General features: G+C 43.7%; 3 protein-coding genes, 2 long non-coding RNA genes and 1 pseudogene across 6 annotated transcripts in view; 2 read left to right on the forward strand and 4 right to left on the reverse strand.

The window, feature by feature from the left end:
• Positions 1–1682: 1682 nt before the first annotated feature.
• LOC112231703 (secreted frizzled-related protein 2-like) lies at positions 1683–4629 on the reverse strand. Its single transcript, XM_024398423.1, has 3 exons — positions 4034–4629; positions 3260–3340; positions 1683–3139 (listed from the first exon to the last, which is right to left on the reverse strand). Exons 1-3 carry the CDS (start codon positions 4527–4529, stop codon positions 2835–2837), a joined length of 882 nt encoding a protein of 293 aa, XP_024254191.1. The 5' UTR covers positions 4530–4629; the 3' UTR covers positions 1683–2834.
• Positions 4630–31207: 26578 nt separating this feature from the next.
• dchs2 (dachsous cadherin-related 2) lies at positions 31208–81233 on the reverse strand. 2 transcript variants are annotated; one of them, XM_024398425.2, is made up of 21 exons: positions 79143–81233; positions 69497–69688; positions 65224–65455; positions 63107–63343; positions 60243–61310; positions 58874–59064; positions 58370–58469; positions 56336–56493; positions 55150–56026; positions 54157–54396; positions 48317–48451; positions 45390–45599; positions 44428–45288; positions 43968–44081; positions 41898–42112; positions 41348–41499; positions 38369–38499; positions 37406–37692; positions 36882–37023; positions 34053–34764; positions 33665–33927 (listed from the first exon to the last, which is right to left on the reverse strand). In XM_024398425.2, the coding sequence occupies exons 1-21, from the start codon at positions 80889–80891 to the stop codon at positions 33783–33785; spliced, it is 8148 nt and encodes a 2715-aa protein (XP_024254193.1). In that variant the 5' UTR covers positions 80892–81233; the 3' UTR covers positions 33665–33782. The 2 variants fall into 2 exon arrangements, with proteins under 2 accessions (XP_024254192.1, XP_024254193.1); XM_024398424.2 differs by having other exon boundaries at positions 31208–34764; positions 79143–81230.
• A 1071-nt stretch (positions 81234–82304) lies between these two features.
• LOC112231705 lies at positions 82305–84649 on the forward strand. Its single transcript, XR_002950506.2, has 2 exons — positions 82305–82595; positions 83309–84649. It is a non-coding gene; the product is annotated as an uncharacterized LOC112231705 (long non-coding RNA).
• On the reverse strand, positions 84647–87117 carry LOC121841827. The gene is made up of 2 exons (XR_006080781.1): positions 85773–87117; positions 84647–85378 (listed from the first exon to the last, which is right to left on the reverse strand). It is a non-coding gene; the product is annotated as an uncharacterized LOC121841827 (long non-coding RNA).
• Positions 87118–117440: 30323 nt separating this feature from the next.
• Positions 117441–119537, reverse strand: LOC112231550 (annotated as a pseudogene).
• Positions 119538–137311: 17774 nt separating this feature from the next.
• The window catches only part of cnga1a (cyclic nucleotide gated channel subunit alpha 1a), a 9959-nt gene continuing 3091 nt past the window's right edge, over positions 137312–144179 (forward strand). Inside the window, exons 1-6 of the mRNA XM_024398427.2 lie at positions 137312–137545; positions 137850–137966; positions 139731–139793; positions 140723–140776; positions 140847–141020; positions 141173–141277. Coding sequence (XP_024254195.2) covers positions 137869–137966; positions 139731–139793; positions 140723–140776; positions 140847–141020; positions 141173–141277 — 494 coding nt within the window. The 5' untranslated portion in view covers positions 137312–137545; positions 137850–137868. The remainder of the gene's footprint in view (positions 137546–137849; positions 137967–139730; positions 139794–140722; positions 140777–140846; positions 141021–141172; positions 141278–144179) is intronic.

The following is a 144179-nucleotide window of genomic DNA, read 5'->3' on the forward strand; positions in this document are numbered from 1 at the left end:
GACTCCAATCAAGTTGTAGCAACATCAAAGATGATCAATGGAAACAGGATGCAGCTAAACTCAATTTGGAGTCTCATAACAAAGGGTCTGAATAATTAAGAAAATAAGGTATTTCTGTTTATTTATAATACATTTGTAAAAATGTCAAACCTGTTTTTTGCTCTGTAATTATGGGGTATTGTGTGTAGATTGATGAGGAAAAAATGTATTTAATACATTTTAAAATACGGCTGTAACGTAACAAAATGTGGAAATAGTCGAGGTGTCTTAATACTTTCCAAATGCACTTTCTATCAATAGGCCTGTTTAATCTTGGCTGACTTGCCGTTCCAAATTAAATGGAATATTTTTTGCTCGTATAATTAAAAAAAAAAAGTTGATAGGTGTAGGCAGGGCCATAAGCAAATAGGTCAGCTGGAAGATTTGACTAAAAAGTTCATAGGGTGATTTTTCCACAAATAGACAGGTATTTTCCTTCCATGGTAGTAAGATCTATTTTTGCTAACTTTCTATTAACATTTATTGTAGTGAGATCATTTCCTTCTTTCGGGATATGCATGATTGGTCAGTATTTGTATTAAACCATTCCCTTCTCTAAACTGAATACTAATTTCCCTAACTCTTATTAATATGAATTTGATCCCCACATGGGTCACATATTCTGAAAATATGTATATCTGTAAATTGATAGTGGTAACACTAAAATCCCCATAACTGTCACATTGGCCCTGTTCGTTAATAATTTGTTTGAAAATACATGTAGGTGCAGTACACGCTGTATTCTTTTGAAATATATCCAACAGATGGTGCTATTACTCAAGTGAGCTCTTCATTATTGTATACATTTTACCCTAAGAGATATTTTGGTCAGTGCCTCAGTGCCCAAAGTATTGGTTTGGTCTGGGTCTTGGCTAGTCTTTGTGGTCTCAGCTCATGATGTGGTCAAGATACCAAACATCACTAGCCCAATTTATACCTGGTGCTCACATGGGGTTGTCGTCTATACTTGGGCATTAAAATGTGTATTTTATCAGTCCACTTTCTCTGTATTGTGGCCAGATTTTTTTGATCCCTCTCTCTATGCAAATTATTGGACAGATATTGTTTCAAAATAATATGAATGTATTCATTTTAAGACAATGGTGCCACCCGGAAAATGATGTAAATGTTTTTACAGTCCAGATCTGTCTACACTTGTGAGATATCCAGACACAATGCGTGCTCTGCTACCTCTGCAAGGGGTCAAGAAGACCAGATCATCATGTGTTTTTTGATCATCTACACCTGTCTACAAATGTGGGCACAATCAGGATGTGGACAAAATTAGGAGATAGGTTACGCATGTTACAGTAGCACCAAATAAATGTGACTGAGTACCATCGCTTGCCCTGGCACCTTGCTTTAAATGTGGAGGCCGTATTGGCATGCTAATGTTTAGGAAGATGGATACTATAAGAGGGTTGGTCTGGGTCTTGTCTTTCCACATTGGAACGGATCTTGTCATAGTGTCAATAAGCTGAATCTAGCTCTGGTTGTCAAGATGTTGGGTCTTGGTCTGGAGAGGTTGCGTCTGGGTCTCCGGTCTTCACTTCATATCTGTTCCAAACATAATAAACATGCCATTGATTTGTATTTTAAAAGGTTCCTTGAATTGTTTTCTTTAATTAAGAGGGACCAAAAGATGCAGTAACCGGTCATTTATAAGAATCACACTTCTCAGATTAATATTATACAAATATATGTTTAGTGTTGGAATTTTAAAAAACTTATCACCATCTGAATTCACACTTGTCTCGACTTCTGCGGTCTCCCAAAACTATGTACAAGAATACAAGGTTTATCTGATATTTACAGAGTACTATATAAAGCAGTATTTTACACACACACACTACAGCTGCATTTTTTTTTGCATTCAACCCAAGAAATGAAAACACAATCGACCACTAATATACAATCCTGATATACTTAGTTAACATACCTAAGACACGCTGTCATAGTGAGAATAAATGTCTTAAAAAATTGAAACACAGAAATGGCATGTCAAAGGAACTAACGTGAAAAAGTGAAACAGAAGCATATTTCATAATCAATAATTGTGGTGGAAATAGGAACAGTGCAGTATTGAGGCTCATGTACAAAAAGTTGACCGTCCATTGACTGCAGATGGTCGAATAATTGATCGTCGTCACTGCAATGATATGGGCCTTGCTTTGGCCCGTTGAACTTCCAATGCCAGGGGTACATTGGAAGTAGTATCTAAAAAGGCAGAGAATATAGCCAGCTATCTCTCGTTGCTTGAGAAAAATAATACGTAAAAAAAGCACATTACACAGCATTTCATTACATACCTTAGTCTCACTATCATCATCTTAAAGAACACATCTGAACAATATCACACCATGCACACAGAAACCACACACTCTCCTCTCACCTGATGATAGGCCTATACACTAAAATGTATCCAGCCTCATCATCAAGTCTGGATAAGTGACTGCATTTAACAGACTGCATTTAATCATGAAAAAATTACTGGTAAACTAATGATTTTCAGTCTTTTCAGAAAAATGCAGACAACATGACATGTGTAGTAAGGCCTGTTTGTCTTTGATTTGACTGTAATGTGTATGCGATTTGCTTTTTAAGGACTATTGATGGCTCAAATGAGATCCTAATAAACCATGAAATTGTTGAAAAGTAGCCTATGGCAGCGCTAAACATGGTACTAAGGACAGGACATTTAACAATACTGACTGAGAACTAGTTGCATCCGGATCAGACCAGATCCGGCTCTTAGAGTTTAGATAAGACTCATCTGGATCTGAGTCTTGCTTCGCTTAGCACTGCAGCTTGCGGATGCTGCGCGAGATCCTCTTGAACTCACGCTGGCCCCGCTGCCAGCGCTTGAGCGAGGTGATCACCAGGTGGCCATCCATCTTCTGGCCCATGACCAGGTAGGAGGCGTTGATGTCGTTCATCTCGTCGCACACGCACTGCAGGCCATCCTTGAGCCAGAGCACCGTCTTGCGCAGGTCGCGCTCAGTCACGCCGCTCAGCTTGTAGATGGTCTTGCTCTTGGTCTCGGGCACGATCTTGGTGTCGCCGTTCATGTAGGAGATCTCCTTTACCTTGATCTTCAGGGCTACGCAAAGCAGCCAGGGGTGAAAGGAAGAGGTGGAGGTTAAGGTTTGGATTTGTTGGACTTGAACGCGAGTGCTAATAAGCCGACTGTATTTAGTTAGAATTCAGGAATAGGACTTACCGAAGTCATTTTTGCACAGGTTGTCAACTATTTCATTGTCGTTTTCCTCCTTGTCCTTGCAGGCGTCACACACTCTGGGCACTACAGGAGAAACGAGAGCAGATGTATTATACTCCCACTGTAAATTCAACAGGTGTTCTATCGACTGTAACATAACGCAGCATATTACAGTTTAAATAGTAAAGCTATTCAATGCATTCTTTCTCACATTCCACTGTTGAGAGTGATCTCCTGAGTAACCTGTGGTGTTTACACATCCCCTTACTAAGGGAACAACCCAGTAAAAACAGGTCCTGCCCAAAGGAGATTCCACAAGACACCATTAACCTGATGTTCAGGCTTATGAAAATCCAGGGGGGAATGGAGCTCCAGGAACATGGCTATTACGTTTTATTAAATGACTCCGTTACATTACCGCATTAGATCTCATTAGGCTCCTACATCAAACGTATCATTGGCCGTTTCCCGTTTAAAGTAGTCTCATGTTATTGTAGGCTAAGACATATTTTGCCTTGACTTTATCAGTATATTTTGGGGGGTGAATGCCAACAGAATGCAGCTGTAGTGTGTGTGTGCGCGCGTTTGTGTGTGTAAAATATTGCTTTATATAGTACTATGTATATATCAGATAAACTTTTTGTTATGTTTCCATCATAAAGCCGTGTATTTTCTTTTCAGAACTGGAAGTTAAACAAGTTTTACAAAAAATAATCGATTTTATAATCGGTTTATTCTGTGAAAATTGTAAGTGTCTAGATTATGCCAATACCTTACCTTCTTTGGTGACTGGCATGAAATGATCGATGCCCGCTGGAGGGATACACAGGTCATTGTCGGGCGGGAAGCGCTCGCAGTCAAGCATATCTGGCCACGGGAACCCGAACGCGGACATCACCGGTGCGCAACCGTGTTTGACGCTCTCACACAACGACCTGCACGGCTGGATAGGCTCGTCCATATCGTCCAGACAGACCGGTGCAAAGAGAGAGCAAAGAAACTTCCTCGTGTCGGGGTGACACTGCTTCTGGACCAGTGGAATCCACGAAGAGGCTTGCTGCAAAACCTCGTTCATTGTCTCGTGCCCGAGAAGGTTCGGGAGGCGCATCTCGGTGTATTCGATGTCATGGCACAGGAGAAGATTGGCCGGGATGGGTTTGCAGTTATTCTTTTTGTAGAATAACTCGGGTTGACCGAAATTGTATAATCCGTGGATTGCCATGCACGCAGGTAATGTTATCGCCCATATTATGGACAGAATGTTGTAATTCATAGTTGTTAGCTAAATAGTTGTTTTTTTTTTAATCGAAACGGCGAGCTGCAATGCCTTCATCCAGGTGTTCTTCAGCATCAGTAGAGGACCACTGACAATGTTCTGAATATGTAGTAGTTTAACATGGGGTGTTCTTGTGGGCATGTTTGGGAGGAGTCAAGGGCGAGAAGTAATCTCATCCATTGGTCCAGTTTCACTCCTCGGTGTCAGGTAAACATTCGACTGGCAGTGCACTGGGATATTATGTACAATGTTCTTCATTTCTTATATTAGCAAAATATACTCGACATGGTAAATTATTTCACTACCAAGCACACCTATTTGCAATTGAAGCCAGCAGAATGGGAGAAATACCTCACACACGCTACAAAACGATGTCTTGCACTTTTCTTTACTAGGTAGAGCTATATCACTTAAATTTAGGCTTTCCAGTCTCCTATGCTTTTTTGAGTAAGCTGCCAGAAACAATAGTAATACATTTACTAATTAAAACCCATAAGCTACAGCTTGTCTTTAGGGAGTAAGTATGGAGCTAGGAGAGCTATATTGAAAGTGCTACAATTCAATTCATCCATGTGTTAATTTATCATCATTACCAGGGTTTAAACCTTCTGGCCCATTCCTCAGGTTTATACACCACATGGTGAAATATAGTCCAGTGAGAGAACCAGTGAGAGAACCAGAGCCTGGCGCATTGGACCCAGGGGTGAAACTTCATCTCCCCCCTTGGCTGCAGCTCTAGCCTGGCTCCCATCCCACTCAACACCCCCTGGGCTGGAGTCTGGTCTGCAGACAGCCAAATGGTTCTTCTCAGCCTTGACATCCTGCCCTACTTTCTCCTTGGGGGAAGAGAAAGAAAGAAAAAGATGGTGAGAGCTTTATCTTAAAGGTTGATGTTGTTCATGCTCGCAGGATGGGTAAATGGGTAAAAAGGGAGCGCTGGAGTTGACGTGATCAGCCTCCATTTCCTTACTAGAAAGCTAATACTCTGAGAAGAATGTTGTTTTTCAGCCACACACAATAAGGAAGCATGTGCATTGCATTGTTCTATGGAATTTGACATTTTAGAAAAGCAAACAAAAATGTGTTCTTGCTTGTTAAAGATGGCCTCAAATGTTGTATAATTTCAGCCAGTAGTTTTGAAAATGATGGTCACGGGCAAAAACGGGTCCCCATTTTTTTGTGTACCACGTCATCCAATTGTGTGTTACGTCATCCATTTCGTGTGATACCTTATGGATTTTGCAATTTGTATGATGTCATACGAATTTTGCAATTTGGGTGATATGTTAAAGATGCACTCAGGGATCTTAATAAGCACCAGGAATTGTAACAGATTGCACAAATTGGATTTGTAACTTCCCTTCTACTATGTCCCACAAAGATGTTATTGCCTTGTAGTTGACATGTTACCTACCATGACAATAATGTACACAACCTATGTGCAAGTACTATATGGGTTTTTACTATAGAAAAAAATGATACTGCATTGAAAAAAGAATCAGAGGGAAGAATGTGATATTGTAATGGTGCGATATAGCATCACCCAAAACCGCGATAATAAAATACACAAGGGAAAAAAATTGTAGGAGTAATCTATCAAACGTCCTAAAGCTGTTTTCGAGGCCCATAAAGCCTTTTAGCCGTGTGCCATCCATGACAAACAAGCCATGAACTGACCCCCCTCCCCTCACCACCTTCGGATGGAAAAACCAATGAACATGATTCCTCGCTAAAGATTTCTTCTGGGACAGGAAGTGCAATATGTATTTTGCTGTGGTCTCGCAATCTCGACTTCACTTCTCGAGACCCCCTTCCAGCACCACTCAGCAGCAGATCTGGGTTCAAATCCCACCCACCTGCTACAGTGGCACTCCAGTCGGCTCAAGCAAATGCTTATAGTATTCGAAGGAAAACCAGGTCTGCACAGCAGTCGCTTCGTTCGCCCTAGAAGTTGATATAAGTAAATGGCTATAAAGAGGGAGGAGAATGGAAGTCAATTGAAAACCAGAGAGCAGTTTACAGTGTCTGAATTAAACCCATCATTAAAGTTTATAGCTTTATGGTGCCAGTTTTTCAGCGGGAAGGGATAAAGAGGATGGTTCCGTTGGGAAAATGCCTAAAGTTTGGGATTTTTAATTCTGTGGTAAAACAAGACAGAACTTATATCTTATAAATGACTAGGAGTGTTTGGCATGAGTAAACTGTCTTTCAGTCCAAATTAATAGCTGAGCATTTTCCCATTCCCTTCAATTAGGTGTTTTATTGTTCGCTAGCAATGATAAAATACTTCTAAATCATCATAGAGTCATCATAGAATCATGAGCAGATGGCATACCTTCTACCGAGTCACACATCTCTTTATAGAGGCTTGTATGGATTTGTAACGAATAATTGTACCTATTACGCCCCCATTTCAGGAAGGCGGATCACCTAGAGCGCATTTTAGAATGCATAAACATATACATTCGCTGTCAAAGCAAGGCCATTGTGTGTTGGGACAATGTGAAACTGACTACAGGCACTCCCATTTTAACCATCCTCCAATAACATTTCGACCGCTCCTCGCTGAGTGTCCACTGCGCACGTCCCCGAGAGTAACTTAGCTACCCCCCCAGTGGTCTGAGGATCAATGGAATCCAGTGGTGCCCCCAGTGTTATGCTTTTATGGGGCAACGCTTCTCCCTTCAAACTCGCTCCTCTTCGTAGTGAGCAAATTCCACAAAAAGCTTCTGCGGAGACACCTGTGAGGTCGTATTTACTCACTACAGCCCCATTAACCCACTACTGGGCTTCCCTTGAACCTCAGGGTCCTGAGGCTAAAAGCCACGCAGCGAGCCCAGCTATTTAAACACGGTTTAAACCCAAGGTTTGACAGTTCAAGTGACAATCCCCTCTGTTGGGCTACCGGGGTGATCTAAAGGCTACAAACGGGAGCCCGGCTTATACTGGGGAGTCTTTACATCTCGCTACACCCAGGGCCTGTATTCACAAAGCATCTCAGAGTAGGGGTGCTGACCTAGGATTAGGTCCCCCCTTGTCCATATAATCTTATCCATTATGATCTGAAAGGGAAAACTGATTCTAGATCAGTGTACTCCAACTCTAAGAAGCTTTGTGAATACGGGCCCAGAGAATGGTTGTGGACACATTCAATGGGAAAGCCAAGGGGTGTAGAATGCGTTGAGGCTTCACAGGCCCACGGGGAGTGGGTAAAATCACTGGGGAAGCCAGAAAAGAAAGCCATATTATAACCTGTATTATAATTGCGTTGTTTTCTCTATAACCTATTAGGTCATATGCCTTGCCACCGTGATATATACTGTAGGCCTGAGACAATAAGAAGATACAATAGCAGAATAAATTGTTTCATCACAAAACCGGAGAGCAGCATCTGTCCAGTGAAGTCCACGAAGCCTATTGCATGTAACAAACAGTTACATGACCTAGAGCATGGTCAAGCAAGTTAAATGTTTCCGTCATTTTCTAACTACTATTGATTTCGAACCACGGAGTGTTACCGCAAGTCGCTAAGAAAACACCAGCACCATTTTAACTTCAGGATTAAAATGATTAAATCACCTAATACAGTGATAATTAAAAGATACCAAAAACTGTTTAGTCCAAACAATGCAAGCTAAATATGATGTGGCTTTCCATGGTACTGATGTGTGTGCGTGCGTGCGCTCTTGGAAGCAGAAAAAATATTGACTCACCCTACTTGCAGAGAAACACCAATGCCATCCTCTCCTTCATGTTGCCAAAACGGTCTGTGACTTGGTCATACAGTAACGTTACGTGCATAGTATTTGTTGTCCTCCTAGGCTACCTGGCTAAAATGCTTGTCGCTAGTCTACGTCCTTCATGGATAACAATGTTAACATTACGGGCACAATGTATGAATTTATGGTTGGTTGGATCGCAGTTATATAAATCACTGGCCAGTGCGGAGAATTAATTAAAACCAAATCGTTATCTCCATCCATGGCTAATTTTGGAAAGGGGCAATTTTATCTAGCTAGCTACCGGAGGACAATGACACCATGAGATGCAACGATTCGTGTTTTTTGACCATTTGCTTTTGATGTCATTGATGTGAAGCCAAATCCAAACTGTCTTCCCTTAAAAACTTTTTTTTGGTCCGCTAAGACCATTCACAGTTGAGCTCGCTCAGCCAATCTAAGCTAAACTATCATTTTATTTTAATTATCAAGGGAGACCAAATGCTCTCTGGCTTCCCTTGCGTTCAATTCTACGGACAGCAACAATGTCATACTCTTTTTGACCAGACAGCATCAGATAGATGGGCTAGACATACAGAGACAGAGGGGCGCTGTTTCGCTCGCTCAGATGCTTTCTCTGGCGAAAGAATTCTTGGGAATTTAAGGAAAATTATATATACAATAATGTGTGTTTCCTTTTTTTCTTGGTCAATTTTTTGGGGAAGCCTGGCTTCCCTTAGCACCTATGAATACACACCACTGTGCACAGAACACCACACACTGCCTGTACATCACCCTAAACCTCATCAAAAGCACCAGAGACAAAGCCCATGTCAGTTTGAAATGACCTAGGCGAAAGGAAAAGCACATTGTGGTTGGATTTTAATAATTTAGCCTAGCAGTTGAGAGTGTTGGGCCAGTAATCAAAATGTCTCTGGTTTGTCACCCTGTGCCAAGTAGAGTGTGTCACCGACATTGCAATGTTTTACAAAACCCCAGAATTGCTATTCGCACCACAAGCGTGATGTAAAGCGGTGTACCCTGCAACCAAGAACCCCAAACAGCATAACGGTGTCATACAAATCAGCACAATCTGTGTTGGCCCATATTTGTCCTCCATAGCCAAGGGAGATGCTCCCTAACAAAGCATAGATCTCAGGTCAGTCTGGAGTTTGACAACTTTATGGTTAGAGGTTATAGTCAGGAATAGGGAAGCTGCTCCTAGACCTGCGCTTTAAGGGGCCACATCTCCCCAGAACAAGTACCAGCAGGTTCTCATTACGACGCTGTGTCAAAATGAGACGCAGCTTTGTTGGAGCGACTCGCTCATCTGTAGGCTGGAAACCCTACCTTCCTCTCTTTTTACATTTTTTATTGAGAATCACAAGGCCGGACTACTGTCACAAGCCATTAGTGAGGGAATGTTTCCTCGGGTTCAAGAGAAACCCAAACCCCACTGGAAGCCTTTGAGGAATCAATTCATCGAGCGTCAATAAAGTTCCTTGCGGTGTGAAGGGGGCTTGGACCATCGGGCCCGCTCGAATGTAAAACAAGATTTCTCTTTCATGTTTTTACATCAAAGTCGCTATTCCTTGATCGGAAAGCTCTTTTTTTCCCGTCTGCACTTTACGCCAACATATTTTTTTTATTTTTTAAGTTTGCTATTTGGGAAGGAGTTCACTAGTCAGGACTATGTTTACTATAATTTGGTTGTTAGTGACATATTTCAAATTATAGTAGCTGGGATTAGTGTCAGTGAAACAATGTAAGCCAATCTCTTTCATCATTATGGTACGACATTCTATTGTAATCACGGTTCCAAAATAATTGTTGATGGCGTTCGAGAAGGGCTTTTTAGAAGGGTGGAGGTTTTGACAAAGACTTCATGTTCAAAGATACTGGTTAAACAATGAGGTTTCAAAAAGGTGTGATATATTGTGAATATATCACATCTAAATAAAGGGTGTTGTTAAAGCTGATTGACGTTTAAAATTCAGCAGTTACAAATGCTTGTCATTAAAGCGGCAGTTCAAACAAGTTGTCACCACATCACTGTTTTGCTAAAGCGCTGAATGATGTGGCTCGAGAAATGATCCATGGAGATCTATGGATGAAAAGAATGACCATCCATGAAATCAAAATGATAGTTTCAACTATGTTTTATGGTTATACAATGTTTGTTTACAAATGCATTGTTTACAAACAATCTTATATTATGGGTTCTGATGGAGTAAGACTGTTGAACTTAGCTCATGAGGCATTTCCAAGTTATTTTCTTTAAAACAAAATATTAAAAAATGGGTACATACTGTATCATACATTTAAAAGTAAATAAAAAACATTTAAAAAAATAAAACAATCCTTTAAGCACTAAGTTTCGTAGGTCTGACCAATCAGATCAGCTATGAAAAAGATCTGATCTGATTGGCCAGAAGACCAATTAGTGTAAGAAATACCAGCAGCCATAGTGGTCGGCAAGTGCCAATCTATCATAGATAGATCATACACTGCAGATCTAAGATACATTATAGATCCACAGTGTACTGTATGGACATGATTCATGGTCTGAGTGACAGTTAGACCGATGCTTCGTGAGATCAACAAGGCTGTTCCACTAGAACCTCTACTCTGTACTTATCACGTAGGGCCCACCACGGGACCCCCAGCAGAGAATCAACATATAGTCCAGGATATGAACTGAAGTCCACATGGACCACACGTACTAATGAGCTTGTTAGCGGTAATCCCTCCGCATACTTTGACATCTAAAATGTATTAATCTCATTAAAGTTCCAAAGAGTCATATAGATAATGCTTGCTGAGTGTAATTCATGAAATGCCCCCATTAGAGAGGTAAAATTGTTTCAGTATGGCGGTTCAGGCAGCTGTGACACAGTCAACTCTCAGGCTAAGGGGGGGGGGGGTAATAATCAGATGAACACTAGCCAAGAGCTATGGCCCTGTCCAGCTTCTACTTAAACTAGATCTATACACCTGTACAATGCTCAAATTCAACCATATCTACATAAACTCAGCAACAAAAAAAAGAAACGTCCTCTCACTGTCAACTGAGGATATTTTCAGCAAACTTAACATGTGTAAATACTTGTATGAACATAAGATTCAACAACTGAGACATAAACTGAACAAGTTCCACAGACATGTGACAAACAGAAATGGAATAATGTGTCCCTTGACAAAGGGGGAAAAATCAAAGTAACAGTTAGTATCTGGTGTGGCCACCAGCTGCATTAAGTACTGCAGTGCATCTCCTCCTCATGGACTGCACCAGATTTGCCAGTTCTTGCTGTGAGATGTTACCCCACTCTTCCACTAAGGCACCTGCAAGTTCCCGGACATTTCTGGGGGGAATGGCCCTAGGCCTCACCCTCTGATCCAACAGGTCCCAGACGTGATCAATGGGATTGAGATCTGGGCTCTTCGCTGGTCATGGAAGAACACTGAAATTCCTGTCTTGTAGGAAATCACACACAGAACGAGAAGTATGGCTGGTGGCATTGTCATGCTTGGAGGGTCATGTCAGGATGAGCCTGCAGGAAGGGTACCACATGAGGGAGGAGGATGTCTTCCCTGTAACGCACAGTGTTGAGATTGCCTGTAATGACAACAAGCTCAGTCCGATGATGCTGTGACACACAGCCCCAGACCATGACGGACCCTCCACCTCCAAATCGATCCCGCTCCAGAGTACAGGCCTCGGTGTAACGTTCATTCCTTCGACGATAAACGCGAATCCGACCATCACCCCTGGTGAGACAAAACCGCGACTCGTCAGTGAAGAGCACTTTTTGCCAGGCCTGTCTGGTCCAGCAACGGTGGGTTTGTGCCCGTAGGTGACGTTGTTGCCGGTGATGTCTGGTGAGGACCTGCCTTACAACAGGCCTACAAGCCCTCAGTCCAGCCTCTCTCAGCCTATTGCGGACAGTCTGAGCACTGATGGAGGGATTGTGCATTCCTGGTGTAACTCAGGCAGTTGTTGCCATCCTGTACCTGTCCCGCAGGTGTGATGTTAGGATGTACCAATCCTGTGCAGGTGTTGTTGCACGTGGTCTGCCACTGCGAGGACGATCAGCTGTCCGTCCTGTCTCCTTGTAGCGCTGTCTTAGGCGTCTCACAGTGCGGACATTGCAATTTATTGCCCTGGCCACATCTGCAGTCCTCATGCCTCCTTGCAGAATGCCTAAGGCACATTCATGCTGATGAGCAGGGACCCTGGGCATCTTTCTTTTGGTGTTTTTCAGAGTCAGTAGAAAGGCCTCTTTAGTGTCCTAAGTTTTCATAACTGTGACCTAAATTGCTGTTGTAAGCTGTTAGTGTCAACCACCGTTCCACAGGTGCATGTTCATTAATTGTTTATGGTTCATTGAACAAACATGGGAAACAAGTTTAAACCCTTTACAATGAGGATCTGTGAAGTTATTTGGATTTTTACGAATTATCTTTGAAAGTCAGGGTCCTTTTTTTGCTGAGTTTATATTACACTGACTATACCAACCTTCCTAATATTGAGTTCCACAGGGATGGTGGCCCATGTTGACTCCAATGTTTCCCGCAGTTGTGTCAAGTTCACTGGATGTCCTTTGGGTGGTGGACCATTCTTGATACATACAGTCAACTGTTGTGCATGAAAAACCCAGCAGGGTTGCAGTTCTTGACACGAACTGGTGCGCATGACACCTACTACCATACCCTGTTCAAAGGCACTTGCATTTTGTGTCTTGCCCATTCACCCTCTGAATGGCACACATACAATCCATGTCTGACTTGTCAAGGCTTAAAACTCCTTCTTTAAGCTGTCTCCTCCCCTCCACACTGATTTGAAGTGAATTTAGCAAGTGACATTAATAAGGGATCGTGGCTTTTACCTGGTCAGTCTATGTAATGGAAATGTTTTAATGTTTAAACATTATGTTCATTTTGTATACTGTGTGAGTCAAAGTCAGCAGCTTGGTACAAAAAAAAGGCTTCTTCAGGTTTGTCCCTGTAGAACAACCCATTATGATTCTAGGTAAAAACATTTTGCCCACAAAGAACCCTCTTAAAGCTGTTTTTTCCATGGAGACTGTTTTGGAGAACCCCCCTGATTGAAAAGTGTTCCATTTTATATATAGAATAAAGGCTTCCAAAATGGTTCTTTGTGGGTGAAAGGGTTTTTACCTAGAACCATAAAGGGTTCAGCTACTTCAACTGAACAGGCACAATGTCTACATGAATGACTGTGTTAGTACACATGAGCTCTTCCCCTTTCAGACGAGCTGGGAAAGTGTTTTTGTGTTGGGATCAAATAAACGTAGGTGTTGGGCGCTACACATTTTTGGCAGATGAGTAACTCGCCAGCGAGGCACGTTGGGACACACGGATAAAAGTCGACCATTATGACTACCATTGAAATGGTCATAAATGTTCTGCGTTGGTAAATTTAACAAACACATTTTGTGGTTTTGAAATTAAAACCACATGCTTTTGCTGACTAGCCTTACAGTCATGTGATGATTATATTTCTGGGAACGACCTTGGCACGCTTTAATGTTCGACCGAAAGGGAGGGGTATGTTTTTTAAATAAAAAAAGTCAACAGCTTGCCATTTGAAAAGGTCAGAAAAGCGTCAGAACATAAAGTGCAGCGCGTGAAATATTGAGCCGAACAGGTTTACTCTCACAGGATGTCCGCGACCCACGACAAGCGGATGCTTCGGAATGGCCCTGCTCTTTGACCTCTGACCGACACTGGAGCTGGAAGACTCACACTGTGAGGGGCTTAGAGGGACTTTTTACGACGCACACCAAAGAAATGAGCAGCCCTGGGGTTACTGCACTGTCTCTGGATGACCCAGACCTGATCTCCATCTCATACGGAGAAGGGCACCACCATCCCGTTCTTGCCACCCCCTCCCCCCCCAGACCCCCTCCCTGACTGAGACGCATTCCATCCCAATAGGCGTTTACTTAAGTCAGTCCTTGTGGAAAAAGAGAGGGGGCTACTGACCTACCTACCGCTCTAAATCGTTATTAGGAAGGCTTGGAAAAACACAGATGAGACGTTAACCAATTAAACAAAATGGCGCGGCTGCCGGATGTCCATTATGGCCAACTGTAAAAATTGTCTCAAAGGTGGGGTCATTTCCTGACATTTCGCTCATGTTTATGCCCTTGGAAACTAACTATTAACTTTTTAAATTAGTGGCACTTTCAGTTGATGTACATAGTTAGCATAGGCCTGTGCTGATTTTTTGTTGTTGAAAGATGACTAGCTGTGAAATTAGAGGCCTATCAGTCGATATGTAGTCTGTGTACTGTATTTTGGACAACCTGTTGGCTTGACGAAGCCAAGGAGTCTGTATAAGAGCTCCATAAGCGATAAGGGAAAGGGTCTGACTTTAGCTCCATCTGTAAAATGCTGGAACAAAAAGAAAGGTAGCTTAAGAGGTTCATAAAGAGATTGCATCTGGTATCTAATTAACTGACTCTAAAAAGTTTGAAATCATGCCCAGGTTGGCAAGGAGCACCAACATTTATCAAACTTCAAGACCTCAGGTACGTTCTGACGTGTACAGTGTACCTTTTTGGTCTGAAGCTGTTAGAGACCCGATATCACTCTGTTTACTTAGCTAGACTCGAGTGTCCATTGCTGTTTATCAGCTACATGTTTTATTGATATCAATGACCCAGGCTCTATCAGTGATTATGTGTTGTAGAGGGATGAGACTAAATCCCAAATACTCCCCCAAAACAAAAATACTTCTTAGCTCATAAAGAAAGTCAGGATGTTTTTCCAAACAATGTAAATATGGAGCATAAAGTAGTTATCTAAAAGCAAGTGCTACAAGACGAGCACCGGTAGCCTCAGTGACATGAACAAATGACTGCTCTTGCGCCAGTCATGGATCATTTGACATTGTGTGTCATTTGACAGTTTCCACAAACCCTCATCACCCCCTCTTCATTTTTGTCAACATGACTGCGGGTGTTTTTAGTGACCTGGAGTGACCCCGGAATACCAGATGCAGACTTGTGTAAATAACACTCCGGCATTCCCACTCGGAAAGTGGCAGCCACGGCGACAAGGCCGGAATTCGTTTACAGGGATCAGCTGAGACCCATTAGGTTTCACTTGAGCAGAAACAGACGTGAGAGCAACCGTCGCAGAACCTCTCCTCCATCATATCACAAAGAAAACCCCCGCCAGCCCGTAAATGTGAGACGTGAAAAGTGACCTGTAGTCCGTCTCTGAAGTCACTATCAAAATATAATTATCCAAAAGGAACACTACAGTAGGCCTACAAACTAACATTTATTTTCGCTAGGTAATTATTTGTATTTGTTTTTATTGCAGATGTATTTTGCGATAAGGTCTTGTTTCCATTTCTGTCTGTTTGAAATGGTTTTGGATTTTCCAGATTTTGTTGCATTAATCAGTGATAAGATTACTCTAGTTGTAAGCAGTTAATTGAAGGTAATTTCATTGAAATGCCATTGATTGTTATGAGGCAGATTGTGTTGAGGTATGAGGTATGTAAACAGAGCATACAGTATAACACAGATTTCTTGGAAACGTGGAAATAGTAGGAACGCAAACCACCCGATAAGAATCTGAGAAACAAGCGAAGATGTGATTGCAGCAAATTAAATGATGAATAATTTCTGAATATTTAATCTAACATGGATTTAGTTACATATAGTACATGAGGGTATTGACGTGAACCTGTGTGTGTATGTATTCACGAATACTATCGCTACGTGCTCAAATAGTCACAACAAGAGATCAAGGGAAAGGGTCCATTTCCATTTAGAATCCATGTTTCAAATGGGACAATCGGGTGTTGCAGTCTAACATGACAAAAGGTTGCACCAGAATGTCCATATGTCAAAATGTCCTTTAACTCTTATGTAACCTTGTTAAGGGGAATTTAATTATGAGGGTAATATCCACTTGTTGTTGCCCATTTGCTAACGGAACTGCACTATGCAGTCAGTGTGCGTTCATCACCAGTACCCCCATGCTCTGGTACGTTGACGTTTTTTCGACCAAGATGTCCAACAATTTTGACAATGCTTGATGGATGACTGTGTGCAACCACTTCAAATGAGTCCTAGAGCATGAAGAAACCAATGTGATCATTCCCTTGGCGAGTTGGATCATCTCATTTGAGGAACGTACTGTCCTTTTCCCTCACAGAACTGGACCATTTGTGACCACAAGAATGAATTAGCTAAACATTTTGGAAAGATGCATTTTCATGGGATCGCATGTACTGTTTTGCTGTAATGGTTGGGCGTTCCTAATGTCAGAATACGGTCTATATTGAAAGGGGAGTTGCTTTATATTGAAGAGAACTTTCCATACTTTCCATCCACAACGCAGCTTGCTTAGGCTTTTTAACCATGGCTAAAAGTGGTTTCCCCTGCCATTTTTACTGTGTTTTTAAAATTCCAATGGCAAAAGTAGCAGTTTTATAATACACTTTACCATCCAAGTTTACACTTTTTAATAGAGCCAGGCAAAATGTACCTTTATCCAAATGCCTGAGTATTTCATTAGGAACAAATAGAAATGGATTTAAAAAGACCCTGTGTCTTCATGTCTGCAAGACTTACTTTTAATGCAAACTTGGGGAATGAATCATTATTCATTATTTAGCACCTATGGACCAAAGCAAGGCACGACATTAAAGGATAAAGAAGGTCTTTGTCTCACCCGGCATGGGATACATTGACATTTGAAACATTGATATTGTTCCAAAAGGAGATTACCATCCTCCTGGTCCACAGTACAATAACAACGTTTGATATAGAGTTGTAATACATCATTGATTTCAACTCCATTTGACTACATGAAGACATTTTTCGTACCTCTCAAAGTCAGTGGAGAACATTGTCTGTAGATAAACCACAAAAATGAATTCCACTTGCTTTCTAGTATAAAGATAGCATAGACCTTTAGGTGAATAGCCCAAATTCCTAGCCTTAATACATCACACAGCTTCTTTGCATTGACTTACAGTACAGAACATTTCATTTTACCTTCATCCACCGTGCCAAGAGGAGGGTGTGCCAACTTGGAATTGTGCTTGGATGGAACAAGCCCAAGGCACTGCACATTATACCTGCAGAGTCCTGCTGGGAGCAGCAGAAAGAGACCAGGCATTAGCCTTAACCTATTTGGGAGACACGCCGCTGCACATGAACTAAATGATGGCCTCCTGTAAACGCTGAAGGCATTTCCCAAACCTTGATGAGACGACCTCCAAAGTCCCTACGAGCTAATTGTTTGATATTTTGGTCTTGTTTTTAAAAGAGGTAGGATGGTAGCTATGATTCTCTAAACAACAATTAAGTACCGTTTGCTTGCATTTACCATTTTATTTTCGACAATAAATGAAATCCAATTAAGTTGACTTTGTTTGTCTAATTACGATGTTTGGTTAGTTGGTCATCAACCCTGATTCTGTAGTGCTGTAGTGCAGGCTTTTGTTCCAACCAAGAACACACTTGAAATAGCACAGAACAAAATCAAGGTTAGTGTTAAGTTCAAGGTTGTGTAACCTTTATTTAACTAGGCAAGTCAGTTAAGATCAAATTCTTATTTACAATGACGGCCAACCCTGGCCAAACCCGGGGTAGGCCCACACAAAAACCTGCACCGGGGTTGGTAACCACTAGTCAAGGTAAGCAGCACCATTGTGATCGGTGTTCACTAGGCTGTGGTAGGCCTGCTTCTCTCCAACTGGTGTTCAAACAAACCTTATGACTATGATCAGAACATTGGACTTATATTCAAATCCAAGGAATTACTGTACAATACATGGACATCATAATCATGTTTAGATCACGATGGCCCCAACCAAACACTTTCCCTGACACTATCCTTCAGTAGACCCTAGTTGCCCTCTCAAGATGACATAACCATTTTACAGAAAGCTCTGGACGCATGTTGTTATCTTAATCCCACTCCAATTTGCTTACCGCCCAAATAGGTCCACAGACGATGCAATCTCAACCACACTGCACACTGCCCTAACCCATCTGGACAAGAGGAATACCTATGTGAGAATGCTGTTCATCGACTACAGCTCGGCATTCAACACCATAGTACCCTCCAAGCTCGTCATCAAGCTCGAGACCCTGGGTCTCGACCCCGCCCTGTGCAACTGGGTACTGGACTTCCTGACGGGCCGCCCCCAGGTGGTGAGGGTAGGCAACAACATCTCCACCCCGCTGATCCTCAACACTGGGGCCCCACAAGGGTGCGTTCTGAGCCCTCTCCTGTACTCCCTGTTCACCCATGGCTGCGTGGCCACGCACGCCTCCAACTCAATCATCAAGTTTGCGGACGACACAACAGTGGTAGGCTTGATTACCAACAACGACGAGACGGCCTACAGGGAGGAGGTGAGGGCCCTCGGAGTGTGGTGTCAGGAAAATAACCTCACACTCAACGTCAACAAAACTAAGGAGATGATTGTGGACTTCAGGAAACAGCAGAGGGAACACCCCCCTATCCACATCGATGGAACAGTAGTGGAGAGGGTAGTAAGTTTTAAGTTCCTCGGCATTCACATCACAGACAAACTGAATTGGTCCACTCACACAGACAGCATCGTGAAGAAGGCGCAGCAGCGCCTCTTCAACCTCAGGAGGCTGAAGAAATTTGGCTTGTCACCAAAAGCACTCACAAACTTCTACAGATGCACAATCGAGAGCATCCTGGCGGGCTGTATCACTGCCTGGTACGGCAACTGCTCCGCCCACAACCGTAAGGCTCTCCAGAGGGTAGTGAGGTCTGCACAACGCATCACCGGGGGCAAACTACCTGCCCTCCAGGACACCTACACCACCCGATGTTACAGGAAGGCCATAAAGATCATCAAGGACAACAACCACCCGAGCCACTGCCTGTTCACCCCGCTATCATCCAGAAGGCGAGGTCAGTACAGGTGCATCAAAGCTGGGACCGAGAGACTGAAAAACAGCTTCTATCTCAAGGCCATCAGACTGTTTAACAGCCACCACTAACATTGAGTGGCTGCTGCCAACACACTGACTCAACTCCAGCCACTTTAATAATGGGAATTGATGGGAAATGATGTAGAATATATCACTAGCCACTTTAAACAATGCTACCTAATATAATGTTTACTTACGTATACATATGAGATGAATAATGTAGGGTATATACTGTACTCTATATCATCTACTGCATCCTTATGTAATACATGTATCACTAGCCACTTTGTTTACATACTCATCTAATATGTATATACTGTACTCGATACCATCTACTGTATCTTGCCTAAGCTGCTCTGTACCATCACTCATTCATATATCTTTATGTACATATTCTTTATAACCTTACACTGTGTATAAGACAGTAGTTTTTTTGTTGTTGGAATTGTTAGTTAGATTACTTGTTGGATTATTACTGCATTGTCGGAACTAGAAGCACAAGCATTTCGCTACACTCGCATTAACATCTGCTAACCATGTGTATGTGACAAATAAAATTGGATTTGATTTGATTTGACTTAATCCATTCCATGTTGACGACTGTGTCTGAATTTTAGGGCTGCTCAAAATCGAAAATAACAAGTGACAAACTTACTCAGTCTCAAGACAATGGGGCTTTCTTCCATTCGCCTTATTCTCAAAGGGAGAATTATGATCTGTTGCGTAAAGCACGCCTCAGTCACACTCCAATGGAAAGTATCTCTGTTCTTAAACAATATATTAAAGAACGAGTGGACATAGTTCAGCAGAAACCCGATCTCGCTGCTAGCGAGGCAGGAATCTTGAGGTATTGTTTGTATTTCTGTAGATGGTGTGGCGAGGGAACATGCAAAAACAAAAAAAGCCATGGTTCACTTTGGGTCTCTCGTCTTAGGAGAGAACACTTGTCGTCTTTAAAGATTCCAAACTCTCCTAACCTCATTGATATCTCAACCACTCCTTGTCAATTTAGAGTGGAAGTGATACAGTATTGTGAGTATGTGAGAAAAGTGAGTAACAGTACTGTACATCAAATACTTTTACAAATCAATACTTTATAGGAGGAAGTTCACGTCAGGGGAAGTAGACGAGGGAATACTTTCTTCTGGTCCTTTGAAAACCTTTTGTTTACAGGCAACTGTTATTAGTAGCTACTATCACTCTGTAGCTAAAGCTGAAATATTAGTTAAAAAGACTTCTCGGTCAAATGCTAATTACATAAGTGCTCTGTTTGTTACATTGTCACAAGAGGCTTCCCAAACAGCTCGCAACTGGTTCTATCAAAACACAATTAGCGCCCACAAACATTGCAGCTAGCTCATTGTAACAATAGCACATACAGTAGCACACACTTTTCTACTATTTAACAGCCTTGTCTGAGGGCCAAACTGGGGCCTCAAAGAAAGTATATGCTACATTTGTATTGGTAAAGCACCCAGGTCTTGTGCATTTGATGCCTGCAGATACTCTAAGAGAGAGAGAACAGTGAAAGAGTGAAATGAGTGCCACATGAAGCTAAAGCTAGCTACGCTCTCAGCCCCATTATAAGCCACTCTTCAGGCCTGTGAAGCCCCAACACTCTCTCTCCTCCTCCCCCTCTCTCCTTCTTCCTCTACCCACATCTGGGTCGGCGGCCCTAATTGTTTGATACCTCTCTCCCGCCAACCTCCCAGTGCAGCCAAAGCACTAATAGGCCCTTCAAAGACCGTAGAGGCCTCAGAGTCTCGTTAGCATGGACTAACCAATGGGAAATTTCATTGGTCAGCGGTTCTGAACTCATGCCGCTCGCCACCTGGGTTTTTTCCATCACTGGCACGGGGGTGTGGTGTGTGTCGACGAGGGGTGGATTGGGAAAGGCAAGCTGTCGAATGTATGAGAACGGTTCTGGGAACAACCACTCACTGCATAGGTCCTATGCTCAGATATGTGTGTGTGTGTGTGTGTGTGTGTGTGTGGGGGGTTAAGAAAGTCTCCAGATAGGTCTCTTCATCCGTTGACATGTACATTGGCTTCAGAAAGTATTCACAACCCTCAAATTTTTCCACATTTTGTTGTGTTACAAATTGGGATTACAATGCATTTCATTTATCATTGTTTTAACATTTTTATTTTATTCATGGAAATTAATGTCTTGATTAGATAAGTATTCAACCCACTGAGTCAATGCATGTTAGAAAAACCTTTGGCTGGCCTCCCGAGTGGTGCAGTGGTCTAAGGCACTGCACCACAGTGCTTGAGGCGTCACTACAGACCCTGGTTAGATTCTGGGCTGTGTCGCAGCCAGCCGTGACTGGGAGACCCATGTGGCGGGGGGAACAATTGGCCCAGCATCGTCCGGGTTAGGGGAGGATGTGGTTGGTCGGGATGTCCTTGTCCCATCGCGCTATAGCGACTCCTATGGGGGGCCGGGCGCAATGCACGCTGACACCGTCACCAGTTGTATGGCGTTTCCTCCGACACATTGGTGCGGCTGGCTTCTGGGTTAAGCGAGCAGTGTGTCAAGAAGCAGTGTGGCTTGGCAGGGTTGTGTTTCAGAGGACCATGACCCTTAACCTTCGGGAGCGATGGGACAAGACCGTAACTAGAGATTGGATATCACAAAAAAGGGGTAAAAATAAAATGTGCGATTACAGCTGCCAACGTCTTTCTGGGTAAGACTAAGAGCCTGTGCACACCTGCATTGTACAATATTTGCCCATTTTTCATTAAATTATTCAAGCTCTGTCAAGTTGGTTGTTGATCATTGCTAGACTGCCATTTAAGTCTTGCTGTCTTGATTTAAGTCAAAACTGTAACTAAGTCACTCAGGAACATTCAACATCGTCTTGGTAGGCAACTCGTGTATTTTTGTCTTTGTGTTTTCGGTGAATTTGTCTCCCAGTGTCTGCTGGAAAGCAGACTGAACGAAGTTTCTCTAGGATTTTGCCTGTGCTTAGCTCTATTCCGTTTCTTTTTATCCTACAAAACTCTCTAGTCCATACCGATGAAAAACATACCCATAACATGATGCAGCCACCACCATGCTTGAAAATATGAAGAGTGGTACTCAGTGATGTGTAGGATTTGCCACAAACATAACTGTATTCAGTAGATTTCTTTGTACACACACTTCCTTTTCATTCTGTCATTTGTTAGTATTGTGGAGTAACTACAATGTTGTTGATTCATCCTCAGTTTTCTTATCACCATTGGCCTCACGGTGAAATCCTTAAGCGGATTCCTTCCTCTCTGGCAACTGAATAAGGGATATTCAATGTCTTTGAATTTTTTAACCACCTACCAATAGGTGCCCTTTGCGAACCATTGGAAAACCTCCCTGGTTGTGGTGGTCGAATCTGTGCTTGAAATTCACTACTCGATTGAGGGACCTTACATGCACTGCATATGTGGGGTACAGAGATGAGGTAGTTATTTAAAAATCATGTTAAACACTATTATTGCACACAGTGTCCATGCAACTTATGTGACTTGTTAAGCACATTTTTTACTCCTGAACTTATTTAGGCTTGCCATAACAAGACATTTCAGCTTTTGTAAACTTTTCTAAGAAACATAATTCCACTTTGACATTATGGGCTATTGTGTGTACTGTAGATCAGTGGCACAAAATCTCAATATAAATCCATTTTAAATTCAGGCTGTAATAACAAAATGTGGAAAAAGTAAAGGGTTGTGAATACTTTCTGAAGACACTGTACAGTGCAGAGCACTGACCTTATACTTTTGCTACGTACTGCACCATCAGACAACCATTAAATCGACTCAACTAGACTGTCAACCATAGTCAGAGAGCAGCGTAATTTAGCTACACTAGACATGTATAAACAGTGGTCTCTCTACTATAGCTTGATAGATTGATGGCTCACGTCTGTTGCTTCATAGCAAAGAGTGGGGTTGGAAAAACCTGACCCCAAGATGTTTGATCTCCATGGACCTCCAGATGCACCCAGAGACAATAATGGATGTCCTCTTTGTTCTTTTTTTGGGTGTGGAAGAGAGCGAGAGAGAGAGAGAGCCGAAAGAGAACCAGGCCCTACGGTTGGCCCGTAAGGACTGGTTCGTCGGTGTCACCCTCCCTATGGTGTGACACAGACAGTCATTTGAACCGGAGCTTGGGGGCTTGGGGGTGTAAATCTCCCTCTAGGGCCAGTCTTGACATTCTATTCCCAGATGAGGGCCTCCCCTGCTGGGTGATCCCGCCACATGGGGGCCAGGCATCCACAGCCAGATTCATCCGTCACTGGGGGAGCAGCTGTCAAGAGAACACCCAGGATTGAACACCTGCCTCAAGGGGACCTCACCTCTCAGCTAGCCCCCGCTCCTGGCCTCAGCCCCCTCTAGTAAAGCCTGGGAGTCGGGCAACTCCACAGTGGAGGGTGGGAGGCAAAGTCAGCCAAACTCGGCACGTCCGACATTCACGTTAAGACACGTTCACTTGGTGCTCAATCCATTAGGCCGGCGTAGAGAAACGGACAGTTTGTGGTAAGTTACCGCAAAGCCACACATTCTGTAGACCCAAGGCAAAAGAGATCAATATGAATCTTCAGATTTCACCTATTTTGATCTTAAAACGATCCAAAATCAAAGACTTGGGACTTAGAAGAGGGTAAATGATTTAAAAAGATTACAACTGCTATTCCACAGTGTGTGAAAAAAGCAAACCATCCTACTAAATATCACTTTAAAAAAAAATGTTTACCTTTATTTAACTAGGCAAGTCTGTTAAGAACAAATTGCTTATTTTCAATGACGGCCTAGGAACAGTGGGTTAACTGCCTGTTCAGGGGCAGAACAACAGATTTGTACCTTGTCAGCTCGGGGGTTTGAACTTGCAACCTTCCGGTTACTAGTCCAACGCTCTAACCACTAGGCTACGCTGCCGCCCCCTGGATCAGAATATATTATCTGAATCATTAAAAGAGACCAGGGTATTCAATACATCTGTTTTGTGCTCTAAAAAGAAGCTACATAATGAAGAACCCCCTCCATCTATTTGTACATCTGTTTTACATACGGTGGCCAACAAAAACATCACTGGGGTGATTAGATGCAAATGTGATGCTTCATCCATCCATCCATCCATCCACACACACCTCTCACTCCCTCTCCCAAACAGTCTTGTTCGAGAGTCCCTTTAGCAACATCTTTAAATTGGTCACAGCCGTATTTGCTGGGCTCATTGAACAAGTTGCCTCTACGCATGTTTTTTTCAGTGCCCCATACAACCTAATAAATTATTAGTATGAGATGGTAAACCAGCAAAACTGACCTCAGATCAGTGCTTAAGGGAAACTGCACCCCACGCGAGCGGCACACGCGAGGCGTATAGTAACAAACTATCTGGGCCCCCAGACACTTATTCAAGCTGGAAAATCCATCTAGCTTTAGTCAGTAGATAAAAAATGAAAAAAGGCCATGACTGCCCTGTGAAACACCGTGAACTCCAGCTCTAGCATGGGGCCTGTTCACTCTTTTCAAACTTCTCCAACTCGTATCCCGTCTGTGTTCATTTTCCTCAAGACTCCCAGGTACGGGCACTGCCACGCACTCTGGCATCCATCTCCCCACACTTGTCAAACATCTGAAAGCCATAGAGGGGATGTTCCACATGGTTTCGATAAGGACTGGAGGTGAGCTATGGTCACCGAGTGAAGCGCTCTCGACTGTTCTAATGATTTCTCCATGGTACTGTTGCCCTTCCTGAACAGGTTTCATGTCACCCGTTTTAATGATTAGAACAAATACTGTAAGTACACACTGTATTCAAATAAGGACAATGCTATGTTATCAATAAGGTTTAATACCTCCTTCATATCGAATATTTTACAAGTACTTGTAGGTGAAGTTAGTAACTGCGAGACGGTACATTTAAATCATGCACAACAATGAGATGTCATTCCAAGATTTTTTAAATTAATAAAAATGTATACAATGTTTCTCTCATTAATGCCTCAGTGATATAAGAACGCTACATCTTACTTTTACTCCACGCTCACAGAGTAAACATTTTCTTCTCAAGCTGTTTGTCAACCATGTTGCTTTTATTTGGTAGCTGGGGGAGGAGGAGAGAGAAAAAGACAAATGAAAGAAAACATTCAAATTTAGGAATGTGGCAAGCTCACAAATGAAGCACAAAGCATGTCCCGAATAACATATTTATATACGTCTTCAATGAGGGCAAAAGGGCTGAGGAAGGCCAACTTACAGATTTAAGGCAACGATGTTGACTCTTTGCCCAAATGCTTGAGTGTCTGGAGTTAAAGGGCCTAGCTTTGATTTATGACCGAGCAGACCCAATTTATTTTCCTCACTACAGTAGTGTTGAAAGACAGTAAACAGATTACAGGGTCTGCTGTAAATCTAGACTGTCATTTATCTGCGTTTAATGTGTTTTACCATTTTATATTCAATCCACTGCAGATGTGTACATTTTCAACAGTTTACTCAAGATTGTATTTTCTGAAGTCTATATGACAAAAGCTGATTCATATTGCACAGGGAAGTATTTCTACAGTATAGGGGACCATGTTGAATTAAAGTGTATGTCAATGTCTTCCCACAGGTAATGGAATAATTACATTTACATAGTTATGATTTAATACAACATATGACTAAGTGTAACGGATGTGAAACGCTAGATTAGTTGGTGGTGCGCGCTAAATAGTGTTTCAATCGGTGACGTCACTTGCTCTGAGACCTTGAAGTAGTGGTTCCCCTTGCAAGGGCCGCGGCTTTTGTGGAGCGATGGGTAACGATATTTCGTGGGTGACTGAGGGTCCCTGGTTCGCGCCCGGGTATGGGCGAGGGGACGGTCTAAAGTTATACTGTTACATAAGGTTGAAGATTTTCATAACTAGGGGGAAAAAGCTTGTTTAGAGTGATTAAATTGGTCACAGGGTGGCGCAGTGGTCTAAGGCACTGCATCTCAGTGCGAGGCGTCACTACAGGTTTGATTCCAGGCTGTATCACAACCGGCCGTGATTGGGAGTCCCATAGGGCGGCACACAATTGGCCCAGTGTCGTCTGGGTTTGGCCGGGGTAGGCCATCATTGCAAATAAGAATTTGTTCTTAACGGACTAGCCTAGTTAAATAAATAATAAAATGCAAGAGCTGAGGTGGCCATTTTGATTCCAAAGGCTGAGTAAAATATTCTATATGGTCTAGCCCCAAAAATTCACTCTAGTCGCCCGTGTTTGAAAACAAAGGCGTTAAGAGCCTGCAGTGTAACCATGTTTATTTTAGAATCGCCAGTAAAGTTAGTTTGGGGATATTTATTTTCCATAATCGTGACTTAACACATGTAGCCTTAGTGTCCAAACGATCTCTTTACGAAAGCTAGCCAGCTGCTTAGATGGCTGCATAATAAACAGAGCTAGACCCTGTTGAAGGCAACTCAAATTAATTATTTCCAAAATATACTTACAGTATGGAGGAAACAGTAATGAACAGTTTATGCTACATAACACTGTGTAGGCTACTCAAGAGGGGTATACCACAAAGCATGATTTTTATTTTTATTTAACCTTTATTTAGGATCAACGAGTTAGCCTGTTAACTTTGATAAACAAATAACTTTTTCAACTAATCAGAAAATCAATAGTTAATTTTAATTTGTTTTTGGTTGATGAGTCAAATTGATGATGCCTATTTAAAGCTGGTCTTTAAAAAAAAGTTATTTCAGATTATTTAGGCAAGTTAGCTGACTAACTCATTGATCCTGCTTTGTAGTATCTCTCTCTGTAGCCACATCACCTTTTGGATGCGGGCCCACAGAAAATTATATTTTCGTGTTTCACATTGTTAGAACATCTGATTTTAAAGTCTTTGTTGAACACTGACAAATGAGTCACACATTAAAAGTCTGTTGGCTTCCAAAAATAGAATACACGTTTAAAGGGTGAGGGCGGTCAACTGTTACTTGAAAACATTGAAAGAGGCAAGTCTGCTCTGTCTGCTCAAATATGTAGAGCTGTTATAACATTGTCAGATTTAGCGTTGGATTAAATATTTCACCACTGCTTTTTAATCGCGCTCCAGAAACCGAATCCTTATAAAACAACTTGTCACCCGGACTGTACACCCCCCTCAGTGAGTGTTCCTCCGCCAAATCCAAACGCAATCTAGATTTTGCAGCGGATGACTCAAGCCCCCCCCACCCCCACGAACCTTGAGACGTTACAGAGCTCAGTCGCTGAGAAAACAGACAATGCAGGACTTGTTTAGAAGCCAATGCATATTTCAATATCAAGCGAAGTAGTATGAAATCTAAGCCAGGTTAGAGTGCAGCTGTCTTGAATTTACCAACACGCATCCCCGTCCAACTAAACATCGGACCTGCATAATCATGAGCATGAACTGCTCGTGTCTGACGCAAGGAGATTGTTTTACTGTGCTCGGAAGGCAAGGCACCTCTGGGGAAGCTCGACCTCTTCTCAAATTACGATACGAGAGAGCAGACCAGTACTGACATTAGGCAGGTAACAGCGCATTTATGACAGTAGTGGGGGGATAAACAAGTGCTTAATAATACTAAGGCTGTTGGGCCTAGAATGTCTGATAACACAAGGATGAAAATAGGTTTTACATCTGCAAAGCATTTATCATAATTATAAAACCATCTAAAAAATCCATTAACAGTCCAATTTCCAGAAGAAATACCACAAGGTGAAAGTTTACCAAAACGGGCTTCCTCTCTGGTCTTGTCAGCTGACTGACAGACGTTGAAGGAGTGGTGATGGAACATCTCAGAGCTCTATATTCCTGTCCGGGTCCCCTGACTCGCTCAGCTACAGTATGTGCCGAGACATGCAGATGCTTGTTTTACCAGATCTCTCCATCGTCTGTGCTTCCCAAAGCCAAATACCCACCAAAATCACAAATATCAGCGAGCAGAGCTGTATAGTCCAAACCAGCCTGGCAGGAAGGAGTGACCCAGAACTGAGTCAATAAATAAGATGCCTATCATGGCCTATACTCAGAATGAGTATGAAGCCTGCACAGCTAGCCGACTAGCCACGCAAATGTTTATTATCCTTAATTAAGCTTCCTGATAAGGGCTCAGACCTCTACCGACACTTTTTGGGGGGATTAGTACCTGCCCAAGTGAAGCCGTGTCATATCGCCCTGCATTTTATTTATTGCTTTTGGAGCAAAGGAATGCGTGGGTGTTCAGATGGCCGTTATGGACAGTAAGGGACGCTTGGGTGGGCGCAAGGGAAAAATGGCTGAAAGTCATCAGACCTTATTAGACTTGGATGTCAGGGCCTATTACTTCTCCACGAGTCTTTCACCAGCAGTTTCTGATGCCATTTTATAGCCTCGACGTAAAATCGTGTGGAGTCTCATTTGAGTTGAAAATGAGTAAAAAAAACACATTGAAAAAGGCTCATTCAAAATCCTTACACTTTTTTCCAAAATGGGTTTCAAGGCCAAAAGCAGTTCCATATTTTCGCATCACAGTGGCCAAATGTATCGACAGTAAATCCAAATCAAATCAAATTTTATTTGTCACATACACATGGTTAGCAGATGTTAATGCGAGTGTAGCGAAATGCTTGTGCTTCTAGTTCCGACAATGCAGTAATAACGAACAAGTAATCTAACTAACAATTCCAAAAAAAACTACTGTCTTATACACAGTGTAAGGGGATAAAGAATATGTACATAAGGATATATGAATGAGTGATGGTACAGAGCAGCATAGGCAAGATACAGTAGCTGATATTGAGTACAGTATATACATATGAGATGAGTATGTAAACCAAGTGGCATAGTTAAAGTGGCTAGTGATACATGTATTACATAAGGATGCAGTCGATGATATAGAGTACAGTATCAACGTATGCATATGAGATGAATAATGTAGGGTAAGTAACATTATATAAGGTAGCATTGTTTAAAGTGGCTAGTGATATATTTACATCATTTCCCATCAATTCCCATGATTAAAGTGGCTGGAGTAGAGTCAGTGTCATTGACAGTGTGTTGGCAGTAGCCACTCAATGTTAGTGGTGGCTGTTTAACAGTCTGATGGCCTTGAGATAGAAGCTGTTTTTCAGTCTCTCGGTCCCAGCTTTGATGCACCTGTACTGACCTCGCCTTCTGGATGACAGCGGGGTGAACAGGCAGTGGCTCGGGTGGTTGATGTCCTTGATGATCTTTATGGCCTTCCTGTAGCATCGGGTGGTGTAGGTGTCCTGGAGGGCAGGTAGTTTGCCCCCGGTGATGCGTTGTGCAGACCTCACTACCCTCTGGAGAGCCTTACGGTTGAGGGTGGTGCAGTTGCCATACCAGGCGGTGATACAGCCCGCCAGGATGCTCTCGATTGTGCATCTGTAGAAGTTTGTGAGTGCTTTTGGTGACAAGCCGAATTTCTTCAGCCTCCTGAGGTTGAAGAGGCGCTGCTGCGCCTTCCTCACGATGCTGTCTGTGTGAGTGGACCAGTTCAGTTTGTCTGTGATGTGTATGCCGAGGAACTTAAAACTTACTACCCTCTCCACTACTGTTCCATCGATGTGGATAGGGGGGTGTTCCCTCTGCTGTTTCCTGAAGTCCACAATCATCTCCTTAGTTTTGTTGACGTTGAGTGTGAGGTTATTTTCCTGACACCACACTCCGAGGGCCCTCACCTCCTCCCTGTAGGCCGTCTCGTCGTTGTTGGTAATCAAGCCTACCACTGTTGTGTCGTCCGCAAACTTGATGATTGAGTTGGAGGCGTGCGTGGCCACGCAGCCATGGGTGAACAGGGAGTACAGGAGAGGGCTCAGAACGCACCCTTGTGGGGCCCCAGTGTTGAGGATCAGCGGGGTGGAGATGTTGTTGCCTACCCTCACCACCTGGGGGCGGCCCGTCAGGAAGTCCAGTACCCAGTTGCACAGGGCGGGGTCGAGACCCAGGGTCTCGAGCTTGATGACGAGCTTGGAGGGTACTATGGTGTTGAATGCCGAGCTGTAGTCGATGAACAGCATTCTCACATAGGTATTCCTCTTGTCCAGATGGGTTAGGGCAGTGTGCAGTGTGGTTGAGATTGCATCGTCTGTGGACGATGCATATGTTAATCTTGAGACAGAGGCTCTGAAGAAGTGTTTGGGTGCTTCAAGGATCTCTGGGGTAGTAAGAGACCCCTCATTACCACACTAGCTTTCACACCAGACCAAAGGTCTTTCAATAGATTCTTGCTCTCCAACCAAAAACAATTGATGCATCATCTCTGTCACTGTGACCAGAAAGTGAGGAAACAGCTGATCAACATTAAGGATGCTCTCAAGCCAAGCCAAGCAGAGGAGTGTTAGGTCCCCCGAGCTCCGACACCGTTTATGCTGCCTTGGAAAGAGAGAAGCATACTGTATCTTCATCTGGCACTTTCCTCATAGCTGTGAGGAGGAAAATTGACAAAGACCTCAAAAACAGGGAACGAGATCTAGTGTCATGGAAAACATGTTCTACTGTATAACCTCCAAGCAACGATACCAGCCTCTGAAGCTTGGGATTCTCACGTTGGACCTTTTCAGAGAGCCACAATCAAACCTAGTTTTTATTCCACCCTTTAAAAATGCAACTATTCTATTAGCCAGTGAATGGTTGCACTTTTTTTTGGGGGGGGTCTGGATTCCATTTGAAACTGATTAAAACAATTGTTTTGCATCAGACCTTCTCCAACACTGGGTTAAAGGAAACATTCAGGGTGGCCATGTGGAAAATGGGTTTGTGGAAGAATGTTGGATGGAACCAAAATGCTATTCGATTGTGATTCCAAGACATTTCTAAAGAGTGGGACTTCCAGTTTCTTAACAAGCATGATCCACCATGTGAAGAACAACAATAAAGGCTTATGGGGGTTTTGTTCTCCATGTGGTATCAATAGGTTTCTGAAATGTGATAGTTTAGTCTTATTTAGAATGTCCTAATTGCAGAGGGAGTCTGGAAAAATTATTGCTCCGTAAGAAAAACACATTTTCCATTTGGAATTGTTTAATTTATGAACCACATTAACAAATCAGTTCAACGATGAAAATGAATGAAGAGAAAGTCACAAACCATTGTGGAATTGAATCGTACACTAATAGTTGTTGAAGTTAGTTAGAACTTCCCCATAGAGCTAAAAGATAGCAGGACATTGTTTTACCTACTTAAAATGACCTTTGCTTATATACATTTTACAATTGAGAGAAAACACTTTTCATTTTGAAATGTTACACACACAAAACTGCCGTTAGTATCTATAGTACACAATCAGCGCACACATCAATATCAAAAGACTGGTCCCACACCAACTGCACTGGCTCTTTGTACAGCTGTTAATGACATTTCAAATACTGTAGGTATTTGAAATGTAGTAGTTCACAGAATATGGGCTCATGGTACTCTGACATAATTCAATTACAGAACAACAAGCATACTTGCCAAGTCAAAAAGCCATAGCCAACTGAAATAAAAATGCATTTCATTGTCTCTAGCATGCAAACATTTTTACGACCATACATTTGTTCATTAATTGTGGATTCAAACATCCACTAGTGTACAGAGTGCTGCGTTGTGCTATTGCAATGCAAACCAGAGTTCAGGCTTTTGCATACATAACTTTATTACAAAAGCAAGTTATGAAAATATTAAATGCACCACAATGCAAATCATTCATTGTACAAAGACATTTAATAAATGTCTGATTTCACCCATGCATCTGCATTGTATAATGTCCTTACTAATAGATGTGGCAGATGAACAGATCAACAGAATATTGTCCAAATGTTCAACATGAGCCAATATTGATTTGTAGATCCTTTATGTTGAGAAACTAATTGAATAGTGATGTTAAAATCAGATTTAAAATGAGCTTGAGAACCAAATTATTTAATGGTAGTATTTGGCATCTATCATACAATATTTTCCAAAGTCAATATCAAAAGTTCTGCAAGTCTACACCTGTATTTCTCCCTCCAGGAGGCTGCCAGCGTCTAGCCTGAAGACCCCCAGCCCAGTCTCTGAGACCACCGGGGAGGCGTTGGGGGTCCGCAGCGTGAGCACAGACAGCGAGGGAGAGAAACTGGGCGTCATGGCAGATGGGGTGAGCCCTGTGTTCCTGGCCAGGGGCGCGTAGGCGTACTTGGGGTAGGAGGGCCTCCGGGTCAGGGTGTGCATGCTGCTCAGGGGCATCCGGGGGGGCACAGCTCTGAGGCCTGGCTGCGCCACGCCCGTGATGAGGGGTGGTGGATGCATGAGACAGCAGGCTTCGGATGCCAGGCCCTCGTGGCCCCCCTGGAGGTCCTCGTCGGGCAGCAGGCTGATGTCGGTGAAGACTGAGGCCAGCGTGTGGTAGCGCGGCTCCCAGTCCAGCAGGTAGTCCCAGCCATAGCTGCCCCGGAGCTGCTCCTCCGGACACAACAGCGAGCTGAAGGAGCCGTCCACCGAGGCCTGGCTATCCGAGAGAGGGACATAGCCCCTCATGCTCTCCTCCATGTCTCTCACCCTGACCCGCGGCAGCATCCCCTCCCCCCCTCCCTCCTCTTTGAAGGTGTGGAGGCTCTCGGAGCTCTGCATCCCTGTGGCCAGACATGTGCTGGAGACCGTGGTTATGACCGTTCCTGGGTTTCCATCCTCTGAATGGCAGGAAAGCTGGTCCGAGTCCTTGGGCAAGCCAGAGTCAGGGACCCTTCTGCTCTTAGCCGAGTCGGCCCTCTTGCGGCACGGGTACTCATTGATCATCTTGATCTCATGGTCCTCAGCCGTCTCACCTTCTGCAGAGCCGCGGCCGCTTGAGTCAGAGTTCCGGATAGGGAGGGATATCTCCCTCTTCACTCGGATGGTGATGGGCGCCCTCAGCTCCCGCAAGCCGATGCCGTTGTGCTGTTGGGCACCGCCGGTCCTGCCGAACGTGCCGGTGTTTAGGTTGGCTGCGAGGGCAGCGGCCTTCTTGATGGCTGCCTCTTTGGTCTTGTACCGCAGAACAAGGGCCACGAAACTGACGAGTAGGAGAAGGAAGATGGCCAGCGACACGCCCAGAGTGACTGTCTGGACACCGAGGGCCACCCCGACCAGAGCTTCAGCCGAATTGGAGATATTGACTGTTACCAGGCTGGTGGTGGACCTGGAGTCCATTCTGGGACTGCTGGCTGTCACCAAGAGCTCCACCACGTCTTCGTTGGAAAAACGTCCTCTCTTGCGGTACACTGGGCCAGAGACGAACACTGCGCCTGTTGTTTTGTTGATGGAGAACAACTGTGAGGGGTTGACAAGGGAGTACTCCACCATGCCATCCAGGCCTCCGTCATGGTCCATGGCCATAACATGACCAACCGTCTGCCCCGCCTTGGCGTTCTCTGGGAGAATGAAACGGTACTGCCTCTGGGTGAAGACAGGACTGAATTCGTCTGCCCCTTCAATGGCCACCTGGACCCGCACGGTGGCCGCCTGTTCGCCTTTGTCCCTGGCCTCCACTATGAAGCAGTAGTCGCTCTCCCGCTCGAAGTCAAAGGTTTGCCGGGTGTGGATGTCCCCAGTGAGGCTGTCAATGGCAAAGGCCTCCTTCCTGTCAGGGCTGCCACTGCCGTAGTCCATGAAGCAGGAGGACATGATGGAGTAGGTGAGCTGGCCATAGGGCCCAGCATCTTGGTCGATGGCATGGACTGAACAGGTGGGGGTGAAGGCAGGAAGATTCTCTGGCACCGAGCAGTTGACTACGGGGAAGATAAAGTAGGGTGAGTTGTCATTCTCGTCCAACACCATAACAAAGACCACGGTGAAAGCTACTTTACGGTTTCCGGGTTCGCCCCCGTCGGAAGCCTGGACAGTCAGTGCGTACTTTGAGTCTTCCTCGTAGTCGAGACGGTGGTTGACCTCCAGGGCGCCGGTGTGGGGGTCTAACCTGAGGTGACCCTTGCTGTTGCCTGAGATGATGTCGTACCGGACCAGACCGTTGGTTCCGCGGTCAGGGTCCTGGGCGGTCACCTGAACCAACCTGGTCCCTGCTGGGCTGCTCTCACTGGCCTGAGCATGGTACTCTGCGCTGACAAAAGCTGGCACGTTGTCGTTGACATCCTCTACGGTCACCACCACGACCGCCGAGCTGTTGAGCGGAGGTGAGCCACGGTCAGAAACTATCACTGTCAAGATGTAGCCCTCAGTGGTTTCGCGGTCCAGGAGCTGGCACAGAACCAGACTCCCAGCAGTCCTCTGCTGACTCTCTGTTTCAACCGCACATACCTCTATACAGAACCTCCTGTCCTCGTTGCCACTGGCAATGACAAAGTCCAGGTGGGTGTTTTCGTACTCCCAGTCCAGGTCCTCTGCCCAGAGGGTCAGCAAGGTGGTGCCGACGGGGGTATCCTCAAGCGGGCTGACTGTGTAAGCGTCATGCTGGAAGAACGGGGTGTGGTCATTGGCATCCAGGACCACAATGTCCACGGAGGTGACTGTAGAGTGGACTGGGTCACCCCAGTCTCTGGCCTCCACCAGGAGCTGGATCACGTTACCGTTGGTGACATACTTCAAGGGCTTGTTGGTGAACACCGACCCTACAAGACAAATGGGTTTGGAGTTAGCCATCGTCTCCGATTTGAAAACAGTGAAAAACATCTTAGTGTTTTTAATCAACTGAAAGTGCTGCAGGTCCTTTAGATATCGCTTTATTCCTATGCAGAATTTAAAAGCGCATTCAAAATAAAAATGTTATAATTAGACAAACACTCAAACTGATCTATTTTAACATTGTCTAATGTGGGGTTTCAGCTGTCCACTCAGTCTACAGCTACCATGAGGGAGGCTTTACCATGCTGCCTGTCGATAACGCACAGCTCTCTAGCTGTTATTATGGTAAAGAACACCATATCAAATAGAGCAAAGTTGGTGGTTTGCCCCTTTAACCAGGAAAGTCCCTGGTGATTGAAACTTTTTTTTTTTATACAAGGGAGACCTGGCAACCTGTACAGTAGAATAATATCACTCACTACCTCATGAGTTGCAGCCATAGCTTAGTCTAGGAATCTGAGCGTAATTACATTTCTCCAGCCCCATTCCTCAGCTTTATAGCAAACCGAGTGGCGAGGCCGCCTTTTGACTGAAATCCAAATTCAGGATTGTGTCTCTAATGCTCTCTATAGAAGTGCATTCTGTAGGCTTTTTGCTGCAGTTTCTTTTGAAAATGTTTAACTATCTAATGAGTTTACTGATGTGAGCACAGTAAATTGAGACTGAAAACGAGCAAGATTGGTATTTTTCATTACATAGAATCGAGCACTACTGTATAGTCAATCAGTTTGGGATATCACCCGGCCTCCTGTAATATTGAAACTGATCTTGAAACACATAATTAACACAAGTTAAAACATGAGTGCTGGAAACATGAGGAAACACAAAAGAACGAGCGAGTATCTAGTTTCTGGTTCGAGTTAGGATTAAGACACGATTCTGAGAGGCTCAATTCTAATATTGACACCAATCAAAATTTCACTTCCCATTAGTTACTTGCACCACAAAACACGGAGAACACATTTCTCAGATGTTACTTTTGAGGGCCAGTGACATAAGGTGGCCCCCCCCCCAAAATATGTTTCAAGAAAAAAAAAAAAAAGTTTGGAGAATGTAGTATTCTCTTTTAGCCTCGTCGCGTTCAATTAGTCTTCTTCACTTGTTGGGTTGGGGAGGGCGAAGACTTTGCTTCCCGAGACTGGATATTACAGGACAGACCCGGCTCTGAAGCAGACCTCTATATTAGTGACCTCTCATCAGCAATCTCTCCCACTCACCCCTTCTTTTTTCTCTCCCCCCCTCCACTGCACTCCTTCACACATCCAAGCCCATAAAAAGAGAAAGGATGGATGGAGAAACTGATGCTACTGACAGTGTGAATACTCTGAATAACCCTTGATGTGTAGAACCATGCAGAACTGGGCATATACTTACTGTTGGCGCAAACCCCCATTTCTTGGCCAACATGTGTAAAATAAGCGTGTCGCGCCAGAAAAATGTGATTTTAAACAAGGGAATATAAAAGATTAATATGTAAACTGGGCTACCAGACAGTCTTAAGACGTGAACCTTGGAAAGCATGTGGCGGTAACTTTTCTTCTCCTACTACATTTTGACAGTCAATCGTAGGAATTAAGAGAAGCACATTTTGTAGCATCGCGGGAGGATTAGGCCTATTTCTTCAAGACCTAGCAGCAGCTATATAGATTCAGCCTTGAAATTTGATTGACTGACTCGTCCTTGGACTCGTCCTTGGACTCTGGGTATGATTGGGATAATGGTCCTGGGTCCATTAAAAACATTTTCACGAGGCCTCTGCCAAGAGTTTGCACTTTAGAGACTTCGTGCCTAAATAAGTTCTTCCATTGTTACCTTTCAATTTGATTCAAATTGATTTCGAATGGACTGGATGGTACAGTAGTTAGGGCCGTAGTCTCTGGTACGCATACTGTATGTACACGTCGGCATTGGGTGATATCCGGCCTACACATTCTTCACAATGACACATTCTCCCTCCAATCTCGGTCATAATTTCTCTCTTCAATAAAAACACTAAAGTAAATATATTTTGTAATTAGAACAGGCGAGTTGACTATATCTGGCTAATTCTGATGAAAGCTATTCATTTAATTTGAATCTAATTGGTTAATCTAATAGTGCTTACCGTTGTCTGGGTGTATATAGAAGCCGTGTAGAGGTGACGAGAGGAGTCTGTAGCCGAGTTTGCCGTTAAGCCCATAGTCTCGGTCCGTGGCAGCCACAGTCAGGATCAACATGTTGGCAGGAGACAGTTCTGGCAACTTCACCTGATGGTGCAAACAAACAAACACATCTCATGTCAATTGGCAGGAAAAATGACATGCATTTATAAACATCTCATTAAGGACTCAAGGAGAACTTGGAGTCACAAGGCATCACTGAGGGAGTACAATGGTGTCAAATGGATAGATCAGACATTGTCCAACTTGACATTCAAATCCCCTCATCCTCTCAGTGAGTCAGTCATGTTAACATTTTAAACGACTTCATTTCTGCCTCTTATATAATCATGTTTTGCTAATGTGGAAAGGCTCACCACAAAGTGTGTGTGTGTGTGTGTGTGTGTGTGGAGGGATTTGTGTTCCATAACTATAACTGTCTTGTAACGCATCATTAGTGAAATACAAAATCGATTGCAGTTCTAGCTACCTGGTAGGAGTCCTGTGAGAAGACGGGCACGTTGTCATTTACATCCAGCACTTGAACCAGGACCTCGGCCGTGGTCTGGTGGAGGGAGTCCGAGGCCCACACCACCAGCCTGTGCGTCGTCTGTTCCTCATGGTCAAGCATCTGTGTCAGGGTCACCACGCCCGTGTAGCGGTCAATGGCAAAGCTCCCGGCAGTGCTGGCATTGTCCAAAAAACTGTAGGTCACGGTGGAGCTGAGGTCCACATCGTTGGCGCTTACCTCGGTCACCATGTAGCCCACTGGGAGGTCTGGTGACCAACAAGATAACAGTGTAAGAAGTATTTAGTACCAAATAGTCTATATAGTCAAACGCACACAACTTGTTAGGGGGTACTGACCTGGCCTGAGCCGAAGAGCAATTGTGTTTACAGGTCCTACTTATCTACCTATCTCTACAGGTATTTAGTATTACAAATTAAACCGAAACATTATCTTAAGTTGACAATTCTCTTGGAAATCTCTATCAATCAATAAAATCTTCTGCTATAACACCTGATTCAACTAATCATAAAAACTTTGGCTAGCTGAATCAGTGTGTCAGTGAGGGGCTGGGAACAGCCCTATGAGCAAAATACATTGGAAAGACATTGAAAATACGTCTTTTGGTTGGATGTTGGGTGGGCTTGTCTCCCAAGCAATTTGTTTCAGGAAGTGATCTTCACTCCTTCAGGACAGTGGCATAAGGATAGAGCTTTGCCTCAGGCACAACAGCCTGTGGGACTGTTACAACGAAGGACTTCATCCTTTCAGCGCCAGCTACCAAATCTTGGCCTACTGTGAAGATGATTTAAATAAATAAAATACTTTTTATTTTATTTATCTGATTAGAAAATGTAGACCGAAAATAGTTACCCCATTGGCCCTGGTCAAAAGTAGTGTACTGTAACAGGAAAAGGGTGCCATTTGAGATGGGTGGTGTCTTACTCTCTGCCATGACCACAGGCTCCATGGGGGGAATAGCGGGACTGTTGTCGTTGATGTCCACCACCTGGACCCGGACGGTGGTGATGCTGCTAAGGGGAGGGCTACCCCTGTCTGACGCCTGCAGTACCAACCTGGGAAAACAACACCACAAGGAAACGCACACCATTACATTACTAGGACTCCAACTAGCCAGTGTAGGTAGAAGACAGAGATCGATAGACATGTACTGTATATACTGAAAAATATATATAAAACGCAAAGTGTTCGTCCCATGTTTCAAGAGCTGAAATAAAAGACCACAGAAATGTTCCATATACACAAAAAGCTTATTTCTCTCCAATTTTGTGCACAAATGTGTTTACTTCTCTGCTAATGAGCATTTCTCCTTTGCCAAGATAATCCATCTACCTGACAGGTGTGGCATATCAAGGAGCTGATTAAACAGCACGATCATTACACATGTGCACATTGTGCTGGGGACAAAATGCCACTAAAATATGCAGTTTGGTCACACAACACAATGCCACAGATGTTGAATGTTTGAGGGAGCGTGCAATTGGCATGGTGACTGCAGGAATGTCCACCAGAGCTGTTGCCAGATAATTTAATGCTAATTTCTCTACCATAATCCGCCTCCAACATTGTTTTAGAGACTATGGCAGTACATCCAACCGGCCTCACAACCGTAGACCATGTGTAACCAAGCCAGCCCAGGACCTCCACATCTAGCTTCTTCAACCGCGGGATCGTCTAAGACCAGCCACCTAGACAGCTGATGAAACTGAGGAGTATTTCTGTCTGTAAAAAACGAATTATTATTGACTCGGCCTGGCTCCCAAGTGGCTGGGCCTATGGCCTCCCAGTCCCACAAATGGCTGCGCCCCTGCCCAGGCATGTGGAATCCATAGATTAGGGCCTAATGAATTTATTTAAATTGACTGATTTCCTTATATGAACTGTAACTCAGTAAAATTTTTGAAATTGTTGCATTTATACACTGCTCAAAAAAATAAAAGGAACACTTAAACAACACAATGTAACTCCAAGTCAATCACATTTCTGTGAAATCAAACTGTCCACTTAGGAAGCAACACTGATTGACAATACATTTCACATGCTGTTGTGCAAATGGAATAGACAACAGATGGAAATTACAGGCAATTAGCAAGACACCCCCAATAAAGGAATGGTTCTGCAGGTGATAACCACAGACCACTTCTCAGTTCCTATGCTTCCTGGCTGATGTTTTGGTCACTTTTGAATGCTGGCGGTGCTTTCACTCTAGTGGTAGCATGAGACGGAGTCTACAACCCACACAAGTGGCTCGGGTAGTGCAGCTCATCCAGGATGGCACATCAATGCGAGCTGTGGCAAGAAGGTTTGCTGTGTCTGTCAGCATAGTGTCCAGAGCATGGAGGCGCTACCAGAAGACAGGCCAGTACATCAGGAGACGTGGAGGAGGTCGTAGGAGGGCAGCAACCCAGCAGCTGGACCGCTACCCCCGCCTTTGTGCAAGGAGGAGCAGGAGGAGCACTGCCAGAGCCCTGCAAAATGACCTCCAGCAGGCCACAAATGTGCATGTGTCTGCTCAAACGGTCAGAAACAGACTCCATGAGGGCCCGACGTCCACAGGTGGGGATTGTGCTTACAGCCCAACACCGTGCAGGACGTTTGGCATTTGCCAGAGAACACCAAGATTGGCAAATTCGCCACTGGCGCCCTGTGCTCTTCACAGATGAAAGCAGGTTCACACTGAGCACGTGACAGATGTAACAGAGTCTGGAGACTCCGTGGAGAACGGTCTGCTGCCTGCAACATCCTCCAGCATGACCGGTTTGGCGGTGGGTCAGTCATGGTGTGGGGAGGCATTTCTTTGGGGGGCCGCACAGCCCTCCATGTGCTCGCCAGAGGTAGCCTGACTGCCATTAGGTACCGAGATGAGATCCTCAGACCACTTGTGAGACCATATGCTGGTGCGGTTGGCCCTGGGTTCCTCCTAATGCAAGACAATGCTAGACCTCATGTGGCTGGAGTGTGTTAGCAGTTCCTGCAAGAGGAAGGCATTGATGCTATGGACTGGCCCGCCCGTTCCCCAGACCTGAATCCAATTGAGCACATCTGGGACATCATGTCTCGCTCCATCCACCAATGCCACGTTGCACCACAGACTGTCCAGGAGTTGGAAGATGCTTTAGTCCAGGTCTGGGAGGAGATCCCTCAGGAGACCATCCGCCACATCATCAGGAGCATGCCCAGGCGTTGTAGGGAGGTCATACAGGCACGTGGAGGCCACACACACTACTGAGCCTCATTTTGACTTGTTTTAAGGACATTACATCAAAGTTGGATCAGCCTGTAGTGTGGTTTTCCACTTTAATTTTGAGTGTGACTTCAAAGCCAGACCTCCATGGGTTGATACATTTGATTTCCATTGATAATTCTTGTGTGATTTTGTTGTCAGCACATTCAAATATGTAAAGAAAAAAGTATTTAATCAGAATATTTCATTCATTCAGATCTAGGATGTGTTATTTTAGTGTTCCCTTTACTTTTTTGAGCAGTGTATTTTTATTCAATATAGAAAAACACTGAGTATACCAAACATTATAAACACCTTCCTAATATTGAGTTGCACCCCCTTTTGACCTCAGAACAACCTCAATTCGTCAGGCCATGGACTCTACAAGGTGTTGAAAGCGATCCACAGGGAGGCTGGCCCATGTTGACGCCAATGCTTCCCACAGTTATGTCAAGTTGGCTGGATGTCCTTTGGATGGTGGAACATTCTTGATACACACAGGAAACTGTTGAGCATGAAAAACCAGCACCGTTGCAGTTCTTGACACACACCTACTACCATACCCCATTCAAGGGCACTGAAATCTTTTATGTAGGATTAGATACACACAACTCACAATACATTGCCATAGCAAGTGACAACTCTAATAGTAGCGTAAAGTGTAATGTAAGCTAGCATACTTGTAAGAGGAAGTGATTTCCCGGTCTAGAACAGTGTTGGTGGCAAGGATCCCGCGCACAGAGTCGATGATGAACGCCTCGTTTTGGTTACCAGACAAGATGGAGTAATCAATCTGACCATTCACACCGCTGTCCGCATCAGAGGCAAACACCTACAACAGGAAGAAAGGCATTATAGAGTTAGGAAGCCTATTTCTACATAGCCAATACCCAGCGCAAGCATGGCACATTGGCAAATATACAAATAACATTTACAAGAGTCAGTTCAGACTGTTACAGGCCACACAACACTTAATGAAAAAAATACACAATAATGCTATGCATTTGGTATTTGAAATGGATTGTAATGTTTTTTTTTTTTTACAGCTATGTTTCAATCAATCAATTAAAGCAAAAGCAAGAGCCCAGTGCCCAGGAAAAACACCCGAGATGTAAGAAACCTAGAGAGGAACATAGCTCAAAAGAAACTGATTGGTAACGACAAATTATGTTTCTGCCTTAGCTCAAAATGACAAAGTAACAACTCGATTGGCTGGCCTCCAATCCATACCTGCATGACGTAGGTGTTGTGTACCTGGCCTTCCCACACGGCCGTGCGGTAGTGGCCCTGCTCAAAGGCCGGCGCATTGTCATTGACGTCCTGCAGCATGACGGTGACCCGGCAGTGGGCTGTGCGCATGGGGCCGCCGTCAGCCAGCACCACCAGGTGGACCCTCCGGTTGGCCTCGTAGTCTAGACTGGCCTGGTCCCACACTGTGATGTCACCTGGGAGAGGGGTGGAAAGACAAAGAAAGCGAGAAATAGAGGGAACAGAAAGATAGGGATTTAGCGAGCGAGCGAACAGAAAGAGACAGGAAAGTGGGAGAAGAGATGGAGAGGGAGAGCGTGAGCGCAAATGAGAAAGATTGTATGATGGATGTACGATAAAAAGTTCATAGAATTCACAGGGAGTTACGTTGCGCGTGCGCCTATTCTAGCACCATGTTGCATCCATGTTTTGCAGTTGTGCATTCAAAACATATGTACACATTCCATTAACAACTTGATTCCTCTGAGTATCCAAACAAGAATGTAATCTGGACTTTGATGTTCCCCCCCACCCGTTCCACTTCAGCCACACTGCGTATATAGGGGCTCAGGGAGAGTTTGGGCCATAATGAATCCATGCTGGCTAAGGCAAGCAGTCCATAATCCACAGCAAAGCCTGTGTATGCGTCCCGCAAGACACACGATTCCCTATATAGTGTACTGTGTTTGAACAGAGCCCTATGGGCCCTAGTCAAAAGTAGTGCACTACATAGGGAATAGGGTTCCATTTGGGATACAAGTCCAGTTCTCTGAACAGGGGGATATGGGAAAACAACCTCGACTGCTGTAGTAGACGATGCCTTCAATAATCCTAAAAGGGGATTTCCACACGATAATTTGGATAGTCACTCTAGCGTCGCCCTCATGTGCGTGCTAGTGTAGCACATGGGGATGTGAGACACATACTCCACAGACTTGAGTGTCCCGCTTGTGTAGCCTCATTAGCTAGCTTTTGAGGTGGCGCGATCGGCTAAGATGCTTGAGGAAGGACAGTCATGTGTGAGGCAGAGGTCCCGAGTTTGTGCCAGGTATGGTCCGAATCAGGAGGAAGTGGTACTCACTAAGCAGCGTGACGTTGTTTACACAAGCAAGCAGGCTAGGCATCTACAGACAATCCAGTAGGGGCTGGAAACTATAGTGCAGGAATCATCAACTAGATTCAGCTGCGGGCCGATTTGTTTCTTGAGCAGATGGTCGGGGGGCCAGAAGATAATAAAAAATTATTTGTAGACTGCAAACAGATATGTTTGTCTAAAACTAATATTTCTATTTCAAACCTTGTATACGATCATGTCTCTTTGTGCGTGGGAATAGATTTCTGAAATAAGTCACTGAGCTGATTACTCGTGTTTTTACACCCTATTCACGCTCCCTCGTCCAAGCTCGCATTGCCCAACGGTCTCTCCGTCCTCTTCAGTTCCTTCCTTTGTTCATCATAAATGAAATGAAATGAAATGAACGAGCGTGCGAGAGAGAGAGAGAGAGAGAGCGATGGTCCAAAGGGATTGAGAGGCTAGTCGCACTAATTGGAAGTAAAAGGAGTAAAGTCTTGTTTGGGAAAGGGATCTGAGGAGTCTGGAATGCCGGGGTTATTAGCCTGCATGGAGATACAGAAAACTAGACAGATGGATGCAGGGATAGGCGGAGGTTCTGGCTTTGGTGTGTCCCTGGAGTCTCAAAATTACCTGAAAAACGAACAAGGAAGAAAAGACAAGCATGGTTTTAAGTTCCTGCTGCAGGCAACTAATGGAAGAATCTTAGCTGGCTTATGCCAACAAGCACACTGGAGCCTAAGCTATGTCTATGATTCCAGCCTCAGAGAAGTGTTCTGGTGAGGAGAACAAGTCATGTCAGGGTTTTAAATGTACTTATTGAAGATTAGGACAGTGAAGAGACAAAAAAGGTGGGAGAGATTGTGAATCAAAAAGGTGGATTTAAACACATTCTGACTCTGGTATATGTGTGCCGGAGATGGTGGCACTAACCACTGGACCACATGAGAAATATAGTTTAGTATTGGAAAGGGTCATACCCGTGTGTCGGTTGATGGCGAAGGCGCCGTTCTCGTTGCCGTTGAAAATGCTGTACTCGATTTGCCGTCTGTCGTCGCTCTGGTCGTGAGCCACCACGTTTCCCACCCACGCGCCTGAAGGTGAAAGGAGAAGAGATGGAAAAAAAGATAACTCTCAATGGCTTTTAGCCCTAAGCTGAACTCAAAGGGTTTGATAGATAGCGTGACGCCAGTAAATAGTTTGGATAAAGTATTGAACATACACAGCAGACTAAAGTGTTTGATTGAGCCTGACTAGAGAGCCAGACAGGCTGGGATCCAACTTTTAGGACTATTCAATTGGCTCCATTGCAGCAGCCAAGTTCAATCAAACATAGATATGATAGAAAACAAATATTAGTTGAAACCAGATCTGGTACATATCAATGCACTTGTCTTGAATAGTTGTTCATATACTGATATTAGAGCAGTTCTTCCGTACCAGTTTTGCTGTTTTCCACCACAACTGCTTCGTAGAGCATCTCAGTGAATTGCAGTGGCTCGTCCTCTCCCTTCACGTGAATAATGACCAGGCAGGTAGAGGTGAGAGCTGGCCTCCCCTGGTCTGCAGCCAACACCTGCAGGTTAGCACCCAAGAAACTCTGACTAATGGAACCATTCAATCGTATGTCTCCCGATTTACCATTGATGGTGAAAAAAGGGTTGTTTTCCACCAAGCTAAACCACACAGTCCCGTTCTCACCACGGTCACCGTCCACTGCCGTCACCGTGGCGACAATCTTGTTTGGGATCGTCTCCATGGTGACCCAGCCGACAATGGGGTTCTCCGTGCAGACGGGCGCGTTGTCGTTGGCGTCCTCCACCTGCACGGTAACCGCGGTGGCGGAGCTCCGTGGACCTCTGGCGCAGCCGTCGGTGGCCACGGCCCTGAAGGTGTACTGAGCACGGCTCTCCCTGTCCAAGGGCCGGGTGGTCCGAATTACCCCCGTGGTGGGCTCTACCGAGAAGGCCCCCAGGGTGTCCTCGGCCAGAGAGAATGTCACCTCGCCGTTGGGACCCTGGTCCGGGTCTCGGGCCTCCAGACGCAGCACTTCGGCCCCTGCGGGGAGCCCCTCAGCCAAGGAAGCTCGATAACTCTTGCGGTGAAACGACGGACTGTTGTCGTTCTGGTCCAGCAGGAGCACCAGGAGCTGGGTGGAGGAGCTGAGGGGGGAGGGTTGGCCGCCGTCGCTGGCCTGGATGCAGAGGGTGTAGCTGGGCCGCTCCTCCCGGTCGAGGGCCCGCATGGTGCTGACGGCGCCCGTGGTGGCGTGGATGGTGAAACGCCCGCCGTAGTCCTCGCCTGGAGGGATAAGTCAATACACTCCGGTTAGATTAAATCTTGTTGAAACCACCACGTAATTTTCCACTGAAACACTGAGGTGCTCCATTTAGGAATCTCACCCTGTATGGCGTAGGTGATGGTGCCGTTGGCTCCGTGGTCTGGGTCCGAGGCCTGGGATGTGTGGATAACCCCGGGGGGCAGGTTCTCTGGCAGGCTAAGCTGAAAGGAGGCCTGCATGAACTCGGGGACATTGTCGTTGTCATCCAGCACAGAGCATAGCACTGTGGATGTGCTGGAGAGGGGCTGGACACCGCTGTCCCGAGCCTGGACTGGTGAGGGGGACGAGGGAGATGATGCAGAGGGACAACAGCGAGAGGAAGGTGAGGGGTTAGGGAGAGGGTGATAGTTTAGGTCCTGTGTAAATAGGGTTGCAAAATTCCTAGATTTTCCAGAAATCCCAGTTGGAAGATTCCCAGAATCATACGGGAACGATGATTTTAAATAGGAATTTCTGAAATACTTTGTTTGAATATTGTTCAAACTTTCTTCATTAAATTTGTGTCATTTTGGAGACTTATCCAGAGTGACATGCAATCAGTGCATTTGACAAAGTAGGTAAGACGGCCATATATCACGATCACTGCAAGTAAAGCATTGCTCGAGAATAGCCGCGGTTTTATGAATAGATAGTACTAGTGAGAATAGAATAAAAACGCAACAGTGTGCCACCCCTCCTTGATGTGATAGCTGAACTAACATTTGGAAAGGTGGGACCAAGGGATCAACTTTGTGGTTTTCACCACTTCAGTCGAATGCTCTTTTTTCCCCCACAAACATCTGCATGAACAAACAGCGGCTCCTTCACAGATTCTTTATTTCATGAGTTCTACGTTTTGTATCCTTCAGATTTAACAGACCAACAACTTAGCAAAATAAACTGTCCTTTGAAAGTCATAACTGAAGACGTACCTCTTTCACAGCTTCTCTCTACATTGTACCAACATCTTATACTGCCCACTCACCCCTCCCCCCCAAAAATGCTGATATGAAACAGATTTTTTTTTCAGGGTTCATTTTCCCCCTTGTTTTAATCTGACCGTACCAGTGGAAAATTGGCCCGACGTCTCTTGGTATTTCACAATCATCACCGGGTCGATTCTGGCACGACTTCAAATCACGGCTTTCCTGTGATTATATTTCCTTAGATTTTAATTGTTCAAACTCCCTCCAGACTGTACAAATATCGTCATGTGAACATCTGAAAGCAGTTTATCACAAAATATTATTGCATATTTTGGATGTAATTGTATTCTTGTAAAGAGGGGGGCGGGGAGCACACTAAAAATACCCTAGTCCAAGGCATGAAACAGTCCGTGGAACATGAGTCTACCCACAAAGCTGAGAGTCTTAAATAGCACCCTATTCCCTATAAGCAGTGCACCATGGAGGGAATCAGGTACCATTTTGGACGTACCCTTGTAACGTCTAGCCTCAACATAAATCAAATCTGGTGAATAATGTTGCTTTCAAAAAGTGGGTAGACCGAGTTCTTTATGACTCTGGCTGTGAACCATACAACAACAAAAAAGAGATTGAAAGAGGGCGAGAGAGCAGAGGCGAGAGTGAGCAAATCGCGAGAGAGGGACAGCTCAAGAGAGCGAGGAAGGAGTGAGCACGAGAAAGCAATAAGAGGGGGAGAGAGAAGGAGCAAGAGGGGGGAAAAATCTAGATATTTTATTAAGCCCTATGGTGGAAACAGATGTGACAAGCTGAGAGGTGCCCTAAATGAGAGAGGACTGCCGTATGGGATAACTGTCTCCACATATCGCATGGTGGGGCTTTTAAATATTAGTGAGTTGGATGCAAAGGATTCATTTCAGGCACCAGACAAGGCCCAAAAGTCCTCGTCATTTGCATGAAGAGACAGAGATAATCGGGGACGCACTGTACCAGTTAAAAGTTTGGACACACCTACTCAATCAAGCGTTTATTATTTTTACTATTTTCTACATTATAGAATAATAGTGCAGACATCAAAGCAATGAAATAACACATATGGAATCATGTAGTAAACCAATTTATTTTTAACAAATCAAAATACATGCCAAGGGTACAAAGCTGTCATCAAGACAAAGTGTGGCAACTTTGAAGAAGATTATATATTTTGATTTGTTTGACACTTTTTTTGGTTATTACATGATTCCACATGTGTTATTTCATAGTTTTGATGTCTTCACTAATTATTCTACAATGTAGAAAAGAGTAAAACAAAGAAAAAACCCTGGAATGAGTAGGTGTTCAAACTTTTGACTGGTACTGTACACTTTAATTACCTTGACTAACCCGCACATTGACTCTGCACCAGTTCCCCCTGTATAGAGCCTCATTACTGTGATTTTATTTTGGCTCTTTAATTATGTTATTTTACTTCAGTTTATTTGAGTAAATACTATAAGAGACTTATTATTTTTGTAAGTATGCATTTCACTGTAAGGTCTACACCTGTTGTATTCGGCACATATGACAAATACAATTTTATTTGAAAATGGTGCTACAATTCCACTCTAGCTGATATCCTCAGATATGCGCCCCCCCGCCACCCCAACTCTGGACATCGCTGAACTGCAATCCACCCTTATACAGTCTTCAGGTGGAACTTTCTCACTGCAGAGAAACAATTTGTTAAATATCGACCAACTAAATTGAGTGTGGCTAATTATTTATGTTACTGATATACACACACGAGTGTGTGTATTGGGGTGAGCATTGATTGACAAAATGTACTATGACTGTTTGAACTACAGAAATATACTGTAACTTTCATGGTAATTCAACGGTTGTTGAAAGGTGCAGTGCATCTTCAACTTTTCCAGAGCCTCAATGAACCAACCACTAGCCAGTCCGCGCACACACACAAAAATAATCATTCAAGATTGACTCAATGCCGCCATTTACAAAAAGTACAGAGGATGTCACTGCTACCTGAAATGAAAGTGACAAACTGCACATTTAACAGTAATGAGTTGCTGTGTGTAATGTGTAGAACCTCTGAGGGTGAAGTGCTGGTGCAGCTCCCTGTCCAGTTGGGAGGTGGTACTCAGCTCTCCAGAATGGGGGTCGATGGAGAAGAAGTCGTAGCCCGGCCCAGGCAACAGGCTGTACCACACCGCAGCATTCTCTTCTGTGGTAGAGAGATGGATGGACAGTGTTGGTTACAGGTGGAGTACTGTTCACATCAATATCAGATGCATGGTACACAAAATAATAAAATATTACAAATACTTCCAGTGTTTGCTTGAGCCTGCCTTGAGTGCCAGATAGGCAGGGTTTGGACTTTTGGTTCCATTGTGCCACACAAGCTCAATCAAGCAGAAATGAACTATTTGAAAGAAAACATTATTTGAACTCTGGTCTGGCACACACACGAAAACAGTATCAAGGTTGAGGGCACATAGCCATGGCACCATCCGTCCAGCTCATGGTTTGAATCAAAGGCATTCAAAACAAGGAACATGTAATAAATAGGACATTGTTCAATAAATGGCAGGTATGCGCATAAAAACCATCCATTTCAATATTAACAACCCTTGCTACGGCTAGTCTAACGCTCCAGCCTCCAACATTTCCCACCAAAATTCACTCATGCGTTCCATCAAAACCAATGAACTACTTTTTTCTTCTGGCAATATGATGGATGATAACCCAGCAAATTCCATTTGGCTCCTTTTAGACATCTTGGGTTGTATCCTAAACAGCATCCTATTCCCTTTATAGCACACTACTTTTGACCAGACAAAAGTAGTGCACTATATACAAAATAGGTCAAATGAAGTGCACTACGCCATTTGGGACACACTCACACTTGAAGTTTAGGGGTGCATTAATAAACATTCGGCTCTGATGTCGCCATTTAGCATCTCGTTAGGTCAGCCCATGTACGCGTCCCAAATGGCAGGGAATACGGTGCCATGTTTAGGGGCCCGTCTGGAGAGAAAGAGGCGTTTGGGACAAGGGGCCTTATCTGATTCCCAGATTGAAACCAGTGCTAACAGGGGTAAATCACCTCAAGATATGATCCGTCACTTAAATAAAGGAAAAAAACAAAACAAATGAAAATATTTAGCTAACCTTCACATGAGCCCCACCAAGTGCTGCGGCATGATTCAATGCAAGTGGATCACCCCCATGCACAACAACCTTGAACACCCCCCCCAATCATCTCACTCGCCTCCCCCTAATCCCAGGCAACAAAACAGATAGGTACATGTCCAATAGGAAACACTTGTTTTCCATTGCAAAACATTTTGCTACGGCGTGCCCTAATGAACACAACCCAGATTGGTGGTTTCGAGGAAGAACAGGGAGAGGTGGCAGTAGGGAAAGTGCTGCTAGTAGAGTACCAAACAGATACAGACGGATGTCCCTGACCTAGTTATAGCCCTCCAGACGGGGGTCAGGTGGTAGAGCAGCCCCATCAGGCACCAGCCAGAGCAGGTCTTCGCATGTGGTTCACATCACCACACACTTTCACGGGACAAATATAACTCAACCACTAATTGTCAGGGGTGACTGTGGGGTATATTCTCTTCCCTGTCTAGTGGCCCCGGTGATTACAGTGGACTGTTTTGTACAGTTATCACACACAAAAGTTCGGGGTCACTTAAATGTCCTTGTTTTTTAAAGAAAATCAAATTTTTTGTCCATTAAAATACCAAATTGATCAGAAATACAGTGTAGACATTGTTAATGTTGTAAATGACTACTGTAGCTGGAAACCGCAGATTTCATACCAAATATCTACATAGGCGTACAGAAGCCCATTAACAGCAACCATCACTCCGGTGTTCCAATGTCACTTTGTGTTAGGTCATTCAAGTTGATAATTTTAGAAGGCTAATTGATCATTAGAAAACCGATTTGCAATTCTGTTAGCACAGCTGAAAACTGTTGTCCTGATTAAATTAATAAAACTGGCCTTCTTTTAGACTAGTTGAGTATCTGGAGCATCAGCATTTGTGGGTTTGATTACAGGCTCAAAATGGCTAGAAACAAAGACCTTTCTTCTGAAACTCGTCAGTCTATTCTTGTTCTGAGAAATGAAGGCTATTCCATGAGAAATTGCCAAGAAACTGAAGATCTGGTACAATGCTGTGTACTACTCCCTTCACAGAACAGCGCAAACTGTCTCTAACCAGAATAGAAAGAGGAGTGGGAGGCCCCGGTGCACAACTGAGGAAAAGTACATTAGAGTGTCTAGTTTGAGAAACAGACTCCTCACAAGTCCTCAACTGGCAGCTTCATTAAAATGTACCCTCAAAACAACAGTCTCAACGTCAACAGTGAGGAGGCGACTGCGAGATTCTGGACTTCTAGGCAGAGTTGCAAAAAAAGCCATATCTCAGACTGGCCAATAATAATAAATGATTAACATGGGCAAAAGACACTGGACAGAGGAACTCTGCATAGAAGCCAAGCATTCCGGAGTCGCCTCTTCACTGTTGACATTGAGATATATTAAAAAAATATACTTGTGGGAACATATTGAAAAACATCACATATTTCTGCTATACTATAAATTGTACAACAAAGTGAAGAGAAACAAGAAAAACAGTCACGCAAAATGTCAGTAAAAGATTGTAAACTCGGGGAGAAAATAAAGTATTATTTTGTATTTTCCACCAATAAAACTACCATGTTATTACTTTTATTACCAAAAAATATAAGATGGGCAAAGTTGAAGTCAGAGGTTTACACACACCTTAGCCAAATACATTTAAACAATTCCAGACATTTTATCCTAGTAAAATGTCCCTGTCTTGGTCAGTTAGGATCACTACTTTATTTTAAGAATGTGAAATGTCAAAATAATAGGAGAGAATGATTTATTTCAGCCTTTATTTCTTTCATCACGAGTATTTGGTAGCATTGCCTTTAAATTGTTTAACTTGGGTCAAACATTTCAGGTAGACTTCCACAAGCTTCCCACAATAAGTTTGGGGAATGTTGGCCTGACAGAGCTGGTGTAACTGAGTCAGGTTTGAGTCATTATGGTCATTATGGCCAAAAAGTTATTTTTTTGTTCCATCATCCCAGAGGACATTTCTCCAAAAAGTGCAATCTTTGTCCCCATGTGCAGTTGCAAACCGTAGTCTGGCTTTTACACGGTGGTTTTGGAGCAGTGGCTTCTTCCTTGCTGAGAGTGTCCTTTCAGGTTATGTCGATATAGGACTAGTTTTACTGTGGATATAGATACTTTTGCACCCGTTTCCTCCAGCATCTTCACAAGGTCCTTTGCTGTTGTTCTGGGATTGATTTTAACTTTTCGCACCAAAGTACGTTCATCTCTAGGAGACAGAATCTCCTTCCTTAGAGGTATGGCGGCTGTGTGGTCCCATGGTGTTTATACTTGCGTACTATTATTTGTACAGATGAAGGTGGTACCTTCAGGAGTTTGGAAATTGCTCCCAAGGATGAACCAGACTTGTGGAGGTCTACAATTGTTTTCTGAGGTATTGGCTGATTTATTTAGATTTTCCCATGATGTCAAGCAAAGAGGCACTGAGTTTGAAGGTAGGCCTTGAAATACATCCACACCTCCAATTGACTCAGATGATGTCAATTAGTCTATCAGAAGCTTCTAAAGCCATGGAATTTTCCAAGCCGTTTAAAGGCACAGTCAACTTAGTGTATGTAAACTTCTGACCCACTGGAATTGTGATACAGTGAATAATAAGTGAAATAATCTGTCTGTAAACAATTGTTGGAAAAATCACTTGTGTCATGCACAAAGTAGATGTCCTAACCGACTTGCCAAAACTATAGTTTGTTAACAAGAGTTGAGTTGTTGAAAAACAAGTTAATGACTCCAACCTAAGTGTATGTAAACTTCCGACTTCAACTGTACCTAAAGCAAGGTTTGGAGTGAAGTACTGAACAACCAGTCGCTCTTTCTCCTCACAATTTCTCCAACACTGAAGCAAAAGCCAAAAATCAACGCCAAAAATAAATAAATAAATATAAAAAACAACTTTCCTCAACTTAATTGTGGGACAGATGGAGAGAGAGCGGCCATTGAGGCACGCCACAGATTCAGGCCACTCCGGAGAGAGGTGATTGGAGGAGACAGATGAACACTCAAGGCCTATTAGCACAGATGGTTGGGATTATGGACTCATCGTCGGTGGGACCTTTCGCATCTCCTGGAGGAGCGGGGGCTTTCGGTCTGCTTGCTTTTCTTAGAGACTGTTCTCACCCCCAAGAATGTCTCACGCACACATACACCCACATGGACGCACGCTGAGACACACACACACAACTCCTTGGTGTTTAAAAAGAGCACACACCCTCCCTTGCTTCACCTTCTTCCTCAACTTTCAATATTTGGGAGAGCAATTAAGAAACGTGGTTTGGGGGACGGCGGGCTACTGCAGGGAAAAGTGTTACAATAAACAAGGGCCAACGTGTGGATGTGCGAACGTGATTAAGTTGGGTCGTGAGTGTAATGCAGTGGGATGTATGCTTGAACTAGCCTGTGCAGAGAGAAAACAGAAGACAAGATCAGGGGAGCGCACTGCGGCTCTCCCTCAATTTCAATCAAACCCAAAGGATGCATCCCAAATAGCACCATGTTCCCTATGTAGTGCACTACTTTTGACCAGGGCCCATAGGAAATATGGGCCCATAGTGCATTATGTAGAGGACAGAGTGCCATTTGGGAAGCAACCCAAATGGAATGGGACCAACAGAGAAGTAGAAATTCTTGACCTGTCAGGCCTCTAGGGCTCTACTGAAAACTCACAGATTGAGGAGGATTGTCAGTTAATGGCACCCCTGTCAGTGTGATATACTGGTGATTGACATGAACCATGTATGGACAGGGGGTGAAAGGGAAAATGGGGGGGGGGGTTATGGTAGACTTGTGTGGCTTTTCAGGGAACAAGGTTACCACATAGTTGCACCTACTTGATACTTATTTGAGATATCTCAAATGTTCCCATAAGCTTCCTGTGTCTTTTCTGCTGTAGATACAGTACGTCATATCAAAAATAATTTAACCTACCATAGGACAGTGAACAGTTTGAGAGAGCAACATAAGAATCAAATTTGAGTATAAAAAAATGTCCCAAACCGCAATCCAAACCATAGCCAACTTGGTTATATTATCAAATGCAATTTTATGGTCAGGATTTTGGGTTAGAAAGGATAATCAGCAGTATTTGTTGACCACTAAATCGCAGGATGGATCTGTCTCAGCACAACTCAGCCATTGGTTGTTGGGGATGGGGAAAAGTGGACGGAGCCGATAACAGTGCCGGGTTTGGTGTCCTCCCTTCACAGAGAAGAGTCGCATAAGGTCTCTCAAAGCAGAATTCATATGCTGATGCTGCCACCTAGAGGCTAAACTGACATACTGTAATGTGACCACTGTGTAAATCTAAACTGTGGATGGGTTTGTCTACAATGAGTGATGTGGGCTCTAGGTTATCTAGAGAATTAGGTTGGGGGTTTGATCCTGGGTCGATTCATAAAAACTCTAAAAATGGGACCTAATGCCTCGGCTTGGCACGACGCATTAAGGAGATGGATTGGGGGTAAGGGGGTAGGTAAGGCCTTGTGATCTCCAGGGGGTGTACTTCTATGCCAAACTGCCTTATGGTACAGAAACATGAGGCTCCTTCCCTATAGACCATTTTGGCACGGACAAAGCTTACTTCTTCCTTTGAGATGATGCGCTAGCTAGCGCAGAACAATATCTCCTATAAATAATTGAAGCACTGCAAATGGAGAGAAATCTGTGCAACTTGTTTTTCTGCTCTGTATTCTCCATCTGAACTGAACAATGAAACACAATTTAAAAAAAATAACAGTATCCAGAGTGCTACGTACCGGAGTCCTTGTCTGTGGCGGACACCGTGACCACGCTCTCCCCAGGCTCTCTGTTCTCGGCAACGCTGGCTGTGTAGACGTCCTGCTGGAACAGAGGAGGCTGGTCGTTCACATCCCCTACCTCCAGCATCAGGGTCTGGATAGAGGAGAGGGAGGGGAGCCCCTGGTCCGAGGCCTGGATGGTCAGGGAGTGGGAGGTCTGGAGCTCGTAGTCCAGAGGGGATGCTAGGTACAGCAGACCTACGGGGGGAGAAGAGGTGAGTTGAGACTGATGTACTGTGGCAGTGTTCCCCTGCCATTGTATTGATAGGGTGGGCCACTACCTAGCGCTGCTACCCCTAAAAAGATTCAGTGTGTCTGAAGGGATCAGTTAGAGCAAGGCAAGGCGCAGAATCGAGCCATGATCACATAATGAGCAGTTGTTTAGGATGCAAAGTGATTTGTAGATCAGGGATTTATTTGACAATTTTTGATGTCAGAGGATCTGGATGTTTGCCTGGCTACCCAGACTCCTTGCTCTATGCAAACACTACGCCCAAGGACATTGATTTTATACTTCGCAATGGGTTTGGATCGGAGTATCGCTTCACCGAATGCAAACACATTCAGCGCCATATGATTGGTCCAATCACCAATTCGGTTGGTCAGACCAGAGCCAGACACAGGGGTAAAGCAGTGGTTTGAAAATTCATCATTGGTTTTGATACTCTGGTTGGTTGGAGACAATCCAATCTCTGAGGACTTTTTGTACAACGCCCCTTGTCACCACAAACAAATTCATTGATGGCAGTCTCAGACTAAAGTATGTAGAGAACAACAGAGCAGCAGAAGAATTGTGTGATTCATTAGACTACCTGGATGCTTTGCTTTGGGGGGCCTTTGTGCTTCGCCTGGAAATTAAACTACGGAACGACTGTAGTGAGGTAAATGATTCCTCATACATTTTCCAGAATCATACTTGCGTCATTCATCAAAATACTACCAAGAGCATACCTGTTTTCTCCTCCAAAGTAAAGAGCCCTTCCTTGTTCCCAGAGACAAGACAATAGGTGACCTGGCCGCTTTCACCGACATCATCATCCACACCCACCACACGATGCACCAGGCTCCCCACCTCTGCATCCTCCATCACGAGGACCGTGTCCTGGGAGACAAACGCCGGACGGTTGTCATTCACGTCCAGCAGGAACACCTGAGCGGTCACAGTCGCGAACTTGCGGTCGACCGCCCTTGCTGCCTGGTCGGTGGCGGTGACCATGAACGTGAAGCTCACGGTCCTCTCGCGGTCCAGGGGAGTTGTCGTGGTGAGAGTGCCGGTGAGTGGGTGGATGCGGAAAGGAAATGATGATGTTGTGGAGGACAACGATGACCCTCCTGACCTGCCCAGCTCAGGATCAAAGGCCAATGAGTAACGCAGGCCGCTGTTGGCCAGGCTCCCGTCGCCATCTTTGGCATTGAAGGCGATCACACGCGTTCCGACTTCTACGTCCTCCAGCAACCCCAACGTGATCACCTCGCAGGGGAACCAGGGCACATGGTCGTTCACATCCTCCACCGCTACGCTCACAAATGCAGTTACGTTCGTCCCTGGTCTGGTGGCGTCCTCGCCATGTACAACCAGAAAGTAGCGTGATGTAGACTCATAGTCCAGCGGCTGGTTGAGGTACAGGTCTCCGGACAAGCTGTCCAGGCCGAAGTGAAGGACCCCGTCGCCCTCGGCGATGGAGTAACGCAGTCTGCCATTGGTTATTGGGGATGGGGAGAGGTGGACGGAGCCGATGACAGTGCCGGGTTTGGTGTCCTCCCTCACGGAGAAGAGTCGCACACTTTGGGGGTGGGTGCCGCCGTGTTGTTTCTCTGCAGCTTGAACCTGGAAATGTGTTGAATTCAACTTCAATTCAAACCATTAAAAAGTCTAATTGACAATGCAGACTCAAGTAGCGCAAATCATGTTACAAATGCTACTAAATGATAGTAATTACACTAGAATTCCAAACCATCCACAGTAATCATCAGTTGTCTATAACATATTATAAGATAATGTATCTTAATTGCATGATACCCTGGACAAGAGCAACTGGTAAAGGTAAATTACAAACATGTAGAGGCATGTCATAGTAGTACTCCGTGAGAACTGGGCCAATATCAATCCCATTATGCAAAAGGAAGGTCAGGGCACCTGGAGGTGAATGACGGCTGTCTCCTCTAGGGGGACAGCTCCATTGTCGGTGGCAACCACTGTCAGGGTGTATTGGGTCTTGGCGTTCTGGGTGAATAGCTCCGTGCTCCGTATGTCTCCGCTCTGACTGTCTATCTCAAAGTGGCCCCGTTCCTCATCTGAGAAAGAGAGCGAAAAAAGAAAGAGGAGAGGAAAAATACACATCATACAGACAGATAAAAATGATATGGTGCTCATCTTCCTTTATTTTGGATTGATGGGTATAGCTGGATCTACACAATGGCCTGGAATGATGGCAACGTAACACCAACTTTGAGCTCTAAAAACATTAACCCTAAAGGGCCTGAACTAACCTAAATCTTAACTTTCTGATGAACTGTCCCTTTAAGTCTGGTATGGTATCCGAGTAAGACCAATTCAAATAAACTCGGAACCTGTCTTTCAAAGATAATTCGTTAAAATCCAAATAACTTCACAGATATTCATTGTAAAGGGTTTAAACACTGTTTCCCGTGCTTGTTCAATGAACCATAAACAATTAATGAACATGCACCTCTGGAACAGTTGCTAAGACACTAACAGCTTACAGACGGTAGGCAAGTAAAGTCAGTTATGAAAACTTAGGACACTAAAAAGGCCTTTCTACTGACTCTGAAAAACACCAAAAGAAAGATGCCCAGGGTCCCTGCTAATCTGCGTGAATGTGCCTTAGGCATGCTGCAAGGAGGCATGAGGACTGCAGATGAGGCCAGTGCAATAAATTGCAATGTCCGTACTGTGAGACGCATAAGACAGCACTACAGGGAGACAGGACGGACAGCTGATCGTCCTCGCAGTGGCAGACCACGTGCAACAATACCTGCACAGGATCGGTACATCCGAACAGGACACCTGCGGGACAGGTACAGGATGGCAACAACTGCCCGAGTTACACCAGGAATGCAGAATCCATCCATCAGTGCTCAGACTGTCTGCAATAGGCTGAGAGAGGCTGGACTGAGGGCTTGTAGGCCTGTTGTAAGGCAGGTCCTCACCAGACACCACCGGAAACAATGTCGCCTATGGGCACAAACCCACCATCGCTGGACCAGACAGGACTGGCAAAAAGTGCTTTTCACTGACGAGTCACGGTTTTGTCTCACCAGGGGTGATGGTCGGATTTGTGTTTATCGTCGTAGGATTGAGCATTACAACGAGGACTGTACTCTGGAGCGGGATCAATTTGGAGGTGGAGGGTCCATCACGGTCTGAGGCGGTGTGTCACAGCATCATCGGACTGAGCTTGATGTCATTGCAGGCAATCTCAACGCTGTGTGTTACAGAGAAGACATCCTCCTCCCTCATGTGGTACCCTTCCTGCAGGCTCATCCTGACATTACCCTCCAGCATGACAATGCCACCAGCCATACTACTCGTTCTGTGCGTGATTTCCTGCAAGACAGGAATGTTAGTGTTCTGCCATGGCCAGCGAAGAGCCCGGATCTCAAATCCATTGAGCACGTCTGGGACCTGTTGGATCAGAGGGTGAGGGCTATGGCCATTCCCCCCAGAAACATCTGGGAACTTGCAGGTGCCTTGGTGGAAGAGTGGGGTAACATCTCACAGCAAGGGACTGGCAAATCTGGTGCAGTCCATGAGGAGGAGATGCACTGCAGTACTTAATGCAGCTGGTGGCCACACCAGATACTGACTGTTACGTTTGATTTTGATCCCCCCCTTTGTTCAGGGACACATTATTCCATTTATGTTAGTCACATGTCTGTGGAACTTGTTCAGTTTGTGTCTCAGTTGTTGAGTCTTGTTATGGTCATACAAATATTTACACGTTAAGTTTCCTGAGCCCGTACGGGAGTTGTAGCGATGAGACAAGATAGTAGCTACTAAACAATTGGATACCACCAATGTGGGGGGGAAAAAGGGGGAAAATTCACACACACACAAAAAAAAAAAAAAGTTTGCTGAAAATAAACGCAGTTGACAGCGAGAGGACGTTTCTGTAAAGTTTCTGTAAAACAATTCTGTGTTAAGATTTACCTGTGGTGAGAGAAAACCTGACTGTTGCATTTTCTCCTGCATCGAGGTCTTTGGCAAACATGGAGGTCACCAATGAGCCTGTGGGCAGGCCTGCCCAAACCTAAATGAACACCAACAAGAGAACGAATGAACAAAACAAGTGTTACTAAAAACATGTACATGCTACTGCATGCATAATTAATAACATTCATAATAGTGGGTCATTCTAAAATACTATACCGATGGACATGCAGTTAAGTTGAATATTTTGAGTTCGTACACGTGACTTCACAGAAACGATATAGTAACTTTTCTTTATCACATTTCAAAATTATAATTTCCGTCAGTTGTTAATTCATCTGCAGTTAACTTGTACAAATGAATAATAATATAATAATCATCATCATCCGGTTATCACAGCCAATTATAATCTAATAATATTAGTTAGAAAGTATGATTTTAAGTGTTACTTGTTTCAGCTCATGTGACATGCTGCCTGGTGAAAATGTGTGTGTCTCTCTCTACCTGGACGTTGAGCTCCTTGCCGGAGGCGGGCAGGTGGGTGAACTGGGGTGGGTTGTCATTGATGTCGGTGACCAGGATGTGAATGGTGGCAGTGGCATTGAGGCGGGGCTGGCCCTGGTCCGTCACCATCACCTTCAGGGTGTGCCCAGCGTGCTGCTCCCGGTCCAGAGACACCCAGTTGATTATCTCCCCTGGGAGAGCAGGATGGGCAAGAGAGTGAGAAAGCATTAGTGTTAGAAATAATTATTTTGGTGGGTGCTTATATTTGTCCTATTTTACATGTACAAGTGTGTATTAATATGAATGTGTGAATTGGAAATGTGTCTTTTTGACATAATCAATGGCGATCCTAGAGCAATTAGGGTTTAGTCCCTTGCTCAAAGGCACATTGACAGATTATTCACCTGGTTGTCTTGGGATTTGAACTAGCAACCTTTCAGTTACTAGCGCCTATGATCTAACTATTAGGCTCTAACCGCTAGGCTACCTGCAACCCCATTACCAAAGATAGGGTAGGCATAGGGAAATATAAGTATCTGCAGTCTTGTATGAGATTCTTAAAGCTGGAATCCGCAATAGTTGACTGAAGTAATTTCTGTTGTAATATTGCAAACAGATGTGGCAATTTAACCGAATTCAGCTTTAAAATCAGTGTTTTCCGTAAGCGCTGGTCATCGGCCAAATAGCCGGTAACAGACTCATTTTGAACCAGCTACTTTTTCCAAAGTCATAAACTATCAATTATAATAATGATTTGCCTACCTTGTGCAACTCGAGTGCCATAGAAAAAAAAAATCTAAGCACAGCTTTGCCACTGCCCTGGTTTCACCATTACTTTACTGAAAACCATGTGCCTCTAGCTAGCCCAAACTGTTTTTGTGGGAAAACAATCTTATAATATATGCCATTTAGCAAGGGGGGGGGTGAGCAGTCATTGTAAATAAGAATTTGTTCTAAACTGACTTGCCTAGTTGAATAAAAAATCAAATCAGACCTGAGAATATGGCTGTGTATTTGAGGTGAAATCAATGTATTAGTGGTCCAGAGGGCACCAAATTTGATTTCATACTAGACAGCCCGGACCACCATGGCAGGCTACTCTTTCAACTTGACTGGAAACTACCATTGAATGCCTCTTCTATCATAGGCTTAAATATGATCTATTCTATGATCACTCTGCCCAGTTTGAAATGCTGCTAAAAATGAATCCTTACCTGCTCCATTCCTAGGAGAAATAAATCACAAATGGATTGGTGAAAGCAAAGGTCCCACTTCATAGTTTTAACACATCCAGTCATGTCAGATCAGGGATTACTTCAATGACGGGATGAAAGGAAGTATACACAAGCCTTTGAAAAGTGCCTCTTACCTGTTTTGGTGTTAATGCGGAAGTGTTTCCCGTCCGACAGCAGGATGTAGGACAGCTGCGCGTTCTTCCTGGAGTCTCGGTCCACCGCCTGCACCGTCCCTACCAGGCCCTGGGGCGAAGGTCCCTCTTGGACCGTGAAGAAGTAGGCCAGGCTGGTGAACACTGGTGCATTGTCATTCTCATCTAGGACAAGCACGATAACATTGGTTGTAGCGGTGGTGTTAGCCATAGCTAGTGTTGTTTCGTCTTGAACAGTGGCAAGGACTTTGAAGCGAAACATGGGCTCTGTTTCGTAGTCAAGGTTTTGGGAGAGAAAGAGCCACCCACTCGCGGGGTGGACTCGGAGAGGTGGAGGGGGAAAGTCTGGGTCAGGCTCCAGGGAGTAGGAGAGGACTGGATTGGGGTTGGACCCCTGTTGGTGGCTGCTGCTTCCTCGGCTTTGATGCGCCCTCACCTGGATGACCCGGGTGTCTATCTGGGTGCCCTCGCCCATTTCCACCTGGTAGACTAGTGTCTCGAAGGCCAGGGTGTCTTCAGTGGCACTGTGTGCCACGTTGACCGTGAGCATCAGCGTGGCGGTGAGCGAAGGTTCACCCATGTCCTTCGCCAGTATTTCGAAGGTGTACTTTGGTCGAGGGTCCCGAGGAAAGCTTTGGTTTAAGTACACTGTACCCTGGTCGGCATCCACATAAAATGGCACACTCCCCCTAGCACTACCACGTGACAGGAAATACTGCACCCTCCCGTTTGCGCCATTGTCTGCGTCGTGGGCATGGGCAATGAACAGAACCGTTCCGGGAGGCGTGTTTTGGGACACGGCAACGGTGTCTGCCATTTTGGGGAAAACAGGCGCGTTGTCGTTGATGTCAGCGATGGTGACGTTGACCTGGGTGCTGCTGTAGACGGGCGAGGCGGTGCCCGCATGGCACTGGAGCACCAGGAGGGCATAGGGCTGGGACTCGTGGTCCAGCGGATGGCTGGTACTGATCAGGCCCGAACTGGAGTGGACAGAGAACAGACCGTGGGGGTCGCCCGACGAGATGCGGTACGACAAGGAGTCCACTGAGTCTGGGATGACAAGAAAAACATTTATGGATGGATATAAATATTAAAATAAAACTAGGCCCCACAATATCAGGTATCTTTGGCTGACCTGTATAATTATTCCTATTTAGTCAAGCAATGAACATAATCGATAACTCGAGCAACCAATTCAACTTTCACAAAATGCGATAATGGGAATATCCCCCCCCCCTTGTGTTTTAACAGTAACTATAACGTAACAGCCAAGGGGAAGAGTAAAGCTTAAGAGGGGGCTTTCCCTCCCCTCCCTCAAAGCAGACATTCTTGATGTTTCACAGTTTTATCTCCAAGGGGTTAATCTGTTAACCAACGAGACAACCTTAAATGACTGTCTACTGCTGAAGAAAGGCTTAGTCGTTTAGATACACTGAAAGGAGTTGCATAGCTCTGGTCCAGGGCATTAGTGCGGTGCATGCCAACGCTGAGCCTTCAGGTGTTAGCTAGCCACACTAACGCCTTGGACCAGAGCTAGGAGTGACACTGCTCTGAGTGGCCAGTGACGGGATAAACCAGGGAAATCAAAAAGTGGGGAAACTCTCCACAGTAAGGGAATCCCCAAAGGGATTCCTCCTGGAAAAGTACAGGTCTTATTGAAAAGCTAGTTCACTTGGATTATTGAAGATCAGGGAGACACTTGAATATGCCCAGCTACCCATGTACAGCTAAATGATATGAGGTGAAAAATCACGTCACATGAGAAAAACATTTTTTTAAAGATGTGATGGCACATTACGAGAGGCGATTCTGAACATTGCATCTTACAATTTATGTTGCAACTTTTCTTAAACAATACAATGTCCGTGGGAAGAAGTTGCAGTAGCCTACAGTATATTGGAATTCACTTTGGATAATGTGCCATTCTGTCCATTTCAGTTTGGTCATGCAGCATGAACAGGACAAAACACCAGGTTTTCATATCAGCCTAATACTCATTGCCTTTGTTGGCAAATACCTCATTGCCAGTTGTATATTGTAGTCAATCCACTAACAGACTAACACACCTGCTTAGCAGACTAACACACCTGCTTAGCAGACAAATCAAAACAAGGTAGAACACAGTAAAGGGTAATAACAAAATATCCCTTTGTTTATATTTTAATAGCAAGGTGTTGTGAGCCATAGGTAGTGAGAAGATAACAGGAGGCAAAAAATTCCACATTGTGTCACTATCATTTGCCCATTCACCTATGGCCCTGCCAGGTGCTGAAGAGCACCAAAGCCTACCAAATCCCCTTTGTGTGATCATCCAGGAGGGAGAGACTTACCCCCCGACTCCCCTGCCACCCACCAGCCCTGGCAGACGGCCTGCTCCACAGTCTTTTGCTCAGCACTCACCTAAGCGCTCCGGGGTGAAGTTTCCCCCTAGGTACAGATCTTTGATCAGCTTCCCCTCCCCCAATCCTAACCTTAACCATTAGTGGGGAAAATGCTAAACTGACCGAGATTAGGGTCTAAGAGCATCTTCCCTACATCCACCTCAGCTGACAACTGCACTAAGCCTGGTCAGGAAGAAGAGGGACAGTTAAAAAGGGGGGAGTGACAGAAGTCTGTCACTTTAACGGACAAAACAAACAGGTCATGGATTACTTCCACCTACTAGTGACTGGGCCACTAGACTAATTTCGCATCTGAATGGATTAGATCGTTGTAAGCAACATGGTTGAACTGCACCTAGTCTTCCAGTGGACAAGAAAGAGCCATTACCATTTGGTTTACACTGATCTAACCCACACAATAAGAGCCCAATCAACATCTCTCACACCCGTCCATCCACTACTCACTGGCAGGGTTGAGGGCCTCCACGATTCCCACCGGGGTGCCAGGCAGGGCGTTCTCAGGCACGGTGAAGGCATAGCGTGACCTCTGAAAAACTGCTGGGGCCTGGGCACTGCGCAGGACGTTCACCGTGACCTCCGCGGGTCGGGCCGACGTCACACCCTCACTGTCCTGGGCGGTAATAGCCAGCTTGATGCTCGCAGTGCCAAGGTGGGTCAGGGTGGAGGTCAGGTAGACCACACCTGTAGAGGCAAAAGGATGAGGGCGGTCAACATTTTGGATTTTTTGTTCGAAGTAATAGGGGAAAATCAATTGCTAGAGTTATATTTGTCATTTTGTAAATTTGGAGAAAAAAATATAATTTAAATCAACATGTCTATTTTCTTTATGAATTAAAATCAGGGGTATGAATCTATATTAAACTTGTTGCCATAGTAGGGAAGGATTATTCACATGATTGGGCCTCTTAAAACTGCAATATGTAACTTTTTGGGCGACCCGACTAAATTCACATGGAAATGTGAGTTATAGATCTGTCACTCATTAAAAGCAAGTCTATGAAGTCGTAGATCTGTTCTGTGTGTCCTATTTCTATGCATCCTGGTCTTAAATTTAGTTTTTGTACACCAGCTTCAAACAGCTGAATATATTTTTGGTTATTGAAAAGATATTTCACAGCGGTCTGGATTGTACAATGATTCTTTACACCGAGTGCTTGCTTTGTCACACAAACTGAAATTAGGCAAACTATTAGAATTTTAACAATCAGGAAATGGCAGAATGATGTCTGCATATTGCACCTTAACAATTGGGCTTCTCTTGAATGGTAGACTGTGTGTGGAGCACAACAGACACAGGACATATGGTCAGGGGTCAGCTAATTTTGTCACCCGAATTCACCCTCAAATCTCACCGATTTCAGGCAGTATTGTACTGGAAAGCCTCAGTTAATAAAAGGGCTCCCACAGGGCCTGCACAGATGGCTGGAGCAATAGCAATGGTAACAATTAGCTTAGCAGTAGTTAATTAATTTACCCTCAAACTATTTTTATGAGCCTGCGTCATAGTAATACGCAAATAGACATTGTTCTGGAAACTATTGGTTAGAATTATTATAATGCTTTTATTACAACGATGTCATGTATATGAGTTCACTCGGCTCTGTAAAAATCATGTGCTTTCTGACACCATGACACAAACATGTCAAACTGCAATAACTCCCTCTACAATACCACGGCTGTATGGTGCCTTTCAAAAGGTCACTGGCTTGTACCATTATGAATGCATTAAATTGTCTTAATCATGGTAGTGTGTCATCATTTAGGACAATTGTATCTACTGCAGACTTCAAGGGCAGGCCTTCCTAAATCTGTAGCATCCCTGCTGTGAGGTGACTATAGCAATCATGTCCACTACTGGGGGCTTATGCCGAGTAAGCACATGTTTATCGCAATGTGGCTACTGGCATCAAATGATGCCAGGGTGCATGTGAGATTTCTAGCTGCAGGTTGTGTTATTAGTGCATGGTCAATGTGACTGACCAGCTGCGTAAAGGAATTGAGGTGAATACAGTAAATGAAGCAAGAAAAATACTCCATTGTCAAAGTCATCCACAAATGTATTTCTTAATTTTGTATTGAAAAAAAATTGTGGAGTTTAGAAAGCTCGAAGGTTGACACAAGTCATACCTACAAGTAGTGTACAAAATAATGATTTGAATTCATTGACATAGGACTGACATTACAGGTGTAGTACAGGAATCTGAAACTGGCAGCCCATGAGCAAGATGCAGCCTGCGAGACAATTTAATGTGGCGAGTGGTGGTCTTAGTAAAAAAGAATACTAAGTGGTTTGGGTATACAGTGGAGGACGGGAGGGGACTTCGTAAACACAACATAGTACTACAATAAGCAGCCCCTTAACACTGTGTTCCTCCACGACACAACAACCAAGACATAGAGTTGTGGTCAATTCAGTCAATTCAAGAAGTGAATTTCAATACACTTCCTGTATTGAAAATCGCCCACGGTTTTCTACGAGGACTTAATTCACTGAATTGAAAAAAATATTTGACCACAACCCTGTTTCATTCTTACCCCAGAGATCTCTGCTGTCATCCTACCTGTAGTTTTATCCACTGAGAAAAGGGAGGACAGGTCCCCGGCCAGGATCTGGTAGGTAACGTGACCATAGTCCCCAGAGTCCCTGTCAGTGGCGATGACGTTGAGGACCTCTGTGCCGGGCTGTGCGTGGCTGCTGACGCTGGTCACGTACTTCTCTGGGTTGAACACCGGCGGGTTGTCGTTCAAGTCATCCACCTCGATGTGGACATACGTCTGGGCACTCAAACCTCCCTGTAGGGCAAAGAGGGAGAGAAGAATATTATAGGATAGAATATTAACAAACAGTAAGACCGTTCAGGACAGTGACAAACACCAGCAATCTTGTACCATGTTTCAATATCAGACAAACAATATTCAAAAATATTTACATGTACTGTAATTTAGCATAACCGCTTATCCAGAGTGACTTACAGAGAACACATTCAACTTAGTTAAGGGAAAAAAAACAACCAGATACCACAGTTATTGCAAGTTGGCCCTTTTTCAAAATAGTGTCTATCTGTAGATTCAGTGACAGGAAGTAAATCTAAGGGATATGTGAAACTGTAAATATGACGTAATACAGAGTAAACAAAAACATTATGAACACCTGCTCTTTCCATGACAGACTGACCAGGTGAAAGCTATGATCCCTTATTGATATCACTTGCTAAATCCACTTCAAAATCAGTGTAAATTAAGTGGAGGAGACCGTTTAAATAAGAATGTTTAAACCTTGAGATAATTGAGACTTGTATTGTGTATGTGTGGCATTCAAAAGGTGAATGGGCAAGACAAAATGTTACTTTGAACAGGGTATGGTAGTAGCTGCCAGACGCACTGGTTTGTCAAGAACTGCAACGCTGCTGGGTTTTTCCACGCTTAAGTTTCCTGTGTGTATCAAGAATGCGCCACCGCCTCGCCAGTGGCGCAGGGGTCTAAGCCACCAGTTGTACGGTGTTTCCTCCGACACATTGGTGCGGCTGGCTTCATGGTTAAGCGAGAAGTGTGTCAAGAAGAAGGGCGGCTTGGCAAGGTCGGGTTTCAGAGGACGCATGGCTCTCAACTTTCTTCCCTCCCGAGTCCGTACGGGAGTTGCAACGATGAGACAAGACTAATTACCAATTGGATATCACGAAATTGGGGAGAAAAAGGGGTAAAAGGTACACAATTTTATACAGTGTTCAAAAAAATAAAGGGAACACTTAAATAACACATCCTAGATCTGAATGAATGAAATATTCTTATTAAATACTTTTTTCTTTACATAGTTGAATGTGCTGACAACAAATTACCTTTGTGAGGTAATATTTTGATTTATTTTACACAATGGTATCCATTTCAAAGTGTTTCTCGAGTTTCATCCTTCTGCCATCGGAGTTTAAGTTTCTCATTTCTCCAGTTTATGTGCATACGTATGTCTAAGTGTCCGTGGAGGACCGCACATTCTCCCGTCAAGTTTGTTTTTTATAAATCTCAAAGTCAGCTTAGAAAGTGGTGTACGCCTTTCTTTTGTGCCTACACAATATTTTAAAAAACTATTTAGAACTCCATCACTCTCCTTCTTGGTCTGGAGGTGTGTTGGGTCATTGTCCTGTTGAAAAACATAATAGTCCCACTAAGCACAAACCAGATGGGATGGAATATCACTGCAGAATGTTGTGGTAGGCATGCTAGTTAAGTGGGACTTGAATTCTAAATAAAATCACTGACAGCGCCACCAGGAAAGCATCCCCACACCACCACCTCCATGCTTCACGGTGAGAACCACACATGCAGAGATCATCCGTTCACCTACTCGGCGTCACACAGACATGGCGGTTGGAACCAGTCTAATGTCCATTGCTCATGTTTCTTGGCGCAAGCAACTCTTCTTCTTTATTGGTGTCCTTCAGTAGTGGTTTCTTTGCGCAATTCAAATAAAAAAATGTATTAGTCACAGGCGCCGAATACAACAGGTGTAGACCTTAGTGAAATGCTTACTTACGAGCCCCTAACCAAACAGTGCAGTTGCAAAAAATTACAGATAAGAGATAACAAGTAATTAAAGAGCAGCAGTAAAAAATAATATACACGGTGGGGGGGGGTGCCGGTACAGAGTCAATGTGCAGGGGCACCAGTTAGTTGAGGTAATATGTACATGTAGGTAGAGTTATTAAAGTGACTATGCATAGATGACAACAGAGCGGGGCAGTGTGAGGGGGGGGGGCAATGCAAATAGTCTGGGTAGCCATTTGACTAGTTGTTCAGAAGTCTTATGGCTTGGGGGTAGAAGCTGTTTAGAAGCCTCTTGGACCTAGACCTGGCGCAACGTTACCGCTTGCCGTGTGGTAGCAGAGAGAACGGTCTATGACTAGGGTGGCTGGAGTCTGACAATTTTAGGGCCTCCTGACACCACCTGCTGTAGAGGTCCTAGATGGCAGGAAGCTTGGCCGCAGTGATTTACTGGGCCGTTCGCACTACCCTCTGTAGTGCCTTGCGGACGGAGGCTGAGCAGTTGCCATACCAGGCAGTGATGCAACCAGTCAGGATGCTCTCGATGGTGCAGCTGTAGAACCTTTTGAGGATCTGAGGACCCATGATAACCTATTCCTCCTCAGGAGACTGAAAAGATTTTTGTCGTGCCCACTTCACGACTGTCTTGGTGTGTTTGGACCATGTTAGATTGTTGGTGATGTGGACACCAAGGAACTTGAAGCTCTCAACCTGCTCCACTGCAGCCCAGTCGTTGAGAATGGGGGCATGCTCGGCCCTCTTTTTCCTGTAGTCCACAATCATCTCCTTTGTCTTGATCACATTGAGGGAGAGGTTATTGTCCTGGCACCACACAGCCAGGTCTCTGACCTCCTCACTATAGGCTCTCTCATTGTTGTCGGTGATCAGGCCAACCACTGTTGTATCATAGTCAAATTTAATGGTGTTGGAGTCGTGCCTGGCCGTGCAGTCATGAGTGAACAGTGAGTACAGGAGGCGGCTGAGCACGCACCGCTGAGGGCCCATGTGTTGAGGATCAGCGTGGCGGATGTGTTGTTACATACCCTTACCACTTGGGGGCAGCCTGTCAGGAAGTCCAGGATCCAGTTGCAGAGGGAGGTGTTTAGTCCCAGGCTCCTTAGCGTATTGATGAGTTGAGGGAACTATGGTGTGGAACGCTGAGCTGTAGTCAATGAATAGCATTCTCACATAGGTGTTCCTTTTGTTCAGGTGAGAAAGGGAAGTGTGGAGTGCAATAGAGATTGCATCATCTGTGGATCTGTTGGGGCGGTATGCAAATTAGAGTGGGTCTAGGGTTTCTGGGATAATGGTGTTGATGTGAGCCATGACCAGCCTTTCAAAGCACTTCATGGCTACAGACATGAGTGCTACGGGTTGGTAGTCATTTAGGCAGGTTACCTTCGTGTTCTTGGGCACAGGCACTATGGTGGTCTGCTTAAAACATGTTGGTATTACAGACTGGGACAGGTTGAAAACATCAGTGAAGACACTTGCTAGTTGGTCAGCGCATTCTCGCAGTACACGTCCTGGTAATCCATCTGGCCCTCTGGCCTTGTGAATGTTGACCTGTTTAAAAGGTCTTACATCAGCCGCGGAGAGAGTGATCACAGTCTTCCGGTACAGCTGGTGCTCTCATGCATGTTCCAGTGTTATTTTCCTCCTCTTTGCTTATTTAAGCTGTTCTTGCCATAATACAGACTTGGTCTTTTACCAAACAGGGCTATATTCTGTATACCACCCATACCTTGTCACAACACAACTGATATGCTCAAACGCAATAAGGAAAGAAATTCCACAAATTAACAAGGCACACCTGCTAATTGAAATGCATTCCTGGTGACTACCTCATTAAGCTGCTTCAGAGAATGCAAAGCTGTCATCAAGGCAAAGTGTGCCTACTTCGAAGAATCTCAAATATAAAATAAATTTTGATTTGTTTAACACTTTTTGTTATTGCATGACTCCATGTGTGCTATTTCATAGACAAATGTAAAATAGTTAAAAAAAAAAAAATGTAAAAACCTTGAATGAGTAGGTGTCCAAACGTTTGACTGGTACTGTTTATATTAGAATGGTCCACCACCCAAAGGACATCCAGCCAACATGACAACAGTGGGAAGCATGGGTCAGCATCCCTGTAGAATGCTTTCGACACCTTTTAGAGCCCATGCTGGACTAATTGAGTCTGTTGAGGGCAAAAGGGTTGGGGAGGTGCAACACACTATTGGGAAGGTGTTCTTAATGTTTTGTACACAGTGTATAACCACTAATATAACTACGTGATCATTCTCAACTCACCTGATCCTCAGCTTTCACTAATAAATCATAGGTCGCCAAGCCTGAATCCCTGTCGATATCCTGTGAGATGCAAAGCTCTCCAGAGTCTGGGTTGATTTGGAAGAGAGGGTGCGTGTCCTGTTTATCAAAGCCGTCAGAGATGGAGTAGCGTACCGTACCGAAATCCCTGCCATCCACATCAGTGGCCACAACCTGCAGAGGGTAAGGAAACATCCTCCATCACATGGGTTGTAAAGTCAAAGTTCTAAAACACAGGTTGATATAGATCTTTGTAGTTTGAATATTTTAAAATATCCATAGGAATGTAACCAATTCTAGCAATTCAGCTTGTGGTCGCAAACTAAAAGGGAGTGGGGCGTGACTCAACACAATTTAAAAAAAAAATTAACTTCACATGTGTTTGTTGGCCAGGTAAGGCCCTTTAGTTTCTCTCATAAATGTTGTTTTCCCCATACAGGACCACCAGGGAAGAATTCAGGGCCCAGTATTTTAGCTGCTGACCCATAAGCTCCTATGTGGCCTATGACCTTTATGATGGGGCTCAATCTTGACGCCATGTGTTGGTTGACGAGACATACCAGGTTGCCCATCTGGGCTTCTTCCTTTATCTCATTAAGACATTAGCTATGGGGGAGGGTTCGTGGCAAGGGGAACAGCAAACACATGACAAAACAATTGGATAATGACCCTAAGGATCATGACCACCAAGGATTACCTAAGCCAAGTCTGAGTGTACGTTAGCGGAAACGTGAAGGGATTGAACATGTGGTTGTAACCGAAATCGTATTTACGCCGGTATAGCTCTTCAGGAGAACCTCGACTTGGCTCTGACGGAGGAATTACAGTAATCTGTGGCCATACAAGAGGTGTGCGTAATACGCTTTCTATGGTTTTGGCAAATGTTGTAAGTTGCTTAGGTAGAGGATGAGGGCACCTTTTCCAGGAGCTCTACCTGCAAATCGCTTTGAAGTTTGGGTTTAGCGCTAAAGCCAGGGAGTTGGGTGGAATGGTGCCAAAACCCTAATCACAACATGTTTTGTCAGGTCACATTATGGAGGTCAGAGGATGGCATCACATCAAGTTAGCATCCCATAAACTAACTTCTACCTGAAAGGGGAAGACACGGAACACTTTCTACTGTCCTTTATGTGGGGGGAAAAGCATCATTCAGGAATAGTACAAAAGAGTTTTAGCAACTTATGTTATACATTTAATTTTTAATGATGACTGTGTTACTACCTCGGACAAAGTCTGACAATATCACCTGGGGCTTTAACAACGACGTGTCTACTTGGCAGGTCTGCCTAAATCTGATGTTCTTTCCCCATAAACCTTGTCGTATTAATCTCCACTTTACAGATACCCTTTCCTTTACAAGTATGCACATCTCATGAGCTGGACATTAGATCGTTAATGATATAACCCAGGCGTAAGGCAGGGGTGATTGGTGCACCTTGACCTATTCATCTTAGAGGTTATTGTATCATCTCTGTGGATATGGCGCCATCTATTATAACCAACACACTTGGGTTGACAAAGACCATATTTCTGAATGAGGGCATTTAAAAAAACGTAGGTACGTAAGTTTCTTCTCCCATAACTGGTGGTACTAGGCACAGTGAGCTGGTTGGAGACAGTGAGACAAGACTATAAATAGCCATCCTTATCCCAGGGGAAAAGAGTATGAGCAAAAGACCTGGATCAAAGCAAAGACCATGTGAGACATCACTCACTTGTAAAGGACTTGCACAATGTCTGCAGCAAATATCTACCAGCAAAGATCTAGTGTGAATCCGCATACAGGCCGTAAAATAACAAGTGGAGCCAAGAAGCTAGATAAAGACCGCCTTTGAACCTGGGGATTCTTTGATGGGAGTTTATGGCCGTTTGTCTTACACATACACCCAATGCAAAACATGAGAGATTGCAGGTACGTTTCGGAACGTATACGACAGATTCATCTCACCGTCCCCATTTGATGGTGCCCTTCCCTTCCCACCATAAAAGTGATATCATGCCGGGCTTTATTGACTGTGAGATGAGGTGTTAGATACAGGTCAAGGTCTGCAACAGTTTTTAGTTGTTGCTTACTCATATGCATGCAAATGTAATGACCCCTTGCTGTGTGTGTGTACACAGAGGGCACACTGGCACGAGAACTACCCCATTGTTTGACATACCAGCTAACACTATACGCACAACAATGCAATCACATTGAAAAGCCCAAGCAGAGGTTCTGCCTCATGTCGTGTGACATTGCATGGCTCTTTTCTTTGACCGTGTCCATCTGTATTACAGTTGACAGCTGGGACACTGTATACATAGCATCGAGGGGAATGAGGGGGAAAATACTACAAGCGTTTCCTAATACTGGTTCGAGGGACTTTTTTGTTGATGTAATGCATATAAGCTATAAAGTTGTTCATTTACTGGTGAGTATAGTCGTGTATCAGACAGTGCTATCATAAATGAAAAACAATGTGGAAGTGGAAATATACAGTGTATATTCAGACCCCTTGACTTGTTCCACATTTTGTTAGGGTACAGGCTTATTCTAAAAATGTATTTAATTGTTTCCCCTCCCCTTAATTCACACACACAACCTCATAATCACAAAGCAAAAACAGGTTTAGAAAGGTTTGCTAATTTATTAAAACATATACTGAAATATTACATTTACATGAGTATTCAGACTCTTTACTCAGTACTTTGTTGAAGCACCTTTGGCAACGATGGCTCAAGTCTTGTTGGGTATGACACTACAAGCTTAGCAAACCAGAATTTGGAGAGTTTCTCCCATTCTTCTCTGCAGATCCTCTCAAGCTGTCAGGTTGGATGGGGAGCGTTGGTTGCACAGCTATTTTCAGGTCTCTCCAGAGACATTAGATTGGGTTCAATTCCGGGCTCTGGCTGGGCCACTCAAGGACATTCAGAGATCAATCCAAAAGCCACTCGTGTTGTCGTGGCTGGGTGCTTAAGGTCATTGTCCTGTTGGAAGGTGAACCGTCGCCCCAGTCTGAGGTCCTTCATCAAGGATCTCTCTGTACTTTGCTCCGTTCATCTTTGCCTCGATCCTGACTAGTTTCCCCAGTCTCTGCCACTAAAAAAGATCCCAACAGCATGATTCTACTACCACGCTTCACCGTAGGAATGGTGCCAGGTTTCCAACAGACGTGATATGTTATTATGGTGTATTGGGGTATTGTGTGTAGATTGCTGAGGATTTTATTTTATACATTTTAGAATAAGGCTGTAACAAAAAATGGGTCTGAATAGTTTCCGGCACTCTGTGTGTGTGTGTATGTATGTATGTATGTATGTATGTATGTATGTATGAGCATAGTGCACCTTGAATCAGGAAAAACGGACTCCTTACTCATTTTCATAATACCCCTTTTTCCACTGCCAGTTCTTTCCCAATTTGTGTTTTTCTACTTATTGTGCACGGTCTTCCCCTCTGATAGCAATTAGTCTTCCGCAATTACGTTTCAGAAGTTAATTTGTTAACAGATTGTCCTACTCAGAAGAATTCTAATGAGGGACGGCAGAAAATGGGCTCAGGATCAGCATGCCCAGTAGTGGCCCTTTTATAACAGCTGTCTTACTGTTCAACCTATGAACACAATTTGAGTGTTAGTCTATTTCTTCAACCCCATTCCTCAGCATAGCAAGTGCTGTGTGGCTGGAAAAAAATTAAGGACGGTGCTTTTAATAGCATCCCAATATTGCTGAAACTGAATTTTGTTGTCCTTGTTTCTTCCACCATTCAAACCTGCCCCTTGGCAACTACACAGACAGACTTTGTGATTAATGGTTCATTGTCATGGCCCTTGACTTGTGCCAAGCTAAGGAGGTGGTACCAAGCCTCAGATCTGTCATATCACATAAACCCCGGTGCTGGACTGGGTCAGTGTGTTGGATCCAGCCTTGACAACACTGGTGGCTTTGTGAACACAGAGAAAGCATGCCACTGTCCCAAGAGCGAGAGCGAGAGAGAGAGAGCGAGCGCTCGTACCCGCAAGAGTTGATGATTAATTTGTCCACAATCTTGTCATTTGGGCTGATAGTCCTCACCTTTTAAAATAAAGGGCCATATTATTTAAACAATAATTTCATAGAAACATACTTGTGGGAATTTTAAAAAACGAATGTTATACTGTTGTGCATAGGGTAATCCCATGGTAACAGTGACACCGAGACTCAGGTTTTTCACTTTAAAATGCATGCTAAACAAAAGCCATTGGTTGCAAAGTTAAACCAACCAACTATGCACAAGGACAATTTTTTTTACAAAAATTCACTGAATTTGACAAAAACACATACTTGAACAGCGCAGATGTAAAGCTTTGGAACAGAGTTTTCCAAAAACTCTTAAATGTCTGCAGAAAGAATTGTGTCCCCGTTGTGATTTGACAACTTGCTTTTATTATTGAACAACAAGTCAAGTGCATTAACATCTGATAACAGAATGATGGTAACTGATATCAGTTATTTAAAATGGTACCCAAGAGGATGGCTGACGTGTTACATGCCCGTAATCAATTGTGCCATTTTGTTCATTTTTTTGCATTGTTTGTAACTTATATTGTACATAATGTTGCTGCTACAGTCTCTTATGACCGAAAATAACTACTGGACATCAGAACTGGGATTACTCACCACGGACTGGAAGAAGCTTTTTCCTTTAACGAGTCTGACAAGAAAGATACTGCTCTACCGGGAAAAGGCCCAGATCCACGACATTTGCGTGAAGAAAAGACAGAGGAAAAGAGATCAGGCTGCCTTTTGAGAATCCGTAGGCGAGCAAGAAAACTCCCATTGCCACCAATTCTACTTGCTAACATGCAATCATTGGAAAATAAAATGGATGACCTACGATTATCCTACCAACGGGACATTAAGAACTGTAATATCCTGTTTCACACCCACTCGAGGCTGAACGACGACATGGAGAATATAGAGCTGGAGGGATTTTCAATACAACGGCAGAACAGAGAAGCTACGTCTGGTACGATGAGGGGTGGGGATGTGTGTGTCAATAACAGCTGGTGCACGATGTCTAATATTAAAGAAGTCGAGGTATTGCTCGCCTAGGGTAGAGTACCTAAGGATAAGCTGTAGACCACACTATATTATTCATAGCCGTTTATTTACCACCACAGACCGATGCTGGCACTAAGAGCGCACTCAACCAACTCTATAAGGCCATAAGCAAACAAGAATATGCTCACCCAGAAGCAGTGCTCCTAGTGGCCGGGGACTTTAAACGCAGGCAAACAAATCAGTTTTACCAAATTTTTACCAGCATGTCACGTGCAACCAGAGGCGGGGGAAAAAAAAAAAAAAAAAAAAAAAAAGACTCTAGACCACCTTTACTCCACCGACAGAGATGCATACAAAGCTCTCCTCTACCCTCCATTTGGCAAATCCGACCATAATTCTATCCTCCTGATTTCAAACAAAAACAGGAAGTACCAGTGACTAGCTCAATACGGAAGTGGTCAAATGGCGCGGATGCTACAGGACTGTTTTGCTAGCACAGACTGGAATATGTTACGGGATTCATCCAATGGCATTGAGGAGTATACCACCTCAGTCATCGGCTTCATCAATAAGTGCATTGACAACGTCATCCCCACACTAAGCATACGTACATAACCCAACTAGATGCCATGAATTGCAGGCAACAGCCACGCTGAGCTAAAGGCTATAGCTGCCGCTTTCAAGGAGCAGGACACTAATCCGGACACCTATGAGAAACCCTGCTATGCACGCAGACGAACAATCAAACAAGCAAAGCATCAATACGGGATTAAGATTGAATCCTACTACACCGGCTCTGATGCTCGTCGGATGAGGAGGGGCTTGAAAACTATTACGGACTACAAAGGGAAACCCAGACGCGAGCTGCTCAGTGACGCGAGCCTACTAGACGAGCTAAATGCCTTTAATGCTCACTTCGAGGCAAGCAACACTGAAGCATGGATGAGAGCACCAGCTGTTCTGGCTGACTGTGTGATAACGCTCTTGGTAGCAAGACCTTTAAACAGGTAAACATTCGCAAAGCCGCTGGGCCAGATGGATTACTAGGACGTGTACTCAAAGCATGTGTGGACAAACTGGCAAGTGTCTTCACTGACATTTTCAACCTGTCTCTGACTGAGTCTGTAATATCAACATGTTTCAAGCAGACCACCATAGTCCCTGTGTCCACGGAAGCGAAGGTAACCTGCCTAAATGATTACCACACAAGTCGGTAGCCATGAAGAGCTTTGAAAGGCTGATCATGGCTCACAACAGCATCCTCCCGGATACCCTAGACCCACTTCAATTCGCATACCGCCCCAACAGAGCCATAGATGACGCAAACTCAATCGCATTCCACACTGCCCTTTCCCACCTGGACCAAAGGAACACCTGTGAGAGAATGCTGTTCATTGACTACACCAGTGCCCAAAGCTCACCACTAAGCTAAGAACCCTGGGACTAAACACCTCCCTCTGCAACTGGATCCTTGACTTCCTGATGGGCCGCCCCCAGGTGGTAAGGGTTGACAACAACACGTCTGCCACGCTGAGCCTCAACACTGAGGCCCCTCAGGGGTGTGTACTTAGTCCCCTCCTCTACTCCCTGTTCACCCACGACTGTGTGGCATAACACGACTCCAACACCATCATTAAGTTTGCTGACGACGCAAAAGTGTCGGCCTGATCACAGACAACGATGAGACTATAGGGAGGAAGTCAGAACTGGCAGTGTGGTGCCAGGACAACAACCTGTCCCTCAATGTGAGCAAAACAAAGGAGCTGATCGTGGACTACAGGAAAAGGCGGGCCGAACAGGCCCCCATTAACGTCAACTGGGCTGTATTGGAGCTGGTTGTGAGCTTTAAGTTCATTGGTGACCCATCACCAACGAACTATCATGGTCCAAACACATCAAGACTGAAGAGGGCACGACAAAATCTTTTCCCCCTCAGGAGACTGAAAAGATTTGGCTTAGGTCCCCAGATCCTCAAAAAGCGGAACACCAAATCTAGGACCAAAAGGCTCCTTAACTTCCCTTGACCTCCCCCCCCTCCAATTGTTTTGTACACTGCTGCTACTCGTTTATAGTCACTAGTCACTTCACCCCTACCTATATGTACAAATTACCTCTAACCTGTACATCCGCACACTGACTCCCTGTATATAGCCTCGTTATGTTACTTGAATTATTTTTTACTTTATTTGGTAAATATTTTCTTAACTCTAACTGCACTGTTAGTTAAGGGCTTGTAAGTAAGCATTTAACGGTAAGGTCTACACTTGTATTTGGCGCATGTGACAAATTAAGTTTGATTTGATCATGGGTGCCTGATCTGTACTATATAGAAATGCATAAATAAGTATATCTGATCTATTTACAGGCCTGTGGCGGTCATGACATTTCCTCAGCCGGTTATTGTCATGCAAAACTCGGTTCTCATGGTAATTTACCATTAATTAACATAAAGACTTCGTAACGACAGGCCTCCACGCATACAACCTGCATACAAGTGGCTGATGGCACATCTACATTTAAAAAGTCTAAATCAATTTAATATACCAAATCACAATAAATCCATGATTTATTTTAGTCAGGTCTAAAGAAACATGGCCTTACTGAAAAGCTCAGTGATTTGCAACGTGGCACCATCATAGGATGCCACCTTTCCTACAATTCAGTTTGTCAAATTTCCTTTGGGATGAATTGGAATGCCGACTACGAGCCAGGCCTAATCACCCAACATCAGTGCCCGACCTCACTAATTATTGTGGTTGAATGGAAGCAAGTCCCTTCAGCAACATTCCAACATCTAGTGGAAAGAATGGAGGCTGCGGGGCACGGGGGTGGGGGGACTATACTTTTGGCAAGACAGTTAGGACATCTATTTCCAGAAAATGATGTCATGGCTTTAGAAGCTTCTGATAGGCTAATTGACATCATTTGAGTCAATTGGAGGTGTACCTGTGGATGTATTTCAAGGCCTACCTTCAAATTCAAAGAGGGATAACAGTTGTTGACAGCTGTAGCGTTTTAGTCAAGCTTATTAACGCTTCGAACACACCGACTGTGTTTTGCGTTTCGATACACCAGAAGTACATTCATTTCCAATGGAACGCAGCATTTGCCTTGCAGCATTGCGTTGCAGAGGCAGTTGCAAATCGAACGTATGCATCAAATTGTATGTGTAGACTTGACAGAAAGTAGCTAAATGTGAATGTAGAATTTGCCTCTTTGCTGACATCAGAAAAAAACATTGTAGACCTGGTTTATCTTTGGGAGCAAATTCCAAACACCTGAAGGTACCACGTTCATCTGTACAAACAATAGTACGCAAGTATAAACACCATGGGACCACGCAGCCATGGGACCACGCAGCAAAAAGTGCAAATCAATCCCAGAACAACAGCAAAGGACCTTGTGAAGATACTGGAGGAAACGGGTACAAAAGTATATATTTCCACAGTAAAACGAGTCCTATATCGACATAACCTGAAAGACCGCTCAGCAAGGAAGAATCCACTGCTCCAAAACCGTCATAAAAAGCCAGACTACAGTTTGCAATGCACATGGTGACAAAGATTGCACTTTTTGGAGAAATGTCCTCTGGTCTGATGAAACAAAAATAGAACTGTTTGGCCATAATGTGTTTGCAAGCCGAAGAACACCATCCCAACCGTGAAGCACAGGGGTGGCAGCATCATGTTGTGGGGGTGCTTTCCTGCAGGAGGGCCTTGTGCACTTCACAAAATAGATGGCATCATGAAGCAGGAACATTATGTGGATATATTGAAGCAACATCAAGACTTTAGTCAGCAAGTTAAAGCTTGGTTGCAAATGGGTCTTCTAAATGGACAATGACCCAAAGCATACTTCCAAAGTTGTGGCAAAATGGATTAAGGACAAAGTCAAGGTATTGGAGTGGCCATCACAAAGCCCTGACCTCAATCCTATGGAAAATGTGGGCAGAACTGAAAAAGTGTGTGCGAGCAAGGAGGCCTACAAACCTGACTCAGTTACACCAGCTCTGTCAGGAGGAATGGGCCAAAATTCCCCCAAATTATTGTGGGAAGCTTGTGGAAGTCTACCCAAAAATGTTTGACCCAAGTTAAACAATTTAAAGGCAACGCTACCAAATTCTAATTGAGTGTATGTAAACCTCTGACCCACTGGGAATTCGATGAAAGAAATAAAAGCAGAAATAAATCACTCTATTATTCTGACATTTCACATTCTTAAAATAAAGTGGAGATCCTAACTGACCTAAGACAGGGAATCTTACCTAGGATTAAAATGTCAGGAATTGTGAAAAACTGAGTTTAAATGCATGTAAACTTCCGACTTCAACTGTATGTGGGGTTTTGTAACAGAATGACAATACACTAGGCAAATCATTTCTGCAAAATTAGATATAAAATGTTGATGTTGGTTGGCAAGGGCCTTAACATTGTGTTTTGATGCATTTCAAATACCTTAAAGCTTTTGATTTAATTTGACAACAAAGTTGATGTGCTCCTATGAACTTGACGTTGGTGCTCATGGGTCCTTTTACATGGAAATTGACCAGAATATTTTTTTCACATTAATTTATGCAACACACAAACTAAACTAGCCAACATACCTGTAAAAAGCAGTTCCCAATCTGGGTGTGTTCCGGGACGGACACATTATACAGCTGCTGCTGGAACACAGGCTCGTTGTCATTGACGTCCTCAACCATAACGGTGATGGTGGCTGTGGAGGACATGGCTGGTGACCCCCCGTCGACCGCAACCATCAGGAACCGCACCTCTGTCTCCCTCTCACGGTCCAACCTGGCTGCTGTGGTAATGAGGCCTGATTCTGGGTCGACGTTGACCAGGTGGTCTTGGTCTGACTGTAGGATGGAGTAGAGGATGGCTGCGTTGACCCCGTCGTCTGAGTCTCTGGCCTGCACACTCAGTAGGGAACTACCCTGGGGTACATCTTCAGATACAGACACAGTGTAGATGTCCTGGTCAAAAACCGGCCGCCAATCGTTGGTGTCAGTGACCCTCACCACCAATGTGCTTTCACTCTTCAATGGTGGGCTACCGAAGTCAGAGGCAACCACTTTTAACTCGTACAGCCCCTCTTTCTCCCTGTCCAGCTCGCCGTCCACGCACAAGGCGTACAGGAAGTCATCAGTCTGTTTCAGGGTGAACTTCCCGTCGCCACCTTCGAGGGTGACCCTGAGCCTCCCGACCTCTCCCAGGTCGGGGTCAGAGACTGATATCCTCGCAACGTATTCCCCCATACCTGCCCCTTCCGACACCTCGGCTTCCCCAGTCTCACTCAGAAACAATACGTTGATAATGGGGCTATTGTCATTGATGTCTAGTACCCTCAAGGCTACAAAGGTGCTGCTATACTCCGGCTGGGCACCATTATCCCTCGCCCTGACAATCAACTCATAAAACGGCTGTGTCTCAAAGTCTAAGGGTTTGTTAACATGGATGACACCAGAAGTTCCGTTGATGACAAAGAATTCATTCGGGTCACTCTGGCGTCGGTTGATCTCGTAGGTTACGAGCCCATTGTCTCCGAGGTCCAGATCTGTGGCGTAGACCTGACACACAGGTGACATTACCAGAGCATCCTCCCACACTGAAGCTTGGTATTCAGTCTGATTGAACACAGGTGGGTTGTCATTTTCATCCGAGACGTGGATATAAACCTTAAGTAGCCCAGTTTTAGGCGGGATACCCCCATCAAATGCCTCAATGGTCAGGGAATAAAAATCTCTTGATTCTCTGTCCAATTTGTCAGTGAGGATGAGGTCCAGGTTGAATAGATTTCCAACCCCCTCACGATATTTCACCTTAAAAATATTTCCCATCTCACTTTCAGTGATGCGGTAACCCCGAGTTCCAAACTCACCCTCATCCTGGTCTTTAGCCCCCTGAAATTCAAAGCGAGTTCCTGGAGGACTTAATTCTGACACATTCAACTGCACCTTTTCAGTGGAGAATACAGGAGAATGGTCATTTACATCTCTAACCACTATTTTTACCTTAATCACATCACCTGTGAGAGTGGCTGCCACAAATTCATACTGATCTCTGCTCTCCCTGTCCAGCACCACAGCTGTTGAAATGATTCCAGTGTCTGCATCTATTTCCAAGTCTTTAAAAACATAAGAATCTCTACTTTCAGATATAAAAAATCCACTGCTTGGAGTCTGTAACCCCGCTCTAATATCCCCAACAATAGTCCTCGCAGGTAGTCCCTCTTCAATTGAGAGACTGAGGTTGTACACCTGTTGAGCAAATGAGCGCTCCCACAAAAGACACACAGCAAATAGTTGAAATAAAGTCACCGCATTTCGACGGCTAATTCTTGCCCTCGACATTTTATATTCCGAAGTTTAATTTACATATTTCCGTGTAAAATGACTCTCAAACACGGCGAGTCTTGAAGATAACGTTACTCACGTTTCAGACAGACACTCGAAATGAGGACAGGTAACAACACATCCTTGCGCTCGGTTAGAAGATAGTTCACTCTTCAACATGTAAACCATGGTTACACAGTTTATTTAACGTAATATGATTAGGTCCCTCGAAATATTTATAATATTGGAAAAATGGTAATGCCCCGAAATCCGTCGGGTAAGAATACACACTGAAACCGCGCTGGTACTACGGGCAACCCAACTAGAGCGCGCAGCACGCACCTTCAATGACGCGAGTGTCCGTGGCCTTGACTGCCTGTCAGCTCTAATTAGGTCACGTGAGGTACAGTATTTAACCTTTAAACATCCAGATGGAATGTTCAATTCATCAGCACATATGTTAGTTGTTGCTATTATTGAATCAGATTAAAATATGTTGAATAAACTGTGTTTAGATAAAGTTAAAGAACATGTCAAAGTCCCCAGAAAATCTAATGCAAGTAATATTAATGCACAAAAGATGGTACTGTAATTAGTCACATCATTTGAAGTGTATTATCTTAAATGTAGGCCTAAACGTATTATTTCTGCTGCTCATAATTGTCTAATCATAATTATTAAGATAATCTGTCATCTACTGTTATAGATGCAATATTCTTAACCTAGCAATATTCTTGTGCCTGATATATCTTCTATAGAGAACATATCTACTGATATGTTCTGTCATGGCACTTGGGTTAAAATGCAGATACCTCTCCTTATATGTCTTTCACAGTGCCTGTCAATGTAGCAGCCTATCATTAGTTCATCATTTTCAGTGTTTTGGAGAATGGGCATTGGTTTTGGGCACCCTGTTATGATACTGATGTTTTGTCTGGTTGTGTCTAGATGGAGTACAGCTCCATCTAGATGTCATGTCAGGGATAACAGTTGTTGACAGCTGTAGCGTTTTAGTCAAGCTTATTAACGCTTCGAACACACCGACTGTGTTTTGCGTTTCGATACACCAGAAGTACATTCATTTCCAATGGAACGCAGCATTTGCCTTGCAGCATTGCGTTGCAGAGGCAGTTGCAAATCGAACGTATGCATCAAATTGTATGTGTAGACTTGACAGAAAGTAGCTAAATGTGAATGTAGAATTTTTTTTGCACACATATTCAGTAAAAATGTGGGATTACATAAAAACAGTTTGATTGCATAATTTCTTCACATTTTTTATTAATTTATTTGCCAAGTATATTATTTATTCGATGACATCCACAAATGAATTGTGATAGCCATAGTATAATTTCGCTCCAAAATGCAGTTTTGGAGCAAAATCCAATAATAAATAGTCAAGATAGCAGAGTAGGCTCTTTCAACAATGAGACCAACGTTGAGGAAGGTGGTCTTGATCGCGCTGTTGGGCCGGGACCAGTACCGCCGAAAGCGCAGGTCTGTGTGGGTCCAGAGATGGTTAAAGTCCCGAAAGCAGGCAGGGGAGTTCCACGGTCTAATTCAAGAGCTTCGACTGTTTGGACAGGAATTCCGAAGTTACTTTCGTCTGGACCGAAGCCAGTTCGATCACCTGCTCCAGATGGTTGGAGCCAGGATCACCCGGATGGATACCAACTACCGGGAGTCCATCAGCCCAGTTGAACGCCTGGCGATTTGTCTCCGGTAAGCTACATTCTAGTACATTTTTAAAGCCTTTGATACCATAATTGATTGATATTTGATACATTGTTTTTATGTGCAACCTAGCCAGCTAAAGGGCTCTAGTTAATAGTCCCTATTTGACATCAGATGTACTTTTACAGAATGTTCATTGGGACTATAACTTTTCCCAAAGTTGGTTTATAATCCTTTTTTTATTATGCAATGTTACCAAATGAAAAGAAATGTGCCTTCTGCCCTGATGAAGGTAGGCTAGTCTTCTCCAGGACCCGTTGTTGTTCAAGACAGTTACAGTCATTCATGACATTCTTATTGGACTCACATACACTCTTAGAGAAAAAGGTTCCAAAAGTGTCCTTCTGCTTTCCCCATAAGATAACCATTTTTGGTTCCAGGTATAATACTTAATACATGGAACCCAATAGGGTACTACCTGGAACCTAAAAGGGATCTCCTATGGGGACAGCCAGAGAACCCTTTTAAGTAGATATTACCATTCTTTCTAAGAGAAGAGTTGGCCTGGGCTACAGTTTATTGATATAGTCATAGACTGAATTGTACTGTTTCAAGGCATTGTTAATGATGGTTGATGAGTATTACAATATAATTAGTAAAGCATAATAAACAGTAATGAGGTAGCTATGTGAGTAGATATAATATGTGGGTGGAATTCAAGTTATACACAATATTGATCATTATTTTGAATTATATTTTAGATTCTTGGCAACAGGGGACTCCTACAGGACCATAGGATTCAGCTTCTGAGTTGGATGGTCCACGGTGGCAGGCATTGTCCCCTCTGTGGCACAAGCCATTTGGGACTGTCTGGATGGTGAATACATGCCAGTCCCCAAGGAGGAAGACTGGAGGGCCATCGCTGCCGAGTTCCTGAGGAGGTGGAATTTCCCCAACTGTCTTGGCTCCATTGACAGGAAACATGTAGTAATCCTGTTCACAGTTCTACAACTACAAGGGTACATATTCAGTTGTACTCTTGGCTGTAGTAGATGCCATCTACTGTTTCTGTGTTGTCGACGTTGGAGCTTATGGCAAGGGAAGTGATGGTGGGACCCTCCGGGACTCTGCCTTTGGCCAGGCACTTCAGGATATATATTCAGGACCCTGGATATTCCACCACCTGCATCACTCCCTGGGGCTGAAGACCTGGGACCTTGTTCCCCACGTCTTCGTCGGCGATGAGGCCTTCCCTTTGAGTCCCAACCTCATGAGGCCCTACGCTGGACCCCAGCTGCCATTGCCAAAGCCTGTAAGGATCTTTAACAAACGACTGTCCAGGGCAAGGTTAGTTGTTGAATGCGCCTTTGGGATTCTGGAAGCCCGATGGAGAATGTATTGCTTGGTCTCAGCCCCTCAAATGTCGATGCCTGCGTGAAGGCCACATGTGTTCTCCACAACTACCTGCGGAGGTCATTCCAGGAGCCGCTCCGGATGGAGATGGGAACGCCAAATGGTCACCTTCCTGATGTCACCAGGGCAGGTGCCAACAACGCCCCCAGACAGGCACTCCAGGTGATGGAGAAGCTGACCACCTACTTCTCATCGCCAGCACGTGAAGTCCCATGGCAGTATGCCGTGGAGTGAAACAGCTCTTTTAAGACCCCCCTACCACAAAGGTTATTTTAAAAACCATCCACCGTTGTCCATAAAGTTGCATTTTTCCCCCAGATTACATTATGTATCATTGTCTCTCTTCATTTGGAAGTTATATTTAAGTGACATTTGGGAGTAAAGACCACACCTTAACCCCTTCCCTCTCCCATTAACGTCAGTATTGTACACACCTGGCATGGTACACCTGGCATGGTACACCACTAATTAAGGTTATACGACATACAGTTAGTGTGATAACAAAGGGAAAGGGTAACCTAGGTAACCTAGGGTCCATACATATAGTACAGTTTACCACCATGTTCACTGGCCTGACAAAATACAGGTGGGGAAAAAAACGAATTAGGAAGAGAATGTGTTTTTATTTTCATCAAGAAATAAGCATATTAAGTCTAAATGAGATATTAATAAACAACTGAAACAACTGACTATGAAAACATTATTTAATTAGTATTCAAGTACAGGAAAGAACATGACAGGTATGTGTGTTGTAAAAATGTTTAAAAAAAATAGATCTATTAAAAGAGGTGTGTGTGTGTGCGTGTAACAAATAAATAAAATGAATGTGTAGCCTGTAATCTGTAAGAGAACAATAAGAGCATGTATTTTTGGCACAACTGCAGACAGATACAGGGACAACTCATAAAGACTAGACGTAGTAGGGGAACTTCAGACATGGCCATAAAGAGAGAGGGCAGGGCACTGGAGATCTGAGGGACAGAGAGGAGAGGTGTGTGTCTCTGTAAAAAAGAAAATAAGGTGTAACCATAACATAGCTAAACAAACAAATGGCCCCTGGACGTCATGGACCAGTCGATGGAACATAACTTCACAAACAGTTTCAACGCACTGGTTTTCAAGTGGTTTTAAATGAAAGAAATATATTCACCTTTAGTCTCGTAAGAGACCAACAAGAGCATCTGTTAATTCTCTGGTGTGTGAGTTTCAATTCTGTCAATTCAGAAATCTATGTAACACTAATAATGAATGCTATCCTAAGACTTTATAAACAAATGACTTTATGAATTGACTGAATTTAAATGGAACTGACGTGTGTGAAAAGAAAGGTACAATGAGGGAGGTCAAAACAACAACCAGACAACTCCTCTCCTCTTCCTGTCCTTCCTGTGAGCTGGTCGGCTAAATTGACTCCATTTCTGAAAGGGAAGAGAAAAACAACACATACAAGCTTAACATAATATGACACCATAAAAGGTGAGATTTATGTTAACTAAAAACTGCTTGTATAGTGTAGTTAGTGGCATAAATATAGTAACGGTGTGGTAAAGTTGGTAATACTTGCTGTTTACTCATGGAATTTGTATTTCAGATCAAAAGATGAATGTGACAGGCAAATATTTAGACAGCAAACTGTTTTCGGATATTTTCTAACCCAGAAACAACAGCTATACATGTTCCTCATATTTATACTTTGATCTGAAATACCAATTAAACTACATGAGTATACTGTAAAAATGACCTACTTTACTTTACTGTCGCAACACTTATGACACTACCTGTGATGTGGAGAAAAAAAAAAAAAAAACTTACCCTTGAACTTGTCATCGAAAAGCAGCTGATACATTTTAACCTTGACTGCTGCTTTTCTTTGATGAGGCAGCCTCTTCAGCATTGGAACCAGGCTCATGGCAAAGAGGGTCTCTTCATCCTCCTTCCTGTGAGCATCAGGTTGGGCTGCATCCCTCTCGACGGCTTGGAGGAGCCTCTGCTGAAATTAGTTGAGTGGATCTGGGGGCAGGTACCTCCGATGACGCCTGGTGTGACGTTCCTCTTCGTTTCTCTCCACGGGCCACATGCTGTTCAACGAGGTCCTCAGCGGTCACTTCCGTGAGGTTCATAATAATCTCAGGTGGTCCTAGATCCAGAGGTACTTCCTCCATTTCATAATCTTCCATGGCTGCACCGGTGGTGGTCATACTCGTGGATGATGTAGACGTTGTAGAGGGTCTTGATGCACCGGTGGGGACAACACTTGTGGATGACGTAGTAGAGGGTCTGGCTGTAAAATTGCCACTCATTGCCCTAGGCACAATAAATGGATCCAGAAAAGAAAGAATGCGGCTGCTGACCCAGACCTCTTCTTCTCTTTCTCTGCCCTTCTCTCTCTCTCTGATACCTGTCCCTGAGTCCTATCCACTTCATCTTACAGTCTTCTTCTACATAGACATGAACATGATAAGCCAAACCATTACCTAGCATAACTATAGTTATTAGATAGCTATCATGGACATGTCACCTACTGTACACAGACACACACGGTTATCTGACCAAATTATCAGGGGTACAGTAGTATCTACAATTTCTATTAATAATCTAGCATACACTCACACTCTTTCAAACATGATTATTTGGTAAAATTATCAGGGGTAGTAACTAGCATAATTTATTTGAATATTTATTTCACACACACACCTCATTGGCTAGGTTAGCTAACGCTAACTAGCCACATCTAGCACAAGCTCACTACTAAACTGACCTGGCAATCCTACTATCGTGGACACTTGTCTCCAAGCAGCATTTTTTTGTGTTTATGTCCATATCGCTGCCAGCAGTTGTGTCAAAAAGACACGGTTTTGAGGATACTGCGAAAATGATTCTCTCCTCCATGTGTCAAACCGCATGCAACTATCTGCAAAAGGTATACGCATCAGTATAGTTGCCTAGCTGCGCAAAATGTTACGCAGCAGTGATGCAATGACGCAGTCGGTGTGTTCGAAGCCCTGCCCCTTTTCTTAACCTTGACCTTAACCTCATTCTCCTAATCTGCTACATTAATTATCCTAACCTGCCTCGTTAGTTCTCCTACCATGTTACGTAAACTCACTTCGGTCCATACCTGGGTTAGGATGAGCTAAAATTCTGCAGTTGTCAACAAATCATCAGTCCCCACAAAACATCAGTATCACCACACCGGCTATTTGCCACTTTAGGTGTCAATCAAAAGGCGTCCTGCCCAACCCATCTTCCCCCATGTCAAAAGGGGCTTCCTCACCTAGTCTCTTACCTTCATTTACACCAGGGGTGTAAAAACTCAATGGAGGGCAGAGTGTCTGCTGTTTTTTGTTATTTCCAATTAAGACCTTGACAACTAGGGGCTCAGTTACCATAATTTATCAATTAAGTGCAAGGGATGAGCAAAAACCGGCAGACACTCGGCCCTCTATGGAATTAGTTTGATACCTGTGATCTACAAAGATCTGAAAGAGTTGGACAAGTGAACAATTAAGAAGAGGTGAAGAGGGCAGAAGATTTCACACACACACACACAGTTTCTTTCATAAAAGCTTTTTTTTCTCTTGCGGTAATAAGACAGAGAAGTGTGTTGTATGTTGTCTGTATTATTCAACATACTAATTTGCCAAACAGTAATATTTGCAAACTATAGATTTGATCAGTGTCACTGATTTAACAACAACACAATTATTAAATGTATCCTACTTAGATATAAAGGCCTTTCACCTCAGAAAAGGGATGCACAGTCACAGGAATATAACAATCACTCATGTCATTACAACCTCATTGTGATTATTTATGTCCATATCTGGTGTCATGATCACTCTCAACAACTTTATTTGGAATAATGTCCATAACTGAAGTCAACACTGTCAACAACACCCTATCATGTCACGCGGTTGGATAACAACAAGAGGGTGTTTCCATGGAGACTCAGGTGTTTTCTACAGGACACAGGAGGTTACTCTACCTGACACAGGGACACAGAAGCAGGGAGGGAGTATGAACATTAGCTCTACTGTGGACGCATCATGTCTGCCCCCAAATGCTGGGTAGAGGGGCTCAGTGATTATGGTCTGGAATGTGTACAAATGGGTCATTGTATCAGTGGAGATGTCATTTAAGTGATAATGCCCTCGAAACCGGTGTTTGGAGGATATATTGGCACGGGTGTTGTTAGGCCCGAGACAAAGTCGAGATATTATCACGTTTATAAAACAGGTTACCAACATATTCAAATAATGATTCACATATTTTCATACATTTATTTTTATGAATGTATTCATACTATTTCATCCTTCCACAAGATATAGTCCCGACACAAATCTAGAGGTGCAACCCAAGTGTTTCAGTATGATATGTTAGATAAAGGAATAACGACAGACACCAATGTCAGGTTCAATAGCCTTGTTTGTGCCTTGTACGAATGGCTACAACTGGAGTCCCGGGAACAGTCCGGCTAGTCGATTGCCTATCAACTAGACTCCGTAACATCATCCTTTTCAATAGAAAGTGCAAACATAAAGGCATAACATTAAATTCTTAACAGTCAGGTCATAACAATAGAAAAGCATTACATTTTCTTTTTTACTTCAGTTGTCATCTTCCTTTTTTAATTTCAATTTAATTATTTAAGAACAAATATAGATTTTAATTAACCGAGGGCAAGTTAACAGTCCCTTGCTTACAGAGTAAGCCTGTCCGGTGGCTTGCACAGCCGACCCACCCGTGAGTAAGTATTGGCTCTGACAGGGGTAGGATTAGGGGCACGAGCTGGAGAGCTTGGTGGGGTAGAAGCCTCACCTTCAGTTGGCCCATGTCTCAATTCTGCAGCCCTTACCCTTAGGCCTGGACTGTGATCCAGCTCATCTAGGTGAGTGTATGGCGTGTCCTGGTTTGTCTGCTCTGCTACGCGCAGATCCACCTGATTGCGACGATAGAGGGAGCCACCAACATCCACCAGGTAAGAACGTGGTGCAACTCTCTGCAGGCATGTGCCCAGCCTCCAAAGTCCTGTGTGGTCTCCTGGCAGCAGTTTCATCCTTATCATTTCACCCACCTCCAGCTCTGGTAGGTCCCGAGCAGTCCGGTCGTAGAAGCACTTAGCGAGCTGCTTTCTGTGACGCAGTTTGTCCGTGACGCCAACCATGACGCAGGGCTCAAGTAGCTTGTTAGCTACGGGGATGGTAGTCTTCAGACGTCTGGACAGAAGGCGTTGTGCTGGGCTGCTGTCCATGTTTTCAGTGGGTGTGTTCCTCCACTGTAAGATCGCTTTCCATGGGTCGTTGCTGTCGCGCAAGGCCCTGCTTAACAGGTTTTTTGCAATCTTGACAGCTGATTCTGCCTTGCCATTTGCTTTTGGGTGTCTTGGAGAGGAGGTCACGTGGTCAAACTCCCATTCTGAGGCGAAACGCTTGAACTGTGCAGTGAATTGTGGGCCATTGTCCGTGATTACCTTGTCAGGCTGACCTTGCCTTGCAAACTGCGCCTTGCAGCGCTTTATGACCGTCTCTGCAGACAAGTCAGGGAGCAGTTCAATTTCCCAAAAGTCAGAGTAGTGATCAACGATGAGAAGATAGTCCTTTTGTCTGTGGCTGAATAAGTCCATGCTGACGATTTGCCAGGCCCTTGTGGGCAGTTCGTGTGACATCATGGTTTCCTTTTGCTGTTCATGAGCGTACTCGTTGCATGTGGTACAGTTGCTGACAAAGTCTTTAATTTCTGCTTGCATGTTTGGCCAGTATAATGTTTCACGAGCCTGGCGGTAGCATGCATCACCTCCAACGTGACTGGAGTGTATGCGGGTAAGCATCTCTGGACGTAGTGATTTGGGAATAATGACCTTCTGACCTCTGAACAAGACGCCATTTTGCACGCTGATCTCATCTCGAAAGGTCCAGTATTCTCTCACTGTGAAAGGTGTCTCCTCTTTCAGGTATGGCCAACCTGCGAGAGCCATGGACTTCAGTGACTGTAGGCGTTCGTCCTTGTCAGTGTGTTGCCTTATCTGGGCTAGGCGGTGATCTGTGACGTTTAAGTAGTCTGCCTGATTGATCTGTTGAACATCTTGTTGTTCCTGCTGTAGCGAACAGATGGCCTGCCGCTGATAGACAGTGCCTCTGCCTGTACATTGTGTTGTTGCCCTGCTCAGTGTGTCGCTGATGTACATCTCTGGTCCTGGCTTGTAAATGACCTTCAGGCTGTAGTTTTGCAGAGTCAGGAGCATGCTTTGAAGCCTCTTGGGCGCGTTGAGGAGAGGTTTACTGAATATGGCAATGAGTGGTTTGTGGTCAGTTTCAGCGATGACCAGGTCTCGCCCATATAAGTAGTGATGGAATCGCTGGCAGGAGAAGACGATGCTGAGGCACTCTTTCTCAATTTGTGCATAGTTTTGTTCGGTGGGGGTGAGCGCTCTCGAGGCAAACGCAACGGGCTGGCCTTCCTGCATAAGGCAGCATCCAAGTCCCCTTTGGCTGGAGTCGCTCTGGATTGTGACAGGCTTCATGATGTCGTAGTAGCGCAACACTGGCATGGATGAAGCCAGAGATTTCATCTCCTGCACTGCGGCCTCGTGCTTGGGTAGCCAGTGCCATGGTGTGTCTTTGTCCAGCAACCGGCGCAGAGGCTCAGACTGCTGATAGGTGTGGCATGAACTTTGCTAGATAGTTTGCAAAGCCGTTGAGACGCTGTACTCCTTTTGCATCAGACGGGTTTGGCATGTCGAGGATCGCTCGGACCTTGTCTGGGTCCGGCTTCAGGCCTTTTGCAGAGAGAATGTGGCCATGGAAGTGGACGTCTTTCACCTTGAACTGCAGCTTCTTCAGGCCAAGGCAAAGTTTAACTGATCGGCAGCGCTCCATCAGTGCCAGGAGCTTCACATCGTGGTCGCGTACTGCTTCTTCGTCTGTGTCACCACAGCCTACGATTAGGACATCATCTGCGATGGGTTCAATGCCCTTGAGCCCAGCCAGTAACTCGTGCTGCTTACGTTGGTATATCTCAGGCGCCACCGAGACACCAAACGGGAGCTTGAGCCAGCGTTTCCGACCCCAGGGGGTCCAGAAGGTAGTCATGAGGCTGCTTTCTTCATCCAGCTTGCATTGAAGGAATGCATCTCGGGCATCCACCAAGGTGAAAATCCTGGCCTTGGGAAGCTTATAGAGGACATCCTCTAGTGTCGGCATGATGTAGTGGGATCGTTTCAGTGCTTGGTTCAGATGCAGACCCTCAGCTTCTCTGGTTTTTTCACTATGACCATATTACTGATCCAGTCAGTTGGTTCAGTCACAGATGTCATGTGGCCATCGGCCTCACTTGTCCAGCTGGGCCTTCACAGCCACTTTCATTGCAATGGGCACATTGCGAGGAGCACACTGGACTGGAGTGATGCTCTCATCCACTTCAAAGTGTACCTCCCCAGGCACAGATTCAACGGGCATGTTGAATACATCGTCATATCTGCTAAGTAGTTGTTCTTTGGACAGGGGTCCATGCTGGACAAGATCCACAATGTGCAGGTCATTTAGTACAGTGAACTGCATCAGTCCCAGGCGTTCGCATGTAGAGCCTGAGAGGAGAGGATGTTGACTGGTTTTTACAATCTCAAACTCCAGCTTGTGTTTGTGTCCCCGAATAACACATTCGGTCTCAAAAGGTGCCCATAGAGCTCATTAGCTCTCCTGAGTAGAGCTTTAGTCTAGTATCGCTGGGCAATAGATGTGTGTCAGGTGCCAGATTGATTTTGTCTTTGTAGCTCATTACGTTGCATGTAGCACCAGAATCCAGTTGACATTGTTGTTGCTTGTTGTGTAATCGTAGTGTCACAAACCATTTCTTCCCTCTTGAGTGTACAGCCCCAATGGATTCATGCATGTAAATGTCACTTTCACTTTTCAGCTCTGAACATTGAATGACATCATCAACACAGTGAATCTTGCCCTCACTCACCCTTCTTTTGCTTTTGAGACACACTTTTGCAAAATGATTATTAGTTCCACAAGCTCTGCATGGTTTTCCGTAGGCAGGGCAGTGCTCTTTGCCACGTGTGTGTGTATTCCCACAGTATTTACATGCTACGGGGCTCTCTGTGTTCACCGTTCGTGGTGAATTGCTCTGCCTCGATTGGTTTAGTCTGAATGTCTGCCTAGCAACAGCGTGAACGGTATCAACGTCGGAGCGTGGGGTTTCGATTTCCATTGCTCTCATTCTCATGTCAGTGACTTCAGCAGTGCGGCACATTTCAACAGCATTTACTAATGTTAAGTCTCTCTCTCTCAGTAGACGCCGGCGTGTATCCTCATTTGCAATTCCCAGCACTATTTTGTCACGAATCAATTCATCTTTCAATCCCCCGTATTCACAAGTGGCGGATTTCTCTCTCAAACGGGTTACAAAGTTGTGTACTGACTCACCCTCTTCCAGTTTACAGCTTCCGAAAACGAACCGCTCATAAATTACGTTTCTGGCGGGTTTGAAGTAATTCTCCAATGCATCCAATATAGCCTTTGCATCACACTGTTGACGTGCTGTGAGGGTGAGATTGTGCCGGTAGATATGCCTGCATTCGCTGCCCATTAAACTCCTCAGAGTTGCCGCTTGTACCTCGTTGGGTTTCTCATGTAGACCGGTTGCCAGCGCATAGTCCTCGAATTCATCCCTGAAGTTGTCCCAATTAGTATTCCAGTCCCCTGTGAGAACCATGGGATTTGGTGGCGGAATGTTCGCTGCCATAGCAATGGAATATGAGATTTCTGTGCCTTCAGTCATCGACGTAGGTAGTGATGCTAGCTAGGCAGCTAACAACGAGTTGATCAGTGTTGTGAGTAGGAAACGGTATGTGTTCGCATATGGAACGTAACTGCGCCTATACTGTACTTAGCTACAAAAATAACAAACGTGTGTTTTCCGAGCCACTTCTGATACCATGTTTCAGTATGTTATGTTAGATAAAGGAATAACGACACACATCAATGTCAGGTTCAATAGCCTTGTTTGTGCCTTGTACGAATGGCTACAACTGGAGTCCCGGGAACAGTCCGGCTAGTCGATTGCCTATCAACTAGACTCCGTAACAACAAGCCGGCTGGTAGTTCGTCCTATCGGTTCGGTTGCTAGTCATTCAGTCTAATTTGTTCAGTATCAATGGACGTGACCCAGATATTCTTTCCCATTTTCCATTGTCATACTGGCTGGCAACGTTCTTGTCCCTTGCTGGCTAGCTAGCCAACGGCTAACTTACAGTCACGTCAAAAGTGCATCCAAAATAACAGCAAAGTAGCAGCATTTGCATTTGTTTAAGCTGTTTTCTAGTGACATTTATTTCGAAACATTCATAACAATGAGCTAATGAGGAACGATTTCTCCTGGCATAGAAACTGCTCACTCAGTCACTGTTGTTCAGAGGAGCTAGCCAACAACACAGCAAACACAGTCACTTTAAACAGAAGCTAAAAAGACTGCAAACTAGCTGGACTTCGTTTCTTTTGACCTTTTTTCAAATTACATTTCTTTGTTTATATGCATAAAAATGAGGCCAGCTGATTCATGATTTCGACTGGCTAAGAAACCCTACCTGCTTGTCTGTCTCATCCCAACTCCCGAAACATGCATTGCTATGGCACAGCTGAAGATCGAATTTGAACATTGAAACAATGCCAGTTTGCTCTGTTCTGTGAAGGGAGTAGTACACAGCGTTGTACGAGATCTTCAGTTTCTTGATAATTTCTCACATGGAATAGCCTTCATTTCTCAGAACAAGAATAGACTGACGAGTTTCAGAAGAAAGTGCTTTATTTCTGGCCATTTTGAGCCTGTGATCAAACCCACAAATGCTGACGCTCCAGATACAAAACTAGTCTAAAGAAGGCCAGTTTAATTGCTTCTTTAATCAAAACAACAGTTTTCAGCTGTGCTAACATTATTACAAAAGGGGTTTCTAATTATCAATTAGCCTTTTAAAATGATAAACCTGGATTAGCACAACGTGCCATTGAAACACAGGAATGATGGTTGCTGATAATGGGCCTCTGCACGCATATGTAGATATTCCATAAAAAATCTGCCGTTTCCAGCTACAATAGTCATTTACAACATTGACAATGTCTACACTGTATTTCTGATCAATTTGATGTTATTTTAATGGACAACTTTTTTTAGCTGTTCTTTTTTAAAAAAAGGACGTTTCAAAGTGACCCCAAACTTTTGAACGATAGTGCATGTCACTCCTATCACAACCCCTGGCCCTTCACAGTCTACTTACCAGTAGCAGCATCCAGTCAGACCCTGTCTACACAGCACCTGTGCCCAGAAGTCAAATCTCTCTGGATTACAATATCAGGATATCACAGACACCATGTAAACAACATCTCCATCATTCTGTTCTCCTCAGACAGAAAGATGCCATCAAGGGCTGTGTTTGAGTCCAGTGTGAGATCACAAGCCTCTGTTGATGAGAAAATAAGTTAGAGAAGAGAGAATTCGCTGGATCAGAACCTGTGTCTGTGTATGCAATTAATTAAATGCTTTTATTGCCTTGAAATTCTTATATCAAACACACAAACACACATACTCACTCAGAACTCTTCATTATTATCCATACTGTGGGAGAGGCAGCAGAACAGACAGTGAGTGACAGACACAGCCAGTGTATAAACTGCAGTTTAGTAGAATGACAAACCCACTGGGCACAGACATCAATTCAATGTCTATTCCATGTTGGTTCAAAGTCATTTCATTGAAATGATGTGGAAACAACGTTGATTCAACCAGTGTGTGCCCAGTGGGAAGTAAGAGTTCTAGACACAATATCAGTTCAATAAGTTAGGCTACAGCATCAGTTACATTATTTCTATTAGAAAGATGCCATTATTTATGTCAGAATTCACGATTGCCACAACAAGAATTCAATCAGAATTCTTATTACTGTGAAACAAGTTGTAAAGGTACACCCAAACAAAACATTTTGAAAAGCCACTTTACTAACTTGAGTTTCTACAGTGTAGATCTTCCAGTCTAGCAGAGGGCAGCTTCACTCCTGCATCTCCTGGGTGATTGAAGCTCAGTTTCAGCAATTTCAGGTGGGAGAAGACATCAGATCAGATCAGAGGCCAGGAAAGCGCTACCTTCTTCTGTGACTCCACAGAATGCCAGCCTATAGAGAGAGATCATCATGATTTTACAACAACTTCCTTCTGGTGATGAAAACTGGGTCACTAATCATCAAACGTCTCAGAGTTACGGTAAAAACAACGTTTGTACTAAAATACCAGGACCATATTGTGAAGCTGTTCAGGTAGAGTTAAAGCAATTACATTCCAGCTAATGATTATGACAATTTCTACTAAAGTCAAGGAAATGCAATGACGTTGATTGAATGTGTCCGGAATGCTGAGAAACAGCCAATAGCATGCTGAGGAAAAGCCAATAGCATGCTGAGGAAAAGCCAATAGCATGTTGAGGAAACATTACCAAGTGAATGAGCACATCCTTATGGCCTAATAAGCTTCATGTTACCGCCTAGTTTTGCCTATAAAGTACCACTCTAAGTACTTCTTAATCCAGGACTAGGCTTAAAGCTACATGTTTTTTTAATACAAGCCCTGACCTCAGTATTTCCAGGTTCCCCAGTCCAGCAGAGAGCAGCATCACTCCTGAATCTTGCAGGTCAATGTTACTCAGATCCAGTTTTGAAGTGAAATCTGAGACCAAATCCTCAGACTCCTCTGTAAGTGTACAGCCAGCAAGCCTGCAAAGACAGAGAAAGCACCATTTAATTGAAATGTGTTGTTTTACTTCACCGGTTTAATATATATATATATATATATATATATATATATATATATATATATATATATATATATATATATGTTTATATAATAATCATAAAATTTCACATAGGGCAGATCTGCGGCATAATTTATACTGTATTCAATAAGGAGTTTAATTATTACACAGCGCAATACACGCGGTAAATGCAATGAAATTAGGAGCTCCTGTCTATCTGAAATGTTATGGTAAGTTTGCTCCCAGCAGTGCATGTGTCAATATGAGGACAAATGATTGGTGAAGGCAACACAAAGTGTCAACAAGTTGGGTAGGTTTTAATCGTGTATGTCTGTATCTACATGGCTGTGAATGCCCAGTGAATACAATAGTGGTGGTATTGATATTATACATACTGTACCTGTTGTACACAGAGTCTTATATGTTCTTTCCTTTTAGGCAGTAATCAGGGTATTAACATTTTAATGTGATGTATGCATTCATAGGGCTACATATGTATCTGTAAGCTTATGACTTCCCACTGCCCAGTAAAATAATTGTGACAGAAAATAATAACAATGGATGTTTCTCAAAATCCATACTACCATGCTTGAGCATGCAAATTGGGGCACGGGAGGGATCGGAGTATGAGTCCAAATCGAAGTATGCAAAACGGAGCACGGAGGGCACTTCTTGAATGCGTACTCCGTTTGTACACACCTGTCTATATAAGGTCCCACAGTTGAAAGTACATGTCAGAGTAAAAACCAAGCCTCAGGTTGAAGGAATTGTCTGTAAAACTCTGAGACAGGACTGTGTCGAAGGCACAGATCTCGGGAAGGGTACCAAAAAATGTCTGCAGCATTGAAGGTCCCCAAGAACACAGTAGCCTCCATCACTTGGAACCACCAAGACTCTTCCTAGAGCTGGCCGCTCCGCCAAACTGAGCAATCACGGGACAAGGGCCTTGGTCAGGGAGGTGACCAAGAACCCGATGTTCACCCTGACAGACTTCTAGAGTTCCTCTGTGGAGATGGGAGAACCTTCCAGAAGGACAACCATCTCTGCAGCAATCCATCAATCAGGCGTTTATGGTAGAGTGGGCAGACGGAAGTAAGGCACATGACAGCCCGCTTGGATTTTGCCAAAAGGCACATAAAAACTCTCAGACCACGAGAAACAAGATGCTCTCGTGTGATGAAATCAAGATTGAAGTCTTTGGCCTGAATGCCAGAAGTCACGCCTGGAGGAAACCTTGCACCATCCCTATGGTGGCAGCATCATGCTGTGGGGATGTTTTTCAGCGGCAGGGACTGGGAGACTAGTCAGGAATTAGGCAAAGATGAATGGAGCAAACTACAGAGAGATCCTTGAGGAAAAACTGCTCCAGAGTGCTCAGGACCTCAGACTGGGATGAAGGTTCGCCTTCCAACAGGGCAACGACCCTAGGCACACAGCCAAGACAACGCACGGGTCCGGACTTGAACCCGATCTAACATCTTGGGAGAGACCTGAAAATAGCTGTGCAGCAACGATCCCCAACCAACCTCTCTCTGGACTCAACTTCGTTCCTCGGTCAGCTAAAATAGAAACTTAAAATAGGGCCTTATACGGGCCACTCTTATAGCAATCCAACTGCGTGTTTTGGGCTTTCATGCCCTTGTGGATTGCGCAGATGATGGTCTCGTCCCGTAGGTGCGCTTGTGTTATTTATTCCAGGTACTCCTCGCTCTTTTGTTTGGCTTTCAACCCAGTGTTTTTGTTACGTGTTGGTTTGGTCTTCGTCCCCGTGCCTTTACACAGCACGCCGTAATTTGGGGTATAATTTTTTAAAACTATTACGCATTCCTGAGCCTGTCTCCCAAATATCTTCATACCAACGGGACAATGAAGATGTTTCAGCCTCCGAGCAGAAGCTAACGACTCTTCTCCTACAGCTTTTTGTCTTGTTACTTTGTGATCTATTGTCATTCTGTGTTCATCTGTTAGTCTGTCTGCGCAAACAGCAGAGATCAGAACGTTGGCGTTGAAACAGTCAACCATCACCCACAGAAATAGCTCATAGGAGTCTAAAAAGCAGATCTAGGAGCAGCATATGTAATTGTGTTTGAAGTGAATTTGTACAGCTTGTAACAAGCAACGATCACTATAAGACAAGAACATTGAAATGTTTGGGATGAAAATGAATGATTTGAACCTGTTCTGTTCTTCTCAGATGACTTTCGTCAGAACGCTGGATGCATTCAGAGGGACAATTTCATTTCAATAGGGTACAATCTGTGAAATGTAATACTTCTTCAAATGTAATGTGACAGCCAAGTGTGCTATTATCAAATGAGCGGATTAGTTTCTGAAGAAAGAAAGCAATTAAATTCATGCAATTTTTTTTAAACAAAGGCTTCAATAAAAAAATAATGTAATCGAAAATTATCTCAATGTTGGTTGGCGGATGCCATTTTTATTTCTATGGGTATATGGACTGTACTATCCCTTTGTTCATTTACCAATAGACCAAAATAAATTAACGAGAAATCACATTCACACAATGTGGTCAGAAATGCTGTTTCTTGAACAAAGTCTTGCCAGGTATTGTAGGTTCACTCTGTCTCAAAAGCCCTGTGTCGGAACACTTAGCCCCATATATGGCTCCACTTGAGTGGTCCGCCTCTGAGTTTCCTTAAAAGAGTGTGTACATGCACTGGGTTTTGTAAAGGTCAGTGTGTTTCATGGGGTAGTAGAGGAGGAAAGGGAACAACATGATGACCACATGACAAGTCTCCTGTAGATCTGGAGGAAGAAAGGAGAAGTGGGCAGTGGTAAGAAAGGAGAAGTGGGCAGTGGTAAGAAAGGAGAAGTGGGCAGTGGTAAGAAAGGAGAAGTGGGCAGTGGTAAGAAAGGGGAAGTGGGCAGTGGTAAGAAAGGGGAAGTGGGCAGTGGTAAGAAAGGGGAAGTGGGCAGTGGTAAGAAAGGAGAAGTGGGCAGTGGTAAGAAAGGAGAAGTGGGCAGTGGTAAGAAAGGGGAAGTGGGCAGTGGTAAGAAAGGAGAAGTGGGCAGTGGTAAGAAAGGGAAGTGGGCAAGTGGGCAGTGGTAAGAAAGCAGAAGTGGGCAGTGGTAAGAAAGGAGAAGTGGGCAGTGGTAAGAAAGGAGAAGTGGGCAGTGGTAAGAAAGGAGAAGTGGGCAGTGGTAAGAAAGGAGAAGTGGGCAGTGGTAAGAAAGGAGAAGTGGGCAGTGGTAAGAAAGGAGAAGTGGGCAGTGGTAAGAAAGGGGAAGTGGGCAGTGGTAAGAAAGGAGAAGTGTGGCAGTGGTAAGAAAGGAGAAGTGGGTGGTAAGAAAGGAGAAGTGGGCAGTGGTAAGAAAGGAGAAGTGGGCAGTGGTAAGAAAGAAGTGGTAAGGGAGAAGTGGGCAGTGGTAAGAAAGGAGAAGTGGGCAGTGGTAAGAAAGTGGTAGAAGTGGGCAGTGGTAAGAAAGGAGAAGTGGGCAGTGGTAAGAAAGGAGAAGTGGGCAGTGGTAAGAAAGGAGAAGTGGGCAGTGGTAAAAAGGAGTGGGCAGTGGTAAGAAAGGAGAAGTGGGCAGTGGTAAGAAAGGAGAAGTGGGCAGTGGTAAGAAAGGGAAGTGGGCAGTGGTAAGAAAGGAGAAGTGGGCAGTGGTAAGAAAGGGGAAAGTGGGCAGTGGTAAGAAAGGAGAAGTGGGCAGTGGTAAGAAAGGAGAAGTGGGCAGTGGTAAGAAAGTGGTAGAAGGAGAAGTGGGCAGTGGTAAGAAAGGGAAGTGGGCAGTGGTAAGAAAGAAGGGGCAGTGGTAAGAAAGGGAAGTGGGCAGTGGTAAGAAAGGAGAAGGGGCAGTGGTGGGGGCAGTGGTAAGAAAGGAGAAGTGGGCAGTGGTAAGAAAGGAGAAGTGGGCAGTGGTAAAAGGAAGTGGGCAGTGGTAAGAAAGGAGAAGTGGGCAGTGATAAGAAAGGAGAAGTGGGCAGTGGTAAGAAAGGAGAAGTGGGCAGTGGTAAGAAAGGTAGAAGTGGGCAGTGGTAAGAAAGGAGAAGTGGGCAGTGGTAAGAAAGGAGAAGTGGGCAGTGGTAAGAAAGGAGAAGTGGGCAGTGGTAAGAAAGGAGAAGTGGGCAGTGGTAAGAAAGGAGAAGTGGGCAGTGGTAAGAAAGGAGAAGTGGGCAGTGGTAAGAAAGGAGAAGTGGGCAGTGGTAAGAAAGGAGAAGTGGGCAGTGGTAAGAAAGGAGAAGTGGGCAGTGGTAAGAAAGCAGAAGTGGGCAGTGGTAAGAAAGGAGAAGTGGGCAGTGGTAAGAAAGGGAAGTGGGCAGTGGTAAGAAAGGAGAAGTGGGCAGTGGTAAGAAAGGAGAAGTGGGCAGTGGTAAGAAAGGAGAAGTGGGCAGTGGTAAGAAAGGGGGCAGAAGTGGGCAGTGGTAAGAAAGGAGAAGTGGGCAGTGGTAAGAAAGGAGAAGTGGGCAGTGGTAAGAAAGGAGAAGTGGGCAGTGGTAAGAAAGGAGAAGTGGGCAGTGGTAAGAAAGGAGAAGTGGGCAGTGGTAAGAAAGGGAAGTGGGCAGTGGTAAGAAAGGAGAAGTGGGCAGTGGTAAGAAAGGGGAAGTGGGCAGTGGTAAGAAAGGGAAGTGGGCAGTGGTAAGAAAGGAGAAGTGGGCAGTGGTAAGAAAGGAGAAGTGGGCAGTGGTAAGAAAGGAGAAGTGGGCAGTGGTAAGAAAGGAGAAGTGGGCAGTGGTAAGAAAGGAGAAGTGGGCAGTGGTAAGAAAGGAGAAGTGGGCAGTGGTAAGAAAGGAGAAGTGGGCAGTGGTAGAAAGGAGAAGTGGGCAGTGGTAAGAAAGGAGAAGTGGGCAGTGGTAAGAAAGGAGAAGTGGGCAGTGGTAAGAAAGGAGAAGTGGGCAGTGGTAAGAAAGGAGAAGTGGGCAGTGGTAAGAAAGGGGAAGTGGGCCGTGGTAAGAAAGGAGAAGTGGGCAGTGGTAAGAAAGCAGAAGTGGGCAGTGGTAAGAAAGGAGAAGTGGGCAGTGGTAAGAAAGCAGAAGTGGGCAGTGGTAAGAAAGGAGAAGTGGGCAGTGGTAAGAAAGGAGAAGTGGGCAGTGGTAAGAAAGGAGAAGTGGGCAGTGGTAAGAAAGGAGAAGTGGGCAGTGGTAAGAAAGGAGAAGTGGGCAGTGGTAAGAAAGGAGAAGTGGGCAGTGGTAAGAAAGGAGAAGTGGGCAGTGGTAAGAAAGGAGAAGTGGGCAGTGGTAAGAAAGGAGAAGTGGGCAGTGGTAAGAAAGGAGAAGTGGGCAGTGGTAAGAAAGGAGAAGTGGGCAGTGGTAAGAAAGGAGAAGTGGGCAGTGGTAAGAAAGGAGAAGTGGGCAGTGGTAAGAAAGGAGAAGTGGGCAGTGGTAAGAAAGGAGAAGTGGGCAGTGGTAAGAAAGGAGAAGTGGGCAGTGGTAAGAAAGGGAAGTGGGCAGTGGTAAGAAAGGAGAAGTGGGCAGTGGTAAGAAAGGAGAAGTGGGCAGTGGTAAGAAAGGGAAGTGGGCAGTGGTAAGAAAGGAGAAGTGGGCAGTGGTAAGAAAGGAGAAGTGGGCAGTGGTAAGAAAGGAGAAGTGGGCAGTGGTAAGAAAGGAGAAGTGGGCAGTGGTAAGAAAGGAGAAGTGGGCAGTGGTAAGAAAGGAGAAGTGGGCAGTGGTAAGAAAGGAGAAGTGGGCAGTGGTAAGAAAGGAGAAGTGGGCAGTGGTAAGAAAGGAGAAGTGGGCAGTGGTAAGAAAGGAGAAGTGGGCAGTGGTAAGAAAGGAGAAGTGGGCAGTGGTAAGAAAGGAGAAGTGGGCAGTGGTAAGAAAGGAGAAGTGGGCAGTGGTAAGAAAGGAGAAGTGGGCAGTGGTAAGAAAGGAGAAGTGGGCAGTGGTAAGAAAGGAGAAGTGGGCAGTGGTAAGAAAGCAGAAGTGGGCAGTGGTAAGAAAGGAGAAGTGGGCAGTGGTAAGAAAGGAAGAAGAAAGGAGAAGTGGGCAGTGGTAAGAAAGGAGAAGTGGGCAGTGGTAAGAAAGGAAGTGGGCAGTGGTAAGAAAGGGGGCAGTGGTAAGAAAGGAGAAGTGGGCAGTGGTAAGAAAGGAGAAGTGGGCAGTGGTAAGAAAGGAGAAGTGGGCAGTGGTAAGAAAGGAGAAGTGGGCAGTGGTAAGAAAGCAGAAGTGGGCAGTGGTAAGAAAGGGAAGTGGGCAGTGGTAAGAAAGGAGAAGTGGGCAGTGGTAAGAAAGTGGTAGAAGTGGGCAGTGGTAAGAAAGCAGAAGTGGGCAGTGGTAAGAAAGCAGAAGTGGGCAGTGGTAAGAAAGGAGAAGTGGGCAGTGGTAAGAAAGGAGAAGTGGGCAGTGGTAAGAAAGCAGAAGTGGGCAGTGGTAAGAAAGCAGAAGTGGGCAGTGGTAAGAAAGGGAAGTGGGCAGTGGTAAGAAAGGGAAGTGGGCAGTGGTAAGAAAGGGGAAGTGGGCAGTGGTAAGAAAGGAGAAGTGGGCAGTGGTAAGAAAGCAGAAGTGGGCAGTGGTAAGAAAGCAGAAGTGGGCAGTGGTAAGAAAGGAGAAGTGGGCAGTGGTAAGAAAGGAGAAGTGGGCAGTGGTAAGAAAGGAGAAGTGGGCAGTGGTAAGAAAGGAGAAGTGGGCAGTGGTAAGAAAGGAGAAGTGGGCAGTGGTAAGAAAGGAGAAGTGGGCAGTGGTAAGAAAGGAGAAGTGGGCAGTGGTAAGAAAGGAGAAGTGGGCAGTGGTAAGAAAGGAGAAGTGGGTGGTAGAAAGGAGAAGTGGGCAGTGGTAAGAAAGGAGAAGTGGGCAGTGGTAAGAAAGGAGAAGTGGGCAGTGGTAAGAAAGGAGAAGTGGGCAGTGGTAAGAAAGGAGAAGTGGGCAGTGGTAAGAAAGGGAAGTGGGCAGTGGTAAGAAAGGAGAAGTGGGCAGTGGTAAGAAAGGAGAAGTGGGCAGTGGTAAGAAAGGAGAAGTGGGCAGTGGTAAGAAAGGAGAAGTGGGCAGTGGTAAGAAAGGAGAAGTGGGCAGTGGTAAGAAAGGAGAAGTGGGCAGTGGTAAGAAAGGAGAAGTGGGCAGTGGTAAAAGAAGTGGTAAGGGAGAAGTGGGCAGTGGTAAGAAAGGAAAAGTTGGCAGTGGTAAGAAAGGAGAAGTGGGCAGTGGTAAGAAAGGAGAAGTGGGCAGTGGTAAGAAAGGGGAAGTGGGCAGTGGTAAGAAAGGAGAAGTGGGCAGTGGTAAGAAAGCAGAAGTGGGCAGTGGTAAGAAAGGAGAAGTGGGCAGTGGTAAGAAAGGAGTGGGCAGTGGTAAGAAAGGAGAAGTGGGCAGTGGTAAGAAAGGAGAAGTGGGCAGTGGTAAGAAAGGAGAAGTGGGCAGTGGTAAGAAAGGAGAAGTGGGCAGTGGTAAGAAAGGAGAAGTGGGGGCAGTGGTAAGAAAGGAGAAGTGGGCAGTGGTAAGAAAGCAGAAGTGGGCAGTGGTAAGAAAGGAGAAGTGGGCAGTGGTAAGAAAGGAGAAGTGGGCAGTGGTAAGAAAGGAGAAGGGGCAGTGGTAAGAAAGGAGAAGTGGGCAGTGGTAAGAAAGGAGAAGTGGGCAGTGGTAAGAAAGGAGAAGTGGGCAGTGGTAAGAAAGGAGAAGTGGGCAGTGGTAAGAAAGCAGAAGTGGGCAGTGGTAAGAAAGGAGAAGTGGGCAGTGGTAAGAAAGCAGAAGTGGGCAGTGGTAAGAAAGGAGAAGTGGGCAGTGGTAAGAAAGGAAGTGGGCAGTGGTAAGAAAGGAGAAGTGGGCAGTGGTAAGAAAGGAGAAGTGGGCAGTGGTAAGAAAGGGGAAGTGGGCAGTGGTAAGAAAGGGGAAGTGGGCAGTGGTAAGAAAGGAGAAGTGGGCAGTGGTAAGAAAGCAGAAGTGGGCAGTGGTAAGAAAGCAGAAGTGGCAGTGGTAAGAAAGGGGAAGTGGGCAGTGGTAAGAAAGGAGAAGTGGGCAGTGGTAAGAAAGGAGAAGTGGGCAGTGGTAAGAAAGGAGAAGTGGGCAGTGGTAAGAAAGCAGAAGTGGGCAGTGGTAAGAAAGCAGAAGTGGGCAGTGGTAAGAAAGGAGAAGTGGGCAGTGGTAAGAAAGGAGAAGTGGTAAGAAAGGAGAAGTGGGCAGTGGTAAGAAAGGAGAAGTGGGCAGTGGTAAGAAAGGAGAAGTGGGCAGTGGTAAGAAAGGAGAAGTGGGCAGTGGTAAGAAAGGAGAAGTGGGCAGTGGTAAGAAAGGAGAAGTGGGCAGTGGTAAGAAAGGAGAAGTGGGCAGTGGTAAGAAAGGAGAAGTGGGCAGTGGTAAGAAAGGAGAAGTGGGCAGTGGTAAGAAAGGAGAAGTGGGCAGTGGTAAGAAAGGAGAAGTGGGCAGTGGTAAGAAAGGAGAAGTGGGCAGTGGTAAGAAAGGAGAAGTGGGCAGTGGTAAGAAGGAGAAGTGGGCAGTGGTAAGAAAGCAGAAGTGGGCAGTGGTAAGAAAGGAGAAGTGGGCAGTGGTAAGAAAGCAGAAGTGGGCAGTGGTAAGAAAGGAGAAGTGGGCAGTGGTAAGAAAGGAGAAGTGGGCAGTGGTAAGAAAGGAGAAGTGGGCAGTGGTAAGAAAGGAGAAGTGGGCAGTGGTAAGAAAGGAGAAGTGGGCAGTGGTAAGAAAGGAGAAGTGGGCAGTGGTAAGAAAGGAGAAGTGGGCAGTGGTAAGAAAGGAAGTGGGCAGTGGTAAGAAAGGAGAAGTGGGCAGTGGTAAGAAAGGAGAAGTGGGCAGTGGTAAGAAAGGGAAGTGGGCAGTGGTAAGAAAGGAGAAGTGGGCAGTGGTAAGAAAGGAGAAGTGGGCAGTGGTAAGAAAGGAGAAGTGGGCAGTGGTAAGAAAGGGGAAGTGGGCAGTGGTAAGAAAGGAGAAGTGGGCAGTGGTAAGAAAGGGAAGTGGGCAGTGGTAAGAAAGGAGAAGTGGGCAGTGGTAAGAAAGGGAAGTGGGCAGTGGTAAGAAAGCAGAAGTGGGCAGTGGTAAGAAAGCAGAAGTGGGCAGTGGTAAGAAAGGAGAAGTGGGCAGTGGTAAGAAAGGAGAAGTGGGCAGTGGTAAGAAAGGAGAAGTGGGCAGTGGTAAGAAAGCAGAAGTGGGCAGTGGTAAGAAAGCAGAAGTGGGCAGTGGTAAGAAAGGAGAAGTGGGCAGTGGTAAGAAAGCAGAAGTGGGCAGTGGAAACAGGGGGCCCAGATTGTCAAACAAGGCTGATAGAGGAGAGTGCAAAAGCTGCGGTTTTTAATACACACACACACACACACACACACACACACACACACACACACACACGCACGCACGCACGCACACACACACACACACACACACACACACACACACACACACACACACACACACACACACACACACACACACACACACACACACACACACACACACACACAAAGATAAGGGGAAATCTAAATTAATTGGTTTATTCAGGGTCATGTGATAAAAGCAGACTCTCTGGTCAGGCTTTAGAAGGAAACACAAGAGGATTTGTTTGTATATTCCAGACATCCAGGACATTCACACAGCTTTCATTTTCATGCCTGTACTTATGCCCCAAACATAGTGTCATATTTATAGCCATAAACCATGCCAGTTTTAAAATATTCTTGTTTCACATCACCAAAACTAGACCGATTTCCTTATTTACCCACCCTTGTGCTATAATGTTGCTAAAGTTAATAGCTAGGAACATAATCACACTTAAGTTGCCATTCCTTTAACCAGTATAATTGACTAAAATACCATTTTAGGAGCCAAAGACATCCTGAAATAAGTTTTTCCCCCATTCCACTGAAATGATTGAAATTCTCACAGCATCTAAGTAAAAATATAATATATGCCACTTAGCAGACGCTTTAATCCAAAAGCAACCACACATTTTACATATGGGTGGGTTGAACATACTACCCTGGTGTTACAAGCACCATGCTCTACCAACTGAGCTACAAAGGACCATTGAAACTCTTCCCTTTTCTGTGGTAAAACTTTCTGTGAAAGAGTCAATCTGCGATTGCAAGTCAATTTTTTATTTATTTTAATGTTACAGTATATAACCAGGGACTCTTGAAGAATATGTCTTACGAATGCTTCATGAGCTTAGTCCAACTGTCATACCCCATCAGAACCTAAAATTAGAAGCTTTTTTACTCCAATGTTTATAAACAATTGTAAACAAACACGGTATAGCCTCAAAACATGGTTAAAACTATACATTTCATCTCATGGATGGTCAGTCCTTGCATCCATGGTCAGTCCATGAATTTGAGAGAGGTTACATTTCCACTCATATGTTCACCAAATCAGTGGTGGGGTGGCCGCTTTGTTATTGTATAAACTACAGAAGGCCACTTTAAGTGAAACGGCAGATAGTCTTTTGACTCTGATGTGACTCTGGTTCACATTCGGAACTGGAGTTCCAAGTCTAGGAAAATAACATGTGGAGCTGTTGCTTATCTCTTGTAGATACAGTACTTGGGCGGCAGGGTAGCCTAGTGGTTAGAGCGGCTGGACTAGTAACCAAAAGGTTGCAAGTTCGAATCCCTGAGCTGACAAAGTACAAATCTGTCGTTCTACCCCTGAACAGGCAGTTAACCCACTGTTCCTAGGCTGTCATTGAAAATAAGAATTTGTTCTTAACTGACTTGCCTAGTTAAATAAAGGTTAAAAAAATTATGTGAGAATAGGAAGATATGAGGATAACAGCATGTGAGTAACTAGGACATCATGCTCCTGTGTTTAAATAGTGAAGCACAGTGAAGCACAGTGAAGCACAGTGAAGCACAGTGAAGCACAGTGAAGCACAGTGAAGCACAGTGAAGCACAGTGAAGCACAGTGAAGCACAGTGAAGCACAGTGAAGCACAGTGAAGCACAGTGAAGCACAGTGAAGCACAGTGAAGCACAGTGAAGCACAGTGAAGGAGAACACTGTCATATCTACATTTTTCCATGGTCTGTTTAAAGGGACACTTCATCACTTTTGAACCTCATTACTTCCAGCACCAAACCAGTGGCTGCCTATTTATAAACAGTCTAGTTCCAGTTGTATTTGTCACCTGCACAAGTAGAGTGAAATGTTTCACTTGCAAGTCCTACCCAACAACACACTATTCAATATCCAAAAAGTATAACTACTAAGAAAAAATAAAGAAAAAAACACGAGTAATAAGAAAGAAGAAAGGAAGCTACAGTATATACAGGGTTAGTACCAGCACCAAATGTACTATGTTCAGGGACACTGGAGTATTGAGGTAGATATGTAGGTATAGATTAGGAGAAAGTGACTGGTAGCAGGATAAATAATAATAACAATACTAATACTAGTAAATAGTGTGGCAGCAGCGTAAGTGGTGGGTGGGTGTGTGCATGGTGGTGAGTGGGTGTATGTAAGCGTGTGTGTGTGTGTGTGTGTTAAATCAAATCAAATGTTATTTACCACATACACGTGTTTAGCAGATGTTATTGCAGGTGCAGCGAAATGCTTGTGTTTCTAGCTCCAACAGTGCAGTAATATCTAACAAGTAATATCTAACAATTTCACAACAATACACACAATACACAGAAATCTAAAGTAAATGAATGGAATTAAGAATGTATAAATATTTGGACGAGCATTGTCGGAGCGGCATAGACTAAGATACAGTAGAGTAGGATAGAATCTAATCAATAATAATTTTAGCAGCAGAGTAGGTGTGAGGGAGAGCAGTAGTTGTTCGCCATTCAACAGTCTTATAGATAGAAGGGATAGAAGCTGTTTAGGAGTCTGTTGATCTGAGCCTTGATGCACTGGTACCACCTGCTGGCATGGAGAACAGTCCATGTCTCGGTGGCTGGAGTCTTTGGCAATTTTTGGGGCTTTTCTCAGACACCGCCTGGCGTGTTCATCCTGGATGGCTGGGAGCTCACACCCAAGGATGTGCTGTGCCGTCCGCACCCCCCTCTATAGGGTGTTCCAGTCGAAAGTGGTGCAGTTATCATAACAGACAGTGATGCAACCGGTCAGAATGCTCTCGATGGTGCAGCTGCAAATGTTAGTTTATCACATGACGCGGAATAAACCAATTAATTCAGTGCATGTACACACTCTTTTAAGAAAACTCAGTGGCCGACCAATCAAATGGAGCCATATATGGGGCTAAGTGTTCCGACACAGGACTTTTGAGACAGAGTGAACCTTACAATACCTGTGCAGACTTTGTTCAAGAAACAGCATCTGTCATTTCTGACCACATTGTATGAATGTGATTTCTTGTTCATTTATTTTGGTCTATTGGTAAACATTCAATGGGTTCGTACAGTCCATACGACCATAGAAATAAAAATGGCATCCGCCAACCAACATTGAGACAATTTTTGATAATATTATTTTTTATTGAAGCCTTTGTTAAAAAATTGCATAAATTAAATTGCTTTCTTTCTTCAGAAACTAATCAGCTCGTTTGATAATAGCACACTTGGTTGTCATATTACATTTGAAGAAGTATTACATTTCACAGATTGTACCTTTTTAAAATTAAATTGTCCCTCTGAATGCATCCAGGGTTCATCTGAGAAGAACAGAACAGGTTCAAATCATTCATTTTCATCCCAGACATTTCAATGTTCTTGTCTAATAGTGATCGTTGTTTGTTACAAGCTGTACAAATTCACTTCAACAAACACAATTACATATGCAGCTCCTAGATCTGCTTTTTAGACTCCTATGAGCTATTTCTGTGGGTGATGGTTGACTGTTTCAACGCCAACGTTCTGATCTCTGCTGTTTGCGCAGACAGACTAACAGATGAACACAGAATGACAATAGATCACAAAGTAACAAGACAAAAAGCTGTAGGAGAAGAGTCGTTAGCTTCTGCTCGGAGGCTGAAACATCTTCATTGTCCCGTTGGTATGAAGAGATTTGGGAGACAGGCTCTGGAATGCGTAATAGTTTTTTTATTAAGCCCCAGTTTACGGCGTACTGTGTAAAGGCACCGGGACGAAGACCAAAAAAACACATAACAAAAACACAGGGTTGAAAGCCAAACAAAAGAGCGAGGAGTACCTCGAATAAATAACACAAGCGCACAATGTTTACACGGGACGAGACCCGTAATCATCTGCGCAATCCACAAGGGTACGAAAGCCCAAAACACACAGCACAGGTACTCACACGCACCAATGGACATAGTAACAATAATCGACAAGACCATGGAAACCAAAGGGCACGTAGAGGAAATTGCCTTCAGAAAGTCAAGTACCTCTTGACTTTTTCCACATTTTGATACGTTACAGCCTTATTCTAAAATGTATTATATCGTTTTTCCCCTCATCAACCTACACACTATACCCCATAATGACAAAGAAATGTTTTTGAAATGTTCACAAATTTATCAAAAACACTCATTTACATAAGTATTCAGACCCTTCACTCAGTACTTTGTTGAATCACCTTTGGCAGCAATTACAGACTCAAGTCTTCTTGGGTATGACGCTACAAGCTTGGCACACCCGTATTTGGGGAGTTTCTCCCATTCTCCTCTGCAGATTCTCTCAAGCTCTGTCAGGTTGGATGGGGATCGTTGCTGCACAGCTATTTTCAGGTCTCTCCCAAGATGTTCCTTCGGATTCAAGTCCGGACTCGTGCGTTGTCTTGGCTGTGTGCTTAGGGTCGTTGCCCTGTTGGAAGGCGAACCTTCGCCCCAGTCTGAGGTCCTGAGCGCTCTGGAGCAGGTTTTCATCAAGGATCTCTCTGTACTTTGCTCTGTTCATCTTTGCTTCAATCCTGACTAGTCTCCCAGTCCCTGCCGCTGAAAAACATCCCCACAGCATGATGCTGCCACCACCATGCTTCACCATAGGGATGCTGCAAGGTTTCCTCCAGGCGTGACTTCTGGCATTCAGGCCAAAGAGTTCAATCTTGGTTTCATCACACGAGAGCATCTTGTTTCTCATGGTCTGAGAGTTTTTATGTGCCTTTTGGCAAAATCCAAGCGGGCTGTCATGTGCCTTTTACTTCCGTCTGCCCACTCTACCATAAACGCCTGATTGATGGATTGCTGCAGAGATGGTTGTCCTTCTGGAAGGTTCTCCCATCTCCACAGAGGAACTCTAGAAGTCTGTCAGGGTGAACATCGGGTTCTTGGTCACCTCCCTGACCAAGGCCCTTGTCCCGTGATTGCTCAGTTTGGCGGAGCGGCCAGCTCTAGGAAGAGTCTTGGTGGTTCCAAGTGATGGAGGCTACTGTGTTCTTGGGGACCTTCAACGCTGCAGAGATTTTTTGGTACCCTTCCCGAGATCTGTGCCTTCGACACAGTCCTGTCTCAGAGTTTACAGACAATTCCTTCAACCTGAGGCTTGGTTTTTGCTCTGACATGCACTTTCAACTGTGGGACCTTATGGCACAGGTGTGTGCCTTTCCAAATCATGTCCAATCAATTCAATTTATTACAGGTGGACTGCAATCAAATAGTAGCAACATCTCAAGGATGATTAATGGAAACAGGATGCACCTGAGCTCAATTTTGAGTCTCATAGCAACGGGTCTGAATACTTATATAAATAAGTTATTTCTGTTTTTATTTTTAATACATTTGCAAAAAATTCTAAAAACCTGTTTTCGCTTTGTTATTATGGGATATTGTGTGTAGATTAATAAGGACATTTTTGTATTTAATCCATTTTAGAATAAGGCTGTAACATAAAAAAAAGTCAAGGGGTCTGAATACTTTCCAAAGGCACTGTATTTTGAGGCATGCATCAATGCAAGCTTCAACAGAAAGTTTGTAAAGACATATTAAGCAACCATGTAAGAAATTATGAAAAATATAATGAAATCTTTGGCGGCCATTATTTGAGCCGAAGCGAGCGAAAATACACTCCGACTTCTCATATTTTGCCTGAAAACAATACTTTACCTTGATATGTTATTAAATACATTCTGTGTTCATTTTGGCATGTTTACCTGTCTACATAGCAAGCCCATAATAAGTCAATAGGGCTAACTGGCTAGCTAGTAGTACTGTTCGCTAGCCATATAGCCACAAAGGATTGTTAGCTAGCTACCCACAAATTATTGACATCTATCTTGCTTAATATTAGTTTTAGGTCATTTCTGCCTGTTAAACTAGCTGGTTAGCTACATTATTAGGATGTCTAGCTGATAATTATGAAGTAATACGTTTGCTTGGGTTATATATTGTTTTGTCTGTTGTTGCCATTGACCTGGCTGGAAGAAGGTCCAGTGAATGGGAGAGAGGTAATACAGCAGGGGGAGTGATACTGCTTCTCAAATATATTGTTTTAGCCATTCTCCACACTCGTTCTCACAAGAACGTACTCAAGAGAACGTGGTCGTAGAATGCACTCGGTGTATGAGAGTGTGGAGCACGGTAGTATGCATATTGAGAAACACCCAATGTGTCAGAACATGCTTTTTTTATTGAAAAACTAATACTGACCTCAGTGTCTGCAGTTTACAGAGTGGTCCTTTCAATGACGTTAAGAGAACCCTCAGTCATCACCATCACCACTATCTTCATCACAATCCTCATGATCATTTTCCTCCTCCTCATCCTCCTCCTCATCATCATTATGACGATGACAATCACGATGAGGATTATTGGTAAACAGGTTCATATTGCTGAGGTCCAGCTTTCTCAGAGGTGAGTCTGCTGATTGGAGAGGAGGTCAGCTGTCCAAACCATCTCTGACTAGTGAGTAAAGAGTCTGAAACAGAGAACATATCATTTATTCAGACAGAATGTGATACAGTGCAGGTCTGGGACACCTGTTGTATTCAGAATCTGCTGAATAAGATACTGTATATCTGAGGCCCTGTAATGTAAAACACATTTGACACAATGTTTGTGATATAGTTTTAGTCAGTGGAGCAACTTTGGTTGTAGAAGTGGGGGGGGCATAATTATTATTGTTTTTATCCAGTCGGGTCAACACTCCAAACAGCCTACCCAACCGCTTGGAGGTGTCCGCGTGGTCCTAAGGCACACCGGTGCCTCGTTTTATATCACATTCCAATGATAAAACTTCCAAAATAAAATGTCAGAATGTAGGGGGGCATGATATTTTTTTCACAACCTTTGTGCCTGTGCCAAATGCATTGTACATTAACTTGAGTTTGTAAGGGGGCTCAGAAATATTTAATTCAGCATGTCAACATTTTCATAACAGCAGGTGGCAGGTAGCCTAGTGGTTAGAGCATTGGGCCGGTAACTGATAAGGTTGCTGGTTTGAATACCCGAGCCGACAAGATGAAGAATCTGTTGATGTGCCCTTGAGCAAGGCACTTAACCCTCATTTGCTCCAGGGGTGCTGTACTACTATGTCTAACCCTGTAAAACAACACATTTCACTGCACCTGTCTGGTTTATGTTACAATACAACATGTACATACATAGTATTCAGGCATTTGTAGGCATGTAAGAACAATTAACTTTGATTGACAAACTGTCAAATTATATTTGTGTTCTTATCCCATTGAGGCCTGTTCAAAAGTACTGAACTCATTGTCTCCAGTTTGCAACATGGATGTTTCAGTGCAGAAAATAGTCCGTCACATTCATAATAGGCTAATACAATTGACGTGAGGAACTTTAGAGTTTGATCAAACGTTTTATTAGAATAGCTGAAACAGAAAGCAGTTTTCAACTGTAAAGGTGTGTCACGTTATGTGATGGTTACTGGTTGTTTAGTTCATCAGGCCCGGTGTTATGGGAAGGAAAACAACTGACAGTTACTCAATCTGCGTAACTGTCAATCAATTAGTCTAGATAGCCACCTAAACTTGCAGTAATCATGGTCAAATTATTGACCAGGCAAGAAGGGCATGTGCCCAGGGGCCCTGACACCCAGGGAGCCCCCATTGATTTTGATAGTCACTCTCACTTAAATATCATATTAACATGGCAGAATATGTAGAATTGCATGAAATTAGATTTAAACTGCACACATTTCTCTCCATACTATGGCAAAATGTGTAGAATTGCAAGAAATGAGTTGCGCCCATAGCACAGAGAGAAATGCAGGAAATGAACTCTAAACTTGTTTTTTTCTCTCTCCGCGTCGAGAGGGTGTCGACTAAAATGCTTTGCCAGCAAGGTGGGAGGGCCCCCAAAAGGCTTGGGCCCACCCTACTCAGATAGAATTTGTGCACCCCCAGTTTTGTTTCACCATAAACATAAGAAATAGTATATGTATGACCTTGCCCGGTTTTGCCACTGTAGCGCCACCGGGCCTGCCAGCAGCGCAGACCGGGACAGAGAGGCCATGTCCTATTGATACATTTTTTTCAATGACATATAATAACTAAGCAACAAAGGCACGAGGGGTGTGGTATATGGCCAATTTACCAGGGCTAAGGGCTGTTCTTAAGCACAAACCAACGCGGAGCGCCTGGATAAAGCCCTTAGCCCTGGTATATTGGCCATACACCACAATCCCCTGAGGTGCCTTATTGCTGTTATAAACTGGTTACCAATGTAATTAGCACTGGCATATTCTGCAATCAGACAAAACAAAAATCGCACACCTCTTCAAGGTACCCACACTGGTGGTCTAAGTGTGGTTGCAATATTGGAGATAGCATGGTGAGATCTGACATGCCTCCTGAGCCCACTCAGACACTCCTGACACCCTTTCCAAATGGGAACTACAAACATGGCTCATGCGCGCAGTCCAATAGCACTATAAAAACATTCTTCTTTAGACAGCCACATACAGGTAAAAAAAATCCCTGTAAGGGGTATCATCTCATGCAAGACCAAGGGAGTAATCTATCTCATCACCTGTTCATGTGGAAAAGCCTACGTAGGACAAACAAAAAAGACAATTAAAACAACGTCAAGCTGAACACGCATAGCTCAATCAGGTGTGAGAACATTGACTATCTAGTAGTAGCTCACTTTGTTGAAGCTAACCATCTAATCTCCTCCCTCTAATACACAGTCACTGAGCATGTTGCTCTCCCAAGGAGAGGAGGTAACATCGAGATCCTACTACTACAAAGGGAGGCTTACTGGATATCCTGTCTAAAAACAGGTGCTTTGAATATTGACTGATCTCAGGCCCTTCAATTCTCTATAAATTGTCTATACATGTAACAAATATAAATGAAATAGGAAACAATAAAATATGTGAAATTGAATTAAACAATGATGTATGTTGATGCTAATATTATGTACAATATTCAATTATGTTTGCATATGATAACAATAGCCTAATATATTTAATATGCCATAAACTATAGTTTTTTAACAGTTTCACTCAATTCATTCTAATTAACATTATGACACACCCCTCACTATTGTCTGTCACACCCTGATCTGTTTCACCTGTCCTTGTGATTGTCTCCACTCCCTCCAGGTGTCGCTTTTTCCCCCCAGTGTATTTATCCCTGTGTTTCCTTCCCTCTCTGTGCCAGTTCATCTTGTATGTCCAAGTCAACAAGTGTGGTTCTCTTTTTGCTAGTCCGCCTGGTTTTGACCCTTGACTGTTTCTGGACTCTGTACCCGCCTGCCTGACCATTCTGCCTGCCTTGACCTCGAGCCTGTCTGCCACTCTGTACCTCCTGGACTCTAAACTGGTTTTGATATTTTTGTCTGTCCACGACCATTCTCTTGCCTAACCCTTTTTGTATCAATAAACACCTAAGAGTCCAAACATCTGCCTCCTGTCTGCATCTGGGTCTCGCCTTGTGCCCTGATATTGTCATTGGTTGCACTAATTGCATGGTTTGTCTACATAACCTGGTTCAAGTATTAATGACATTACCCTGAAGAAGGCACAGTGATGCCGAAACGTTGAAGATTTACCCAATAAATGACTGGGAGTTTACATATGGAGCGACTCTCTTTATTTGTATAGTTTATTCGCCATTAGTTAGCACCTCCACACAAAATCATTTTTCTGGGCGTGCGCTAGCTCATGTTTTTTATGTAATTAGAACAGGAAAAACAAATGTCATATCAGCTTGTTTTACGTCTTTGTAAACAATGCAATTGTAAACCAACTCTGTATATATAGCCTCAAAACATGTTCTCAGACTGTTTGGTCTGTAACACAAACAGAAATGACCTGATCCACCACTCCTACATACCCCTATCTTCATTTGATAACTAGCACTAAATAAATATACTGTATACCACATTCAACTTGATTCCTCTCTCTATTCTCAGATAGCCAGCGTACCATTCATTTATACCGTAGCCGCATGCTCTTCTGGATGTCCTAGTTTGCTGTGCTGCTCTTCCTCAGACCCACAGCTCAGAATATAATCCAATGTGACTTCATTGTCCCATTATGAAACGGAAACGTGTCTTTTGTCTTTTGCTGTATTGTTGCTTTTGCTGTAGTGTTTGGATTTGCATTTGACTCCAGTCAATAAGATATTTACAACTAAATAGACCATTGTGGCGAGAACACACATTTTTTTCAGATTCTTATCAATGTTAGATTTTTTTTCTTCTCCAAACGTTTGGATACTGTACATGTGGACTGTTTGGTGCATTTCATCCTCCTAGTTTTGCTTAACACACTCGTGACATTTTGGACATGAAAGCGTATGGATAGAGTGGCATGACTCAACGCCCACTCTTATTTGGATTCTTGGGTCAGTCTGGTGCTGAAGGTGGCAGCTCCATGAATGAAATTCAGTTGGTATCAGCCCCTAACCATGACTTTTATATGGTGTGCCCCCATAGAGAACCAGTAAAGATTGAGATTGACCCCTAACCTTAGCTGTGTGCTCCAATAGGGAGCCCAGTAGAGCGACCTCTAACCCTGTCTGTGTGTAGTCTCTGTAAGGGGATTACACAGTGTGGTTGCTGCCCCGTATAATAATTTACCTGTTCACCTTGCTGGTGGCCAGCTGCTTCTGTTTGTCTTTGAAATCGTGATGGACATGCTCTTCTCCTGCTTTGCCACGGACACGACTCAACCAGCCACTCTTATTTGCATTCTTGGGTCAGTCTAACGCTGTGGGTGGCAGTTCCGGCACAGAGTCAAAGAAACTATTTGTTTCAACCAAATCCATCATCATCAACAACAACAAAGAGCATCCTTTAAATAGAAAGCGTTATTGTGTCCGTCGGATAAACCAGATAAGATTGAATAAGAGAGGGCCCATACCAAACTCATCTGAAGTCTTTTTTGCTGTAAAATAGCACCACCTTGCTGTATTGTTGCTATAAGTGTTTGGATTTGCATTTGACTCCAGTCAATTAATTAACTGAAAATGTTTCAATACTTTTTCTACCAGGAGCTTTTCAAGTTACAAAATTAATACAGCTCAGGTGTGATCGGACCTTAGCCCTGTCTATTACGTCCTATCCAATAGGACCCCAGTAAAGAATGAGATTGACCCCTAACCTTAGCTGTGAGCCCCAATAGGGTGCTCTGTGCAGAGCTACCCCTAACCCTGGCTGTGTGTAAACCCCTCTAGGCAGCCCAGTGCAGAGTGAGAAGACAGGGCCATGTTATGGTACCACACTGTGGGCTTCTTCTGTAACTCCCAATGAGTTTAAAACTTGGGTAAAAAAAAAAACTGTTCAGAAGGAGTGTAAATGTTTCCTGTAGGTCGGATTGCATTGTTGTACTAATTGTATTGTGTTTTACATGTTGTAATGTTAGCTGTTGCCTTTTTGGCCAGGTCTCCCTTGCCAAAGATACTCTTGTCTCAATGGGCTTTTCCTGGTTAAAGAAAAATAAATAGATCTGGATCAGTCAGTTCATCCTGGCCTGCCAGCAGATGACTGTGGCCGGAGCTGTGGTCACCTACTACTTCACCAGGTCAGGAGAGAGTGTTGTGGTAAATGTAATGAAATGCTAAGTGGTGAAATGTTCCCTCGGAAATAGTCCTGTATCAGACCAGGGATCAAACTATTTGTTTTTCAAATACATTAGCTGCACTTGATTGAGCTTGCATGGTGCAAAGACACCAATAAAATAGTCCCAAAAGTGTAAACCCCACCACTGTGGCACTCCATACAATCAAACACTCAACGTATCTGAAAGAAAGGGAAAGGGAAATGGGGATGCCTAGTCAGTTGTACAACTGAATGCATTCAACTGGAATGTGTCTTCCGCATTTAACCCACCCAGAAAACAAATACTAGTTGAACGCAGGTCTGTTTCGTATCACTTATACTATTTCTAACTCTTCTTTTCCTCTTGTTTATTGTTCTCATCTACATCCAAAACTGTGGAACAAGCTCAAAGGCTGAGTATGACTTTTATCTTATTTGTTTATAAAGTATCAAGAACCAGCTTAAAGACAGAGTGTGTTCTTTATCTCATTCACCTACCTCCAAAACCAGTTCAAAGGCTAAGAACGTGCTTTGCTTTATCAGATTCACTTAAAGAGACAATGAGGGGTTGAGAAAACGAGTATCACTTTGTGGGATAGTCAATGTCAATGAAGGGGAAAGGGGATACCTAGTCAGTTGCACAACTGAATGCTTTCAACCGAAATGTGTCTTCCTCATTTAACACAACCCCTTTGAATCAAAGCGATGTTGGGGGCTGCCTTAATCGACGTCCACTTCATCAGAGCCCGGGGAGCAGTTGTTGTTGCCTTGCTCAAGGGCAGTTCAGCATTAGAGACAAAGGATATGAATAATTAAAAAACAACATAATTTATTTTACATTTTTACTTATTATTTAAGGTCATTCCAGTTGATAATATTAATTTTCAGCAAATGCAATTATTTATATTAAGATGTACACAGTTTCCAGTTTCCATTTTTTTATAATACAATTTCAAAGGACTTCCATGGACATTCTAATCATATGACATGTCAACCTGACTAAATATATTTGTAAATATATTTATACATGTAATGATTTGTAGATATAAATTGTAAATGACTTGTGGAAAACTCCATTGTTTAATCAGTCTGTGTGGTTGACAGGAGAGATGATGAGAGGGGCTAGGTTTTTACCACCAGCATGATTGTAGGGGCTGAATAATGGATATAGTTTCTCAGTAAAGGTGCAGCCAGTGAAAGAGTAGATATAAGACCTGGCCTCCACATCATAAAAAGAGACCTGACCCTCCTCATAGTCCACAAACACCCCCACCTTCTGGGGCTTCTCTTTCAGGGACAGGAGGAAAGGGGGATAGGTACCGACTTTGTACACATTTCCATCCCTTAGCAACACGGTCCAGAGTCCATCCTCAGGGCTCAGTGAGATATTCCTCTTCCTGTCTATGGACTCTCTGGCCACTCCTAAAGTCCACTTAGTCTTCCCCTTAACCGTCACCTCATAGTAAAATCTCCCTGAGGAGAAGCAATCATTTCCAAGGACAATGGCAAAACGATCAAACCTTTCTGGATTGTCCGGTAGATTCCATCCTCAGACAGGAGGAGATCGGGATGTGCTGTGTCAGGGTCCAGAGTCACATCCACCGCATACTGCTGAATCCTCTTCAGTTTGACTTCAGGCAACAGCTTCTCCATCTCTTTATTCAGCATTTCCTCCAGCTGAGACACAGCTGTCCTCACAGTCCCCACACACAGATCACTGTGAACACTGATCTCAGACCAGTCCTTGGTGGATGGAGGGGTGCACACTAGAGATGTGAAGCTCTGGAGAAGTTGGAGATGGTCCTCGGTGGTCCTGCTCCAGTTCAGTGCTTCCCCTCTTCAGCTCAGTGATTTCATGCTCCAGCTCTTTAATGAGCCCTTCAGCCTGCCTCTCAGCTGCTTTCTACTTCTTCTCAATCACCTCAATGACCTCAACCTGGCTTTTCACAATGGATCGAACCAGAGCAGTGAATACCTGCATGCTGTCTGCTATCTCTCTCTTTGCATCTCTCTTGCTGAGCTCTACTGAGTGTTTGATGTCCTTTAGCTTCTGCAGTCGCTCTTGGATAATCTGCTGCAACTCTGCCTCAGTTTTCCCCAGCTGAGCTTTCCTCTCTCCACACTCTTCATCTATAGGGACAGTGTCATGAGTCTTGTGGTCTGCCTCAGTGCAGAACTGACACACACACACGTCTGGTCAGTCCTACAGAACAGCTCCAGGACTCTGTCATGCTTCTTACAGATCCTGTCTTCCAGGTTCTCCACGGGGTCAATCAGTTTGTGTCTCTTTAAGGGTGGGGCTATCTGATGAGGCTCCAGGTGAGTCTCACAGTAAGAGGCCAGACACACCAGGCAGGACTTCAGGGCCTTGAGCTTCGTCCCAGTGCAGACATCACAGGCCACTTTTCCGGGATTGGCAGGGCAATCATCTTTACCTTCGTCTGTCATCCTTTTAAAATGTTCTACAACCTCTCTGAACGTTGTGTTGACACGAAGCTCTGGTCGTGGGTAGAATGTCTCCTTACACAGTGGACATTGACACAGGTCATTGCTATCCCAGTATTTTGTGACACAGGCAATGCAGAAGTTGTGTCCACATGAAGTGGATACTGGCTCATTGAACACATCCAGGCAGATAGAGCACAGGAACTGCTCTTCAGACAGGAGACTGCTGGATGAAGCCATATCTAGACAGAGAAAGTGAAACTGTAAATAATTTCCTGGAAGGAGTCAGCTCTCGATATTTTAGTCTCATCAGCTTGAATAAAGTTGTGATAAAAGTCAGCATAAACTTGCTAAATTACCAAAGTGAGGGAAACATAGGTACTGTAGATAAAAAAAACAGGAAACTACAGTAGAATGAACACAGTAAAAATAATCGGTACTTGGAAATCTCCACTCACCTGTCTGTGTGTGCTTGTGAGAGTGTGTGTGCGTCCTCTGATTTTGTCTGTAGTTTAAACAGCATTATCAACAAAAATAAAGACACATTTCTAAAAAGTTTGACATAGTTTGCTCATGTGTGCAACATACAGTCCAATACATCTATCAACTTTAGTTGACATGCTCCTCCCCACCCAGTACTTTTATGTACAGCATGTGCTCTGGAACAAAATGAACCCTTTGTCCGGCTGATCTCTCTTCATTCCTGATACAATGTTTTACCAATTCAAATCAAACAAGAGAATAGTTTAATAAACCGGACTGTTTTCATTTTCACTAATCTTGGAAGAAATGTATTAATAATGAATATAACTCATGAAATATATAACTGAATTATGAAAGAAGTGTGATTTAGGGATGTTAAACAAAGGCTAATTGCAGAGGCATGGAAGGTTTTCCAAAGACATCAACAACAGAATTCTAATTCCACATGAGGATGAACAAATATATTATAGTGGCAATGTACATTTCTTACCTTCATAGCTAATTATCTAATGCTCCTGTAGCCAATTTTCAAAATGTATTTGTTTAGCATAAGGGCTTAATTTTCTGCAAAATACGACTGTAAGCAAGCTTATAGTTTACTGCTCAAAGAGAGGGCAAAGAGGGGTGGGCTATCAGCTATCATAGTGAATGTAGGTAGATGATGTAAATCAGCTAGTTAGCTAGCTAGCTTGTTAGCTATGCTGTTGAAACTAGTCATTAACTGTGGTTGAAGTTCCGCTGCATACATCTGCCTCTTAGGCCTACTAACAAACAATCGAATTGAAGCCTTCCCTGTTCTTGACTGTGAGATGACACATGCAACTCAGAAGGGAGCCATTATCACACTACAGTAACTGTAGCTTCTGCCTGCAGGAGGAGCCACCAGGGTTGCCAGGTCTAGCTAACATTTCTATCCCATTATCCCCTGAAAACCCACCCACGAGGCCTGAAAACTAGCCCAAAAAGGAACAGGGGATTTGACATATTTTCCATGAAACCCATCATCATACATAATGTTATCGAGCAAATTAAGAAGGAATATATGAATAATATAGCAATAAGGAATAAGTCATTTTTAACAACGTAGGCTAAGAAGCAAAATTCGATTTTCCATCAATATAATAATTATTAGTTATTAGTTTAGGAATACAGTGCCTTGCGAAAGTATTCGGCCCCCTTGAACTTTGCGACCTTTTGCCACATTTCAGGCTTCAAACATAAAGATATAAAACTGTATTTTTTTGTGAAGAATCAACAACAAGTGGGACACAATCATGAAGTGGAACGACATTTATTGGATATTTCAAACTTTTTTAACAAATCAAAAACTGAACAATTGGGCGTGCAAAATTATTCAGCCCCCTTAAGTTAATACTTTGTAGCGCCACCTTTTGCTGCGATTACAGCTGTAAGTCGCTTGGGGTATGCCTCTATCAGTTTTGCACATCGAGAGACTGACATTTTTTCCCATTCCTCCTTGCAAAACAGCTCAAGCTCAGTGAGGTTGGATGGAGAACATTTGTGAACAGCAGTTTTCAGTTCTTTCCACAGATTCTCGATTGGATTCAGGTCTGGACTTTGACTTGGCCATTCTAACACCTGGATATGTTTATTTTTGAACCATTCCATTGTAGATTTTGCTTTATGTTTTGGATCATTGTCTTGTTGGAAGACAAATCTCCGTCCCAGTCTCAGGTCTTTTGAAGACTCCATCAGGGTTTCTTCCAGAATGGTCCTGTATTTGGCTCCATCCATCTTCCCATCAATTTTAACCATCTTCCCTGTCCCTGCTGAAGAAAAGCAGGCCCAAACCATGATGCTGCCACCACCATGTTTGACAGTGGGGATGGTGTGTTCAGGGTGATGAGCTGTGTTGCTTTTACGCCAAACGTAACGTTTTGCATTGTTGCCAAAAAGTTCAATTTTGGTTTCATCTGACCAGATCACCTTCTTCCACATGTTTGGTGTGTCTCCCAGGTGGCTTGTGGCAAACTTTAAACGACACTTTTTATGGATATCTTTAAGAAATGGCTTTCTTCTTGCCACTCTTCCATAAAGGCCAGATTTGTGCAATATACGACTGATTGTTGTCCTATGGACAGAGTCTCCCACCTCAGCTGTAGATCTCTGCAGTTCATCCAGAGTGATCATGGGCCTCTTGGCTGCATCTCTGATCAGTCTTCTCCTTGTATGAGCTGAAAGTTTAGAGGGACGGCCAGGTCTTGGTAGATTTGCAGTGGTCTGATACTCCTTCCATTTCAATATTATCGCTTGCACAATGCTCCTTGGGATGTTTAAAGCTTGGGAAATCTTTTTGTATCCAAATCTGGCTTTAAACTTCTTCACGACAGTATCTCGGACCTGCCTGGTGTGTTCCTTATTCTTCATGATGCTCTCTGCGCTTTTAACGGACCTCTGAGACTATCACAGTGCAGGTGCATTTATACGGAGACTTGATTACACACAGGTGGATTGTATTTATCATCATTAGTCATTTAGGTCAACATTGGATCATTCAGAGATCCTCACTGAACTTCTGGAGAGAGTTTGCTGCACTGAAAGTAAAGGGGCTGAATAATTTTGCACGCCCAATTTTTCAGTTTTTGATTTGTTAAAAAAATTTCAAATATCCAATAAATGTCGTTCCACTTCATGATTGTGTCCCACTTCTTGTTGATTCTTCACAAAAAAATAGTTTTATATCTTTATGTTTGAAGCCTGAAATGTGGCAAAAGGTCGCAAAGTTCAAGTGGGCCGAATACTTTCGCAAGGCACTGTATGTCGCAAGAGAAAAGATAACTCGCCCTTATTAAACTCTCCAGATCATTTTCCGTCGATGGATGTTGATTTAACTTGTTTTGACTGCTGTGATTAAGAAATAAGGCCGAGGAGGTGTGGTATATGGTCAATATTTTTATTTCATTTATTTCACCTTTATTTAACCAGGTAGGCTAGTTGAGAACAAGTTCTCATTTACAACTGTGACCTGGCCAAGATAAAGCATAGCAGTGTGAACAGACAACAACACAGAGTTACACATGGAGTAAATAATAAACAAGTCAATACACAGTAGGAAAAAAAAGAGTCTATATACATTGTGTGCAAAAGGCATGAGGAGGTAGGCGAATAATTACAATTTAGCAGATTAACACTGGAGTGATAAATGATCAGATGGTCATGTGCAGGTAGAAAAAAAAAAAACAGTATGGGAATGAGGTAGGTAAATTGGGTGGGCTATTTACCGATGGACTATGTACAGCTACAGCGATCAGTTAGCTGCTCAGATAGCAGATGTTTAAAGTTGGTGAGGGAGATAAAAGTCTCCAACTTCAGCGATTTTTGCAAATCGTTCCAGTCACAGGCAGCAGAGAACTGGAAGGAAAGGTGGCCAAATGAGGTGTTGGCTTTGGGGATGATCAGTGAGATACACCTGCTGGAGCGCGTGCTACGGGTGGGTAATGACATCGTGACCAGTGAACTGAGATAAGGCGGAGCTTTACCTAGTATGGACTTGTAGATGACCTGGAGCCATTAGGTCTGGCGACGAATATGTAGCGAGGGCCAGCCGACTAGAGCATACAGGTCACAGTGGTGGGTGGTATAAGGTGCTTTAGTAACAAAACGGATGGCACTGTGATAAACTGCATCCAGTTGGCTGAGTAGAGTAATGGAAGCTATTTTGTAGATGACATCGCCGAAGTCGAGGATCGGTAGGATAGTCAGTTTTACAAGGGTAAGTTTGACGGCGTGAGTGAAGGAAGCTTTGTTGCGAAATAGAAAGCCGACTCTAGATTTGATTTTAGATTGGAGATGTTTGATATGAGTCTGGAAGGAGAGTTTACAGTCTAGCCAGACACCTAGGTACTTATAGATGTCCACATATTCTAGGTCGGAACCATCCAGGGTGGTGATGCTAGTCGGGTGTGCGGCTGCAGGCAGCGAACGGTTGAAAAGCATGCATTTGGTTTTACTAGCGTTTAAGAGCAGTTGGAGGCCACGGAAGGAGTGTTGTATGGCATTGAAGCTCGTTTGGAGGTTAGATAGCGCAGTGTCCAAGGAAGGGCCAGAAGTATACAGAATGGTGTCGTCTGCGTAGAGGTGGATCAGGGAATCGCCCGCAGCAAGAGCATCATCATTGATATATACAGAGAAAAGAGTCAGCCCGAAAATTGAACCCTGTGGCACCCCCATAGAGACTCCCAGAGGACCGGACAACATGCCCTCCGATTTGATACACGGCTAAGGGCTGTTCTTAGGACATAGCTCTTAACTGTAGTATATTGGCCATATACCACCAACTTCTAAGGTGCCTTATTCCTATTATAAACTGGTCAACAATGTTTTTTTTTTTACATCATCTTTGAAATGCAAGGGAAAGGCAAAACAGTGTAGATTCTAGGTGTAATTTAGACGTTGTCCACAAGATGGCAGCAGTGTGTGTAGAACATTTCAGACTGATCTATTGAAGAATTACATCACTACACAATATTTTGTATCAAGTCTGCCAGGTGTCCTTCACGAGTTTGCCCAAATGTGCCTAATGGGTAAATTGATACATTTTCAATTACACAACTACAGAGAACATACAAAATGACATCGTAATACAAAATTAAAGTGTACAGTACTCCCAGGAATGTCATACATCATGGATCATTAGCTTCCCTACAGAAAAGACACTAACCTTCACACATCTAGATGGCCGGGGCCGGGCGGGTGTGGAGCCAGAGACAGCAGTAGGGTCAGACTGTTCCTACATTTCACTGTAATAGCTACTATAAATTGGACACTGCAGTTAGATTAACAATCATTTAAGCTTTCTGCCAATATAAGACATGTCTATGTCCTGGGAAGTAGGCTGTTGTTTACAACTTCATTCAAGTCACATTATCGCATATTGAGCAACAACTGTGCCGATTTAGGAAGCCCAATCCAGTAGAGGTTATTAAACAAGTACTCATTGCAGATGTATGGAAGGTTTCCGACAACATTAACAACGGAATTCAAATTCCACATGTGGATGAACAAATAGTGTCAGCCTAGGTAGATGTATCAATTATATCCTAGATTGTGTCTTTACACAAACTCACTTTAGCTTATACCAACTACCAGTTGAGGGGGCAGGTGCTCAAAGTGAAAAAAGGGCACCCTCCCCAAAAAACAAAAACGAGGCCTTTTGGGTATTGTAATTCATTCATTTATTCGGTAGTCTATTTATTTCACCTAATTTTAACTTTGTCTTAAAGAGTACTTGGTCTGTCTAACGTCAACTTCATAAAACATGTTTTCCCATCTCAAGAGAGAGAAAGAAAGACTATATTAGCTGTCAATTAAGGGCCAATTAAAGTAACATGGTCGATAGTAACAACGTAGAGGATTTAATCTTGAATCAGCCATAAGTCCCTTTGTGGACAGGAGGAAGGAAAGCTTGTTCTGTGTAACAGGGAGTGGCTGCCATCTTTTTGTTGTTGTTGAAGTTGTCAATAACAAAATGTTCCTATCTAACAGGGTTGACGTGTTATGCCCGATGTGCTCAGTTTTCACTACAAAACACCAGAAAATTGCCAAAAAGACTATAATTTGACTATTAAATGTTCAATATGTTTATTTTGAAAAGCAATAGTTGCACCATAATAAAATGAGAGTTCAGTTCACGTAATAGGGTTGACCTTAAAATTAGGGAGATGTAAATTAAGTAATCACTTTAACTAAAGAATAATCTTGAGAAATGGCTTTGTCAAAGCAACAAAATAACTATGGCTTTACAATGATGGTGAAAACGTATAAACATGTTGGGGTTATGTGAGTTAAAATCTTGCTAGAAGTCCTATAAACAGGACAGAGGAAATGAGATTTATCAAATTTTCCATGTGGTTCACATTAAAGGGCAATTCATTTAATATAACAGGTTTAGATGTTAAACCTATAAGACATCCTCTTAGATGTTAAGTCCCCAATATGGGGGACTTTAAGTGGTTCTGGACTGGTTCCGACTTACGTTTTGGTGTACTATGCACTCTGTGTATGTCATAGGTCCCGTGTCTTATCGTGCCAGAAAACGCAATCTCACTGCTCTCCCTGCTCTCCCCATCTCATGCCATCTCACTGTTATATTTTCAGCTGGTTTTAGAACTCTCAACATGAAAAAATACTAAATAATTTAATCGAATTGAAATAACATCACATTTTCTTGGTCACAGATGTATGAAATAACTTTGTGCTTGAAGCTGAAGTTGTAATGAGTCTGCACACATTTGAATGGTGTCTGCATCCCAGTGGTTGTTTAGGAGAAAATTCTCTGTCAACACTTATATGAAATAGTTCCAATATTGCAGTTTTAATTTTGGCATTCTTAAAAAAAAAAAGTAAATTAGTAATTTTGACAAAAATATTATTTAGTGTTACCCACTGGGCACAGACGTCAATTCAACGTCTATTCCATGTTGGTTCAACTTCATTTCATTGAAAGGATGTGGAAACAATTTTGATTCAAACATGATTTAGTCTAGTTATTGTAAAAATCACAAAAACAGTTGGCCGTTGCAGTCAAGTAAATGCTCTTTTATTTTAGTTACATCACATTTGTATTGCCTCATTAACCAGTTACATGTAACTAAGTGTAATCGAAAATGTAATCTACTTCATTTTCAAAAGTAATTATTTATTATGAGAGTGCTGTAAACAATAACTAGTAATGCTGCATATTCCAAAAAAGTTTAAAATCTCACCTTTCCTTTAATAATAGTTATAAATTGCTGAGGTGTAGTCATTTTTGAGGACACAACCTAAAGCGCAAAAGTACAAATATGAAAATGAAATATTTTATGATGTATTTCCTATTCAACAAAACTGTATGAATAAGGCTTGAAATGACTGATTGTCACATCCTGACCATAGAGAGCCATTGTTTCTCTATGGTTAAGTAGGTCAGGGCGTGACTGGGGGGTATTCTAGTTTATTATTTCTATGTGGGGTTCTAGGTTATTATTTCTATGTTGGTGATTTGTATGATTCCCAATTAGAGGCAGCTGGTAATCGCTGTTTTTCCCACCTGTGTTTGTGGGATATTGTTTTGTGTTTTGTGCATGTGCACCACTTAGTCACGTTTCGTTGTTTCTTTATTGTTTTGTTTTGCTTAAGTTTCACTTAGAAATAAAGATGTGTAACTCAACCTCCGCTCCGCCTTGGTCCGTCTCCACACACGGACGTGACAGAATATTCCACCACAACAGGACCAAGCAGCGTGCCCAGGAGGAGAGTATATCCTGGACTTGGGATGAGATCCTGGATGGGAAGGGATTCTGGAAATCGTGGCAGGACAGGATTGCCTTCCTTGGCAGGAGCAGGAGACGGAAGGTTATGATGGAGGACAGCGATGACACCGGGGTTCGCGGCCACATAGAAAGTCCAAAAAACAGCCCGAAAATCAGAGACCATCAGTGAGTTGAGGGAGAATTTGGAGGAGAGAGAAATGAGAGAGTTATTGAATTGCTGGAGGATGCACGACATTTGCCCTAAGGAGCGTGTTATCGGTTTAATGCCACCTGAGTCAGCTCTCTGTACTCGTCCTGAGGAGCGTGCTATCAGGCGGTTGAAAGTTGTGCTGGCTCCACGCACCAGGTCTCCCAGCCCTGTATGTCCTGCTAGCTCTCCACACTTGCCTTGAGGAGCGTGTTCTCATCCTGGCACCATCAATGCCAGCTCTACGCATCAAGTCTCTAGTACGCCTTCACAGCCCAGTACGTCTTGTACTCACCGTGCGAAGTGTGTTAAAGTTCCGGTATATTTGATGCTGGCTATACGCACCAGGTCTCCAGTGCGCCTTCACAGCCCAGTACGTCCTGTGCCTGCTCCCCGCACTCGTCCTGAAGTGCATGTCACCAGCCTGGTGCCACCTGTGCCGGCCCCACGCATCAGGCCCCCAGTGTGCCTCCCCAGTCCAGAGCTTCTGGTGACGGTCCCCAGTCCAGAGCTTCCCGCGACAATTCCCAGTCCAGAGCTGCGGCCTCAGTTTGTATGATGGCAATTTGTATATGCTCCAGAATGTTATGAAGAGTGATCAGATGAATTGCAATTAATTACAAAGTCCCTCTTTGCCATGCAAATGAACTGAATCCCCAAAAAACATTTCCACTGCATTTCAGCCCTGCCACAAAAGGACCAGCTGACATCATGCCAGTGATTCTATCGTTAACACAGGTGTGATTGTTGACGAGGACAAGGCTGGAGATCACTCTGTCATGCTAATTGAGTTCGAATAACAGACTGGAAGCTTCAAAAGGAGGGTGGTGCTTGGAATCATTGTTCTTCCTCTGTCAACCATGGTTACCTGCAAGGAAACACGTGCCGTCATCATTTCTTTGCAGGATCGGGGCACTACAGAGCTTGCTCAGGAATGGCAGCAAGCAGGTGTAAGTGAGGCGAAGACTTTTGGAGGATGGCCTGGTGTCAAGAAGGGCAGCAAAGAAGCCACTTCTCTCCAGGATAAACATCAGGGACAGACTGATTTTCTGTAAAATGTACAGGGATTGGACTGTTGAGGACTGGGGTAAAGTAATTTTCTCTGATGAATCCCCTTTCCGATTGTTTGGGGCATCCAGAAAAAATCGTGTCCAGAGAAGACAAGGTGAGCACTACCATCAGTCCTGTGTCATGCCAACAGTAAAGCATCCTGAGACCATTCATGTGTGGGGTTGCTTCACAGCCAATGGAGTGGGCTCACTCACAATTTAAGAACACAGCCATGAATAAAGAATGGTACCAACACATGCTCCGAAAGCAACTTCTCACAACCATACAGGAACAGTTTGTTGGCGAACAATGCCTTTCCAGCATGATGGAGCACTTTGCTATAAGGCAATCAATATTTTGGGTCCATGGCCAGGAAATTCTGGCAAACTCCAAGCATTGATTGCGCAAGAATGGGTTGCCATCAGTCAGGATGTGGCCCAGAAGTTAATTGACAGCATGCCATGGCGGATTGCAGAGGTCTTGAAAAAGAAGGGTCAACACTGCAAATATTGACTCTTGCATCAACTTCATGTAATTGTCAATAAAAGCCTTTGACACTTATGAAATGCTTGTAATTATACTTCAGTATTACATAGTAACATCTGACAAAAAATATCTAAAGACACTGAAGCAGCAAACGTTGTGGAAATTAATATTTGTGTCATCTCAAAACTTTTGGTCACGACTGTACATGTAACTTTATTACATGTTGACCATATATCGATGGCATGATTGGCCTTTGATGATCTGTAGGGCCGTGATCATTGACCATTTACATTACACAATAGGTTTGAAGCGTGCACTTTAAGCCACGCTCTGCAGTAATAACTGTAAGCAATAACTGATGGCCCGCTCTCCTGATCGCAACAGATAGTTCAGATGAAAAGTTAACAGATTCGGTGGACATGGATTCATGGACGCACAGAACTTCTGGATTAGACGGAGTTAAGGAAGAGAAAGCAGCGAGATTGGGCGATGGCGATTGTCCTGCCATATAGCACATTTCTGTCTAATTGAGCTGGTCAGTATGTGTAGAGTAATCCTGTCTAACGCAGCTTTTTTTATGTATCAGTATTAAAACGTTTCAAAAGACTCCAGTGGGCAAGTATCCATTCCAATAGAACGTCACTGCAACAACTGTTTCAGAGCACTCTCGTCTGAGTGTACCAGAGCCCAGGATAACTGATGAATTTACAAACGCTCAACACCAGTTGAATATGACCGGTGTCAGTAAACATTCAGCAAGAAAGCATAATGAAATTATTGCCAGGAGCACAGTTACAGTCACCAACGCTCTGGATAACATGAAAACAGCCTAACCAGCTCTGCTAGGACGAGTAAAATGGTCAGAGTTTGGGTGGGGGCTAAAGTTTAAGATGATTCTTATGGCATTGCACACGGTCAGTGTCAACCAGAGTGACTTGACACAACAATGGGCCAAGCAAGCTGTACATACAAAACGGAAATGACACAGGACATCTTATATAATGAAAGGGGTTGCAGTCTACCGTGAAGCATTCATCCATGTTTATGGGTAAGAGTCTAGCAACAGTTACAGATATTATACGTTTCTGCTAGTTATAGCCTAATGTTAGCTAGCTAACTATAGCTAACATTGAACCTATTTGCTTAACTTTAGCTAGCTATGACAATCGGTTTGTATTGCTAGTACTCTATGGATTAGGATTATGGTTAGTTGTTTAGCTAGCATGTCTAGCATGTCTAACAACAGACTCCACTTCGCCAGATGATTACATGACCCATCGAGTTAGCCAGGTGTGTCTGACAGTGATTACGGCTATCTATTGTGTAATAATGCCAAAATATCTGTATCTGGAATTTGGCTTTCAGCATCAGTAGAACACGCCTGACTCTCCTTCACCAGTCATACACGGAGAATGGTCTAATGCCTCCCATCAAAAAGAGAGCTGGCCCAAGCAAGCAAAGGTTACACCTGAAGCATGAGGACTTGCAGCGAGTTGTGAATTTCATCAACAACTACGTAGACAATAATGCAATAGTGTTACCAGGACAACACCCAGGACACAAACCCTTTGGTGGAAAGCTGCTGCCATCCCATGTGACAAAGCAGCATTGTGGCGTCTCTACAAGGAATCGATGACAACACTTGGTATGTAAAGCATAAACAACATGTTTTGATTATTTAATTGACCTCCAGCATGATTGGCTCTACTTTTATTGATCTCACATAATTTTGTATTTTCCAGAGGTACGTGTAGCCGGGCTCAGTGTTATTAACTTCCAGTTTCCAAGATGATGTGTCTGTATGCAGTGCTGCTGCTCTGCACATTTGTAGGTAATTGAAACGTACTTGATAATGATGCATTAAAAAATGATATTACCTTTCACCGTTACATTTTCTTTCCATTAACTTAATGTTATTTTGTTTTTTGCAGGTGCACTATCGTTCTGACCCTATGCAGCCAGGTTCCATCTATTTTTTAACTCTCGCAACTGCAGTGGCTAAAACAAGAACAAGTTTGTGCTCGGGTATTGTGCCTGGCGGACCATGCACGTGCTCCACTACAATCTGGGCCTTCACTTCCTGATCACAGGCCACACCCCCGACTGGTGCTTCAGCCTCATCAAGCAGCGCATCAGAAAGACCAGAGTGAACACTTTGTCTGAGATTGTGAAAGACAGCACAGTGACAGGGGTCACCATCCCACAGCTGGTTGGACTGGAAGATGGTACGGTGCTGGAGGAAAGCTACAGCTGTCAACAACACCTGACTCCGTACTTCAGGCCAGTGCCACAGTTCAAGCAGTACCAGCACATAAGGTAAATATAATTTTAATTGCATTGTATGAGGTCATCCTTCTTATCTAAACTTGGGAGGTGAATTGATGTTGTGCAAGGTTGTAATGTCTTCTCAATTTTTAAAAATTATTTCCTGTTTTACAGCTTCGATGCTCTGGAGCCTGGTGTTGTTGTCTCCAAGTAGCGTTCAGACTCAGTCGGGACCAGGTTTCAGGTGCTGCCCAATGCTGACATTCTTCCTCCATAGATGGTCTGCCTGTACAAGCACCACCTGGACTGGACACAGCTAGACAAACGTATGTTTTAGAGAAGATCAGGGAGTTTTGCGACGTAGAGGCTATGGACATCACATGCCCTGCACCAAAGTCAAGGGGAGGACAGAAACAGGCTCTCCAAATATAGGTTCCCTTGTTCATGCGTGGCTTGGACGGACCAGTCAGCACTATCTGCAGTGCCTCTATTCAAATGACTCTCGAACACACGTTGCTGCTACATTTTTTTTATCCTGCTGCTCAGCCACTTTATCCCTGATTGTATGCATATAACTTCCTCATCTACCACTGCTATTGTTATTGATATTGTTATTGTACATACTGTATATTATTTTATTTATATTGACACTATCTATTTCTGATATTGCTACTATGCAAGTAACCATTGGGCTGTACCAATTACACCTTCTGTAAAGACTCATCCACTTGGCTAGATGTGGCTAGGGTTTTTAGCATTTCTTTCACATGACCGATCAATTTAGACAAGTGTGTCTGGGTAAGCGTCATCTAATATTTATTTAAAAAATGTATCTGGACACTTTCTGTTTCCCTGGAATTTGTCCTTGTAGGCTACTACTTTTACCACTTTACCACTCTTAATCTTTGCTACACTACTCACTGTTTAGCACATGACCTCACATGTGAATCCTTAAAGATGGATGGGGCTGGCTTTTTAAGAGGGTGTGAACAATGCTGAATGGGTGTAGACAAAGTAGAGCTCTCCAGTACGTACCAAAACATTCAAAGGCCATTTTCTCAAAAGTGAGTTTACAAGTTGATCAAAGCAGAATTACTTTCCCATTGTTCCTCAAAAAATGCAGTCTATGATATGCCATTTTGTAACTTATGTAGTCTCTACTTTTATCCAATGTAAAAATCACCATTTCAAATTTTGCTACATAAGACTGATTTGAGCTGGTCGGTTACATTTGTGGAATTTCTTTCCTTCTTAATGTGTTTGAGCCAATCAGTTGTGTTGTGACAAGGTAGGTAGTCACCTGGAATGCATTTCGATTAACAGGTGTGCATTGATAAAAGTTCATTTGTGGAATTTCTTTCCTTCTTAATGCATTTGAGCATACCAGTTGAGATGTGACAAGATAGGGGTGGTATACAGAAGATAGCCCTATTTGGTAAAATACCAAGTCCATATTATTTTTATGTTTTTTTTAACCTTTATTTATACAGGTTTTTTCTCATTGAGATAATATCTCTTTTCCAAGAGAGACCTGGTCCAATAGCAGCAGGGGGAACAACGTTTCAGACAAAACAACTTACATACACTAACACAACATTAAACAAAACTATAAACACACATACAGTACAACAATGACATATTACATTAAAAACACAAACATCTTGACTAAAAACAATTACACTCTTCTATGATATAAACATCGATCAAGTGTTGAAACTCCACCAACGAAACTAGATCATCACATTTTAAATTGTTCAGGAGAGAATTCCAGGACCACGGTGCGAAGTAACTAAAACTATTTCTACCATGACCTGTTCTAATTTTTGGTACTGTTAGAAGCAAATCAGAATGGGACCGTAATTAATTTTTATTTACCGACCTGACTAAAAAAGAACAGAGATAAAATTTTACCCAATATGGCCTTGTAAATCAGTGTATACCAGTGTTTAAGCCTACGCAAGGTCAATGACGACCAGCCAACAGCGCTGTAGAGATCACAATGATGTGTTAGACGTTTCTGATCTGTAATGAACCTGAGGGCTGCATGATACACTGAATCAAGTGCTCTCAGGGTAGTGGCTGAGGCCTGCATATATATAACATCACTAAAATCTAAAACCGACAGTAATGTACATCGTACCAGCTCCTTCCTGGCAAGAACAGCTCAAATAAGCAAAGAGAAATGACAGTCCATCATTACTTTAATTCAAATTTTTATTTACTTTATATTTGATTTCATTTTTATTTCACCTTTATTTAACCAGGTAGGCCAGTTGAGAACATGTTCTCATTTACAACTGCGACCTGGCCAAGATAAAGCAAAGCAGTGTGACAAAAACAACACAGAGTTACACATAACAAACGTACAGTCAATAACACAATAGAAAATCTATGTACAGTGTGTGCAAATGTATAAGAGTAGGGAAGTTTGGCAATAAATAGGCCATAGAGGCAAAATAATTACAATTTAGCATTAACACTGGAGTGATAGATGTGCAGATGATGATGTGCAAGTAGATACTGGGGTGCAAAAGAGCAAGAGGATAAATAACAATATGGGGATGAGGTAGTTGGGTGTGCCATTTCCAGATTGGCTGTGAACAGGTACAGGTAAGCTGCTCTGGCAGTTGATGATTAAAGTTAGAGAGGAATTCGTTCAAGTCATTGGCAGCAGAGAACTAGAAGGAAAGGCAGCTAAAGGAAGTGTTGGCTTTGGGGATGACCAATGAACTACACCTGCTGGAGAGTGTGCTACTCATGGGTGTTGCTATGGTGACCAGTGAGGTGAGATAAGGCGGGGCTCTACCTAGAAAAGACTTATAGATGACCTGGAGCCAGTGGGTTTGACGACAAATATGTATAGAGGGCCAGCCAACGAGAGCATACAGGTCGCAGTGGTGGGTGGTATATGGGGCTTTGGTGACAAAACAGATGGCATTGTGATAGACTACATCCAGTTTGCTGAGTAGAGTGTTGGAGGCTATTTTGTAATTGACATTGCCGAAATCAAGGATCGGTAGGATAGTCAGTTTTACACGGGTATGTTGGCAGCATGGGTGAGGGATGCTTTGTTGCGAAATAAGAAGCCGATTCTAGATTTAATTTTGGATTGGAGATGCCTAATGTGAGTCTGGAAGGAGAGTTTACAGTCTAACCAGACATCTATGTATTGTAGTTGTCCACATATTCTAAGTCAGAACCGTACAGAGTAGTGATGCAAGTCGGGCGGGCGGGTGAGGGCAACAATCGGTTGAAGAGCATGCATTTAGTTTTACAAGCATTTAAGAGCAGTTGGAGGCCACGGAAGGAGTGTTGTATGGCATTGAAGCTCGTTTTGAGGTTTGTTAACACAGTGTCCAAAGACGGACAGATGTAAACAGAATGGTGTCATCTGCGTAGAGGTGGATCAGAGAATCCCCAGCAGCAAGAGCGATGTCATTGATATATGCAGAGAAAAGAGTTGGCTCGAGAATTGAACCCTGTGGCAGCCCCATAAAAACTGCCAGAGGCCCTCTGATATGACACACTGAACTCTATCTGAGAAGTAGTTGGTGAACCAGGCGATGTAGTTATTTGAGAAACCAAGGCTATTGAGTCTGCCGATAAGACTGCGGGAATTGTCAGAGTTTAAAGCCTTGGCCAGGTTGATAAAGACGGCTACACAGTACTGTCTTTTATTGATGGCTGTTATGATATCGTTTAGGTGCACCCATAACCAGCTCGGAAACCAGATTGCATAGTAGAGAAGGTACGGTGGGATTTGAAAATGTCCGTGATCTGTTTGTTATCTTGGCTGTCTAATATTTTAGAAAGGTGGGGCAGGATGGAAATAGGCCTATAACCATTATGGATATAGGTATATTTAAGACATGAAGATCAGTCAATCTGGAAACGTTAAAGAACTTTGAAAGTTTCTTTAAGTGCTGTGCAAAAACCTTCAAGCGCTATGATGAAACTGGCTCTCAGGAGGAACGCCACAGGAAAGGAAGACCCAGAGTTACCTCTGCTGCAGAGGATAAGTTCATTAGAGTTAAAAGCATCAGAAATTGCAGCCAAAATAAATGCTTCACAGAGTTCAAGTAACAGACACATCTCAACATCAACTGTTCAGAGACTGTGTGAATCAGGCATTCATGATCGAATTGCTGCAAAGAAACCACTAGTAAAGGACACCAATAAAAATAAAATACTTGCTTGGGCCAAGAAATACGAGCAATGGACTGGTGGAAATCTGTATGGTCTGAGGAGTGCAAATTTGAGATTTTTGGTTCCAACCACTGGGTCTTTGTGAGACGCAGAGTAAGTGAACGAATGATCTCTGCATGTGTAGTTCCCACCGTGAAGCATGGAGAAAGAGGTGTGATGGTAAGGGGGTGCTTTGCTGGTGACACTGTCAGTGATTTATTTAGAATTCAAGGCACACTTAACCAGCATGGCTACCACAGCATTCTGCAGAAATACGCCATCCCATCTGGTTTGCACTTAGTGGGACTATCATTTGTTTTTCAACAGGACAATGACCCAACACACCTCTAGGCTGTGTAAGGGTTATTTGACCAAGAAGGAGAGTGATGGAGTGCTGCATCAGTGCTGGCCTCCACAATCACCCGACCTCAACGCAATTGAGATGATTTGGTATGTGTTGGACCACAGAGTGAAGGAAAAACAGCCAACAAGTGCTATGCATATGTGGGAACTCCTTCAAGACTGTTGGAAAAGCATTCCAGGTGAAGCTGGTTGAGAGAATGCCAAGAGTGTGCAAAGCTGTGGCTACTTTGAAGAATCTCAAATATAAAATATATTTCAATTTATTTAACATTTTTCTGGTTACTACATGATTCCATATGTGTTAATTAATAGTTTTGAGATCTTCACTATTATTCTACAATGTAGAAAATAGTAAAAATAAAGAAAAACGCTTCAATGATTAGGTGTGTCCAAACAATTGGTCTGGGCGGGTTGGGAGGAAGACTAGGTCTGCATAGAGAGACAAAGTCCCATGATTTGTGAATCTGTTTGAAACAAACAGCTAGAGAGACAGTTGAAATGGTTTTGAAAAATAAAGATTTCAGATAATTGGGAAAAGTACCTTAACAAATAAATACATTATGGCATTTACAAATCATGATCTATTTAACGTGGATTTACTGTTAATCGTATTTAATCCCGGCCCTTTATAATACCCTGCTGTCAATAAACAGGGAAATCAATCTCCAATACGACCACCGAGAGGAGTCCTAGGGCCACAGTGGATGATTAGTACACATCCACAGGTACTCAGAGGATGCCCATAAAAACTGACCCAGGATTATATGTATTTTCAACCCCTTATAATTTGTGTACAAAAATTAGGAACACTCGCTCTTTCCATTACATTGACTGACCAGGTGAATCCAGGTGAAATATATGATCCCTTATTGATGTCACCTTTTAAATCCACTTCAATCAGTGTAGAGGAGACAGGTTAAAGAAGGATTTTCAAGCCTTGAGAAAATTGAGACATGGATTGTGCATGTGTGCCATTCAGAGGGTGAATGGGAAAGACAACATTTGAACTGTGTATGCTAGTAGGTGCCAGGCGCACCGGTTTGATTGTGTCAAGAACTGCAACACTGCAGGGTCTTTCCACACTCCACATTTTCCTGTGTATCAAGAATGGTCCACCGCCCAAAGGACACATAGCCAACTTGACACAACTGTGGGAAGCATTGAGTCAACATGGGCCAGCATCCCTATAGAGCATCCCTGTACAGCATCCCTGTAACAATCTTGTAGTCCATGCACCGGCTAATTGAGGCTGTTCTGGAGGCAAAAGGGGGTGAAATGTAATATTAGGAAGGTGTTCCTAATGTTTTGTACACTCAGAGTATGTTAGAATTTAAGGACGAGTCATCTGATCCTAGATCTGTGGTTGAAGACAACTTCTACCCAGCTGGCTTGTTTTAATAGGATCAGGGGATAGAATAGAAAGTGCTGGCAGAGCAGAAGAGAGGGTTAAAGCTGGCCCCTCCTGAGACTAAATCCTACTCCACTGTCTGTTCCCCACTGTTCAGGGACTCAAGGTGAGCTAACCAACACACAGGTGTGGTATAGTAGCAGGCATGCAAAAGCAACCCAACTGTCTGTTTTATATCATTTGTAAAGCCTGTGGTTTAATCTCATTACTTTTGTGTCCTCCTCTTAACTCCTTTCCTTCATCTGCCCTAAAATGAACTGGGAGAGTGAAAAGCACAGGCTCCTCAACGGTATCCGACACGCAGATTTACCCTCTGTGTTTTCAGACAAAGGAAATAGGGCGGGGATAGGAAGCCACTTTAGACTATTGAGATGGCCCTTGTGTATCAGCAGCAATCCCAGAGTATCAAAGCGTCACACCCCCACTTGATGTATTGTTATGACAGCGTGAGAAGCTGTGAAAGGGAAGATCAATTTCTGTGTTTTGTGTATTGTTGGATGGATGAGGCAACTTGATGTATTTTACTATTTATTGTCAAATAAAATGCATTCATTCTGGAGTGGTGCCGCAAAGGGCCCTAAACATAGAAAGGGAGTGGAGGAGGGTGACCGCCCTGAGACTTTGCCACCACAGCCACTTTCATCCAGCTCCATAATCCTCAAATCCCACTCAGGGTCAGTCAGGAGGACTCAATGACACCACTACTGCACCCATGCTTATTTTGTATCCATTCATCAAATTAGTTGTATATCGGTGTGATATATAACTTGAAAGGCTGTTCATCTATACTTACATTACACTTGGATTAAGTGTCAGTGTGGAGTGGGAACTCTAGGACTGCTTATCTTGAGGTCTGTGATGACTATGGACAGTGCACTATGGTGACTAGAGGTAAAGGTAAGGCTACATGAAACTGAATGTAGCATTTTATTCAGTAAACAAAGTTGTGGTCCTTGTAATTGTGATATTTTTTTCCGTCTGCTGTCAAGATAAAACCATAACAACATTAGCAGTAATATATGGATGTTGAGTACGCCTCTGTAATTCACAAAATATATTTGTTTATCTACTTTGTTGTCATTATGTAAACCCTGTTGTATTGAATACATTCATTATATCTAAACATGCAGTTTCACAATGCAAGAACATTTGTGTTTTTGGCATAAGGACAATATGTCTCCATTTGCTTTGTGTTTGACAGGCTACCCAGATTGGCTGCCATGATCAGCACATCAAGCACTCGTCCGTTCCTGGCGGTTGCGCCTCGCATTTCTCCAAACATGGCCACAGACACAGAGGAGGACAGTGAGGATGAAATGTAAACAATACATACAGTTGAAGTCGGAAGTTTACATACACCTTAGCCAAATACATTTAATCTCAGTTTTTCACAATTCCTGACATTTAATCCTTGTAAAAATTTCCCTGTCTTGGATCAGTTAATTAAGATCACCACCTTATTTTAAGAATGTGAAATGTCAGAATAATAGTAAAGAAAATGATTTATTTCAGCTTGTATTTATTTCATCAAATTCCCAGTGGGTCAGAAGTTTACATACACCCAATTAGTATTTGGTAGCATTTCCTTTAAAATGTTTAACTTGGGTCAAACGTTTTGGGTAGACATCCACAAGCTTCCCACAATAAATTGGGTGAATATTGGCCCATTCCTCGTGACAGAGCTGGTGTAACTGAGTCAGGTTTGAAGGCCTCCTTGCTCGCACACGCTTTTTCAGTTCTGCCCACAAATTTTCTATGGGATTGAGGTCAGGGCTTTGTGATGGCCACTCCAATACCTTGACTTTGTTGTCCTTAAGCCATTTTGCCACAACTTTGGAAGTATGCTTGGGGTCATTTTCCATTTGGAAGACCCATTTGCAACCAAGCTTTAACTTCCTGACTGATGTCTTGAGACGTTGCTTCAATATATCCACATAATTTTCCATCCTCATGATGCCATCTATTTTGTGAAGTGCACCAGTCCCTCTTGCAGCAAAGCACCACCACAACATGATGCTGCCACCCCTGTGCTTCACGGTTGGGATGGTGTTCTTCGGCTTGCCAGCCTCCACCTTTTTCCTCCAAACACAACGATGGTCATTATGGCCAAACAGTTATATTTTTGTTTCATCAGACCAGAGGACATTTCTCCAAAAAGTACAATCTTTGTCGACATGTGCAGTTGCAAACCGTAGTCTGTTTTTTTTATGGAGGTTTTTGAGCAGTGGCTTCTTCTTTGCTGAGCGGCCTCTCAGGTTATGTTGATATAGGACTCGTTTTACTGTGGATTTAGATACTTTTGTACCTGTTTCCTCCAGCATCTTCACAAGATCCTTTGCTGTTGTTCTGGGATTGATTTGCACTTTTCGCACTAAAGTATGTTCATCTCTGGTAGACAGAACGCGTCTCCTTCCTGAGCAGTATGACGGCTGTTTGGTCCAATGGTTTTTATACTAGCATACTGTTGTTTGTACAGATGAACATGGTACCTTCAGGCATTTGGAAATTGCTCCCAAAGATGAACCAGACTTGTGGAGGTCTACAATTCTTATTTTCTGAGGTCTTGGCTAATTTCTATTGATTTTCCCATGATGTCAAGCAAAGAGGCACTGAGTTTGAAGGTAGGCCTTGAAATACATCCACAGGTACACCTCCAAATTGACTCAAATGATGTCAATTAGCCTATAAGAAGCTTCTGACATAAAGCCATGACACAATTTTCTGGAATTTTCAAAGCTGTTTAATGGCACAGTCAGCTTAATGTATGTACATTTCTGACCCACTGGAATTGTGATACAGTGAATTACAAGTTAAATTATCTGTCTGTAAACAATTGTTGGAAAAATGACTTGTGCCATGCACAAAGTAGATGTCCTAACCGACTTACCAAAACTATAGTTTGTTAACAAGACATTTGTGGAGTGGTTGAAAAACGAGTTTCAATGACTCCAACCTAAGTGTATGTAAACTTCCAACTTCTGTATAACTGGACCTGTTGGTCCAATTGTAGTTTGCTACGGAACTTTATTGATGTCGTCGTGTTTTCATTGGCTGTATTTTAAATATTGTTTGTTGTTTCCAGACATGAAACCTCTCCTGGCCCAGGGCGTCTGTTCAATGTGAACAACAGTAACAACAATGAGGAGTGAGTCCGTCCACATATACTGTGTGTGTGTTTGTGTGTTGTGTGTGAGTAGTGGTGGTAGTAGTAGTTTTATTTCATTACATTGTTGGCCATAAATGGCAACTAAAAGCTAAATTCATACACAGCACATACAAGTAAGCAAAAACAGTAAAACAAATCAGGAACTTTATTTGTTATTTTACCTTTATTTAACTAGGCAAGTCAGTAAAGAACCAATTCTTATTTACAATGACAGCCTATGAACAATGGGTTAACTGCCTTGTTCAGGGTCAGAAAGACAGATTTTTACCTTGTCAGCTCTGGAATTTGAGCTTGCAACCTTTTGGGACAGGATCAGATAGGTTCAGAGTCATTAAGCAGCGCACCCCGTAGCGTAGCCACTTGACTTTGACAGCTACTCCTCCACGACCAAAAAGTAGCACCCACCTGGGTGATGTCGCTGGGGCCGGAAAACTCACCCCTTATCAGTAGTGCAAAGTAGGCTATTACAGTCCTCAAGCCTCTGCCATCACCGCAAACCATCTCAATTGTCCTTCCGCTTCAGACTTCTCCTCAACCTCAAGCCACGGCATTTAAAAATACAACACTGCTACTTAGTCAGTTTGCTAGCTAGTAGCTACCTAGCAAATGTCCACAATGGCACGATGTGGGACCAATGTGGGTGAAAGAATTGTCTCCGCATAGGCTACCCACATTGGACATATGCGCCTTTGCTTATCGGCTCCACATTGGCCCCACAGCAGGTGGCCCCAAGGGCAGCCCTCACTTTGCCTGAAATAAGCCCACCCTTTTGGATCTCCTGCCTGTTACAATGTATCAGAAATTATTTACAGAGACAGCAGCACAGTCTGCTAGCCATTACGGCTGCCATGGCAACCCTCAGTGTGTGTGTGTGTGTGTGTGTCATAAGATGTGTCCTTTTACCCCAGGGAGGAGAAGAAAAAGAAGAAAAAGGAGAAGAAAGAAAAGAAAGAGAAAAAAGAGTAAAACACTTACTTTGTCCCTCTTTTCCATGAATGCTGCATAGTTAGATAGAAGAGAGGTGACATGCAGAAAAGCTTCAAAAACTTGTATTTGTTTTCTCAGGAAAAAGAAAGAAAAGATGAAGCAGAAAGAGCAGGAGGAGAAAGAAAAGGAGGAGAAAGAAAAGGAGGAGAAAGAAAAGGAGGAGAAAGAAAAAAAGGAAAAAGAGGAAAAGGAGAAAAAGGAGAAAGAGAAAAAGGAGGGGTGTGTATGATAGCAATATCTCAGCCGAAGCGATATACTGATATCAGCATTGATATCTGTATATGACCATGTTTAAATTAAATATTAGGTATATTATTATTATTAAGTATAATGTATTAAGTATTACATTCTCCATCTTCCTTTCCTTGCAGGCCCAAAGAAGGGTTTTTCATTAATCCAGCTGGCAGTCTGTACTACAACTGGCTGTTCATTATCACAATACCAGTCATGTACAATTGGACCATGATAATAGCCAGGTAAAAATCTACTGTTTAAAATATGTAGTTTGTTTAAAATATATGGTTAGTTAGTGGCATGGAATGGATTCTGAGGCTATAAAATAAGTTATTATGTTTCTTTTTTTACAAAGTTTTCCCTTTTATACAGTACCAGTCAAATGTTTGGACACACCTAATCATTCAAGGGTTTTTCTTTATTTTTACTATGTTCTACATTTTAGAATAATAATGAAGGCATCAACACCATAAAATAACACATATGAAATCATGTAGTAACCAAAAAAGTGTTAAACAAACTTAAATATATTTTATATTTGAGATTCTTCAAAGTAGTAGTTGATGACAGCTTTGCACACTCTTGGCATTCTCTCAACCAGCTTCTCTTGGAATGCTTTTCCAACAGTCTTGAAGGAGTTCCCACATATGCTGAGCACTTGTTGGCTGCTTTTGTATCACTCTGCGATCCAAATCATTCCAAACCATCTCAATTGGCTTGAGGTCTGGTGATTGTGGAGGCCAGGGGCCTCTAAATTTGGCGCACGTGGGCGAGCGTCTTGTCCCACCCTTTTAACGCCCATAGTTGCCTATAAATAGTCAGTGAAACACCCCTAATTAATATTCTTCCATACTGACTGCATGACGACAATGATGGCAAATCCCGACAGAAAGGCAAAAAATATATATTTCACCCAGTGTGAAATGGAAGTTCTTGTAGGGGAAGTTGATTGTGAAGAAAAAATACATTGTTTGGTGTGGCCATTACAAATGCCAAAAATGCGTTAGAGTGGTAGCATGTGGCGGGCGTTATGAACGTTGCTGGCTCAGAAGGTCAGACCCTCTCAGAAATAAGAAGTGGTCCGACATAAAAGTGGAGTCCAAAATGCCTTACACAGACAAAGTGTTTGTGCCACAGGTGAGGGAAAGGGGACACCGGAGCTCAACCCCCTTAATGAGCGACTTGCCAGTATTATAGGGGAATCCCTCCTGAGTGGAGTAGTGACAGAGGTGGAGGGGGACATGGCAAGATGCACCGGATGAGCCGGGTATGCAATTAGTATTTTTTTATTTGAATAGAGTAAACCAAATGCATTGAAGTTGGTGTTTAAACATTTATTTCCACAAACAATTGTGACATTTTCAAAAAAAATTGAGTCACTGTGTGTTCGGTGGTGCTGCAGCTGAGCAGGAGCTGAGTGCCCCCAGGCTCGGTGACTCCAATGCACCTCGTGCGTCACAACCCTCCAGAGGCCGTGTCCTCACAGATGCAGTCCTGCAAATGCAAAGAGACACCATCGACACTATTAATGAGGTTTATTTTTATTTTACCAGGCAAGTCAGTTAAGAACAAATTCTTATTTTCAATGATGGCCTAGGAACAGTGGGTTAACTTCCTGTTCAGGGGCAGAACGACAGATTTGTACCTTGTCAGCTCAGGGGTTTGAACTTGCAACCTTCTGGTTATTAGTCCAACGCTCTAACCACTAGGCTACCTGCCGCCAAGGAGTTGAAGTGGGACAGGCGTGGTTTGGTTTCTGCGGGTCCTTCTCTGAAGAACTGGGCCCACTACAGCACAGAAAACCAAGAGAACAGCGCTTGGTAATCGGAAATGGCCACTCATTGGCCAGTAAATCTTGGTCTCGGGAAATTCGCTCTCTCAGAATACTGTGAAGCATTGAGGAGGATGTCTGATGGTGTGGGGGTGCTTTGCTGGTGACATTGTCAGTGATATATGTGTAAGGGTCAAACAGCCCTTACCCTTACACAGCCTAGAGGTGTGTTGGGTCATTGTCCTGTTGAAAAACAAATGATAGTCCCACTAAGCGCAAACCAGATGGGATGGTGTATCGCTGAAGAATGCTGTGGGAGCCATGCTGGTTAAGTGTGACTTGAGTTGTAAATAAATCACTGACAGTGTCACCAGCAAAGCACCCCCACACCATCAGACATCCTCCTCAATGCTTCATGGCAGGAACCACACATGCATAGATCACCTACTCTGCGTCTCACAAAGACACAGTGTTTGGAACCAAAAATCTCAAATTTGGACCAAAGGACAGATTTACACCGGTCTAATTTCCATTACTCATGTTTCTTGGCCCAAGCAAGTTTCTTCTTCTTTTTGGTGTCCTTTAGTAGTAGTTTTTTTTTGCAGAAATTCAACCATGAAGGCCTGATTCACACAGTCTCCTCTGAACAGTTGAGATATGTCTGTTACTTGAACTCTGTGAAGCATTTATTTGGTCTGCAATCTGATGTGCAGTTAACTCTAATGAACTTATCCTCCGCAGCACAGGTAACTCTGTGGTGGTCCTCATGAGAGCCAGTTTCATCATAGCGCTTGAAGGTTTTTGTGACTGCACTTGAAGAAACTTTAAAAGTTCTTTACATTTTCCGCATTGACTGATCTTCATGTCTTAAAGTAATGATGGACTGTCATTTCCCTTTGATTATTTGAGTTGTTCTTGCCATAATATGGACTTGGTCTTTTACCAAATAGGGTTATCTTCTGTATATCTCCCCTACCTTGTCACACCGCAACTGATATGCTCAAATTCGTTAATTAAGAAGGAAAGAAATTCCTCAAATTAACTTTTAACAAGGCACACCTGCTAATTGAAATGCATTCCAGGTGACTACCTCATGAAGCTGGTTGAGAGAATGCCAAGAGTGTGCAAAGCTGTCATCAAGGCAAAGGGTGGCTACTTTGAAGAATCTCAAATATTAAATATATTTTGATTTGTTTAACACTGTTTTGGTTACTACACGATTCCAAATGTGTTATTTCATCGTTTTGATGTCTTCACTATTATTCTACAATGTAGAAAATGGTAAAAAATAAAGAAAAACCCTTGAATGAGTAGATGTGTCCAACATTTTGACTGGTACTTTATATAAACAAAGTGTAAGACAAAAATAGCTT

The sequence above is a fragment of the Oncorhynchus tshawytscha genome, linkage group LG34 (genome assembly GCF_018296145.1).
Source record: "Oncorhynchus tshawytscha isolate Ot180627B linkage group LG34, Otsh_v2.0, whole genome shotgun sequence".
NCBI lineage: Eukaryota > Metazoa > Chordata > Actinopteri > Salmoniformes > Salmonidae > Oncorhynchus > Oncorhynchus tshawytscha.

Coding starts and splice junctions, on each gene's coding strand:
- dchs2 (XM_024398424.2), bottom strand. CDS start 80,891: ATGTCGAGGGCAAGAATTAGCCGTCGAAATGCGGTGACTTTATTTCAA. Junction 59,065..60,242: donor CCGCATTAACACCAAAACAG/GTAAGAGGCACT, acceptor CTGCTCTCCCAG/GGGAGATAATCAACTGGGTG. Junction 34,765..36,881: donor CTATATACACCCAGACAACG/GTAAGCACTATT, acceptor TTTGTCTTGTAG/GGTCGGTGTTCACCAACAAG.
- LOC112231703 (XM_024398423.1), bottom strand. CDS start 4,529: ATGAATTACAACATTCTGTCCATAATATGGGCGATAACATTACCTGCG. Junction 3,341..4,033: donor CATGCCAGTCACCAAAGAAG/GTAAGGTATTGG, acceptor TTTCTCCTGTAG/TGCCCAGAGTGTGTGACGCC. Junction 3,140..3,259: donor CCTGTGCAAAAATGACTTCG/GTAAGTCCTATT, acceptor TGCTTTGCGTAG/CCCTGAAGATCAAGGTAAAG.